Below are 144,179 nucleotides of genomic sequence, written 5' to 3'. Positions count from 1 at the left end.
AGAGATGCTGGGAGTTAAATCTGAAATAATCTCTATTGAAATGTTGGACCAGAATCTTGGAGACCCAGGTTCAGTTCCCTGCTGTCATAAAAGTCACTGTGGGATCATGGGTTAGTTAATCTCAGCCTAGCCTACTTCTCAGGGTGCCTGTGAGGATAAAGTAGAAGAGGGGATAGAACCCTAAGACCCTTGGATTAATGGTGAAATAAAAGCATCCTACATCAGCTAAGTACTAGCCAGGCCTGCCCCTGCTTAGCTTCCAAGATCAGACGAGATCGGGCGTGTTCAGGGTGGTATGGCCATAGGCTATTGAGCCACACAGTCTCCCCATCTCCATTATGCATTTGTGCAGATACGATAACACTAAATTTGATCTCAGTTATAAATATGGCAGACTGCTGGGTCTCATTAAGAGGAGGTACAAAGGGAGCTAAGCCAGGCAGAAGAGGGAATGCAATCAATTTTATTTACGGTCATAGACCAACCAGTAGAAAACATAAGATTACACATATAAAATCAATCATAAATGGATAAAACTAAGAAATAAGAACGATTCTATATTGAGCCAGTGTAAAAGTATTAGGGAATAGGGTTGGTCCAGCCCTGCCTTATTTTTATAGCTACTGAAGCAAATTTAGCAATTTAGCAATAATTATCGTTAGGTCTTTATTTGTGTCTGACCATAATAGCTTAAGACGCTGTATCCTCAGACCTTGGGCGTTCGAGAAGAGGGAATTCCATATATGTCAAATTAGGATTTCTTAAGATCAGTTCTCAGGGTTTTCCCTCATCTCACTTTGGAGGGCACTTGTTAGAAAAGCTTGCTCTTTATAGCTGCTTCTCTGAACATGGTAGAAGTGGTTGCAAGGAAATAATTGATGGTGTTGAGAAGACAATTTCACAAAGGACCAAGATCTGTAGGCTCATTTAATTTTGATACAAATCACAAGTTCCCTGGTGAAAGACTCTAAAAGGCCAAGGTAAGGAGTTGCCTCTGTGCCCACAGGATTGAATTGGGTCGGGGTAGTTTTTAAAAACAAAAAACCAAGAAGCTATTCTCCGGGCTGCAATTCAGACCTCAGTTAGTTTTTAATGATGGGGGAGAGAAGAAGGAGACCAACTTTTGAGAAGCGGACCAAGGCTTTTCCTTTAGACAGGCTAACCAGGTGCTGATTCAGGTCCTTTGAATCCTCAGTTCACATTTTAAGGAGGCCAAAGGTTGTGTTCACAAATCACAATATCAACATGGCCTTTACTTGGGGAAAAAATACGCCCCTGAAGAAATACCTAATGCTGTTCATAGTCACTTAGAAAAGGCAGCGTGTCCTTTAGGAAAAAAGAATGTCCTGTTAAAGGACAAGTTGTAAATGTTAAGTAGGACTGCAAGGAGATTTTCTGCAATACTTGTGTCTTTTACCCATTGCAATGTAACAAGGAAGTATCCCTTTCCCCAGCTGGAGCTGGCATAAAGTAGCTACCTACATCGAGGAATATAATCTTGTGAACTACACCATATTTTCCATTAGTGTAAGATCTGAGGACTGCTTGCAACACGATCAAGAGAAATACATCAATGTGAAAATGTAATTGATGTCATGAAAGGTTCACATATCACCACAAATGCAGGTATATTAAAACTGCACTCAAATGTCATTTACCTGTTTACATTAAAAAGTTATCCTGTGTGGCTGGATTTCAAAAATCTGCATATGGAGTGCATGTTCTCATAAAGACTTCTCTATAATCAAAAATCATGCATCCAATGCAGAAAGCCCTGGGTATCATGAAAGGGGCAAAGGATTGCCATATGTCTAGCCACTGGTGGACGATTATGTAGACTGACCACACGTGCTTGGTGCCAAAGTTTAAATTCCGGAGCAGTTTCTGGTTTCATAAAACTCGGGCTGCTTGGTTTGTAAATTAAGATTGTGCCTTGTGCCTTCTGACAGTTATCTTCATGGTGATGACCAATGGCGAAAGGTGACATCGGAGACGGTCTCTATGAGGACGCAAAGCATGTTCTCTTCCTCTAAGCCATAACCCCACATCAGGCAAGTCACAGCCAGCCTCAGCTGTGAACGATATGATTTATTACTTATGCATCCTGCCTTTCTCTTAAGGAATGCACACCAGCATACATGGGGCTCAGGGAGTTCTGGCTCTGGCCAGCCCCAGACCTGCTAAGCTTCATATTGTTATATCATGTGTCTCTCAACCACCCCCTGGAACTCAAGCAAATTATAGTTCATATATAAAAGAGCTGAGGTGGCGATCCAGAGTTGATCACCCAGAGCACATTTCTGAGATTTTGAGAACTGGCTTTCCCTGTTACAATGGGTTGGGTGAACAGGAAATGCCTGCCATTCTCTTTAATTCCATACAATTTCGTAGGGTTGGCAAATGCACAGGTGCTGCATGGCTTAAGCGCAAAGATATAGATATATTTCCCCCTGGATGAATTTCCAAAGAGTGTATCCTGGCATTTTCTAGGAAAGTTGAGCAGAAGCAATTGTTTTCTCCCCTTGAAGGAAGAGCATATATAATAGCCGAGCAGGGAGGGAGCCTTTTGGTGCAGTGTTCCCTTCCCTGGTGGGGGTGTCTAAGCAAAGGAGCTGACCCCATTGGCTGGGGTTAGGGTGGTCTGATAAGTGATGTCACTCAGCCCTTGCTTATTTCCTCCCAAGCCTTGAGCACTTCTTCATGAAAGAGATGGGAAAGGACTCTGTGCTGAAAGGTAATCATCTTCCCCACTGAGCGCCAGGGACTCTGTGCATCTGAGGCCAGGGCCCCTTAAGAGCAGTAGCCGGAACACAGCAGGAATAAAATTACAAATGAGTGGCCGAAATAGACAATTGGCAATTATATGTGACTCCTGCCTAGTTGGACTGCACAGCTGCTCCTGCAAGCAATGCCAAATATTGCAGTAATTCATTCAAACAAAGGTTTGGAGTTCTTCAGCAGTTACAACAGATTGCAACAACCTTGCTAAAACCAGGGTTGGCCAAACTGTGATACTCCAGGTGTCCATGGACTACAATTATCATGAGCCCCTGCCATGCTTGGGTCCCCTCCCTCCGAATATTGTCACTCGCAGATCTCCAGGAGCTGGCAACCATAGACATGCTGGCAGGGACTCATGGTAATTGTAGTCCACGGGCATCTGAAGAGCCCCCAGGTTAGCCACCCCTGGATAATCTCCACACTAAATACTACTTTTAACCAAAGAGGGAATTAATTTCCACCCATTTCTCCTTCCCGCTACAGGAATTGGCCCCTTGTGCCATTCCGGAAAGTTGGTCCTCTTTCCCTTGAGAAGCAGCATATCAAGGTGACCAATTAGTCTGCCTGCGGCAGGAGGAAGAAGGCATGGAAGTTCTCTTCTGCTGATGTAGCTGGTCACCCAGTTGAATTTCATTGATCTGGCAGAAAGGAGATATACATGGGCTCTGGACGCAGGTGTCCACAGCCTAAGTGGTACAGTGGTTAGGAGTGCGGACTTCTAATCTGGCGAGCTGGGTTTGATTCTGCACTCCCCCACATGCAGCCAGCTGGGTAACCTTGGGCTTGCCATGGCACTGATAGAGCTATTCTGACTGAACAGTAATATCAGGGCTCTCTCAGCATCACCCACCTCACAGGGCATCTGTTGTGGGGAGAGGAAAGGGAAAGTGACTGTAAGCCGCTTTGAGACTCCTTTGGGTAGAGAAAACAACATATAAGAACCACTACTACTACTACTACTACTACTACTACTACTACTACTACTACTACTACTACCACTTCTTCTTCTTCTTCTATTCTCCTCAGATGTCCATGAGCACAGAAGCCTCACAGTCACCAAGAGAGCTTTATGATGGGGGGGGGGGGAGGATTTCAATCCAGCTTTCAGCCCAACTAACCACCATACCATGGTGGCTCTATTTTGAATAAAACAGTGTTCAGTGATGGGTTATTTTTTTAAATTACGGTTTCTGAGTAAATTACAATTTGCGCAAAGACGTGATTGCACAGCACCCCTGTGGCTTTTTGCGTACCATTCTCAGACAGGGTGAGGAACAATAAGGAAGAGGAAGTAACAGGATGTGACTAGCGAGTAAATGCATGGCTTCCCTTCATTTTGCCATCTGTCATGCCCCCTAATGCCATTCATGGAAATGAGAACCTAATGAGGTCCAGAGTGCACATGAAGCTGCTTTCTACAGGGTCTTGGGGAAAGTTCCCTCACATTACTGGCTGCCATATTCTTTTAGCAGGAGATGCCAGGGACGGACCCTCAAACTTTCTCCATGCATGGTCCCTCCCAAGAAGTCGGAAATGCTCAGATCAGCTGCCTTCTGACTGTGGCAAACAGTCTACCTTTGTCTGCTCTGAAAATGTGGCCTGGGTGGAGCGCTGCATTTCCAGGGTGCTCGCTGAACTGAACAAGCCTTTTGTGATGGAGCAAAGGGTGGGGTGGAAAGTGAAAAAGCCAGAACCGCCAGGGTCATGCATAATCCCATGAATGTCCGCACTGTAATTCACTGGAATGCACACTGCCTCTTTCCGGTCCCCAGTGACTCCTTCCCATTCTTTTCCAGTTTGGTATTTTTCTCCGTGTGGTTTTAAAAGCTGCTTTCCTGCAGGCACACGCTTGAGAATCAGCCTGATTGCATTCCGTGGGGCTCGCTTCCTGATAAATATGGATACAATCCGGCTGTCAGTGTTTCCAATGAGTGCTGGTATCAGGCTACTTTCAAATTAGCGTTGGCTTAAATCCCTGTTAAAATGGAAGCGGAAGGAGTTTTCGAGGCACCGAATCACCCCACTCCCTGACGGAGAGATCTGTTCTTTGTTGATTTGGCAAATGGGGATGTGAAGAGCCTAATGCAATTCTGCAGCAAGGGTGGCTACTGCATTCTTGAGGGACGGTAATTATTGGCAGCATCCTTTGACCCCCTGCAGAGAGCGATGAAAACATGGTTGGCAGGTCACACATAACTAATATCTAATGCGGGCAGGCAGGGAGCCCAAAACCGTAATGATGGTCCCAGGAGGACCCACTAAGAGATTAGAAGGTTTTGCTGACAGAATAATTCATGCTTCTGAAAGGGTCCTCTCTTACTGGCTGTGGAGCAGTTTACTGCCTTACAGTGGGAGTGGGAGTCAGCATCCTTTCCCTGGGATCAGGCCTGCAATCCAGTGATCTGCTGCCCCTGCCATGAGCACCAAAAAGTGGCACGCCAGCCAAGCCATTAAGTGCAGGGCTGCTTCTCCAGCCAAGGGCCTGGGACGGCAGCAAGTCAGGAGAGGACAGGGAAGGGGGAAGTGGCCCTGGAGCAAGCCCAGATGAGCTGTTCAAGCTGATCTACAAGCCATTGCTGCAGGGGTTGGCCACCGATTACACTTTGCCCACCCCTGCAAAATAGCAGCACAGGAAGGAGCAGGGGAAGAGCTGGTACCACCACTCATTGCCCTGAATGCTCCAAGCCCAGGAGCCTGAAGCTTGGAGCCTTGGCTCTGCTTTTTCCTGGCTGGCCCACCAGGAAATTTCCCTCTAAATTAAATGGCCATACTGCCCAAGGGCAGTGCACAGCCCTGGGGCAGTTCTACTGGGTCCAACTGGGTGTGAGAAGATCATGTCAGCATAGTGGAGCGGTTAAAGAGCAGCAGTCTCTAATCTTGGGCTAGGCACAGTTCATTTTGGGCTATTCTTTCAGAGCAGCTCTGTCAGAGCTCTCTCAGCCCCACCTACCTCACAGGGTGTCTGTTGTGGGGAGAGGAAAGGGAAGGCGATTGCAAGTCACTTTGGGACTCCTTCGGGTAGTGAAGAGCAGGGTAGGAAAATAACAGCTCTTCTTCATTTTGATTGATTGATTTCTTGATTCATACCCATCTTGGGGTATATATAGAATTAAAAAGTCAGTCAAACAGTAGTACATAAGATAAAAACCAGATTAAAATTACATGAACCACAATCCAGCAGTATTGCATCAGTTTTAGTTATTGAAGTCAGGTTGTAGCCAGCAGATGTTAACATATAGGGAGGGGGCAGGGGGGGAAAGGAGGGCAGAGGGGACAGGAGAGAGGCCTGATATTGCTATAGTTGTGATCTAGCTATTTATCTGTCTAGCTGGCCTCGACCACAGGTCTGGTGGAAGAGCTCCATCTTGCAGACCTTTGCAGGCCTTGCAAGTTCCAGCAGGCCCCTGATCTTGCTCAGGGGCTCACCCCATCAGGCAGCTGCCAGGTCCAGCCATAGGTCCTTGGGGCCAGGGATCCTCAGCTGGTTGCAACTGCTCAGTCGAAGAGCTCTCTGGGAAACATATTCAGAGAGGCGGTCCCTCAGATACGCGGGGCCCAGACCGCGTAAGACTTTAAAGGTAAAAACCCTCATCACTTCTCAGACCTAGGCAGGTTCCAGCCAAGTCCAAGATAAGCCACCAGAGCACTGACAGCAGACTGAAGATTCAGGCAGTGACTAAGCTACAGTTAGGGAGTCCACCGACAGTGCATCATTAGTCAGGCAAAAGGCTTCAGATTGCAGGGGAAGTATTCCTATAGCCAGCAGGGGTCAGCAAGGGCCAATCATCTCTCTCAAAGGTGGAGCTATCTATGCAAAGCAGGGACACCCGTGCCTCTGAATCACCGGCTGGATCGGCAGCATTGCCAAGAGCCTTCTAGATCAAGCCCTCGCAGGAGCCAAGTAGACGTCACAAACTAAAGAAAGGCCTCAATTGAAGCAGAGAAAATAATACCCACGAGTAAATGTAGTCTGAAAACCATGGAGGGTGTTAATTAGTACTAAGCATAAGACCAAGGGCTGTTACTCAGTTAAAGAAACTGTCATTCATTAACTGTATGAGTTTTGCTTCCTCTACTGTGCCTGCATGAAGCTTCATGTGAGCAAAAAAAGAAAAAAGTTCCACATGCCAAGGCATACTTTCTCTTTAGATGGTGCCTACCTCACAATGGGACTTGCCCAGCAATGGATGCCAGCCACCTTCCATGGTGGGGAGCAAGCTGAGCCATTGGGTTGCCTCTGCACTGTAGTTTGGGCAGCTTGGCCAGGGATCGAGATTGCAGGACCACGGAGGGCATCTTCTTTATGACTGAGCCTATGCAGGAAGAGGATAAAAAAAAAAATCTGAACTTGACTCAAAGTGCATAGGACATCAGCAAGCCAGCCCCTCGGGTGTGGGCCATTGATTAATTACTTTTGTTTTATTAACTAACATATTAAGCAAGGTTGAGTGCACTAAAACCTCATTAAGCAGGCCAACTGGGGACAAGTAACAGTGCACTAATTCAACTGTTGGTTGGTTGGTTTGCCAGGGATGTCTGCAAAGGTGCCCGTGGTTAGACGGTCTTGAGTTACCTGATCTGGGAGCCATCTAGGACTGCAGGAAGTGGCATCTTGGTGTTCTTCTCTCATTGTGACCTGCCAGGATTAAAGCCCCATTGTCCTGTTTGCCTACAGTGTATTCCTGCCCTTGCTTCATTAGCGGATTGTTTAGCCAACGATTCAGTGCCGCGTGGCTGGCTGGCGAGTTCTCCCAATGTGTCTTGCTGCCTTATTAGTTCCTGCTGGACCCACCACTTCCAAACCGCAGCAGACCTGTTCCCCCCCCCCCCCAAGTCCTGTTAAATCTGGCAACCAGCAATGTATGACTAGCTTCGAATATACCATGGGTTGTTATTATTGATGCCACCTTGAGGCCACAGGGTGATGCCAAAAAGAACAAGCTCCTTGTTTTGAACTGCAAGGAGTCATGGTCTAGCATCTAGGTCAGGGGTGGCCAGACTGTGGCTCTCCAGATGTCCGTGGACTACAGTTACCGTGAGCCCCGGCCAGCAACCAATCTAGGTGATGAGAGAGCCCCAAGCTGGCAAGCACTCTAATGAAGATGCATGTTTGAGCAACAGCAAAAGAATGTGTCAATAGCTGCATATGGGGCTGGAACAACCTGCCTATCTGCACACAAAATGTACACTTGGCTCAAGGAAACACTAATTTGCATGAGAATAATGTCAGGTCTGGTTAAATCCCTCTGTCTCTTTCCCTTCTCCCGTGTTGGCCCAGTTTTCTCTTCTTCTGCTGCTTTCTTGAAGCTTCCCCCATTTACATCCAGACCCAGTTCTGTGAATCCTGTTCACACACGGGCCTTTCTGGGTTGCCAAGAGGCTTGAAGAAAAAGGCCTTTAGCAGAGGCTTCGGGGTGATGGTATTGACTTCCATGCCACTAAAAGATTTAGCTGCCCTTTGCACATATTAACCTTCTATGAAAGGGACATTTTTCCCTCCAGGCCCCTTAGCAACCCTAGAAAGAATGGGTATTCCCTCCCTCCAAAATATCCCCATACATACAAGTTCTGTTTGGAAGGAAGGAAACTGCCCATTTCCAAACTGAGGCTTCAAATACCTGTCAGAGGAGAGTGGCTGATTAGCTCAAGTCTTATTTAACTGGAGCCCCTTCCTCATTGTCCTTTCCAGCAGTGGTCCCCAACCCCCGGTCCGGGGACCGGTCCCAGTCCGTGGATCAGTTGGTACTCCTCGTCCTCCTCCCCGGCTGCTGCCTCAGGGCCTGCCACTCTGCCACTGGCTCACTTTGGTGCTCTCCGGCGGCTGCCATGGCTGGGGCTCCCCCTCGGTGTGGCACTGTGCAGCTGCTGCTGGCAGTGCCCCCCAACGGGCAGCGGGAAGTCAGGGGCGCCAGCGGGAAAGCAAGTGGAGCAGAGGCTCAGGTGGCAGTGACGTCCCTCAGCAAAAGACTACCCCCCCCCTCCTGGGCCTCAGGAAAATTGTCAAGTGTCGACTGGTCCCCGGTGATAAAGAGGTTGGGGTCCACTGCTTCCTGTAACTTCAAATGAGGGTCTGGGGAAGAAAGAGGCTTTTCTGAGGCTTCAGAGTGATTTCACAGTAGAGAGAAGATTTGAACCCGAGGCAGCCTTCAATCATAGTGTTTTTGCTTAGGCACGGTTGCTCAGGAAGGGGGGGGGGTGGGAGCCTCACAGCAATAGTGGTGTCCCCCCCCCCCCTCTAAACATACTGCTGAAATGAAACTTGAAGTTGGGAAGAGTGTTAGCAACTGAGATTAATTACACATAATTAATTTCAAGAGCCAGGAGCACAATCCCTCATGAATTATTTATGGATCAGAACCTATCTTTTCTGTTTGGGAATTTGTCCTGGAAAACATAAATCTCCTCCTTCATTCTAAGTCATTTTGCTAAATCGGTTTGGGAAGCTTGTGAGTTACATGGAAGGGCGTACTGGGTCTGAAGGGATGCAGCGTGGTGACGTGGTGTGGTGGAAGAGTGGCAGCCTCTAATCTGGAGAGCCGGGTTTGATTCCCCGCTCCTCCTGCACATGCAGCCAGTTGGGCGACCTTGGGCTAGCTGCAGTCCTGTTTGAGCTCACCCAGCAATTTCTCTCAGGGGTCTTTCAGCTCCACCTCCCTCCCGGGGTGTCTGATATGGGGTAAGCAAGGGAAGGCAATTGTAAGCTGCTCTGAGATTCCTTTTGGGTATAAGAAGTGGGGCATAAAAATCCAACTTTTCTCTTCTCCCTAATCAGAATGCAAAATAGGCCTTTTCTGAAAAGTGTTTTCGCAAAATCCCTACTGTTTAACTATTAAGCTTCTATTTCAAATATGTCTTCATTATGTTTCCATTTCATATTAGTCTGTCTGTCATGGCTTTCTATTAAAGAATCCCAGGAACTGTCATTTGGAGAGGATGCTGATGTTTCTCTGCTACAGGATCCTAATCAAGCTCAACCACTTCTGATAGTTTGTCTTAACTCACTAAGATACCAATTCCACATTCTGCTTCAGAAACTTACAAAATTCAACTGTGCAGGATTTGTGCGGAATTATAATGCCTTTTTGTCAATATTTTCAGATTCTTCAGGGAGGCTTAGCCCCTTCTGGAGCTATTTTAAGAGAGCTTTCCCTCTTTGTCTCGGATTTTGTACTTGGTCTCAGACTTTCCAGAATACGATCCACATCTTAAAGTGCTTACTCATTTCTACATCATCTGGCTGCCTGCCCGGGAGCAAGAACCTTTCTCTGATGTGGAGAAGTGGACAAAACCAAGAGGACGGCTGATCTTGACAGGAACTGTAAAGGCCTTGGGTTGATGCTTGGTAACCAAGGAAACTGAGCCTCCCTTGAAATAATTGCTTGCTTCAGAGAACCTTTCTTTCCCTCCCCCCTCCATTTAGTGCAGCAAACTAGTCAGTATTTCGGAGTAAGGGGGGGGGGAAGGGAATCCTAAACCAGAACTGCCAGCTCAGCAGCTAGCAAAATTTAGTTAGTTCCACAAGTCAGCCAGGATAGAAGCCTGAGCGAATTATTAATCCAGCTGTTGGATATATGTTAATTCCAGAAGATAAACTACTTCTCATTATTGTCTGTTAGCCACACTAAAATCTAGGAAAGCAGTCAGATGACAAAAATATCTTGAAATATAGGAATTCAATTAAAAAGGTGATCCATCAACCTTGGGCTAACTGATCACATCTTTTAGCAAGGACCTTAAGTCTCTGTTCAGATTGTAAAAGTAAATAAAATACCTTGCATATTTATTTCCTTATTATTTGACATATTTATAATACTATGAGTGGGGAGAAATTCAAGGGGTGGAGTGAACCTCATTCCGTTCCCTTTGGCAGATGGAACACTGGAAAGTGAGGTGTTTTTGGAGTATTTGATTGGCTTAGAAGTTCAGAAGTAGAACACAGCAGAGGGGCATGCAGTAGATCCAGGGCCAGTTTATCCATGTAGCGGGCACTATGGGCCCTGTGCTTCCAGGGGCCCCATGTGGTGCCTTCCCCCCATGAATCTGGGCTGCAACCACTCTCCTCCCCCCTTTCCTCCCCTTTAAGGACACTTGGAGTGACACCCCTTTCCACTATGCCCTTTGCCCCCAGTCTGGCTGCTCCCTCTGCAACCGCACAAATCCTTAAACTGGCTCTGGAGCTATGGGCCCTACAAATCCTTAAACTACTCCTGAGTAGATCTGCTATTGTCAGATCTGCAGGGAGCACCCCAAAGGTGCTTCAGCCAGCTCACTGCTTTTTTCTGTCTCTGCCAAAACCTAAATTTCATAGACACCCCTCCCTTTGGCTAGCAGTGAGCTCACCTCTTCTAAGTCCTGATGGGCATGTAGCCAGAGCTGTTTCCTGGCATTTGAGTCCCATTCAGGAAGTTTCAACAAATGCTGAGCCATTGTACCATTTAGAAGTAAGGGCCAGGAGGTAGCTGAGCCAAGGGGCATCTTTGTTGCTAGCTCCGCTCAGCCTTGGGTGAGGGCAACAATGACAATGGGTGTCATCAAGCAAGTGTGCCATTTCCCATGATCCCTGTCACTGCAGAACTGTCAGCTTGGCAGGCTGTGGAGTGTGCTTGGCTCAGCTTGCTCCAGGCCTATTTCATGTGAGACAGGCAAAAGGTATAATCATATGAATCCAAACTCACAGCATCTCCATAGCATGTTTGCAGAGGTTTCCAATGGATAAGGGGAGTGCTTGCTGAGTCTCCTGGACCTCTCAGTGGCCTTCAAACTTGAGGACCATGGAGTCTCTGGGGGCTGTTTGGTAGAGAAAGAGACTCGGACATTTGCAATCCTGTGATACCTATTCTGTTTGGCCAGTTGGTACCAGAAGATGAAACCAGATAACTGCTCAATGCTGTTTCATTTGAGTTGTGGGGCCATGGTGGATTCTATTCCAACTCTCATGCTTTTTAAGGCCTACATAGTTAATGGGTGATCCAGAGTATAGCTGTTGGCTGAATGAGGACTGATAAATGTAAGCTCAGTCCATATTGCTATAGCAACTTCTGAGTTTTATTCTGAATTGCAATAGGGACTTGTCAGGGTCGATTCATACTCTACTGATTAAAACATATACCAACAGTGCAATCCTATACAGACTTACTCTGGTTTAAAACCAGTGTAATCGATTGTAGGAATAAGTCTGCACAAGACTGTACTGTAAGAGATGTTCTTTTTTCCTTTTTAATCATTGTCTTGGGGTGGGGGTGGGGGGGTCTCTCAGTGGGAGATCCTTGCTTGAATTGCTCTGATGTCTTTCATGGACAAATATTCCACATTGGCAAAGGAAAAGAAGAGGCCATTCAGAATGGCTTTTGCAAAACAGCAGCTGGCCAACCAGCATGAGGGGTTCTACATGGGTGTGTTTTATAAGGAGCAAAAGAAACCTATGATTTAGGGCAGGGGTAGTCAAACTGCGGCCCTCCAGATGTCCATGGACTACAATTCCCAGGAGCCCCTGCCAGCATTCGCTGGCAGGGGCTCCTGGGAATTGTAGTCCATGGACATCTGGAGGGCCGCAGTTTGACTACCCCTGATTTAGGGTTATTTCTTAAGCCCCGTGTTAGTATGACAAGGTGGGGGTTAATGGTTAAATGTTGCCATGTTTGTTTCATTAATGCATCTGACTTGTGTGTTTTTTTTTCCTATCTAAAAACAACTCCCAAAGGCCTGGCTGTCATAGCAATAATCCAAAAAATCAAAACAGTCTCCACAGTACCTTTCATTAAAACCAACCAAATGACACCTAACCACACATAAGCTTTCAAGTGTACTAAACCCCTTCATCAGGCTGGATGTTATAAATATACAACAATGTTTAAATGTTTAAAGATCTTTGTAAACACCTTGGAATCTTTGACATGACAAATGAAAGTTCACACACATGGTTATGTGCCATCTGGTTGGTCCTAATGAAAGGTATTTATGGAGACTGTGTTTGGATTTTGGGGGATTTTACTTTTGGCATTGCATGGCTGCTAACAAATTCTTTCATGGCATTAATAACAGTCAACCTGCTTGCTTCTAAGTAGATCTTGTCAGGAAAAGAGACTACTTCCCTCTGCATACAGAGGAATTCCTAAGGGCTACTGGAATTTTACAGCTCAGGTTTCTCGAATTTGTCTGTATTCCAAGCCTTGGGAGAGTTCCAAGGTAGGATACATACATGTATCTTTTTGAGTGTCCCCCTCTCAAGTCCACTTGGTGGACTTCACCCATGGCTGATTCTAGGGCCAAATTCCTTGTGTGGATTTTCAATTACAGAAAGTCTGATATCACATGTACAGCCTTTTATAGGGTGATCTTAAGAGAGAAAAAAAGAGCCTCTTGTGGCGCACAGTGGTAAGCAGCAGAAATGCTGTCTGAAGCAATGTCCATGAGGTTGGGAATTCGATCCCAGCAGCCAGCTCAAGGATGACTCAGCCTTCCATCCTTCCGAGGTCGGTAAATGAGTACCCAGCTTGCTGGGGGGTAAAACGGTAATGACTGGGGAAGGCACTGGCAAGGCCACCCTGTATTGAGTCTGCCATGAAAACGCTAGAGGGCGTCACCCCAAGGGTCAGACATGACTCGGTGCTTGGACAGGGGATACCTTTACCTTTACCTTTAAGAATTTCTGCTTTTTAATTTCTTATCATGGTTATGGCCAGAGATATCTCCATTTAGAGCAATGCATAAAGTTGGGCCTCCTGGCCTTGCTGCCAAGCCTACTGCAACTTTCTCCCTCTGCCACCTCTGATACTGTCAGCAGGGCCATTACAGCCACTTCCCATCACACCAATGCAGCTAGACCAGGCACACTTCCTGGTCTCACTTCTGGGATTGATATAGCTTCTCCCCCCATCAGTGCAGCCACCCCCTGGACTGCTGTGGCTCTCAGTCACCCTCCATCACCATTTGAGGAGTGGCTGTTGACTAGCATTCCCTGCAGTACCCTAGAGCAGGGGTAGTTATCTGTGGTCCTCCAGATGTTGTAGTCCATGGACATCTGGAAGACCACAGGTTGACTACTCCTGCCCTAGAGAGCCTATGGCTGATTGATACTAAAATATTAACAATAGTAATATAAGGAAAGGTGATAGGATTTTGCTACCTTTGATACTACAAACTATTTTTGGAGGATTGGAGGTTTCAACCACTGATGAAGCCAATGAAAACAGAATTGATCTAGAAGCCGTTATGGTTGTTCCTTCTGGTATATAAAAGATGTAAAAGAAATTGTATTTGCTCATTGTATATATTATTACAAACATATTGCCTTAGAAAGGTTCTCTGTTCTCTTCTGTTGACCCTCCATTACCAACAATATAAAGTGGTATGTGTATAGTCTATGCATGTGCAGACAAAGCTCTTTTTTGGGGGGGGGGGAGGTTTAAAATCTCCCAATTAATTTTCAAAGATTTTCCTGCAATTCTGGAGGTCCCCCAAGTGACTGTTTAGTGTCAATGTGGCCCCAGTCTGCAGATTTAAATATCCCCAGATGAGGGTCACACATGACAATTCAATGCATAGACGGGAAGTTGATATAATTGGAGGTTTCTTCTTAGACCTGCTTATCTTTGGGTAAGATACTTCTGTGTACTCATGTAATTGCTCTCCTTTAATTATCTCTGAAGCTGTAATGGATGGTATAATTTTCTGTTGGGTTACTCATTGTTAAAGATGCAATATAGTGATACTCCGAAGAGGATTAAAATGGAACCAAAGATTCTCTAGCAGCATCACTTGTGTACTAGACCCACAAATAGCCTAAAACATTGTTGAGCATTCCTCTTGTGAAGAATTACATGATCTAAAAGCTAACTAGATGCTTAGGGGTACTTACATTTATGCTGATATCTGATTCAGGCCTGACCAAGGTTATCTAGAGCAGACTAGATTTCAATGGACTCTGAAGGGTCTAACTCTGTTTAGGATCACCCTGTTAGCGTTCTATGGCAAAACCATCTTGTCATCTGAACAAAAAATCTTTATTTTAACATGGATTTCGTAAGAAAGACTTTTGAACTCAAGGGATCAAGAATTGAATCTGCTTCTCAATCTTTTCCTCCAGTCACACCAGTATTGTATTCTGGCATAGTGCTTTTCCTGTACATTGCTCCACTGGCATAGCCCAGTTGAGGACAAAATCTTACTTCAGGCCCGGCTCATCATGTTTTATTCATCTGCTAATATATCGTCTCCACAGATAACCTCTGACACAAACATATTTCCATAAGCTTTGCTTTTGTTAGGAATCTAGCTTTTGAGGGTCTGAATCTGAAAGCAGGCCATTTTTATCCAATTAGTAAAGCAAATAGGAAAATTGTGGAGCATATGTTCAATATTAATTCATTACATCTGCTTCTGTTTAGCATAGAATGATTTAGCAAGCCCTCCCCCCTTCTTATGCATTATCGGCTGCAGCAGTTCATTAATTGTCAGAGAAAAAGGAATTTGAGGAAACATACCTTTGTCACTCTGCAATATGTTGTTTGTTTATTTAGGTAACTTCATTAGAAAGCATTATGTCTCTCCCTTCCATCCAAAAAAAATAGACATTCTTGAGGCAGGTTACAACTATTTTAAAACACAGTATCAGCAAAGAAATCATCAGCTAATACCCCAGCTCTTGATTTCCCCTGATCAGTAGATATCAAATCAGCATAATTTGAATAATCCTAAAAACCAGATTATTTTAGGGAAGTCTATCTGGTTGCTTCTTCATAGGCATGATTTTGCTCTTATTGCTGCTGGGAATGCAAAGGCAGGCCTTCTATGGTTTTTAACAAAATGATTGAGTAGGAATCCAAAATCTGTGCTTTCTTACCCATATGGATCCCAGAACTGCTTTGGATATAGACTTCCTGCAAAGAGCACACCAAAGCGGGTTTGGAAATCCATGCAGTGAAGCCAGAGACAATCTGCAGTGGATGACTGCACAACGTTGTTGGGCGGAAACCTTCAAACAACCGCAGTTTGACAAAAACGGTGGAACTCAGCCATCTGAAGAAGTTTCCCAGTGATTTCAGCCTGCCTGGTCACTGCTTACGGCTTTCTGAAAGATGAAGGGTAGTCTCTGGATTAACATGTGTTAGCTGGTGGTAGAACCAGTCACAAACCCCAGTTGACTATGTCCTCTTTGTTTCTAAATGAAGTGTCTCTCATTCTCTGCTGTCGGTCCATCCATCCTGCTCAGGTCGTTCGTCAGCCTGTCATGCTTCACTGAACAGATCTCAGGCTTCCATGCAAATGAAGAGTCTGGGGATTGCACGGGCTGGAAAGGCTAGTCTGTAATTCAATGTATTCCGAAGCAGCGCTGTGTTGTCTTTTTAAGAAAATAGCATGATAATTATGTTAAAGCAGATATAATGACACGGTAAAAGGCAATGCAATATAGAGGTTGAAACAAGGGTGACTTCTTACAGGGTATTTTCTGTGTGGTTATTTCTTCATCTACTATATTATTGTCACTCTTTGTTTCTTTCCAGAAAGGCATCTCAAACTGATTGACAACCATGACAACTGTGCTAAAAATGGCAGCATGATTATTTGGCATAGGAACAATAACAATAAGCATGATAAAAATCATTTTTAAAAAACAAACAAAAACAACAACCGCAGTTCAGAAGAAATACCCCTAAAAATAATCCCGGAACGCATTCTTCAGTGCTGATTAAACTAGCTCTCAGAGGAGTAGCCAGTCTGTCAGTGTATTATGTGAACATAGGAAGAGCCCTACTGGATTAGAAAACGAAGAAGAGTTGGTTCTTATATGCCACTTTTCTCTACTAGACGGAGTCTCAACGTGGCTTACAATCGCCTCCCCTTTTCTTTCCCCAGAACAGACACCCGGTGAGGGAGGTGAGGCTGAGAGAGCTCTGATATTACTGCTCAGTCAGAACAGCTTTGCCAGTGGTGTGGCGAGTTCAAGGTCACCCAGCTGGCCGTATGCGGAGGAAGCACAGGGAATCAAACCTGGCTCGCCAGATGAGAGGCTCTTACAGAGCAGGTAGGGAAGTTGCTGCAGAACATTGTTCTGGCTGCAAGTCTCAGCTGTGTTTCTGTTGCTGTTTTTGCCTCACAGGCATTTAGCTCTTTGGTTTTGCTTTCTCCTGGGAGGGGGGAGGGGAGTCAAAATGTTAAATGGCTGCCAGCAAGGAATTTAAACTTAACAGCTGAGCAACGGACTCTGTACCTCTAGGCTGTTGGGTTTAAATGGCTGGCCCTGAACAGCTGCACTGAACCAGATAACAACCTGGGGTATCTTTGGGGGGAAGGCCTTCCCTGAACATCAGTTCCTGAGCCACAAACTGGAGGGATGGGACGGGGAGGAGCTCACAGCTTATATTCAATTCCAGTGTGAACTGGCCTGATGTAGCCATTCTTCTTCTTAACTACTTGGCTGTTGCTTGAAATATGATGAAACTGCTACAGGGAATATCCTTATTGTTTCCAACATGAAAAAGTCATAAACAAACGGGTATGCTCTTTTTTGGGCAAGCCTGCTGCATCAAAATAAGTATGTGTTTTAGATCATCAGTTTCTCATACGTTGCTCTCTTGCTTTGCACCTCCAATGGAGAATTCAGGCTCCATATTGATTTTGTTTCACAAGTAGTCTATAGGCAGAGAAGAATAATACATGATATTATTAAGCATATTAATGATGTCATTAATATTAATATATGATATTAACCTCCAACTGGAGATGCAATGGAGACATATATATATATATGTTCCTTGAAAACTTAATACATTCTTTGTACTAGTGAAAGTGACAGCATGGGGTAGAAGCGGCTCACATCAATTCCGTCTTAATAGCTGAATGCTCTTAGGCAGTGTTTATTTTCCAGCTCAAAATCTTCCCCATACAATTAAGTTTCCTAAAAGGTTTTTGGTGAATTAAAGCAATTAAAGTATCCATTTTTAATACTTGGTCAGCATGACTGTTGTTGCAATGTAGGCCCTAGAGGGTTTTTTAAAAATATGTGCTAATGGCTTTTTTTCCCCAGTAGTAGGGGTCAGTGATAACAAGATTAATTGTTCTAAGCTGTGCGCTATTTATGGGTGGACCCCCATTTGTTTGAACCTGCTCATATTTCTGTGAACAGCTGTCTTGAACACTGAAGAGGGCCTGATGGCTGTTTTCTGAGTGTTCCCGCAGTTCTGAATAACAAAGAAATCCTTAACAATGTGGTTTCAAAAACCCATTTTTTTCCTGTTTATTGATGAAACATACATGTGTTTCAGCAGGCACCATCTCATTACATCATCCTCAGACGATGTTTATCAGATATGGCAGATTTGAGGGAGACATAGGGTTGCCAGATCCTGGTTGGGAAGCTCCAGGAGATTTGGGGATGGAACCTGGGGAGGACCTTGGTGGGCTACAATGCCCTAGAATCCACCTGCCAAAGCATCCATTTTCTGTAACTCTGGGTTTTTTGTAACTCCAGGTCCCACCTGGAGATGGGCATCCCTATGAGGATAATGTAATATAAACTTAATATAGAAATTTAAGACAAAACATGTGTTGCCCAGCTGAGTGAAAGATTAGGGGAGCCTTTCTCTACTTTTTTATTGTTGTGAAACATTCTTTAGAGAAGAATTCTTTGAGAAACCCCAGAAGTGGCACAATCATGCAGAATGTAGTTGGGAAGCATTGCCCTTCCCACCCTCTACAGGCCCATCAGTGGCCATTTTGGGAAGGGGGAGGATAGGACCACACCCCTGAGGCATTCGTAGTGGTTGCACCAGCCACTGGGGCCTGGGCAGCCATTGCGTGACCTGCAAGGGCCAAATCAGCAATGTAGGAGCAGATTAAGCAGGAGGGGGAGGGGGGAAGGGAGTGTGTGTGTGTGTGTATGTTTGCCTGGAGGGAGGGAGGCTGGGAAAACAACAGGTAAAGGTTGAAATAGGAGGGGGAAGGGGAGGAAGTCTGTGTATGCCTGTGTGTGTGTTTGTATGGGAGGCAGGGGGCCCTGACCAAGTCACTCCAGAGCAGGCCTGTGTCCCACATACCCACTGAGAGTTAGACTGTCAGGACAATTTTTTTTCTCCTTCTCCGTCAGCCCTAAAAATAATTCCAAAGACAATCTTCTGAAATTTACATTTGGAATCAATCAGTGTCCATACTGTTGATTTAATCTACCTTTGTGATCAGCTTTATTAATTCGTGTTTGAACATGGAAAATTCCATATGGCGTGTTAATTTTGCTCAAACCAGCCAGCAAACAGGGTTTTTCTTCACAGTATTTTTGTACACCAGCCCCTCCTCCCTGAAGACAGAAGCAGCTCGGCTACTTTAAGACGTTCCGGGGAGTCAGAAAATGCTCCCTATTTAGCATCCAAGAAAAATATTTAATTGGATACTTTCGTGAAGAAAGGACATTTAATACTTAGCATCTACATAGTATTTTACAGGTGCTAAAATCCTTCACGGTCTCTGTATTCCTTACATCACCCTGTGATGTACATAAATACGTGAGTGTTGTCAAGTCCTAACCCACCTTATGGCGACCCCAGCAAGGGTCTTTCAAGGTGACTGAGAAGCAGAGGTACTTTGCCATTTCTTTCCTCTGCAGAGTATTCCCTGGTGGCCTCCCTTCCAAGCCCTGACCCTGCTTAGCTTGTGAGATCTGACAAGAACTGTCTAGACTATTCCACCTTCTTTCCCCTTGCAATGTAGCTCCATATTATAAACTTGCTTGAGCTCCTATACCAGGGGCCATTCTGCATTCGTCCAAAATAGCACAATGGTTACTAATTGAAATCGCTACAGTTTTGCTGTTATGCACAACGTCGTTGACAATCTGCAACACTCCTGAAACTGATCCGCAAAAAGCGTTTCGTTGTAGCACTTTCAGGGAAATCCCAAAAAGTGGATTCACCTTCCGGAAAGTGCTACACTCCTGCAACCAATCTGCAACACTAGCGGGAAAGTTCTGTGCGTTACCATTGTTGCGGTTTCTGCAAAGTCCCTCCCCCTGGCTCTCTCCTCTGATCTTCCGGCAAAGCGATCGCCATTTTTTTTTCTCCGAGCGAGTGGAGATCAACGCATCGGCAAGCCTTCGTTTACCCAGTGAGGCTTCCCCGGCTGCAGTCCCTCTGTTTAAAGTCACCAAGCACAAGCATCATAGAGGCCCATTTGCTGGTTTATTTTCACTTTATTTTTCACACTGTTTTCAACCGAAAATCGCGCCCGTGGGGGGGGATTTTTTTTTCACTCGGGGGGGGGGGAGCATGGCAACGATGAAACGGCAGCTCAAACATCACCTGCTAGCTCGTTGCAACGTGTTTTTTTTTTTTTTTTAACTTTCCTTAAAGGGAAAGGGGCTGTTTGGGAGCATGCTAACGGCCGCCCATTGGCTGCTTGACGGCCAGGGGCGGGACACAGCTTAGCAATAGCGCTTCCTGGCTAGTGATTTTTGCTGAGACCGGAACCCTGTGGGAAACGATAGAAATGAAACTGGATTCCACTACAAAGGCAGGTATGCATAACAACGAATTCCACTATTTAAAATGGCGATTTTTCGTTCAGCAAACAATTTGCTACATGGATCCCGGTGCGGAATGGCCCCAGGCTTTCTCAGCCAGGGTTTCATCAACATTTATCAGGTAATATGACCACATATTGTCATGTCAATCTGCCCACCCCTCTCAAAATGGCCAAAGATGGGCCTGTAGGGAAGGGGGAGGGGAGGGGCCTTGGGTGGGCATCTACATAGCTCTGGTTCCCAACCATATTCTGCACCATCATGCCACTTCTTGGGTTTCTTGAAGCCTGAAGAATGTTTCAGGGGTTTCTGAACGCTAAAAGAAATTGAGAAAGGCAGTTCTATACCAACTTCCATTCATATTTCAGCTGGAGACTACTCTCTGGGACATGGTTTGAAGACACAGCAATCTTATTGAAGTTCTGCAGGTCTGCAGTGGCTCAGTGCCAAGACGGGAATCCATCTGGAAAACATTGCATGCCATGGAAGAAGGGCAGGTACATGTCTTCATCCCATTGTGCATGATTCTGCCTTATGCTTAATCTGGCTGTCAGTCCATCTAGCTCAGGTCTATTCCAAAATCTCTTTCCCTGTCCTGTTCTGCTGCCTGAAGCTTTCTATGTTAATGCTAAACATTCCCCTCCAGACCTTCTATATGCAGATGTTTGCTACCATTGAGCGATGCCCTTTTCTCAGAGTTTTCCCAACATAAAACAGCTCTTTGCCTTGCATATGTTCCCTCTGCTACAATCCATATATAACTAGACCATCATGAGTATCAACTGATACCATTTCCATCAGGAATACGAGGTCTCTCATGAACTGGCATGACATAACACACCCGGACAGATCATTTTGCCGTGTCCCATTAATGGGTTCTGAGGCACAACTGATGCTTCATTAAATAACTGTAGTAATTAACTAGAGGTAAAAACTGGTCCATTGGGCCAAGCTGCTGGATCAATACAATGGACAGCATTGTTGGGAAACTGTCACGGAATTCCTCGGGGTAAACATTGGCACTGTAAAACTAACCAATGTTTAGTACACAGTCTGGGAAAATGATCAAGGGAGACCCTGCTCAATTTATTTTAGATTAGATTGGATAAGGCATAATTCATATTTTGCTTCTTGAAAAGGAATGGATCATCATAGAGGGCAGTTTAGTGGTGATAGATAAAGAGATGTTTTTTAATGGGGGGAAGTCACAGCTCAAATCTCTACTCAGCCTCGAGAAATTATTGGGTTTTATCCAATTATTCTTTTTACCTAGGCTTGGGTAATTTTCACACAGCAACAATTCACTGGCTTTCTCGTTGCTGCTGCAGCTAGTGATTAAATGCTGTGGCAATAAGGCTTTCACGCATTTTTAAAAAATTAGCAACTAAAAGAACGTAATAACATTATAATGAGTAATAACTAATGTTTGTGTGTGTTTTAGAAAGGACAACTACCACGGAGCCTCACCATAGGGGACTGGAGCAGGGAACTGATACAGTGGGGCCAGGAAAAATCTGGTCTTTCCCATTCACATGGCAGCCAGCCTGGCTTGGTTGAGATTTTTACAAAAAAGATGATAGTAAAGCAGATTTAACAGACTACAGGGAAGCTCTGGAAAAAGTGGACAATATGTGAAAACACAATGGTACTGCATGGAAGCAGGAAAAGGCCATGTCAAACCATGATTAAATACCCAGTATGGAAAGACCTTGGTCTAGAACAGGGGTAGTCAAACTGTGGCCCTCCAGATGTCCATGGACTACAATTCCCAGGAGCCCCCTGCCAGCAAATGCTGGCAGGGGGCTCCTGGGAATTGTAGTCCATGGACATCTGGAGGGCTGCAGTTTGACTACCCCTGGTCTAGAAATATAGGAGAATGCTGAAATTAAATTCTGTGGTGGTAGAATGGGTCCCAACAGTTCAGACTGGGGTGGTGGCAGTAGGGTGACATGGTTAATGCAACCTCCCGTAAAAACATTCTGCAATTTAAAAACTAGCCATTTTAGCACATTAGGGATTTTTTTGTGCACTTGTGCATTATTGATAATAGCCTGTAGTGTGGGAAATCAGTTTAAAACACAGCAAGCAAAGTAAAGCTCAAAGCTTCTTTTTAAAAAAAAAATCCCACAAAAATGATCACCTGCAAAAAGACTGAACGGTAAGACAGCCAAGGAAATGGGAAATTGCGTTTTAGAAATCTGTTTACACAGTCAGGTGGAATTACTGATGGACAGATTCAATCGGAAAGCTCAAGCTGAGCTAATGGGAAGGAAAGGTGGTAATCATTTCCCAACACGTTGGTGAACCAACCTAGGCTAACAGACACAGACCTTTGATTCTACATAAGTTCATCAGTCAATTTATGTGCAATACATAGATGTTCCACAGCTATCCCAATTATAAATCTGGATTGATGTGACTGGCTCTGTACAAGATTACCTGCTGAGTCTGCATCACCTGGACTTCCCAATAAATGATGTTGGCAATTTCTGATACCACACAGCTCACTCCCATACATGTCCTTATGAACAAGATCATTGGAAGGATTAGATTCTCAGAAAAATAAAAGTGATATAATTAAGGCAAAAGCCTGCTCCTCAAGGGCCCTGGTTGGCTTTTCTATCTTCCTGAATCCTCCTAGGTGTTGGAAGATTTCCTAGAATCATCCTTAGGCTCTACAGGTGGACTTGGGTAGGATTTGTTTTATTTGTATCCTGCTTTTCTGACCATCCTCTCCCATTGAGGGCTTACATCAATAAAAAGAGACAGATCCTGCCCTCAGGCTCGCAGCTAAGAACCATGAGACATGGAAGGGAAGAGATGTGGAAAAGAAAGATGGATAGAATTTGGCACACAACTGGGTCAAGAGGATCTTCTCAGCTTGATCGTGCTTGGGTGAAAGTGGTGGAATTACCTGAAGCCCTTCTGGTCAATCAGGGAGGGCTGAGTGCCTCATTCCCCCATGGGGCAATCTACTGAGATATTTATAACCCACTTTCCTCCCTACTAGGGACTCCAAGTGACATCCTCCATATCCCCATTTTATCCTGTGATGTAAATGAACTGGGAAAGCGTGGTAGACTCAAGAAACTCCCAGGAAACTCCCAAGAAACACTCTCCTGGTGCAGTGATGAGTCATATCTGGATCCCCCAAATCTGAGTTTGACACTGTAATGGCCATACCAGTCTGGCAATTGAAGGCTTTAGTGGGGGGGGGGGTTGCAAGAAGGGTAAAGGATACTCCCTGCATCTGCTTCTTCTCTGGCTGTTGGGTGGGTCCAGGCTAGTATTCCCCTTGACATAATATTTTTCATGACAGCGAAAAGGTGCAACCTCTCAATAGGTCTTAAACCTGTGGCTGGTCACAGAGTGGTCTTATCACTTTGTTTGACTTTATGTTTAGTTGCAGAGAATCTGGAAATCCTTCTATGAATCTCTTAAATTCATAGAACAACCAGCTTGTTGTGGTGGTTAAGAGTGGCAGGAATATTTTAGTTACATATACATTACAGATCATAAGCACAGAATGCACAGTGTATGGAGATCACTCCAATATCCTTTTGTGGTCTATCAGGTCTTCAACATTGCACAATATTCATGCATCATTTCTTTTGTATTTTAATTCGATGTCTATCAAGCTTAATCTTCAGATTGATTATAATATTCTCATGCTTAGGTGTATTGCAATGTAGAACTACTGTGCATTACCCTAACCTTTTTAGGAAAAAATTTAGTTTCAAAGGAGAAATTAATCTAGGGGCAATTAATATGAACAGCCTGTACTGGTTTGTCAAGAAATTAAGTTCTTAATAAGGTAAAGGAGATTAGAAATTATACATTTCTAAGAGCTGGCACATGATTGTTTCTGTCAGTTGGGAAATAATCCTGGATAAATGACGTATGGCTTTAAAGCAACCGTCCAATGGTAAAAAAACAATATTTTTTGCTTTAGGATGAACCACATCTAAGAATAAAAGATCCACATTTGGTTCAGTCTCTGGATTAAGATGTCAGATAATAAAACCCTTTGTGTTTGTTACTTATTTCCAAAGGATGTAAGATAAATTTCAGATAGCTATCTTTCATTAGCTATGCTAACACTTTGTAGTGATTTTGGAATCACGGCAAGCATGGGTTATCAGGATTTCTCAACAGAAAGGCATCTACTGATAAAATGATCAGAGGGTGTTAAAATGGGTGGAATGGACACCCAGGAAATATGCTGTGTGCACTCAGAGTCATTCTGAGCCAGTGTGATGTAGAGGTTACACTAGTGCAGGAATTCTCAGCATGGTGCCTGGAAGTGGGTAGGTAAAGGTAAAGGTATCCCCCGTGCAAGCACTGGGTCATGTCTGACCCTTGTGGTGACGCCCTCTAGTGTTTTCTTGGCAGACTCAATATGGGGTGGTTTGCCAGTGCCTTCCCCAGTCATTACCATTTACCCGCCAGCAAGCTGGGTACTCATTTTACCAACCTTGGAAGGATGGAAGGCTGAGTCAACCTTGAGCCGGCTGCTGGGATCGAACACTCCCAGCCTCATGGGCAGACAGCTACAGATAGCATGTTGCTGCCTTGCCACTCTGCGCCACAAGAGGCTCCTGTGGGTAGGTACTTTCACACATATTTGTTTCTTCAGCAAAGCATCTCTGCCAAAAAGCTCCAGAGTTCTCTCAGTTCAGTGGAGTAAAAGATTCTTCAGAACCTGTTTAGATATGACTGCCTCCATTGTAGGAGGATGCTCAACTTGTAACCTTGCGAAATTTTGTGCATGTGCTTATTCTTCATTCTCAACATCTCAAGAGTGTGCATAGGTTCAACAAGGCTGGATAGTGCACATGCCCATTCACCCATGAACTGTATGGGTGGCTTGGGTTTGTCAGAGTTTCTCAGCTTATATTACATCAGTCTTGGAGGGGATGCATACATTTTGTTTTGTTTTTTGTTTCTTGTTCCCAGTATTCCAAGGCTACAACTAGATACCAGCTGGTCATTCCTTGTGCCTATTGAAGCCATCAAAACCAGATGAGGACAAAGGGGCCTTAAGGTCATGACCAGAAAGATCCTCCATCAGCACCTTTTTGTTCTTTTAACAGCCAACTCAATGAAGAGTTCTGATGTTATCACACTTTGTTGTATTCTTTCAGATGGTATTAATAAAAGCTAATGATCTGACCTGGATAGTCAAGGCTACCCTACTCTCATCAGATCATGGAAGCTAAGCAGAGTCAGCCTTGGCCAATATTTGGATGAGAGACCTCCAGTGAATGCCAGGGTGATGATGTGGAGGCAAGCAATGGCAAACCACCTGTGATTGTCTCTTGCCTTGAAACCCCTTTGGGATTGCCATAGGTCATGATGGCAGTTTCCACCACCAATAAACGGTATCACATGCATTTCATTATTGAATTTTACTACTTTAAGGGATGGTTCTGAAGGTAACCAAAAGAAAAGGGAGAACCATGTGTACCTCAGAAGATGGGTGAGATATAAGTGCCCTAAATACTTTTTTAGCACAAGTTCTGCTACAGAGTCCAAAGTGCACATTCCAAGCCGGTTCAGGAAAGCAACGATACATTGGCTCAGTACAGAGTTGTTCTATTCATCTGTTTTATTCAGATGTTCATACTCCATTCTTTCCACAATGGAGACATCATTCTCCTCTCTTCCATATTATCCGCCCAACAATCCTGTGAGGTAGGCTAGGCTGAGGAAATCGAACTGGCTGGCCACCCAGCAGGCTTCCAAGGCAGAGTGTGGTTTAGAACCTGGGTCTGGCGCTCAAACTACTATGCCACACTAGCTCTCAGTAGGATTGGTGGTAGAAAACTTGCGTGTTTTCCAATGCCATGTTCTGTTACACCCCAGTTTGTTTCTAGCTGCTGGGGGAAATTACATCATAAATTTCAGCCAGCACGATCAAAGCCTCTTGGATGCTCTTCTTCTCCTGGCCATGATCTGTATTGATGGAGAGCTCATCAGCAAGTCTGCCATTAATATTGATATACTTTAAATAATGCATGATTTGGGGGTACCTGACAGACCATATGTTGCCCTGAACCTGAAATGAGCAGGCCTGTAATTCTGGGCCATGCCTAGGTATGATCTTGAGAGGGATGGAGGAAAAGGCGGTGGAGCAGAGATTCTTTCCCCCCTTAGAGGACCCTCATTTCTTCCCCTTCATTAGTTATCAGAGCACATTTTTGGACTTCTTCAGCACAAAACACTGGGATTATTCCTTTCCTTTTAAAAGTTGAGAGTTAAAAAAAATATATCAGACTATGTTCCTTTATTTATTTAACTATGGCTGATCTGCCTTGTGACCTTGAGTGATTTTGGTTTTTTTTGGGGGGGGTGGGGGTGGGACCTACTGGTAACAAGAACTCATTTTACAGGAGGACAAGGAGAATTCCCATTCTTTGTGCTTCTTGCTAAGAGGGTTCACATTGCTGGGGGGCCCAGATGACTGTAAATTAACATTTAATGGTATGCATCTGAATGGATGAATAATGCATAGCAATAAATTGCTTGGGGGAAACAAACTGGGTTGGTAAGATACTGAATATGGATTTTAAAAAGAATAATACTTCTGAGGAACATCTCGAATTACATTATTTAGATGGGTGTGGGCAAACCTTTGTCTGCGTTGCACCTCAAGCCTTTGGGCTAGAAATATGTCTGGATCAATTCATTAGAATAAACATTCCCTGTTTGATGGCAATGGCCCAGTGGGTCTTATTGTTAGCGTTATTAAAAACGAGTGGGAAATCGAGGATCACAGGGAAATGACCTTAAAAATCTGTTTAAGCAGGAGCGAAAGGACGACATGAAGGTGAACTGGGTGGGTGGTCTGGGGGCTATTAATAATGCAGGGTTGGGGCGAGTGGTCCGAGATGGTCTCTAAGGTGGTCGTCGGTCATTTCCCCCTTCCCTTCCAGCACCTGCCAAGGGAAGCGGCTCTCTGCTAGTACAAAAGGAGGCGGTCGGGCGAGCGGGCTGGTGGGGGAGGTTCTGGCCGGCGTGGTGCTGAAGGGACAGCGCCACGGAGCCGCGCTCTCCGCCTCTCTCCACAATGGCAAGAAGGCCCCCATCAGCAACCGAGGCTGGGCGGGGTGGGGTCCGTCCGGGGGTCTCCCCCCACAAATGTTGGGGGCTATGGGGAGGGGGCCCTGGACAACGACGGTCCCCAAGTGCCTCCTGCAAAGAGGAAGGGCAACACCCCTCCCGCAGGCGCTCCGCTCCGCTGCCCTCCCCAGCCCCCTCCTCACTGGGGAGACGATTTTGTCAAGGTCGAAGCGTTACGGACCACCCCCCCTCCCCGCCCCCGCCCCCCAATATTGCCACTGACTCCCATGGAAGGACCTCGCCTCCCCATTCTCCGAGGAGGGGGAGGGGAGGGCAGGTGACGCCCCTAAATCTGTGACTCAGCATTCTGCCCCCCCCACCTTCTCAAACCAGACGGCTCGAACCATCTCCCGTGCCAACGCTTGCCCTTGGCGAGGGGGTGGGTGGGTTAGGAAGGCTCCTGTCGCCCCCCCATCTGAGCGGAAGGTGGGTGTGGCCGAGGGGAAAGCCTCCAGCTTCCCTCGCCAGCCTCCCCTTGCACGGGAGGGCGTTGCACATGTGCGACCCCCCCACACACACCTCCCTCCTTCCCTCCTTCCCTCCCTACCACTTGTGGCAGCTGCAGTGCCCCGGGGGCGGGGGGCTCTTTCCCCAAGCCGATCCCGTCGATTCGCCCATTTCACTTGTCACATCACTTCCGGATCAATCCCCAATTTCTGCTGCAGAGTGAGTGGGGTTTTTCTCTCTCTCTCTTCTCCCCCCCCCCCCTCCTTTCTTTCCTTTCCTCCCTCCCCCTCCATCAGCTGGATGCTGGGAAACTTGAACCCACCCCTCCAGGCTGCGCTGCAACTGCCCCCCCCCCTTCCTCAGTCGCCTCCTAACTTTGCCTGGCCTCCGGAGCTGCGTCCAGCCCTGGCTGATCTATGAAGGCGAGAAGCAGTACAAAGACTCCCGACGAGCCTGCCGCGCACAGCCCCTGCCCGCCTCTCCTCCTCCTCCTCCTCGACGCCGCCGCCGGGCTTGCTCCGGGAGGACCCGCGTGGCTTCTCTGATCTGTTCTTCTCGCTTTGCCTTTCCAGAAGCCAGACTCTCCCGGGAGACGCGACCCGCCCCAAGCCATGGCGGAGAGGAGGCAGGCAGGCAAGCCCGGCGAGGAAGAGGAGGAAGTTCCAGCCTTCTTCAAAAACCTGGGCTCGGGGAGCCCCAAGCCCCGGCAGAAATTCTGTGGCATGTTCTGCCCGGTGGAAGGCTCCCTGGAGAACAAGACCATCGACTTTGACTCGCTCTCCGTGGGACGCGGCTCCAGCAAGATCGTGGCCAAGCAGAAAGACGTGGCCCACCTCGGGCCGGATGCGCAGTCCCTCTATTCCTGGCAGAGCAGGAAGGGAGGGGAGCCATCTGTTGATTTCGGGAGGAAGGTGGAGATCCGGAGGGCCACCGGCAAGGAAGCGCTGCAGAACCTGAACGACAAGGTGAGTGGGCGCCCGGGGAATCTCGGCTGGCCAGCTTGCCTACCGGTTGGAGCTGCCCGGAGTCCACTGGAGCGCAGGTCTTCCGGCCTGGGCTGGATGGGGCGGGCAGACACGGCTCAGTGATTGCCCCATTTGCCAGGTGGTCGGGAGAGGGCGGAACAAGTGCTTGGCGCCCCCAAGGATACCGTCAGCCCCTTGCTGGCATTTGCCAAGCAGGACTGTAATCAGAAAGCCCCACCCAGATGTGTGTGTGTGTGTGTCTGTGTGTGTGCCCAGACTGTATGCAATTGCCAGACAAAGATGATGTCTGCCAAAGCTCAAACAAATAGAGCAACTCCTCTTCTTAGTTTAGCTGCTGGGCCCTGATCCTCCATCTGCTTGCTCTGGAGCAGTTTCAGGGAATGCCGTGGAACTCCTCCAGAACTGGCAGCTCTGCACTCCAAGAACTTGACTTGAGCAAGGGCAGTCAAATATCGACTCAGAGACAGTATCTCCCTTCCCCCCCCCTCTTTCCCCCCTTGAATCCAGCAGACAGCAGCACTCTGTAGAGATTGGCCTAAGCACCATGCAAAAAGTAGATTCCCAGGAGTCAACGCTGGCCACATCTCCAATGCCAGCCAAGAGAAAGAGGGTTTGGTTGCTAGGCAGCCAGATGCAGTCCTTGACCACCTGTGGCCCTGAAAATGGAGGACTGACGAAGTGATGGAGAATAGATCACTTTCCCATCTAGCACACCCTTAAACATAGCTGGCCTTGTTGAAGCTATTGGGGGAGAGGGGTGAACGGGCACCTTGGATCCAATGGAGCCTTCTGTAGGGTACTACTTAAGAGTGGCAGACTAGCATCCACAATCTCCATTGTGCCTTGGAATTTCACTGGGGGAGTTTGGGCCAGTTGCACTCTCTCAGCCTAACCTACCTCCCAGGATTGTTGTGAGGATGAAATGAAGGAGAGGAAGAGAATGGAAGCCTCTTTGGCTCCCCATTGGGGAGTAAGGTGGGATACAAAGGAATTTAAATAAAACAAAATGTAAGCATCCTGGGTGGATAGGATAGGCTATGGTGCTTGAATAAGCCAGCATGGTGTCATTGTTACATTGATGGGCTAGTGGGATCTATTAGACCCAAGTTCAAATCCCCAGTCTACCATGGATGCTTGCCAGGTGTCCATGGACCAGCCTCAAATTCTCATGCTCACCAACCTCACAGTGCTATTGTAAGGACACAAGGAAGGAGACTGATCCAAACCCCTTTGGGTCCCCTGGGGAGAGGAAGATGGGTCATAAATGAAGTCAATAAATACACAATGGCTTAAAAAATGGGGGAACGGCACAGAGTCAGCTCTTCTGATAAAGGAAAAGCTTTCCCCTGTGCAAGTACTGGGTCATGTCTGACCCTTGGGATGCCCTCTAGCATTTTCATGGCAGACTCAATACGGGGTGGCTGGCTAATGCCTTCCCCAGTCATTACCGTTTACCCCCCTGCAAGCAAGCTGGCTACTCATTTTACTGACCTCGGAAGGATGGAAGGCTGAGTCGACCTTGAGCCGTCTGCTGGGATCGAACTCCCAGCCTCATGGGCAGAGCCTTCAGCCTACATGTCTGCTGCCTTACCACTCTGCGCCACAAGAGGCTCTTCTGGTACCCCTAGCTTAACAGGATGTTCCCATACCCCCTCCCCCCAATCTGTATCACTGCCATTTTCAAAACAGTAAACCCAACCGTGTCCTGTTTCTCCTTGTCTCCAGCTTTATTTCCTGTGAAGGAAATACAGCCAGAGACAAGGCATGTACCATCCCTCCCTACAGTGCTACCCTATGGGGTCATCTCTAATCATCACCTGCTAAGAACAGTGCAACCAGAAGGATCAAGAGAAGGGGATGGAGAGCAGAAACCCCATTTTAACCCTTTGTGGCTACATGTGGGGGGGTGATTCCATCGAAACTCTGTGTGTGTCCAAAACAATTAGTCGCCAGTCAGCCAGTCATACTGACTGGTAAACAAATGGCTTATTTTGAACACACTCTTTAACCTTGTTTTCCTGGTCATGGCCACTCCTTTCCTTCAGCAAACATCTTTTAAAAAATTTCCCAGAGCTGTGGCTGACTGTGCTTTCTAAGAGCAATCTAAGTGGCTTCAAACAAGCCTGTCTGGGATATAAGCCAAGGAATATTGCCAGGCTCTGCACTTCCTTTGCTACAAAAGAGCTTGCATTCATAGCTTTGAAGATCAGAGGTAGCTAAGTCCAACAGACACATGACAGACCTCTAGCAGCACAGCAGAACGTACTTTTGAAAAAGTCTTTCTGCCTACTCAGCAGGTCTGATTGTTTTTTTTTAACAATCACAGTCACATCTGGAGGTGAATGTAAATTTCTTACTAATATGGATTCTCTTGGAAGGTTTGAAACAGGAGGTACTTTTTAGGCCAGTGGTTCTCAATCTGGGAGATGGGACCCCTTTGGGGGTCGAATGACCCTTTCACAGGGGTCATGGTAGGGCAAGCAGCTTGGCCGGGGTGGGGGGTGCCATCTACCCAACAGCCTTACAGAGTAGATTGAGATAGACTGTTCATCTGTCTGGAGCAGCGGAAAAGAGTGAGATCAGCATGGTGGGACAAGAGGCAGAACTGAACTGAGAAACCCCGGGAAAAAAACAATTTATATACAACCAAGAACAATGGATCTTCACACCATTGGTCAGTTTGGGTTTAATATCTGTGAAAGAACACTTGCATCATTTTATGGCTGGGGGTCACCACAACATGAGGAACTGTATTAAACGGTCGTGGCATTAGGAAGGTTGAGAACCACTGTTTTAGGCCACTTTCTTACTAGAACACCCTACCAGCCCATGGCTGGTCTTGGAAAGGTCAGCTGATGTCCGTCTGCCCCAATCAGATGTTCTCTAAGATCTTCTCCAATGCCAAGAGCAGCCATTACAGCTCGTTGTGTTCATCTCTTGTTTTCTGGAGATCCTGATGGACCAATTCATGCTGTATTTAAGTACAGCAAGAATGTGAAGGGGGCAGTCTGAAAGTATGCATGTTGTATGGGCATGGTAAATCAGAGAGTGAAGGTTGACAAATCTCCCTGTCAGTCATAAATCTAGGAGTGCTGCTAATATAATGCACGTGTGTGGGAGGGGGAGCAAGGGATGTCTTCCTGGAAGCATAAAGTTGTGTAATTGACTCTACTCCTGATGTCAATGACAGTGGCAACATCTGGGAGGCAACATCCAGAGAAGGTCTTTGGCCTCTATGTCCCGTTTATTGGAACTCCACAGCAACTTGACTGGCCACTTTGTGAAAGAGCAGGCTGGATCAGATAAACCCCATTGGTTCAGCAGAGCTTTTCTTAACACTAGGAGGGGTGGAGGCTAGCAAGGTACACTTGGGGAACTGTTACATTGAGCAATTCAGTTGTAGAAGACACGCCTTGCACACAGAAGGTCCAAGGTCTAGTCCCAGGCATCTTCAAGAACTTCAGAGAGCAGGTAGCTGAAAGCCAGGGGTTTCTTGGCCTGAAATCAGCTGTCCGCTGCAATAGACAATACTGAAGTGAATGGTCCGTGCTCTCTTGGAAGAAGACAGCTTCATGCCAGAGCAATGGCTGAATATTCTTTACAGCAGCATTCTGCTAATTCACATGACTAATTCAGTTCGACCTAATGCCTTGTTTTAAATACTGTGAGGTGGTTTTAAATGTAAGCTGCTTCAAGCTGGCCTCTGAAGAGGGGGCACAGAAATCTTCGACATAAATAGTTGAGAAATCCTGATGCCATATGGACCAGGGGCCCAGCATCCGTACTGATCTTTGCGGCATGCTGCTGAGAGAGATGGTCAGCTTGAGCCCTCCAGACAACTGCAAAGGACCCTATTCAGTTCCACAGGGCTGACTGCACTCACTTTTATTGTGATTGGGTCCTGGTGACCCTGCCTCAGATACAGGATTCCAGGGTAAAGCGAAGACCTTTATCTCTGCTCTGTTGAATCTATGCTAATGGACTATGTTAATGGACTTTAGCCTTCTTTATTTCTTTATATGCTTTGCTTTTCTCCCCAAGGGGGACCCAAACTGGCTAACAATAGCATTTTCCTCTCCTCCTCAAAACAACAACCCTGTGAGGTAGGTTAGCCTGAGAGAAAGAGACAGGCAGGCAGGCCCAACATTATCCAGCAAGCTGTCATGGCAGAGTTTTCCTAGCTCCTGGTCCAGAACTATAACCATTAAAACGCTGGGCCTTGATTTATTGTCATAAGAACATAAGAAGAGTCCTGTTGGATCAGACCAGTGGCCCGTCTAGTCCAAAATCCTGTCTCACACAGTGGCCAACCAGTTCCTCTTCACAGGCAACAACAGGGCAAGGCCTTCTTCTGGCTTTGGGATTCAGAGGCAGTGTCTTTGAACGTGGAGGTTCCCCTCAGTCACTATGGCTGGTCACTGGTGATAGTTGTGTCCTCCATGAATCTTTCGATCATGTCACATATCCCTGTTTCCATTCTTAGCTGATATCTTATTCATGAAATGGCACTGCTCACTTGACTAAAGATATATTAATATCATGATTAATAGCATTGGTTAGATCTACATGGTCTTGTATTGTAATAAAGCCAGAGTTCTGAAGAGGGGGAGAAAACCTTTGTTTTCAGAGGAAGCCTAAGTCACAGCAGGCCCCATCACAGAGCAGGCAGGGCTGCCAGGAGCCACAAGAATTGGCCAAACATTAGAGCAGGGGTAGTCAAACTGCGGCCCTCCAGATGTCCATGGACTACAATTCCCAGAAGACCCTGCCAGCAAATGCTGGCAGGGGCTTCTGGGAATTGTAGTCCATGGACATCTGGAGGGCCGCAGTTTGACTACCCCTGCATTAGAGCATGCCCATGATGCTGAAAGAAGAATGAAATTAGCTTAACAATACCTAGGGAGAATGTGTTCTTTCCCATACAGCTGTTTGGACTGCTAACTGTACTTACCTTGTATATTTTGAGTTTTGCATAGAAATGAGACAAACACATTTGCTTACTGCTCTTCACTCCCCACCCCCTACATCCAGGTGCGTAGATATGTGTGTGCATGGGATACATTGTGTGCATTTGACCCACATGGGTTTTGCTCTGTGAAAGCGTATACCAGGATACACCAGAAGGTGCAGAAAGACTCCTTTTTGTTTATGGTATGAGAACACTGACTCCCCACTCAAAAGTCTGACAGCCTTAGAAAGTAAAACACTGAGCAAGACCAGGCTACCATGCGTAGGAGCCCTGTGCAGAGCACAATTGGACTGTGTGGACTTTCAGTGAGAAATGCTTGCCCGCTTCTTAACCAGGTGAGTGAGATTTGCCGTTGTGGCTAATGCAAGATTCCAGGTTCAGTTCTTTTGCACTGCCTACCAGATAGTTAAGAGCCTCTTGTGGCGCAGAGTGGTAAGGCAGCCGTCTGAAAGCTTTGCCCATGAGGTTGGGAGTTCAATCCCAGCAGCCGGCTCAAGGTTGACTCAGCCTTCCATCCTTCCGAGGTCAGTAAAATGAGTACCCAGCTTGCTGGGGGGTAAACGGTAATGACTGGGGAAGGCACTGGCAAACCACCCCATATTGAGTCTGCCATGAAAACGCTGGAGGGCGTCACCCCAAGGGTCAGACATGACCTGGTGCTTGCACAGGGGATACCTTTACCTTTACCTGATAGTTGCCCTTGGCTGCCACCAGTGTAGACTCTACAGAGAAACTAGAGATCAAATTGCCAACAATTGCCAACATACGCTGGATCATGTAGACCAGGGGTACTCAAACTGCAGCCCTCCAGATGTCCATGGACTACAATTCCCATAAGCCCCTTCCAGTGAATGCCATTGCTGGAATTGGGCCAGTGTGTTTCCCCCTGTCTCTGTCTGCTTTCTGACTCTGCTCTGGCTTGTCCTTGCTGGCACAGCATCCCACCTTCCCAGGATTGACACTTGCCATGGAATTACTCAGTTTGTTCTGACCTTGGTTGCTTTTGTTTGGAATCGATTCCCTATTTTATTCTCATTGCTGCTGTGAATGCCTTTGAGTCCTCATTGCCAAGAGAGCCTTGGAAGAAGGTAGCTCCCTGATCTTTCTCCTCACTTTTGCAGTCCCACTCTATGACTGCTGGCAAGCTCTCCCCATTTTATATGAGGGCAGAAGGACATAGGAATAAATACTGCCTTCCAACTTCCAACTCTATGATTCTATGATTCTATAATTAAACTCTTACCAGTGAGTTCACACCCTCTTATTTATCACTCCAGGACTACTGCAGCAAATTTTTATTTGTATATGTGAAATGGCCACTGTGGTAAAGTTTTAATATCCTATGACATGGCCCCAACCACAGCACCTTCCTATGGGGACAGTTCACACTTTCAATTGTGAGTTCTTTAAAGTGATTGCTTAAGCTGAGTTACATAGAAGTCAACAGATATAGAAGGGTGTGACTCTGCTTAGGATTCCAACGTTTATATGCACAGTGTGTGACATCAAGGATGCATATTACACTCATTCCAACCTATTCTCCTTAAGTCAGATCCATGTGGATGTGTATGGCACCAAATTACCTTTCGTGATTTTCTTTTACACAGATGAAAAGAGAGACAGCCTTTTAACACTCTATTTCTTTTAAGCATGGTTTTATTGCCTGGAGCCCCATCCAAATCAGATCCTGCTATATGTCATATCATATCCATTTGTATCCTGTACCATTTTAGAAAACTTTCTTTGTTAGCCGGGAGGGTGAGGGATGAGTTGGGTGGAAAGGTAGCACAGAAGCAGTTTAAATAAATAAATAGGTTATGATGCTCACAGAATTCTATTAACTGTAGTTATCAACATTTTAAAACAGCATTTTAAAAATGTGATAGCACGTTCATGTATATGTATTTACATACATGTGTACTACTGCGTCAGCAACTCACAGGGGGGCTCAGAAGGAATATCCCAGCTGCCTTGCTGAAGAGGAAGCAGTACCTTCCTGAAAAATGCAAGAAAGTGGGGACCGAGCCGATGGATCCACAGTGGGGGCATTGTGCAGGTGTGGAGCTACTGAATGGTTCGTGGAACCCAAAATCGGTCATCACATACTAACAGCCGGTGATGTTAGCCACATGGTAGCTGGGCGCCTGCACAGTGTTATAGCTGTGGTCGTGGCACATGGTCCTCTGTTGCTTCTTCATGGCCACCTCTGGCAAGATCTCCTTCAGTGATGCTCTGTGATAGGGATATTCCTTGCGACCCACCCCTCCAGCCAAGGTTGCATTATAGACAGAAAAAAATGCCATGCATTATGGAAGTGGGAGCAATTTCGAAGTTCCAGTCCTCCCCTCAAAATCACCCCATCCAGGATTCTCTAAGGCAGGTTCTCCCCCCCCCCCACAACATTTTGGAGCCCTTAAGTACCTTTAGAATTCTGACACACTGTAGTGGGCACAACCACAAAATGGCTGCCACAGGAGGCAGAGGCAGCTAGAAAATGGCTGCGGCAACTTACCTTCAGTCACACAGTGAAGATCTTTGAGTTGTGGTAGCAAGCTGCAGACAAAGCAGTATTTTTAAAAAGTCTGCACAGCCCATCAAACCTCTAATGGCTAATCTGAATCCTTGTTGGGCAACAGCCCCACCTGGCCCTGACCATTTTCTAAAGGCAGGCAGCTTCCAGGAAAGGTGTCAGTGGACACTCTGGTGTCAGAGATCCCTGTTCTAACCAGCCTTAAAGTAGGCTGGTTTCCCTTCCTTTACACTCCTTTCCTCCTCTCTAAAGGCTCTTGACAGTCTATGCCAGGGATCGCCAAAACGTGGCTCTCCAGATGTACATGGACTACAGTTCCCATGAGCCCCTGCCAGAATAACCTCCATACCCCTAGTCTATGCCTTCTGGAGCTGATTCAGAGGGCAAGAGAATTCAGGTTTGATCCAAATTCAAATCTCCACTCTGTCACGGAAGCTCCCTGGGTGACACCCTCAAACTAATCCACCTCACAGGATGGTTGTAAGGATAAAATGGAGGAGAGAATGATATAAATTGTTTTATATCCTCATTTATAAAGGTGCAGTATAAATGGCTGAAATGAATAATAATGATGCATGTTGGATTTTGCGTTCTTGTTGAACTATAGCAACCAGTTGCAATTGGGTTTGGGTTTTCTTACCCACACAGGAAAATCTATTTGTAAATGACTGTTATAGTGCAATTATCGCACGATATCCAGTGATAGAAGGCTATAGCTTGAGTGTCTGTGTGTGTTTTGTTGAATTTACAGCATCATTCTTTAAATTCAAGCTAAATCCCTGAGTACGTAGAAACTCTTCCCTTGTCTGTGGGTGGCCTCTATCTGCTGCTTTCATCAGCAGCACAGAGGTCAGCTTCTTTTTTCCCAGGTGTGATGATACTCTGAACTTCTTGAGAGCCACAGGAGAGAAATTAGACTATGAAGAATCACAGTTCCAGCATTTTCCAATGATTAATTTTCGTAAAAGTCCTTTCTAGCATCTTCCTAGAAGGGAAAAAACCCACCCAGGAACAGTTATTTACAACAGCGATCCCCTTGGGGTCCATACAAACATTTCCTGATGTCTAGTTTTTTCTTCTCCAAAACAAACAACTAACCCTGGCTTTCCTCCACCTTATAGGAGAAGGGGATATTTTAAGACATCCTCATAAGAGAATGCTTGGCTCGGAACCTTCCAACATTTTGTGATTGGCTCCAGTCCCCATTTTGTGCTCATTCTCTCTTTTCAAGTTTCCTAGAATCAAAACTGGGAACTTCTGACTGATAGTAACAGAGACACCAAAATAGGGATAAACTCTTGTAAATAAGGATGGGTGAAGAGGATACAATGGTACTCATGCAGTAAGGTATATAATGCTTCCTCTGGTGTCTTCTGCAGATCAAGGACAACATAGGCATTCATTTCCAGAGGAAATCTTTTTGTCAAAATTATGAAGAAAAATATGAGAAAATGCAAAAAGGGGGGAACTCAGCAATTAGGGGAAGTCAAGAAGATGTGACAGTGCAGCTTCCACAGGGCAGAGTTTTGGGGAAAGAGGAAGTTTAGTAGATATTTGATTAGTTCGCCCTTCAAAGTTGCCATTTCCTCCAGGGAAACATCTCTGTAGTCTGTGGATCAGCTGTAGTTCTGGGAGAGCACCAGGCCCCATCTGGAGGCTTGCGACCATAAAGCCCAGGTACCACTTCAGGTTTATTGTGAAGATATATGATTCTTGGAGCTCAGAGGGCCCTTGTAGCCAAAGTTCTGTAGTTGGCTGCTAATGCTTTTATTCAAAGGTTTTTGACCATTGGGTTTAAGAAGCAAAATAATCATCATCAACACATCTATAATACTTGCCTTAAATTGGAAAGTTAAAGGTAAAGGTAAAGGTAAAGGTATCCCCTGTACAAGCACCGAGTCATGTCTGACCCTTGGGGTGACGCCCTCTAGCGTTTTCATGGCAGACTCAATACGGGGTGGTTTGCCAGTGCCTTCCCCAGTCATTACCGTTTACCCCCCAGCAAGCTGGGTACTCATTTTACCGACCTCGGAAGGATGGAAGGCTGAGTCAACCTTGAGCCGGCTGCTGGGATTGAACTCCCAGCCTCATGGGCAAAGCTTTCAGACGGCTGCCTTACCACTCTGCGCCACAAGAGGCTCTATAACAAGAAAATTGGAAAGTTACTGCAGCCCAAATCTAGAGGGACTCCCTTGCTTTAATGGAGATAACATTCGAGCAACATGAATTTCAGGGCTGACACTCGCAATCCTTTTAGCATATGGAAATAGCTGCCCCGGGGATCCTTTGGGATGGAAAGGCGAGATCCAAATGTCTTAAGAAGAAAATAAAACGTGTTTTGTGGGTGAATGTGAAGTACTAGGGCTGCCACTTGATTTTTTTTAAAAAAACAACAAAACCTTTCTGCCACAATTGTGTGGATTTGAATTAGTTGATTTTGATTACAGGTACCATCTCAGAAGAGACACTCTTCTGAGGTTCTCTTCTAAAACAGCACCTGAAAAGCATGCATTTGTAAGTTAATCATTAAAAATAATTAACTATCTTTAAAAAAAATGCTGACTAATATGAAGGAGCCTTTTAATCAATAAAAAAATCTTAACATTATTGATAAATTGCTATAGTCCTAGTAACTCATGGCTAAGCTAGTGAATTCGGTGGGCCTTCATATGCCCTGCCTTCAGCCCTTTTCTTCAGACAGACACAATATTCAAATTAGGTATACAGTTCTGTGATTGGTGGGCATTCTGAAGCTTGTGAATTGGCCAAACCTGATATAAATAGTAGGAGTCTGGCTTCTTTCATCAGCCTTCTGCCTGCAGCAGTCAGACCGGGTACAAAAAAAGAGAACAGTGTATTCTCATGATATTGCATTCTTCATACACAAAGGACTGTTTGTTTAGTTTTCAAAACACCCAAGTCCATGGTGCAGCTCTGCAGCATGACTGTGAGAAACTCATTATCTTCTGGGGCCTTTACTTGAGAGGAACTGACTATGCTGAAATGAACTGTCAAATGGAAGCCATGAAAATTCTAGTTGTCAAGTAGATTCTCCATACAAATTCACTACTCCAGAAGAACTCTTTCAGTTAGTTTTATACATACCGGTATATCCTTCCTTTGAACCTCAATAAGCAGCATCTGTAAAGAACAGTAGTTTATGCTCACAGGAATTCCTGCACTAAAAGTAGAGTGCAGTCTTAAGAAGTCATAAAACCCTTCTTCAATGGACTAAGAAGGGTGTAGCTCCACTTAAGACTGCATTGCTAACCACTTTGGTAATGTTTATGCAGCCAATTCGATAAGGATTAAACTACGGCTGATGGTCACTGCTCCATCCCATGCTGAAAGGGAAGCTGGAATTGTCCCTTATTCTTTTTCACGGAGGGTGGAAGGAGGGAGGCTGGTGCCTCTGGAAAGGTCTTTTGCCATCTGTTCCAAGAAAATTCTGATTCTTTTGCTTGAGTCATAATTTGATTGCAAATTCGAGCTACATTTCAGAACAACCTAAAGAAGTATGTTATTTATTGAGCACTGTGAATTGTGAATTTTGGTTCTCACGTTGCTCCCACCTAGGCCACAAAATAGTCCTAGGTGAGACATTTGTGGCTTACCTATTACAGTGGTCAAGTTCTGGATCCTGTTTAGAACATTTCATGATCGTATTCTGGCAACTTTCCCAATTCTCTGTACTTCTGGTTCTTATTTCTTTTCATCTAAGATTACAGAGTTTAACAAACAAACAAGCATCATACTATACATCTAGGAAAATGCAGCTCATTTACATATCTGAAGACTGGAGCATTTACTGGATATTTTCTTTGTTGGGGAAGGGAGGCAAGCCGGTTGGAGTAGGCACTCAGGGGCACGACAGCCACTCTGAGTGGGTGTTAAGCGCTGAGTGGCACTTAAGCCATGAGACACGCTCCTCCTCCAAGGCCTTACCAGAAATATTAAGTGGAACAGATTACATTATTATTATTATTATTATTATTGTTATATTTTAGACATAATATATAGAATATTTTTCTTTTATTTTAGCCCACCCTTCCAGTGTTGCTCAGAGCAGGTAACAACATACATAAAAACATATACAAAATAGGTTAAAAGCATTAAGAATCTAAATGCCCCCTCTCCATTTATATGTCTTCCCAACTAGGGAGGATTAGAAATGGAGTAGGTCATCATCAGCTGATGGGCATGCTGGTTGCTCTGCAGCACACCTATCATCTCCCCAGCTGGAGAGGCATTGAAATGAAGCAGGCGGGGTGCCTGTCATCAACAGTTGATTGATGAACTGGCCACAGTTAAAGGAAATGGCCAGTGCACCCATCAGCTGCCGATGAAGCTCTGAAACTTTTCGGATTCAGCTGAATCGATTCGGCCAAATCTGAAAAGGGGATATTCGTGCCTTTTGAATTCGACCAAATCATTTCCAGCTGGATCTGAAAGAGTACAAGATTAATTTTTTTTGCACATGCCTACTTCCAAGTCATGACCCTGCTATTCCTTGGAGGTCTCTCATCCATTTTCTTGGCAGGGCCAACCCTACCACATTTCTGAGATATGATGAGTTACATCTCAGCAAGCATGGGCTATCCAGGTCAGGGCACATCATTAGTTACTGCCCACTGAACTATACACACAACCTCCATATTTTTGTAGCATAAGTGATAGAAGAAGAGTTGGTTCTTATATGCCGCTTTTCTCTACCCAAAGGAGTCTCAAAGCAGCTTACATTCAGCTTCCCTTTCCTCTCCCCACAACAGACACCCTGTGAGGTGGGTGAGGCTGAAAGAGCCATGATATTAACAGCTTGGTCAGAACAGCTTTATCAGTGCTGTGGCGAGCCCAAGGTCACCCAGCTGGTTGCATGTGGGGGAGCACAGAATCGAACCCGGCTTGCCAGATTAGAAGTCCACTACATGCACATGTATATAGGTCCTTGTGTAGGCCCTGGCTGTGTGCCATCTGTGCTGGGTCTGCAAGTGCAATCCAGATAACCCCTGTCCATGTGTTCATCTGAACACAGATGAAATGGTTGCACAAGGATTGTGTTGGCTGGCTAGGGGAATAAGCTCAGAATTTCTTTCAATGTGCCCTTTGTCATCAGAGGTCAAGTTGAGATAACCTCTAAGAGATACAACAGACAATAGTTTCAGAGAGGTCTTCAATAGAACAGCAAGCATCCAATGAAGCTGATGGGCAGTGGGTTCAGGATGGGCAAAAGGAAGCACTACTTTATACACTGATAAAACTGGCATTCAGTGCCAGAGGATGTAGTGATGACCACAGGAATAAACAGCTTTAAAAGGGGATTAGATTCTAGGAGGATAAGACTACCAAGGCTTCTAGCCTTGGTACTGAGGGGAAATGCCACACTGAGATGCAGCAAGCCTCTGAATCCCAGACCCAGGAGGCAAAATCAGGGGAAGGCCTCAGCCTCCATTCCTTGTTGTTGGCCATTGAGGAACTGGTTGGCCACCATGTGGATTAAATGGACCATTGGTTGGAGCCAGCAGGGCTCTGCTTTTCTTGTTGAGAATTACCAGAAACACCAACAAGATTTCCAGAGTATGTTTTTGAGAGTCCAAGCACACTTTGTTGGATACCTATCTGCTGTAGGCTGCTTTGACTCTCAAAAGCCTATATCCTTGAAATCAGGTTGGTCTTTGGGGGTGCTACTGGACTCAAATCTGACTTCAGTGATGGCATTTGAATTGCTGACAGTCCTGCTCTTCTTCCCTGAAAATCAGGTTGTAACAGTGGTCAAAATTGGTGATGTGTGGTGCTGACAGCCCTATTTGCTACCCTCAATGAGTGGTGATTGTGCAAGACAGAGTTGATGTTCCCTGCTCATCTTTCTTTTCCTTCATGTGTATCCCACACAAAGAGTCTACATCCTTTCCCTTTCCTGTGTTTTATCCTCCCCAAATCCCCGTGAGAGAGATTAGGCTGAGAAGGCATGACTGGCCAGTTGGCACCATGGTGGAGTGGGGATTTGAACCTTAGTTTCCCAGGTCCTCCTCTCAAACTCTAACCACTACCTTAAACTGGGTCTCTCTTTGACACTCAGGTTGCAACAACAGTCAAAAATGGTAATCTATAGGTTTGCAAGCTCCGGGTTTGGAAAAGTCTGGAGATTTTGAGGATGAAGTCTGGGAAGGGCAGGATTTGGAGAGGGGCTTTAGCAAAGCATAATGCCGTAGAGACCAACTTCCACAGTATCTGTTTTCTCAAGGGGAACTGACTGATCTTTGTTGGCTAGAAAGCAGCTATAGTTCCTGATCTCCAGCCACCGCCTGGGATGGCTGGACCACCCCACTGCTTGCTATCTGTGCCTGTGCGTGAACCAGCATGGTTTACAGGGATAGTCAAACTGCGGCCCTCCAGATGTCCATGGACTCCAATTCCCAGGAGCCCCTGCCAGCGAATGCTGGCAGGGGCTCCTGGGAATTGGAGTCCATGGACATCTGGAGGGCCGCAGGTTGACTACCCTTGGTTTAGAACGTATGAAACCTGCTTCAGAGGCAGCATATCCACTTTATAACTGTATATTTCAGGCACTCGGACAGTGCATGTGTCCAAAATTGTGATTTTTAGTTCAACCCTAAGCTGCAGTTAAACACCTGATTCAGTTCGCAAGGCTGCAAGAAACTCCACTTTCTATCTGACTGGCCATTGTCAATGGGCGGCTGGACTGCTGTGCATCCTCCTGTCAGGAGAAAAGGGCAGGCAGAAGAGAGAGCGAGGCAACCAGCATCCCTTCCATCCTGCCCGGCTGGCATTTCAGCTGGCCACCCTCTTCTCCTCCTTGCCAACTGCAGCCAGGGAGGCCAGCGGGAGCCCATGATTTCGCATGCAAGGCAGAGCACAGGAGCCGCCCTCTACACGGAACAAACCACTCCTTAGGCCAGCAGCCGAGCCCCTTCTGCGCCCGGGCGCGGCCGGCTCCTTTCTTCTGTCTGCGCCGCTCGTGCCGCAAAGGCATCCCTGCTCGTCCGTCCCGCAGCTGGCCCCGCCAAGACGTCGCTCAGTCTCTCTCTGTGTCTGGTTGGCAAAAAGCCACAAGAAAAGGGCGGCGGAAGAAGGGCGTGGACAGCCGCTTGGAAGCAGGCGGCAAGTTCCCTGCAAGACTGCGGTGTGTGCCCCCCCCCTTCTTCTCCTCCTCTTCTCCCTCCCACTGGACAGAGCACCAATGCAAACCTGGGCAGATCGACCCCCGAGGCTACTACAGTGCCCGGGGATGGGCAGCGAGAGACCGGGGTGGGGGGTGGGAACTGAACCCCCCCCTTTTTTTTTTTGCAGGCGTCGAGGAGGAGAAGCAGCCCCTGCAGAGCAGAGAGGCCGGGCAGCATCCATGGCCGGGAGCGGGAGGCGAACCCTCCCCGCCGAGCCTCCGCGCTTCTCGCGGCCGGCCAAGCCCCCCGAAGGCTGCGGGGCGCGCTGAGTGGCTGCTTCATTGCGCCACTTTACATGTTACCGCTCCGCTCTCCTCCCATTGCACGCCGCCGGCCTTCATTTGCATCCCACGGCGGGCTGCAGCCAATCCGGCTCGCGGGGTGGTGGCCCGCTCGGTGGAAGGCATGGGCGTGGCCGGGCGCGCATGCGCCGCCGGAGCTTCCTTGTGCCTGGGCTTTGATTGCCGTAGAGCGGATTCTCTGTGCCTCTCCCCCCCTCCCCTCCCTGTTCTCTCGCCTGAAGACTGGGCTGGGTTTGGAGCAGAGGGAAGAAAAGGCAACGCGCGGGGATTGCGTTTGAGTCCCCCGGTCCTGCTTCTTTTCTTCCCCCCTCCCGCAGCTCGTGGTCTTTGCAGGCGCTTTCTTCTCTTGGCCTCTTGCAAAAAAAATAAATTAATTAATCCAATCCGCTTCCCCCTTTAGCCGTTTTTTTAAAAAAAGGTTTGAACCCCGCAGTTAGTGTTTTTTTGGAAAAGAGAAAGCCAGGCGCCGTTTTACATTTTTGTTGTCGTTGCAAAGCGCCGGATCCAGGCAGCCGTTTTTTTTTTGGGTGGCGTGGGAGTCTTTTCCCGAGCGAGATGTCTTATCAGGGGAAGAAAAATATCCCACGCATCACGGTGAGTCCCGAAGGCGGCTGGCGGGTAATGCAGGAGGGGGTGGCGTCGCGGGTGCGGATCAAGCCCTTTGTGTGCAAAGTGGGGGCGGCGGCGACCGGCGGGGGGGGGGGGACGACGACTGTGCGAGTTCCAGCGATCGGCAGCCCGGATCGCGCCAATGTTGCTTTGGATAAACCCGCGAAGGGCGGAAGGGGGGAGACGGGAGGGGAAAGTGGCCGCGTTGTTGCGAGAGGCGGAACAATGGTCGCTTTGAAGTTGCCCTCGCGGCGGCACCCCCGGAGTCTCCCGCTTCGCTCCGGCCGCGGAGGCGCTTTGCTCGCCGCCCCGGATCTTGGCCGATTGAAGGGACGCGGCCGGCGGCATCGGACGGGGCTTGGATGCCCGGGATCGGCTCTGTCCAAGCACCCCGATGCTGGCTTTGCAGCCCGTTCTGATGCGGGGAGAGAAACCGGGTGGGTGGCTGGGTGGGTGCGGGATCTGTGCCGGGGAGATGAGGATGGAGGGCAGGAAGGAAGGATGGTGCACCGGAGCACGCGCGCAAAACGCAGTCCGGGGTTGCGCGGAAAGTGGCTCGGCGTGTGGGGAGCATCGCCCACCGCGGCTGCCCCATCCCTCCCTTCTCCTCTGCCTCGACGGGTGTGTGAAGTGGAAGGGGTGGGGGAGGGGGCTGTTGGATCCCCCCACCCCTTTCTTAGTGTGATGGCGGCTTTCTTTCCCACCCCCTTTACTCATACAAAGAAAGCTTTGCGAGTGGGGCTGCATGCAAGCGACAAGGCTGGGTGTGTGTGTATGTGTGTGTGAGTTTTTTTCCTCCAGGAGGTAATGGCGCAGCTCAGGCGAGAGGAGCAGATGGGGGCTCCTCCATCTTCCATCTCCTTCCCCTGGCCAGGAAAAAAAAAGATGTTGGGGAAAGAAGGACAGAAATGATCCTTTATTGGTATAGGAGTGCCGGGCTTCACGCCCCCGCCCTTTCTCCCAGCCCTGTTGAGACAAAACAGCATTTATTTCTCTCGCCATCCAGCATTTCCCCCTCTCTGTCCCTGCAGGGAATCCTAAGGGAAGAGAAAGGGAACAGTTACATAAAGTCTCACATTCATTATTGAGGGACTGGACTGTCATGGAAACATCCTCCCATGCAGGGTTGCCCTATTTCCCAGCACCTTGGAGCTGACATTGTGCATCTTCGTAGGAAACGTGGCTTGTTATAGTAACGTTATTTGCCATTAAGCATCCTCACTTTCATTTCCTTTACATATCTGACAGCGAGACACGCCCAGGGCACATCTGTCATTGTGGGTCTCTTGTGGAGGATTCAAAGAGTGCTGCTTCTTTTGAATAGATTTTTTTTTTGTTTTGAGAAGCAGCTGAAATGGCTAAGCAGAGAGAGCAATCTGGATTCAGTCTGGCTAATTGCACAGATTGGTGTAATTTGTAGAATAAAACAGGAGTCTGTTGGCAGCTTCAAGATGAATATGAATTTAGCTTTTAAGATGCTACTGGATTCCTGTTTTATTTTGCTGCTACAGGGTCTAGGATGTCGAATCTCTGGAAATTAGGTTTTTTTTCTCTGCAGTTCCAGATCGGGGGACATTAAAAGATAGCAAATGTTTGTGCAAGGTTGGTCTCTAGTTGGCTGACAGTGATGCAGGCCTTCAGTCATATGATGTGTGGCGTATTAATTTGTCCTCTCCCACCCCCAGTGACTACTGCATATATAGATTCGACTGTAGTAACATTGTAAGACAAAAGGGGAGGAGTGGATGAAAATGTTATTGGGGTTGGTTTTGGTGTGTATGTGAGAAAAATGCTACAAGGTTACAACAATAGAAAGAAGAAAGCATGTGATTCAACACATATGCTAATCGACCAGCAGGCGCATTTCTCAGTCTCACCAACAACAGAATTGGGGAATTGTAAAGGCAGCATGGAGGCTGAAGTCTTGTTCAGCAACCTTCACCCTTTCTAGACGTACTGCCTCTAACCCTAATTTGCAGTATGTGGGTGTGCTTATAATTATGTATACCTATTTCCCGTTGACATTATTTTGTCTAGATCAGTCTCCCTTTTTGTTTTACTTATCCCTTTTCCTGGCTCTCTCTTGGCTGCGTTCCAAAATATTAGACTGGCGCTGCAGATGCAACCTGCTTTTTCAAAAGTCATCATTTAGTTGCAGGTTACAACCTAGCAGCTGAAGAAGACCAGTGATCTAGACCTGAAATGTGGCAAGTTTCACAGTGCCAGTATCAATTAGAAGAGCAATTCTAAACAGAGACACATCCTTCTAATCCTATGGACTTGAATGGATTTGGGAGAATGTAACTCTGTTTAGGATTGTACTGTATCCCTCATAATCCTGATTAGTAGCATGTATCCAGGACACTGCAGAAGTGCCAGAGTTCAGAGGTGTCTGTAGAATAAGTCAGTTCAAGGGGACTTTACTTCTGCAGAAGTGTGCTGGAGATTGCAGCTTAAATAAAGCACGTCTAGACAGCTCAGCAGTGTGAGCTGTAGCTTACTCTGTGCATTTTAATTCTGAGTTGTCCTAAATAAGTCTCAGATATGAGACTACATATCCAGACACAACTTTTAGATTTTAGGAAAACAATTCTGTCATCCGCTGATGGCTATATGGCCTGCCAAACAGGGTGGTTGTAATACCTTTTGTAGAGGGCATTCCATTTGGCTCTTAAGCATTGTGCTGTTACTTACTAAGTAAATTAATACTGTGGACCTGATCCTTTAGATTTTTAGATCTCTCTCTACTCTGGTTTAGGGACTAAGAGAAGGAACTGTGATCCAAATGGTCTCTTGTTCAACTCTCACTTTTGCTATAATCTTGCAAAACAGCCTTAGGCCAGCTTTGCAGGGTTTGTTGCAAAAACCATAAAATAAAGCAATGGACGCCATTTGGAATAGGGGTAGTCAACCTGTGGTCCTCCAGATGTTCATGGACTACAATTGTGTACATTACTACAATTACTACAATGGACAACAATTGTGTACATGGACTACATCTGTGGTCCTCCAGATGTTCATGGACTACATCTGGAGGACCACAGGTTGACTACCCCTGATTTGGAATATAGGCAGCACTATGTAAATGAGAAGTATTTATTGTGTGATATTGATATCCTAGTAATCACTCCCATATAGCTGTGGAAACATTTCAGTGTCCCTCCTATTTGGGTGGGCACTGTTCTTGGGCACCTTGAATAGGAAATCAGCATCCCATTTGAAGACTGGATATTCAGTCCACGGTGAAGGTCTGTGAATGAGTTGTGAGTTCACTTGATTTTAAGAGCATAGAGCCATCATTACTTTAGTCATTAGTACTTTACACAGTGGCCTGGCATTTGTGGAGGGGCTGTGGCTCAGTGATAAGAGCGTTGGCCTTGCATGCAGAAGGTTCCAAGTTCAATCCCGAGGATTCCAGTTAAAAGAAGCAGATAGCAGATGTTGACTCTGGAGACCTGGCGGAGCTTCGGTCCATCAGAGTAGAATACTTTGGCAAATAGTCTGAGTCTTTATAAGGCTGCCAGAGAAAAAGGTGGTATTGGGTCCTTTTCTTCTTCTTCCTGTTAGTTCTGCTGTATTCTTGAATCTTCTTAATGATGACTACTATGATGCCTTTACACTGTGTCCAAATATACACAGCGTGCCCTTGTTATTGATGTGCCATCAAACTCTTCCTCCCCTGGTCTAGCAATTTATATTGTTGAGAAGCTCTTAGCATGAGTTCTTCACTTGCAAGCCTTACGAAATTCTGATGTGCATGGATCTGTAGTTTAAGGCCATAACAGATGTAATAATTGCTGACCATTTTACCAGCTGGTTTTCCTGAGAAGTAAGGGAGTATCCTGGCTACCACATGTGACTATCTTTAAAGGCAGTCTCGTGCGTGAGGCTTAAAATGGCTCTGAGGTTTGACTTGTGAAGGTAAAACCTGTGTTATCCAGAAAGCTTATTTGCATTACAAATGCATCTCTTTTGTATTTTCTTATTAACAACAAATTTAAACACAGGAGGAGGGAGACTGGGAGGTCCTTCAAGACTTAAATATGACTAAAGGTCAATACTAACCAAAAAGGATATTATAGTAAAACTCTAGAGTGCTATGCATAAATTCAAGCCAGCCACTCCTTGCCACAGAGGCCACTCAATGAATAGGGTGTGCAATTGAATCTTTTCTGCATTGTTGGGTTCCATGCTACCATTGTTGGTCACTACCTATCAAAATCCAAAATCCAAATAAATAAAAATTAACAGCCAGTGTAGTATAATGGTTAAACTTTGAAGCATTGATGTAAGAAAATCTGGGTGTATTGGGGCTTTCTTGTTACTTGAAAGTTTTAAATTTTGGATTGTAAGCAGCCTTGGATCATAGGGAATGACAAGAGCTTAAAATGTTTTAAATGAATCAAATTTAGCTAGGATGCTCCATGGGTGCCCTTGGGTGAGTCTAGAAGGGCTTTTAAGAGATCGGATGGGGGAAGGGAGAGGCCTGAGCTCTGTGAGAAAGGCTGGGGTAAAAATAGGCCTCAAAATCTGGTCTCATTGGGACCAAATTGTAGCCCCTGTATTATTTGAATGTCAAGGCCCAGTTTTGCATTACAGATATGAGGGATTCAGGAATTATTTTCCTACACTATCCTATGGATAGGCGCAGATGGTTATATCTACATTTCCTCCCTCACAATTTCTCATGAGGTCAACCAAAATAATCTCGAGTGCACTGCATCAACCAAGGCCTGAGGCTTCTTTAAGGCATTTAATCCATGTCTAGAGTTGACAGGTCCCCCCTGGTCATCAGCAAGTCATTGGGGGCGAGTGCGGGGAGGGCTGCCAGATCCAGGTTGGGGAACTCCTGGAGATATGGGGATGGAGCCTGGAGAGGACAGGGACCTCAGTGGGGAACAATGCTACACAGTCTACCTTCCAAAGCATCCATTTTGTCCAGGGGAGCTGAACACTGTAGTCTGGAGATGAACTGTAAAACTGGGGGATCCCCAGGTCCCACCTGGAGGCTGGCATCCTTATCCAGGCCTCACTGAGGTAGTAGACCTATCTTCGGGCCTTACCATTTCCGGCTGTGTGATGACTTGTTTGACTAAATGTCTTTTCTGGGGAAAAAACGAACAAACCCACGTACCAAAACCCCCTTTCATGTAAATGTAACATGTCAGAGAAAATAATTGTAGACTGTTATTCTCCCTGACATATTAAATTTTGCTCATAGAGGGGTGCGGACCAGAGTAGTATTCATTCATTGAGTCCTTGTGTGAAGCACATTTTGTGTCTTGGTGGGAACCAGGCCTCAGTTCTCAAGGCAAACAGGACTGAGAATTTGAGAAGCATGAGTACTGGAAGAACTTGGATGTGGACTGCATCATGTGGATGAGTGAAAGATTAGAGCCCTTTGATTGTGTGGTTGAGGTGTATAATAGGGGAAGGCTTTTCCAAAGCCTATATTGCTGCTGAGCTTGGCTGAGAGCTTAGTGTCCTCTACTTGTGTCTCAGTCATAAAAATCAGCCAGTGGGTACAGCTGAGGTTCCTGAGCTTTCAAGGGTTATTTGGTTTGGTAGTAGGCCCTGTGCTGCTAAAACAACTAGTTGCTAGCCAGGGACTTACATTCTAGCGACAAGGCAAGGATTTGAGGTCGGGGAAGGGGCCTGAGGGCTTGGCACCAATCTTTAGGAATAAAATATAGCTGAATTTTAAAATATATTTCTAGGCCAGTCTTTTTCAACCTATTGACCACGGAGATACTGCTGAAATATTTTTCAGGCTTCGAAGTACCAGGAATTGACATCAGTTGGTCATGCCTCGCTGCCACACTTCCCAGAAGTGAGAGGAGCCTTGGCCAGCAAAGTTTAAATGGACAAGGTCCTCCCCTTCTCACCCCCTCTAGGCCCATCATTGGCCACTTCAGGAGTGGGCGGGTCAACCTGCCCAAATAAGAGTAGAATTTTCAATTTATTTTTAAAACCCCTTTTCTCTTCACTCACAGCCGGAAATGGCAGGCACAGGGTGGGAGGGCTCTCCCTAGCTGCCATTTTGTAACCACCCACACTGCTGGACCATTGAGGGGCCTTCGCGTTACCATGGTTGGGAAACTCAGCTGTAGGCTGAAGGTTGTGTACCCTGAGATTTCCATTCAAAAGTCCTTCTCCTTCTCCTTCTCCTTCTCCTTCTCCTTCTCCTTCTCCTTCTCCTTCTCCTTCTCATTATTATTATTATTATTATTATTATTATTATTATTATTATTATTATTATTATTATTATTATTATTATTATTATACCATGCTATAGCAAACAGCCTTAGGAATGTGGGCTTTAGTTTATTTTGGACAGATGTGGTTCCTGGGGGGGAATGTTCATCTCTCTTCTATATGATTCTGCAAGAGCCAATGGGATGCAGTGGATAGAGTGGTGGGCCTGAAAGACCTAGCTTCAGATCCTGAAGACTACTGAGGGTTCCTGGGCCAGTTGCTTTCTCTCAGCATAGCTTACCTCACAGAGTGGGTGGGTGTTGGATACATTCTACTGCTGGAGCATTGGTCTAGCTCAGGGGTAGTCAAACTGCAGCCCTCCAGATGTCCATGGACTACAATTCCCATGAGCCCCTGCCAGCATTTGCTGGCAGAGGCTCATGGGAATTGTAGTCCATGGACATCTGGAAGGCCGCAGTTTGACTACCCCTGGCTCTAGCTAGCCTAGTGTTGTCTGCTCTGACTAGTGGTGAGTCTCCTCAGGCCAAAGAAGAGAAAGGTCTTCCTCCACATTTGTCAGCTGGGACTGAAATTGGGACCTTTTGCATCCAAAACACATGCTTGGCCACAAAACCATTACCCTGCTCTAGAACTGGACCCCCCTCTCCCTTTCTGAAATGCCTGTTTATAGCAACCTGGAAAATGTTTTATTATGCCTGTCTGTTTTGGGTCTGGTCAGTGTCTGGGTGGGAGACCTCCTAGTGTTCCAGGACTGAAGTCAAGAGGAATCTAAATGCAATGAATAAATATGCACTTTCCCCATAATGCAACCGTTTACAGTAGACACAAAGGAAACATTTTCCTTTAGCCATTCCTGCTCAAGTATTGTTACAAAGGCAGTTTGGCGGCTGCTTTCCTGTGGAAATGCCCATTTCTCCTCCTGCTTAAATAACATGTTCCTCTGTGTGAAATGTAATAGTCTAAATTTTGGGGCTTCAGCTTAACAAGGGAATGTGGGTTTTTTTTCTTCTTGGAATACCCATAAAATAGGTGGAGAAAACACCCACCAAATTGGAACTGTACTAAAATTGGACAGAAAGGGCTTGTTTGTGTGGCGAATCCCATGGCAACAGACTTCTGGTCAGTTCCCCTGACTGCAGATGCCTCTAAAGATGCCAAGTGGTGACTTTAACCTTCTGTGGGTGTCTTTTAGGAAGTTAGGCCCACAGTGGAGTTTAAAAATAATTCTTCATGGAAAATCATTAGCCTGCTTCACTGACAACGGCGCTTGCAGCTTTTCAGCAGCTTTTTCTTTGAACGCTTTTCCTTTTAATTGGTGACAGATATAGGTTGTTAAAAAAACCAGATCAACAAATGAGGGAAAATAAAAAAAACTACTTTATTTCTGCTTTCTTGACAGTTAATATGATGAAAGGCATCTGACTGCCGTTCTGAAGCACCATTTCATCTTCCCAGTTGAAAGGACCGTGCTTGACTTGTTTATGTGGAACACCCTTTGAATAATTCAGAGATTTTTTTTTTTTCACCCTTCCTCCCACCTCCTCTTTTTATCTGGCACTGCACACTGTCAGCTTCCTCGCACCATAACTATGTATTGTGTGATGTTCTCTTTGTTTCAGAGTGATCGCCTTTTGATCAAGGGTGGTAAAATAGTTAACGATGACCAGTCTTTCTACGCAGACATTTACATGGAAGATGGGTTGATAAAGTAAGTACCCAGTGGCCTTCGTTTTTATAGGAGGTGGATTTTTTTAAATAATCTGTTGCGCTGCAAAAGAGATTTCAGCTCGCATATCAAGGGACAGGAAAAAAGCACAACCTGATATCCAGAGCTTATGATTGTGAGCAATGGAAAAGTGTGAAAGACCGACAGTGTTGGGGGCTATAAATCCGTTCACACTGATAAATTCCATTGAATTTAGTGGAGCAGAATAAACCTACATATAATCATGCTGTAAATGTTGACGAATGTATTTAAAGTTTCTGTACAGAATTGTTTGTTTATTATTTATTAATTGGACTTATTGCTCACCACTCCCGGTAAACAGGCTCGTGGCAAGTTTCAAAAACAACTTCCAATACAACCCCCCCCTCCCCCGATAAAAGCCCCATTAAAACACAGTTAAAAACACTATAATATAATGGCAACCCCAACCTATGGCGGGTCACCCACCTAGAGGGTGATGGTGAGGCAATAACTGGTCGCCACTAAAGATGACAAAAAATTGGTAGCGAGTGTCTTCCTCATTACTAGGTCCTTCTTGACTGCTCAGTGAGGCCTCACCTAAAGTTTCTTGAATACAGTCATAATACTTGTTCTACTGTTAGTTTTCTTTCCACAGAATAGTGAATGATAAGGAATGAAGCAGTGGGTTCCTTTTCCTGATGGTTTCTCTTGCACACTTGGCTATGTGTTGTTTGTAGAGTATCCCTAGTTGGGATGGCCAGCATCGCAATCCGCCACTAGGTATGATAAGATGGTACTCCCATCTTCACATTTAAAGAGGCGGTACCATAACCAATGGGAATACCAGAAGACCAATAAGTACTTTGAGTGAGGATCTTGATCAAAGTACATTCCTGGAGAACTGCTGGCAGAAATTCTTGAGGTTTGGCTACTAATTGGATATTTTCCAGTACTTGGGAAAACCCCACCAGTGGCTAGCCTTGCAGGGTTCGCCCCCCTACCCTGTTTCAAACAGAGGGCTTGAGAAGGGAGGTGATCGGATGCTGAGAAAAAGTGCTCTGCTGCAGAACTGGATCCCCACTGCCAGCTGGACAGTGTGGCTTGATTCAGTTCCTTTTTCACTCTCCCACTTCCTGGCCAAGCAGTCCGTCCCTGTTCCTCCGCCTCTTCCCTCTGAGCAGCAGCTCAGCTCTGTCCTCCTTGTTTATTTGCCATGGAGAAGAGTGGTATTTGCTGGAGAGGCATGTGATGACCTGATGTTGCATTTGATCCCATCAGTGAGAAAACGTGCTTGGTCTCTACCCCTTCTCCTTTGTTGTATTCCTCCCTGGGAAGCGGCATCCCTGCCTCCACCCCTTCGTAGCTGCAGTGTGTGTGAAAAACTGGATTAGGGGCATGACAGTAAAGCCAGCTGGAACTCTGAAGTGGTGGGTGGGATATCCACTTAAGTCCCCAGAGACTTGTGTCTCCCCCCCCCCCAACACACACAAACACACTTTTTTGCTGTTTCCTTTCACAGACTTCTTTCTACCTAAAAAGAGTCCATTTTGGAGTCTCCCCACTGCAGCAATTAATGACAAAAGTTGTTGATAAGCACGTTTATATTCCCCACCCTGCTTCAGTCTTCTGCCAAGAAAAGACTTTCATTGTCCTGATTTAATCTGTGCCCCCACCTGTGAATGAACTGGGTGCCTGTCCGTGTCAGTCTGCAATTTCTGCAATACAACCATTACATTCCTCTGTTACCTTTTGGGGGCAGGGAGGGGAATGGAGGAGTTTAAATTGTTCTCAGACATTACAAGCTGATTGGACATGGGTGCCCCATTTAAACCTTACAGTTGTTGGGCAGGCCCACCACTCTATTCTGCTTGAATGTCTGGCAACCATTTCAAAAACTGATTTCACTCTCTCCTGCTTTGAAGCAGTGGGAAGCGAAACCGCTTGTTGACATGACTGGCAGCCATTTCAGCCTACTATCTGGGTTCTTTGGTTAAAGCCGTCCATTTTGCTTCCCCCTGCTTGGAAGGGGAGGGGGCAGCAAAACAGATGGTTTAACAGCTGACAGGCAGACTGGACCAGAATCGACCCAGAGAAAAATTTTCAGTGAAAGCTCCTCCCACAAACCCTGATTTGCGAACCAAGAATTGGGCCTAATTCATCACAAATTTCGGCTTGTCGATTGGTCTGTGCCCATCCCTACTAGCGATCACAGGGACAGAGCCTATATGCATACTTTTCATGCATAGACATGCATAGTCTCATTGCATATAGATGGGGAGTAAGCCCTGTCACTTGTTCCTGCTGCCCCACATATGGGTGGTTTGTAAGAGGGCTGTGGAGATGGCTCCTTGAAACACAAACTAATGGAGCTGCATGGCCTGGATGCTAATTGACATGAGTTGGTAGGAAATAAAGGTAAAGGTATCCCCTGTGCAAGCACCGAGTCATGTCTGACCCTTGGGGTGACGCCCTCCAGCGTTTTCATGGCAGACTCAATACGGGGTGGTTTGCCATTTCCTTCCCCAGTCATTACCGTTTACCCCCCAGCAAGCTGGGTACTCATTTTACCAACCTCGGAACGATGGGAGGCTGAGTCAACCTTGAGCCGGCTGCTGGGATCGAACCCCCAGCCTCATGGGCAGAGCTTTCAGACTGCATGTCTGCTGCCTTACCACTCTGCGCCACAAGAGGCTCCTTGGTAGGAAATAGCCCCTAATTATTCTGTGCCTCTTCTGTACTGGTGGAGAGTGCTGACAACCCCCCCCCCCCCACACACACATACAGTTTTCAAGGCAAGGAGCGTTCAGAGGAGGTTGCTGTTGCCTTCTTCAGACTTCTCGAGCATGTTGAACTCTGGCCTCTTTCAAATTCTTTGAGCATGTTAAAAAAAATTCTGCTAGTAACATGTGTCCTTGGGTGCTGTTGCCCTACAGCTGGTGTGACCAACTCTTAATGAAGCCCTTACATTCTAAGCTCGAGACTGTGACCCCACACCAAGTCTAGTTGAAGTCTGTTAGACAAGTCCACCCCGTCCAAACTGCACAGGGGTTTGGAGTCCGTCCCTTTCCGTACAGTCTGTCATATTAAAACATATTCCAGATTTCTTAGGACTAAAATTTTTCAGGGAGGGGAAAAGAACAGTCGAAACTTCCACCTGGATCGGTGCCTGGCTTGGCTACACGTTCATCACATCTGTTCTGTAACTCAAAATTCAAAGTAGAGCAGTCAGCAGCAGGCTTGTAATTGATTGTAATGTGCTATGGACAGCTTCCATGTTTTAACCGTGTCTTAAAATACGAGCTAACTTTGGTCCTCAGCTGGGACTTGGCAGCAAACACACGCATCAGTTTTGCACATGTGTAATGTACGGTTCCATGTGGAACAGATCTAACCTCTAATGTTCTCAAAGCCATTTAGAGGCAATTTCAGAACAACACACAGCTCTGAATCTTGCCTTGGAAGAAATTGTGGCCACATACGTTTTTGGTTCTTATAATCAATTTCTTATTATGCTGCTCCAGTCCCAGATGATTCCACTGTAGTATGTCAGGCCATTGTTCAGTGAACAAATGGATTCAGCCAGCTTGATGTAGGGGTTGGGAGACAGCTTGGTATAGTGGTTAGGAGTGCCAATTTCTAATCTGGCGAGCCATTTGATTCCCCTCTCCTTCACATGCAGCCAGCTGGGTGACCTTGGGCTCCCCACAGCAATGATAAAGCTGTTCTGATTTAACAGTAATATCAGGGCTCTCTCAGCTGCATCTACCTCACAGAGAGGACAGGAAAGTCTATTGTAAGCTGCTTTGAGACTCCTTTGGGTAGAGAAAAGCGGCATATAACAACCAACTCTTCTTCTTGAGTTAATGATGTCTTCAGTTCAGTAATTTGGGCTGCAGAGTCTAGTTCTGTGGTGTTGTACCAGAGACATAAGGCAAATGATATGTTTAGAAACAATAGACTCTTCAGTTGTAAATTGCCTCAAGTGGGATTCTGGAGAAGTGACACAGACATCTCCTAAATTAGGATTTTTTTTTTTTGGCGAATGTCTTTTTTTTAACCTAAATGTCTGGTGACTTCTCCTACACCGCTAGAGCAGTAGTGCTGGCAGTGTTTTTGTTGTTTGGACTGGGTTTGGTCTTGGTTTCCAAGCAAAATGTCTGGTGTGCCACTTTTGGCTGATATGCTGGGGGTTGCCTACTCCCGCCTAGGATTTTGTAACCTTGCATTATATTGTAATTTTCCATGGTTTCTAGCCAGTCAAACACATCTCAGCTTTGTGTTTATGTAGTCATGGATGCGAGCATGGCCATGCCTCCATGGGAGTATGGTTGCTCTCATGATGAGCATAACAGTTAGTGAGACAGAGGTGGAAAAGCATCAATTACATGCCACTGTTCTGTCCTTTGCACAGCCATGAAATTATGGACTGTTTCAATTGTAGCACATGACCCCATGGCCAGCCATATAGCTGGACTGTTCTAGAAATATGGTGGAAGAAGTGACTACGTCTTATGAGTGTGGAAGATGCATTCTTGGATGTGTCTTTTGACTCTGTGCACGATGACATTTGCATCTGCTTGAAATTTCTTACTCAGACAAATTGGAGAGAACCTCATTGTGCCCGGAGGAGTGAAAACTATCGAAGCTCATGGAAGGATGGTGATCCCTGGAGGCATTGATGTCCACACTCGCTTCCAGATGCCTGACCAAGGGATGACCTCTGCAGATGACTTCTTCCAAGGAACGAAAGCCGCTGTGGCTGGAGGCACCACCATGATCAGTAAGGCTTTATCTATCCAATCTAAAAAAATGCATAGGTTTGTAAGCAGGGAGCACAATGGCTTCTAGAGGGAGCACAATGGTACAAGAAAAGAAGGGCTCTTTAATGTACCCTCCATGCCCTTTCCCCCCCAAAATCCCCACACGGTATTTTTTTGTCTCAGAGGGGTAATAACAACTTGCAGGTGACAATATTTTTTGGGGGGGAGGGATGGGGCATGTGTGGGTGTCTGTGGTGGATGGGAATAAAAACAGTAGAACTCTTTAAAATCTCACTGTCTTTTACGAATATTTCAGGAGGAATGCCAGTGAATTTTATTTTTTGTTTACTGGAAAACTGGGGAGGGATTTGAGTTCAGAGGAGACATCTGAGGAGCAAGGAGGGGAATGGAGGGGGGGAAGATGAAACTGTACAGATGTCTGTTCCTCCTGTGTTGATGACCCATAGGAGGCTTCCTTTGTTTCCAGACCCATTGAAAGATGCTAACAAACCTCTACCCCAGGGGTAGTCAACCTGTAGTCCTCCAGATGTTCATGGACCAAAATTCCCATGAGCCCCTGCCAGCAAATTTCTAGCAGGGGCTCATGGGAATTGTAGTCCATGGACATCTGGAGGACCATAGGTTGACTACCCTTGCTCTGCCCTACCTGCAAGGAGCTATCTTAAGGGTTTTGTGCCAGAAGGTGGGGGAGAAATATTGTAAGCAATAAACCTGATTTTGATTTACTTCCAAGCAAGCTTATTTGGAATTGCAGTCTTGCCTTCCTTAAAGCTGAAAGCTTTAAACATATTTTGAAATGAAAGCTATTTTCTTTTCTTTTAGAAAAGCCAGTTTCTTGCTCTGAAGACTTTACATAGTGACAAACCTTCCTGGGCTTTGGAGCCTTGGCTGGAAAGTGCATGGATGGGGTGGAGTGAAGCAGGGTAGACCTTGCCTTCAGCTGCTGTTGCCACTTGTTTCTTAAGAACTTGAACATTCAAGCTATAGATCCATTCTTTTCATTGGGTCCTGCATCCTCAAGTGAAATAGTCGGTTGACTTTCTGTGTGTAGAATTGCACAGCCCTCGCCTCTATTAGGCTGTGGAGCAGTTAAAATTACTGCAAATCATAGGTCTTTCTAGTCTAGCCACTGGGGAGTTGGCTGCCTTTGGGGCTTGACTGTAAGCCCAATGCCATAGTGAATAAATACCAGGAATCTTCATTTTTAAAAATACCTTTGTGGTCCTATAAAGTGGAGAGAGAATAACGAAACTTCCGGTGTGGAAATGGGACCCGAATATATTGTGAGAGGGCCCAAATGAGAGAAGACGAATGAGGAGAAAATAGATTGCGTTCATATCTTTGGGGAAAAGTTTCATTTAGCAGATAGTTAAATGGACATTATTCATGTGGACGCCTGGAAATGGAGCTACATAGTCAGTCAGTCAGTCAGTCAGTCAGTCAGTCAGTCAGTCAGTCAGTCAGTCAGTCAAAGGGGCCACAGTAATTATGGAGTGGGATTAGGATCTGGAAAATAGGCGTTCAAATTCCTACACAGTCAGGACATTTGCTTGGTGACCTCACGTTTATAAGATTTTCCGCTCTGCTTAATCTACCTCAGTGGATTGTTGTGAAGATATGAGAAAGGGGGACCCCTGAACACCTCTCTGGGTACCTTCGATTTCGGATTAAAATCCTTTCACTTAAAGCTGGGGTAGTCAAACTGTGAATGCTGGCAGGGACTCGTGGGAATTGTAGTCCATGGACATCTGGAGGGTCACAGTTTGACTACCCCCGGCTTAAAGGCTGTTACCCTCAGTTTTGTGATTGATATTTGGGACTGCTTCTTTCCTGCAATGCAGCCACTGTGGTTTAAACTGGAAGGCTTTGTGGTGGAGCGGTTGGAGTGTTGGTCTAGGCCAGCCTTTCTCAGGGTTTCATGAAATCCCGGGGCTTCTTGACAGCCCTGGAAGGGCTTCCTGAATGAGTTAATTAAATTAATCTTTAATATATATTTAAAATTTATTAAGCATTTGTATGACCATATATGGTCATGTTGACCTGCCCCCCCCCCCCCATGGCCAGTGATGGGCCTGGAGGGGGTGGGAAGGGGAGGGGCCTTGGGTGGGCGTGTACACTGCTATGCTTCCCAACCATATTCTGCACCATCACACCACTTCTGGGGTTTCCCAAAGCCTGAAGAATGTTTCGGGGATTTCTCAATGGTAAAAAAGTTGAGAAAGGCTGATCTAGGTGATCTGGGTTCAAATCCCTGCTGTGGCCTAAAGGTCACTGGAGGACTTTGCCATGGCTACACTGTCTAAGCCTCGCCTCCTACACAGTGTTGCTTGGAAAATAAAACAGCGAACAGATGGGGCAGTCATGAACACCACTCTGAGCTCCGTCTTTGTTTCTGTCATGGTTCCTGCCTCCCCCAAATACTTTCAGTGTTGTTTTTTCTAGCTGGTGTAATTTTATGCATCGCTAATGCAGGGATTCCATTGGGGGCCTTTCCTAGCCGAAAGTATTAGTCCTCTGAGCCTGTACAGGGCTTGCCAATTAGCACTGGAGGAAACAGCTGTTCTCTTTGCATTACTTCAAGATTAGTTTTTCTTTTTGCATCTGGCCAATGATGATAAGATACTGCTGTCTTCCCCATCCATTCTTGTGAAAATCGCTGGAGGGAGGAATGCCTTTTTTGAAAGGGGGAGGGTGGGTATTTTTTTAAAAGATTATGTTGTCGTCGGGCAGAAAATTTGCTTTATTTCACTGTGCCTGTAATGGAGACTTGTGCTTGTTTGTAGCCTATATAGGGTGTATATCTCAAGGACCTTGTGATCTGTTGGTCATTGCCAAAGTCCAGGTGGGGCCTGAAGGTCACCCAGAAATATACCTTATCCTGCAGGCTTCTAACATCAGAACAAAGTTTGAGTTCAGTGGCATCTTTAAGACCCACAAAGTTTTATTCAAGGTATCCGTTTTCGTGAGCACAAACACTTCCTCATCCATTCACCTGGAGAAAATGGCTTCTTTGGAAGGTGGAACCTGGTATTATATCATGCTGAGGTCCCTCCCTGGGCTCCACTCCAAATCTCCCAAGAATTTCTCAACCTGGATAGGCAGTGTTGTCTGTTGCTGAATTCTGTTGTAACAGCCACAGTTTGGACTTGGAAGACAACGCCCCTGGGCTGAAAGCAATTGGGCCCTCCTGAGACTTGCTTCAGAATTAAAATGAGATCTGAACTTCAAAGTGCAGCTCCTTTTGAAACTACCTTGGGGAGTTATATATACATCTCAACAAGCCAGAGCTGGAAAAATCCACAATCTATGGCACCTGGGAAGATGAAGCATTCCTGTCAGGATAAAAGGCAATCTTTTTCTGTCTGTATCATATTTCTTCTGCAGTTTCAAATTCTTGACCTCTTTTTCCTCCACCTTTCTTACACCTGGCTCCAAATCTGGGATTGTGCACATGGAACCCTCTTACTTGTTTCTCTTAATCTCATTATCTGGTTGAGCGAGGGAAATTGACATAATTAAATCGTTAAGTCTGTATTGTCCTTGGTCTTTAGCTGTATGCCACTAGATTAATCATTTACCTTCCCGGATTGTCTTGCTCACACACGTTAGGCCAGTTGTAAATATTGCTGTAATGCAATGATAAATGAAATATTTACTTAATTGTTTAAAACATTTCTGTGCTGCTTTCCCACCCAGATTGGGTCCCTCGGGTGGCAGACATTAAACCGCCTCAACGTTAAAACATTTGAGGTGTTAAAACAGCATTTAAAATAAAGTATATATAAAATATTTAAACGTTTCTAGAAAACTACTCATCCGTAAGGAGTTGGAGCTACTGGAGCCAAGAAACGGATGCAGGACAAGTCAGGAGTTACCGCTCTTTGCTGACTTTTTGTCAACCCCAAAATGGCAGCTGTTTCTGGTTGAAGGAGACTAGTCCTATATCAATGCCCCACTTCCAGTCTTCTGCTCTATCGTGGGCTTTATTGAAGAATGAGAACACTTACAATCATTGAGCCTGCTGCTGTGGCTGAGAAGACAGGCGTGGTGGATGAGGAACATCTCAAGATGTTGCATGAAGAAGAAAAATGGCACAAAAATGATAAATGAAGCATCTGAATGAGAATAATGCCCATAAAACTATTTTTTTCTAAGGCGGGTATACTTGTGGATCAAATTCTGAAGGGACGTGGTGTGTTCAGCGTGCATTCTTGCATGGTAATCATTAACAAAAGGGAGCAAGGCCGAAGGAAATCTGCCTTGTGGACGGCAGTGGAATGCTGTGTTTAGCGGAGAAATAATGAATGTTGAAACAACGTCATTACCATCAGTTTCTTTTCCCCCCCAACAGAGGCATCTGGATGGCTGACCTAGATATTTCTCCCCGCCCCCCCCCCCATTCCTCAGTCTGACGAGAAGGATTTGGCATCCTTTCAAAAGAAGCTACCGCTTTTATGCGCTTTCTGCAATAACATTTTAATCCTGACGATCCACAAAATGGCCGAGATCATAAAGTTTTCCTTCATAGAAGACAAGCAAGGATGGTAGTCTTACTGCTTTTAGAAGCAGCTGCTTTAGCCTTTTTGGTTCCATTTCCTTGTCCTCCAAAGGAATTTGGGTCCCCGTGCAAAATGAAGGCACTTCCGTTTTGGCACATGAAACGTTTCCAGGAGAATTCCGGTTCTTTCTTTCCCAAGCTTCAATTGCTTTGCTTTATGTCTGTCTTTCCCCCCTTTGGCTTTAGATGACACTTTGAGAGCTCCAAGCACTTCACCTATGTCTGTTTTGTACGGAAGGCTGACAGTATAGTCCCCATGTTGCAGGTAGCTAGATAAAGGCTCAGTGTTATTGGCTTGCCTCAGGTCATCTAATAGGTTTATGGCTGAGACGTGATTTGCACTAGTGACCACATGGGTCACAGCTTATTTTCTTAGCTATTAGCTACTTTGCTAGTTTTTGTGCCATGCACCTTCTCTGAGAGGTTCTTGGTGCCCATTTCCATTTTCCCTTGCTGTCCATCAGCTTTTGCCTGCCTGGTCCCACTCGCCCATGAAGCTTTCCTCCTCTATATCGAGGGCCTGGACTGTTGCCTAGCAACCACCTTGAGCCTCAGAGGTAAGCTGGAAGCATATTGTGTGGTTGCTAGGTAACAGCCCAGGGCTTCCGACCTGCTCCCATAGGCCCAGTAAATCTGAAATCTGGCAATTCTTTTTGATGAAGATGCCAGCCCGGCCCCTTACCTAATATGGGAAGTGGTGGGAGAGTTGTGGGAGCTGCAGAGAAAGATCTATTGTTTGGTATCACGGAGCTGTGTTGATCAAGTTGCTAAGAGCTGCTGCTGCACTGCTATAGATTGGGAAGCCCCTCTACTTGAATCTTGCCCCTGCCATGACCTTAGACAATCTCTTTCAGCCTCAGTATCTCCCCCCCCCCCCAAAAAAATCTATGATATGGGATTGGTAATATTGACCTTACAGAGTGTCCATGAAACACTTTGAATGCTTGAAAATGCCTGTTTATAAATGCCTATTTACTGTTATCCCTAGATAACAGTCCCTGGAATCTCTGCTTAGGGAAGGAACCTGCCCATCTCATGAGGTGTTTTAGCACTGAGCTATAACCTTTAACAAAGGGAAGTGCAACCGTAGTTCCAGGAAGTATATATTAAATGCTTTGAACATACCTGAAGTATGTCTTCATTTGTATGCTACGGACCATTCAGTTGCTAGGAGCTGTTATATCTTGGGTCCTCTTGTTGATGAAGGGAAAGATCTACTGCTGCCTTGAGTCCTTGAAGAGCTCCTACCGGGCACAGTGATACTGGGCTAGATTGACCAGTGGTCTGACTCTTGTGTAAGGAAGCTTGATACATTTCATAGAATCTGAATTTAAGGGAAGGGCTGTGGCTGAGGGGTTGAGCACTTGGTTTGCATACAGAGGGCCTCGGGGTTCAGTCCCTGGCACCTGTGCTTAAATGGTTCTAGGTAGATTATATTAGAAAAGGCCTTTCTCTGTTGGAGGACCTGAAGAACAGCTGCCAATCACAGTAAAAAGAGCCAGCTTGGTGTAGTAGCTAAGAGCTGTGACCTCTAATCTGGTGAGCCGGGTTTGATTCACCACTTCTCCATATGCAGCCAGCTGGGAGACCTTGGGCTAGTCATAGTCCTGATAGAACTGTTCTCACAGAGCAGTCCTGTCAGAGCTCTCTCAGCCCCACCTACCTCACAGGGTTTCCGTTGTGGAGAGAGGAAGGGAAGGCGATTGAAAGCTGCTTTGAGGTAGTGAAAAGCAGGGTATAAAAAACAGCTTCTCCTTTTTCTTCTACATGATCCTGGGATGGATAGATGGGCCACTTGTCTGGATCTGCTCCAGGCTGACTGGGAGGTGGTTTGGAGTGCATTCTGCAGCTGCTGAGTAGTCATCTAGAACCAGTGAAACATCAGTCGAGGACTCCAGTGTCTGCTGAGGCATGTTGGTGCTCAGTGCTTTTGCTCCTAGCAGCTCCTGTGTCCCAGGCACTTTAGCAAAAATGCTGGCCTTTTGCATCTCGTCCTGCAATCAACCTTGTTTACTTCTGAGTGGGTTAACACTGCTTCCAAGTTAAATCCCCAGCGCCTTCTCCCAAGCATTCTCTTTGGTTTTTAGATTACTTTTATCTATTTACAATCCTGCATTCTTTAACTGGTGGCCTGGCCTGAAAAATACTGCCTAACCCCTTGATGGTTTGTTCTTTCCTCCCCATTTGGCTTAATTTTGATCCTGGTTGTCCCCAGAGATGTAAAACCTAATTGAAAGCACAGGAAAGTGCTTCTAAGAGTGAGAATAAATCTGTGCTTTCTCTGCCGTGTGGCTATTTTTACAATGTTGACAGTTGTAACAAGTAACAAATCACGGTTTGGAAGATGCAGTTCCCTTATTGTCTAATGTTTTTTGGACCCACGTTTTGTATTTTGGAATGGATTAGGCAAACCAAATATCAGTGGCTCACAAAGAGACCGGTGTGGGCCCACGAGATCCCTGTGGATCACATTCTTAGACTAGCAAAACATAGTCTGTTTTCTTCTCTCCCTCTCTGCTCCTGAAATCCAGTTTCTTGGGGGGGGGAGGGACGAAGGCCATGAATTGAATATAGTAGACACAAAATGAACTGTGTAACGTCCTTTCTTGGAGTCTACAAGGGAGAAGTAAACAGTGAGCTGTTACAGCTTGCAGTTCTTTTGTGCTTGCCATTGTGTGCAGTTTTCCAAATCTGCATTAGGTCCAATCTTTACACTGATTATTCAAGTCAAGAATCATGAAAAAAAAATGATGCTTTGCTTGGAAGGAGAAACTGAATTTGCAAATACCTCCTAAGGGGGGGGGGGGTCATTGTTTATGTCTAATGGTTGGTAGAGACGTAACACTAGTGCTCTTTTATTTTAGGGAAGAGGAAGTGGTAAGTCGCATACACATACTATGACCTCATGCTTCATAGCCTAGCTTCTTCTCTTTCTTCCCCCACACAGGCCTTTGCCGGGACCAAGGATTACTTTGGCACCAAGCTACCCATGGTTTGTGTTAACCATGGTTCCCCATAACCACGGTTTGAAGCTGATGAGCAAATCTTAGTTAAAAGACAAGTTGGTAGGCGTTAGCTACGAGCGACGTTGGTGCCAATGTAACATTTAACCATGGTTAATACTAGTGGAAAAGGGAGTTTTCAGGAAAGCATTTTGCTTCTGATATTAACTATGGTTAAGGAAGTGCTTGTGTTTTGCCTATGATGCCCATATTCAATTGGCAGGATTTTACCCTGATTGTGATTACCCTGCTTTAGGATGCTTAGGGCTGATCCTGCGTTGAGCAGGGGGTTGGACTAGGTGGCCTGTATGGCCCCTTCCAACTCTATGATTCTATGGGTAACGGCACACCATCCGGGTAAGTCCTGGAGGGCGGGTTGGGGGGGTGGGGCCAAGAGCAGCAACAGCCCCTTCATATCCTAGAGGCCTAAAGAAGAGGACTACAGCTGCTTGGATAGCTCCTTAATACAGTCACTCAGAGGCCTCTGTACATGTGAGCCTCATTTACAGACTCCAGAGTAGCCTCCAGGCCAATAGTCTGATCTAGTATTAAGCATGTGGTGTCTTTGAAAAGATCCCACAAAGGTTGGCCCAGCTTTGCTGAAAATTTAGCCTCCCCTTTCATAATTCTGGGTATATAAGTTGTAATAACAACTCCAGAGTCACGAGCAGCGTGTCAGCTATCACCCACTGATAACTTTAATTACATTTCTAAGTGAAAGGGTGTGCAAGAAGGCAGTTCATATCTGTCGAGGGCCCACATTTTGTCAGACGCTAGCTGAGCGAAGGCGCTTGAGATCAAGCAGTGCTGTTGCCAAGGCTTAAGAAACCCAGATGTCTTAGAACATGCAGACGTTCTTTATTGCTTCGCTTGGGTGGCGAAGTGCCTGTGTGGAGTTTAGCATGTCCCCGTTCTGGATTTCCACACTGTTAAAAATGTGTTTGAACTAGGAGGCCTCTCTCATATTGGCTGGCTCTTTGATCTGGCTCCGTTGATTTGCGCGTAGAAGAGCAGGCTTTTGACTATGTGCCGAAAGTTTGACACAGCCCCTAAGCAAAAGTTCTAATTAAAACTAATGTCCTTTGATATAAGACAGTTTGATTGCTCTCAGTGCTGTTGGCTAAAGGAAGTAATGAAAGCAATTTCCTATAAGCTTTTAATGATTTTTTTCCTGGGTGGGTGCCTGGGGGCGGGGGGTTGGGGGTCGTATGTGCAGATGCTTTCTCTGAGAGCTATTCATAGTTGTGTCAGGAAAAGGTGGCTGAGTAAGGCACAACTGTTGATGCGCCCAGCCCGGACGCGATGCAGCATAACAGCAGGAAGCTATAAAATGATTCTTCCCAGCCGGTTCCGTCATTCGCCCACCCTGTTTTCCGCAGACTGGGGAGAGCTTCCATGCCTCTTAAAGGAAGGTCCTTGTTCAGCTGCTTCATCTAATAGAGCTATCGTAGAAATATCCTTCCTACGCTGAGGATGGTGCTTCAGCCTGAAGTGAGGATAGAGTCACGTTGAAATGGATGGGGACCAAGATTGATTACGGCATCTTTCCGGTTCACACATTGCCGAGTACACAGGTTGGGTGTGGAGGAACAGATGTGAGCTGTGTGTTCTTCTCAGTTTCCATGCATGTGGGCACCAATTTGGATCAGGACTACAAGAGACAGACAAAGGGGTTTGTGTGGGGGTGGGGTCAGTCTTCCTCTTTTGTACATACTGCTTTCCTGACATGAAAAAATACAGTGTTTGGCCTGCTGGGGGAGTCCACATATACCACACATGTGCTTTCCCAGCAGCCCACATAGCACCCCCTTGGACCATTCCAGTTTGGGAAGCCTCTGGGGGGGGGAATCCATGTGTGCTGCTGTTCGAATCCAAATGGAGCCCTTTGCATGTGTAGGAATGTGGGGCAACCTGACGCTCGTGTATGATTTTTACTTCAAGTGGGGAGCCCAGACCCAACTTGTGTACCCCATGATATGTGAATCAGCTCTGACCTTAATGCCTTATTAGCTTCCATGCTGGGGAGTGCTTTGCATGACTGGTGGGATGGAGGGCAGCCGAGTGGGATCGAGTGGGATCAGCAGGAAGCTGCAGGCCTCCAGTTGTGCTGAATTTAAATCCTGCGGGAGTTTCAAATGCTGACTTGGCGCTAGAGGGAGGTGCATTGGAGGAGGGTGTGCTGGGCAGGTTATTGCCTTTTAAAGCGCCCTACGTTCTGTCTCATTCTAAACAGTACTTTACCTTTTTAATTCAAATTGCTAGCTGAGGGGGTGGGGGAGGGAGTGTATACTGAGCGGACAGGATGGAACTGAAATATTTTGTTGTGAAATGAATGACTGCTTTTTTGGAGAACACTTGAGAACAAATGTGTCTTTCGTCAATTTAAATGTAACGCGTTGGCTGTATCCGCAAATAGGAAGTCTCCGTTTAGCAGGTGTTGTTAAGGCCTAGTGTACTTGCCTTCCCATATGAAATCTACGTGCATCCCACTTCAGTCAGGCAATGGAGATCCTTGCGCTGTGGTGGCAGCTGCTGCTGATCAGTGCTTTTAAAATGCACATCCAATCAGAAGCCCTGCTGACCAAAAGGCCCACCTGGCCCCACCCACTTTCTAAAAAACACTTCATGGGCGCCAGGAAAAATGTTGACAGGTGTCATGGTGCCCATGGGGATTCCCGTGTTGGGGATCCCTGTACTCTAATATGTAATGGGGCAGGTTCAGAGGCATTTTGCTATGGGCTGATAACTATAATTCAGAAAGGGATGAGTTTGATTTTAGCCATTAACTTCATTCTGACTTTGTCACCTGGTGGGATCTTTGCTATCCAGTGTCTTTGTTATCTGATGTCTTCATGAAGGAAAGCGTTTCCTACCTGGCATATGTTCTGTGTAGAAGTTGGCAAATTTGACAAAAGAACTCGGCCAGACGCTTTTCATTGGTACAGAGTGGTTAGATTAGAGGTGGCAAATATCCCTGCTGTTTAAATTACTCTGTGGTGTGGATTTATTAGGCCCCTTTGCAAAAGTTTCCAATGAGTATTGGTGTTACTTATTAACTCAGACTTAATTCTGAGGCTAGGGACAATTGAACACTGAAGTGGCTTTTAAAGAGAGCATTGCTTATGTGCAGGAGCTGCAGGAGCTGCAGGGGGGGTCTCCGCTTGTCCTAGTGTGCCTTGCCCTTCCCTCCTTTGCTTCCATTTTGGTTTGCCGGACTACGAACCTCCTCACATGTCAAAGTTGTGGTTCTTCTAGCCACGCAGGCCAGAAGGGTTGCCCATTCCTGGGGCAGAGAGAACTTCCCCCCACCTCTCTCAGAACAGTAGAACTTCTAGGCCATTCCAGTGAATCTGATGAGCTGTAGGTTGCAGACAGTCAAAAGAACTTTTCAGAGGATATATAATTAGCCATGGTACACTCAGCCACATGATATAGCGGCAGCCATTAGCTTTGATGGCTTTCCAGATGGATTACATTTCTTATGGAGTCAAGGTCCATAATTGACAGCTAATTGTGATTGCTAAGTGGAACTTCCATGTTCAGAGGTTGTGTGCCTCTGAATGCCAGAGCAATGGGAGCTCTGTATTCTGGCCATTGTGGCCTTCTGTATAGGGCTTTTAGGGGCATGTGGTTGGATGCCACGGAGAAAAAAAGATGCTGTAATTAATGGTCTAATTCAGCAAGGTAGTTCTTACATGGTGCCTGACCTTTTGAAATGTATGCTGCTATAGGATAGGAAGAATGCGTGTATATATATGCCGCTATAGGATAGGAAGAATGCGTGTGTGTCCCATATGGATCAAAACTTTCCTCAAGCCATTTCAAACCACCTAGTCTCAGGAAGAAGGAGAAGGCTGTTCTGTGAAACTCTGAAGCTTGCATTCTTCCTTTTTCCTTCCTGTTGCATTTGATAGGCTTCCTCCTCATTCTTTCCAGTTCAGCCTGGCAATATCACTGTCAGCTATAATGTCCTCTAAAGCCACCAAGCTGAGTAAGCTCTGCCTTAACTGTAAGACCCACCCAGGCCAAATAGATCCATGTTGTACCAGGAACAAATTCAACCAGCTCTCTGCAGATACAGTAGAGTTTTTTGTCTTGGTTTACAGACTTCTAAATCTGTTGAACAAGTGAGTGCCTTAATACTTGGGTACGCTTTTCTTTCAGCTGGCTTGCCAGAACAGGGCTCATCCCTGCTCAGAGCCTGGGCACACTGATTATCATGGCACTGATGTTTTAATCCTTACAAGTCCTGGTCAGCGTTAGCCTGTCATCGCTGGACTTCTTGTGAACGAATGTAGCTGCCCCAAGGTCTCATGATCAATCCCTCACGTCACTGGTGAAAGAATCTCAATTGCAGGAGGGACCTGTCTCTGCTGGTGAAATGGGAGAGCTGCTGCTACTCAGAGGAGCAAATCCTGCCCAACTTTCTGATTTGGAGTAAGGGAGCTTCATATATTCACAAGTGTCTCTGATCATGTGCAGAGACAGAGTGGCATGCCCTTTAACCTTTATTTTCATCACTTATTTGCCGCCTTTCCCCGTAACAGGGACCCAAAGTGTCTTACATCTGTTCTTCTCTCTTCTGTTTTATCTTCACAACAATCCTGCAAAGTAAACTAGGTTGGGACACAGTGATTGGCCCAAAGTCCCCCAGCAAACTTATGTGGCGGATTAGGGATTTGAACCTGGGCCTTCTAGATCCTAACCTGCAGAGTTTCCAGGCTGTTGACACTTTTAATCCAATGCATGTGCCTTGTCACTCCAAAACCGGCTACAGAGTTCCCTCCACACATGTTTTTGTGGTGCTCTCCCTATGAACCTACGTTACCACATGCAGTGTTGTGCAATTACTAATGGAGGGTAATGCAAACTTCAACCTGGGGGGTTCTGCTGCAGGAGTCGTTATCGTAGCCTCTTCCTGAGTAATTTGGTCCCAACTGGATCATTTCTGAAACTCTGGGGGCCGTCAGCCGAGGAATGGGAAATGATCAAACCGAAGCTCCTTTTACATAAAAACAGACAGACTTTCTGAACAGTGGGTGCCACTGGCACATTTGTGGCAACCCTTTGGTTCGGGTCACTGTGAGTGCAGGAGGGTTATACGGATGGTGTCTCCATAGGAGCATCTTCTAATTGTGGTCTCATCTGGCAGTTTCCCCGACATGCTCCTGCACACTTGGTGCTTGAATTAGCTGGTGGAAATGCCAATACCTGGGGGGAAAACTACACAATATTTTAACACAATCTGTTTGGGCCTTGATTTGGATCAGCCAATTCTGCTCACCCGCCTGGTCACCTGTGGTGATGACAGCAGTTGCTGGGGGAACAGTGGGCAGAATGGCAGAGGCTCCTGCTCCACCTTGCCCCACCATCCATGGCAGTGGCAGTACAGGTAGGTGGGTTGCTGGAGGATGAGGATGCTGCAGACTCCTGTGTGCCTCCGCCACAGTAGCCTCAGTGGCTAGAAGAAGAAGAGTTGGTTCTTATATGCCGCATTTCCCTATCAGGAGGAGGACCCTGTTCCTTCTCCCCTGCTTGCTCATAGTGTTGATTCCCTCTTCCCATCTATCCCCTGTCTGTGCCTCAGGTGGGTTGGTGGTGGGTAGGGAGGTCACCCTTGAGCCTTCCCTTCTGCTGTGTATCTGTCCAGCTCCAACACGGTGGCTTCAGCAGCTGGCAGGAAAGGAAGGATCTCACAGCACTGGTTTTGAGTCTGTGTAAGTTCAGACAACAGCTGCCCTTCCTATATTTTTCCTATACTTTTGTATAAACATTTTCCTAAATTGTTTGTTTAAACATGAAAATAAACAATAAAAAGACAGAAATAATGACTATTGCAAACACACACACACACATAATGCCTAGACATGTCACAATAGCAGCGGATGGAGAACAGATCGGATATGTTCAAGAATTTATCTTTTTGCATCACAGATGGATCAGAGTGGTGGTTGCACTATGGAAATTAAATGTCAAATTGCTCTGCGTCGCTCAGCAATAATAAACTTGAACTGAGCATGGAAAAGCAAAAGACATGAGCCCAATTACCCAATGTAGATTAGTTAGATCTGTCATATTTCCAGTAGTCACTTGTGTCTGTGAAAGCTGGACGATGAAAAAATCAGACAAGAGGAGAGTTGACTCATTTTGAACTCTGGTGCTGGAGAAGGCTTCTGCGGGTTCCATGGACAGTAAAAGTCACAAACGAGGAAATACTACAGCACATAAAACCTGATACATCACTGGAAGGCAGAATCACAAAACTCTAGCTCACTTATTTTGACCATATCACATGATCCAACTCAATGGCAAGAGCAATTATTCTAGGATTGGTCGGTGATTAAAGGAAAATAGGCTGACCAAGAACATTGTGGTTAGATGCGATCAAAATGGACAGTGACCAGAGCATTATTCAACTACAAGAAGCAATGCAAGATCGAAAAGCATGGCAAAAGTTGAGCTATAGGATTGCCAAAAGTCAGACATGCCTTCATCATCATCATCTTGTTAGTTTTGAGATTTTTCTGCAAGCCTGTATGGGCCACCAGTTCAGAGGAACATCTCCATACTTTCATAGTTGCCCCAGTCTGTGGATTTAAGCATCCACAGCTGGGTTCATATTCACAATTAGATATACTGATATTTCTTCATTGTGCATCTTTTGGTATAAGGGCTTACTGTTCTTTAAGAATGTACCCGTGCTTACTTGCTGACCTTTCTTAATGCTGTTATTAAAATAATGCTCTTTGGTTTAATTTTCTCCCTTATGAATGGGTGACGCTTTTCAAAAGGCGTCTTTCAAATGTCCTATTCCTATTTGGTTCTTGGGTTCTTTTTAAAAAATAAACTAAACAAAACTGATCTTTTTGCTGTTCTATGCCGGATGCATTTAGAACGCTTATCTCCTTCCACCAGTTTAAAAAAATTTTTTTGGAGCGATTTGCTTTCTCAAAACATGTAGTGTTTCATTGTGGCTTGTTGCCAACTCTGGCACATTAAAACTACACTGATAAGCTAACAGTGGCCTGCTTTGTTGTCTCGCTTTGGCTTATTGTCTGTTTTTAATCTTGAGCTGATTAATTTGTTCGAGGAAGGAGAGCCGAAGAGACAGCAAGGTGGAAATCGATAGGGGGGCCGGGGAGAGAGGGAGGGAGGCTGGGATTTGTAATAAGGTTTGCCTGGGGAGTAGAGAGTGAAAGGTGTGTGGAATGAGGCAGGGGAAAATGGCTGCACAATTTAATTTTTTGTTTTTGAGAAGGGCAGGCAGGATAGCAATGTTTTTTAAATAAAATAACATTTGAGAAAAGTCCAAAGAGTGGATTGAATACTGTGATGTGTGAGTGGAAGGAGCTGAAGGTGACAGATGCCTCTCCTTGTTCCCCTCTTCCCAGCAGTCCCTTCCGGCTGCAGGAAAGCTGCTTCCTGGGTTCTCTGACCCATGTGGATTAAAAGCCATATGGAGGTGGAAGGGGGCAAAATCGCCTTCCTTGACTGTTGAATCCCCACAGCAGCTGCTGGTAGAAGGAGGATACCAGCTCTTCCCCAGTGTAGTCCTCTAACTTGTGTGGCACATTATTCTTGCAATGCCAGTATTAGGAAGTAATGATACATAGTTTGGGAATCTGAGTCCACAATATCAAGCTGCAAGCTTTCCGGTTGGTTGAAGTGGTCATGTGACTATCCATCTGTCCTTGGGATATGGATTCCCTGGGATTGTGTCTTTCAAGCAGTCATCATGCCTATGTGATCGGTTAGATCAGCCTTTCTCAACTTTTTACCATTGAGAAACCCCTGAAACATTCTTCAGGCTTCAAGAAATCCCGAAGTGGTGTGATCATGCAGAATATGGTTGGGAAGCATAACTGTGTGAATGCCCACCCAGGACCCCTCCCCTCCAGGTTTATCTTGGGCCTTTTGGGGAGGGGGAGCAGGTAGACATGACCATATGTATCATCCAATACATGTTTCACATTACATACACACACAAACACAAAATTAACTCCCACCCATTTAATAAACCCTTCCAGTGCTGTCAAGAAACCCCAGGGTTTCACGAAACCTTGATTGACAAAGCCTGACTTAGATACCGGAAACATTTGGTACTGATGGGTCTCCCTGCCCATGTGTTCCCATCATAGGTCTATTAACACGAAGGGGAATTACATTGATTTGTTAACAGGTTTTAATGGGTTCCCTCCGCAAACCATAAAACTACTAGAATACGAGATCAACTTTCCAGATGTTGCTAGACGTGAACTGGCTGTGCACAGCTTGTAATACACCCAGCTGCTTGTGGCGGTCCCTCCGGGGCTCTATAAATTGAGCTGGTCTAAACTGTGACCACTTTATGGGCTCTTGTGGTGGGAAAAATCAGCAAGCCCTAACCATCTGGGTCATATCTTCACATCTGGAAGGCCCAGATAGACTGAGGAAGCAGCTCAATGTTTGTAAATTTACTTTATGCCTGAAGCTCTGTCCTTAGAAGAACAGTTTGCTGCCCACTGGCCTGGAAGCAGAAGATTCTCTTGGGAAAAAATGTAGACAACACCCACATGTGGCTACTGTGGGCCAGAAGGAACTGTGACTTGACATTTCCCACATGTTTTCTTTTGGATGCCTTGACATTTGCAGGAGAGCGCCATGTGATCTTTGACTTCATGAAGCAGACTGAGTCATCAAAAGCAGCTTCAAAGACTTCCCCCCATCAGCTTCTTATGTCATGATGGCTTAAGGCAGCCTCCAGGTTAAGGGGCCACTGTGGGATAGAGGATGTTAGACTGTATTGACCTTTGAGTTGATCCAGCTGGACTGTTCTTCTTAGGTCTTGGCTTTCTTGGTTGGATGTCTACTGGATCCTCCCCCCTCCGAGGAATTCCCACCTTTTTTGAATGCAGATAGGGCTGGAAGATGGATGGTGAGCTGAAAGCTGCATGACTGTGCCTAAGGTCACCTGACTCTTTCAGGGAACAAAACTGTTCTCTCTCTTAAAACTCAAAAGGGAATGGAGAAGGGACTGGAGGTAGGGATTAAGGTTGCCTTGCACAGTTTGCCTTTTGCTTGGTAAACCAAGTAACTCTGCATGCATTTCAGTCATTCTGGTTTAACAGCTAGGATGTTGGGCTAGGGCCTGGGAAACTTGAGTTGGAATCCCCACAATAACAGAAATTAGTTGGTGGGGAGAACATGGAGGAGAGAACTGTGTTGTAAGCTGCTTTGAGTTTCCCTTGGGTATGAAAGCAGGGTATAAATAAGTAAAAATCAGTTCTTCACGGCCCTAGGGGAAGTGGAGGGGATTATCTGCCCTCAATGCCCTAATTTCAACCCACACAGCATTGTGTGTAAAGAGCCCAAGTTGACTCCTTTTGTGCTTAGTGACAAACTGCACTTTTTAAAAGCTTAGAAGTGCCATACAAACAGCTGATGGACTGTGAGGGGTTAATTCATCACAGAACCAGAGAGCCTTGAGTGACAGGCTGCTTCAGGAAATCTGACTGTCTCTTCAATACTCAGCTCTCAAGCCTTTCTCTGCTCGGCTGAGATGTTAACCAATCAGCATGCTCTCTGTCCAGGAGCTCTCCGAATGATCTTGGCCCTATCCTGCTCTCTGCATCCACTTATAGTGTTTGGAGGCTAAAATAGAGACAGGAGAATGATACATGCTGCCCTGAGCCGCTTAGAGGAAGGGTGGGATAAACATGCTCTGTGCAAGTAGAATAACCAGCTCTGTCCTGCTGCTTCCGGACTGCCCCGCCCAGAGGAAATGGAAGGGGGCTCCAGAGGTCTTTGCCAAGCCAGTAATGGAAGTAGACTCTCTCTGTGCTCCAGAAGCTACCCAATAATGCCGACCCATGACCCTTTTCCTGGGAGGGAGTCTGAGAAGCCATGGCAAACTTCATAAGCTGCTGGGATTCTCTCTTTCTCTCTCTGCCCTACATACCAGTCAATGTCATGAAAACATTAACCTTGGGAAATGAGCATTGTTTTCCAGCTACCAACTAGGTCTGCAATGAGATCCAAACCTGTGATGCAAAACTTTGTGAGAACAACATCTGTGTTATGAGTTTATAAACCTTGTGGGCATACATTAAATTTTGTTAATGTATACTGTGTGTTTTGTTTTTTTTTTATTTCTGCAGTTGATCACGTCGTTCCGGAGCCAGGGACCAGCTTGCTCTCTGCATTCGACCAGTGGCGTGAATGGGCTGACAGCAAGTCCTGCTGTGATTACTCTTTGCATGTGGACATCACGGAGTGGCATAAAGGAGTTCAGGAGGAGATGGAAGCATTGGTTAAAGATCATGGTGAGCTGGAGAGCTGTTTGGAGGTGCAATTATTTTTCAGGCTAATGTGAGATTAAAGGAGCATCTCCATCCTAGCCATAGCTATGAAATCTGCTTTTCCCTTTTTTCCCCCCTGAAATGGGCACATGGTCTAGCTGTGGAAGCTTCAGCTATAGTTCTCCGTACAGCCTTTGTACGGCTCAAGCCGATTAGATGAAAGTCAGACATCGCTGCCCATCTACAAAACGCAAATGTTAGGCTTGTACGGGTTAAGTTTGACTTGTGACTATAGAACTTTCACTCAGTTTCACTCATCAAATTCAGTCTCCCAGCGTTGTTAACATTTTAAGGGTGCTTTGTAATGGGTGCTTTTCCTCCCTTTAAAAACTCCAAGACTGGAGAAGCAGGTTTAGATTACTAGAAGCTGAAGGGTTAAGCCACCTCTTTCTTCCTCACGCAGACCTGAGATAGATGGAAACTGTACGTTCTGTAGATCAGGGGTAGTCAAACTGCGGCCCTCCAGATGTCCATGGACTACAATTCCCAGAAGCCTCTGCCAGCATTCGCTGGCAGGGGCTTCTGGGAATTGTAGTCCATGGACATCTGGAGGGCTGCAGTTTGACTACCCCTGCTGTAGATGGATAGAGAGGCATACTCTTCATCTCTTCTGTTTGAGTTCCTACCGTTAGTTGATGCGGGAGGCATTCATGTGCCTGCATTCATAGGGAAAGGTAATTGTGACTTGGCAGTTCACATCCATGCACTGCTAACAGACTTTGTTGCAAAGCAAACATTTCTCCCCATTTTATAGTGACCCGGGGTTATGAGCAAACAAATTATACCAACAGACTGGCAAATTTGGAATCTGCAAATAAGCCTAGAATAAATATCTGTTGGCACAGATGAATTGTTGTGTACTTGGCTAGACTTACACAGGGCTTTCTGGATTAAAGTAGTATTACACATTGGCAGGTGAAAGACATGATAGTTGGTATGATGCAGTGGGACTGTTCTTGCATCCTCAACCTTGTAGATTTGATGCAGCTGATAAACATCTTTCTCCCTTCCCACTTTCCTCCTGTGTTTCAAATAGGAGTGAATTCCTTCTTGGTTTACATGGCCTTCAAGGATCACTTTCAGCTAACAGATTCTCAGGTATGGGAACTTCTTTCTGTCTGTCTGTGTCTGTCTTTCTGTCTCTCCCTCCCTCCCTCCTTCTCTCAGATCATCTTAAAAGCAGTCCTATCAGCAACGGGGGGGGGGAGGTATATTTATGTAGAGGGGCCCAACTGAAAAGGCCCTGGTTGAGGCCAGATGTATTTCCTTCGGGCCAGGAATCACCAGTTTGTTTGTACGGGACCAATCTTAATGTCCTTTAGGGGCGTAGTCAGCCAAGCGGTCCCTCCAATACCCTGGGCCCTGACCATGTTTGGCCTTAAAGGTTAACACTAATACCCAAGCAGATTTGGAATTCAACTGGGAGTCATGATTGGTACATGACTTTTATATTGTCTATGGCTGGGATACATGATTGAATCCATGAGCTCTGGAGGTTGGAGCAGGAATGTTTTATTTCCTACATTTAAAAATAGGCTAGAACAGTTGAGGCTGTGACTTCAGTTAGTCTGTTTCACCAGGTATTGCAGACTTCTGCCATAAAACGGGCAAGCAGTATTGGGTAGCAGAAACAACCCTTTGAGCCTTTGCTCCCCCTGGGTTCTTTTGAATACCATGAGTTTTTTCTGGGTACTATTGATTGGAAGGAGTAAAGTGGATGGAACCAGGTTTCCGCAACAAACAGCAAATTGAATTTCTGTAGGCCACCATTGTCAGTTGGCAGTTGTGATTCTCTGGTTTCCTACTTGTAGTCCAGTGTGCTGTTATGGTCAGAGTGTGGAAGTCCAAGGTTCAAACCCTGACTTAGCTGCAACACTTGTTGGGTGATCTTGAGCAGTATATTTGACCTCCCACGCCATCTCAGCCAATTGGTAAACCTAGCTGCTGAATAGGAAACAAGACATTTTTCTGCAGTAGATATTGCACACCTGTCTTGCACACAGAAGGTCCCAGTTCCTGGCATCTCCAATTGAAAGCATCTTGAGGGTGGAGGAGTTGGAGAAACCTTTCTTTGCTCAAGATTCTGGTGATCTACTGTCAGCCAGAGCAAATGAGATGATGCAGGGGGAACAGTGTTCAGATACGGTATAAGAGAACTTTCTGTAAATAGGTCTAAGAATTCTGAGATCAAGAGAAATTAATGTTTTGAGCTACAGTGGGCTGGAGACGGGCTTCTTCCTACAAATGCTGAGAAGGCAGGGGCATGGATAGAGGAAGACTGTACGCCACTACCAAGTCCACAATGAAAGAAAGACAGGGCTGAAATGTAATAAATTGGAAGCATTACAGTAACATCCTTTCTGTCTCGTAGATATATGAGGTCTTGAGTGTGATCCGTGACATCGGCGCCATTGCCCAAGTCCATGCTGAGAATGGTGACATCATTGCTGAGGTACCTTTTGAGGCTTGCTGGGATGGTTAGTGATGTGTGGCACCAGGGGAAAGATTTGATCTCTGCACCACAGGGCCTACAACTGAAACAGTGCCCGTGGGAGGTGACAGAGGGGAAGTAGGGGAGTGGAATGGGCAGCAGCAACAACAGAAGGAATATTTTAGAGCCACGTTTAGGCTTTGGTTGGAAGACATCTGAATAGCTTTGATACTATTCATACAGGTTTCTATGCTTAGGCGGAATATAGCTAAGCTCACAACGTTGCTGCTGTCTCTTCCTGTCAAGAGAGGCTAACCTAGGTGTGTAGAGAGTTCTTTTTGTTGGTTTTCATCAGCCTTTTCTTATTCCAAGGTGGTCTGCTTGTCCAGAAGCAGATGGGATCGGGGAGATCCAGGCTCAGAAATTTCATTTTAATACTGCTGTTCCTTGAGGAACTCAGAACATTGCATGTGATTCTCCTTTCTTCCCTTTTGTCCTTGCAATAATCTTGCGGAGTAGGCAAATAATGACCAATGCAACATCACCCAGTGAGCTTTATGAAGGGGAAGGATCTGAACCCAGCTCCTTAACTTCTTTTGGGGTCTCAGCCTAATGTACCTTGCTGAGTTATTGTGACCATAACACCATCCTGATCATCTTGGAAGACAGCACAAAAATATAATCGAGGGAAACCCAGGATTCTCATGACTCAGAAGTCTTTGTTCTTCACCTTTTTGGTTTCACCTCTCCTGTTGCATCTGGGTTGCCTCACGGAAATCCCTGCATTTAGAATAGTTCCCATTCAGGACCCTCAGGAAGGTTTACAACAGATTTTTATCAACCAGTAGAAATAAATCAAACGATAAAGCCAAGAAAACCTACACACATCTGCAAAACAAATTGATTCGCCCGTTGAGAAGCAGCCATGACTCAAGGAAGCATTGGCCAAAAACTAATCCATGCATTTTAAATTCTGATAGTCCCTCTCTACTTTCAAGCAAAGAATCCTTTTCAGGAATGTCTCATCTGGTTTATTCTTTAAAAAAAAAAGACACTGTGGAAGTCCCAAGGTCAGATTCCCAGCCTCTCCAGTTACAGGATCTCAGTGTTCAGGGTCATTGTGACTGTGACCCTGGAGAGCTGCTTCCAGTAGAAAATATTGGACCAGTAATCTGAATGGATAGAAGACACTTTAATATTTATAAGCAGTTGCTCATGAGCTGTTCATTAAGCCTTGGGCAGGCTCCATGGCCTTGTGTCGAGTGAGCATGGCTCTTCTCTTGTATAAAACGTTTCTGAGCTCTGCTACATTTTTCTCTTTTAGGAGCAGCAAAGGATCTTGGAACTGGGAATCACTGGGCCCGAGGGTCATGTTCTGAGTAGACCTGAAGAGGTGAGTGGGGTTGCCGATCTCTTAGCCTCGACTGAATCCCACTATTCCAGTAAATACTACGGATCTAGAAGAGCTCAATCATAGTGGCTGTCTTAATTTGCACACTTGAACATGAGATCTTCAACTTGGTGGACTCTTTGTCCCATTTCCCAGCTGTTGTCCCATAATCTGTTTCCTATAGTGTTTTTTTTTTTTTTTTGGAGGGAGGATGGGGAAGAAGCCTCTGAAGGAACAGGTGGGCTACAGGGTTGCTGTTATAAGTGGGAGGAGAGAGCCAGATTAGGCCAAGAGCCGGATGGAGCAAGAGCTCAGGAGGGCAGCTGCTTGAGTGAGTGAAGTTCAGTTCTGGAGGAGCAGCAGTTCGGAAGGGAAGCAGATAAGCTTTTCAGGGGTATGACAGAGAATCAGCAGGTCTGCTTTCTCCAAGTGCATTGATATAACAACCCCCTTGCCCACCTGTGCTCCTTTAGGGGCAGGTGGGACTCCAGTAGAAGATGAAAGCTGAAGGGAAGGTGCATTGCTGTAGGACATGACAAGGACAGGTGGACCTCCTAAATCCCAGTGGGAGGATATCTTCTGCACCCTTGGTACGATGGATGGGGAGGATGGCGAAGGAAGTGGGAAAGATGGTCATATCTCCGACTGAAGCCTCGGGAGTCCTGCTACAGCATGAGTTAACGTTTCCTGGCAGTCCATGTGGTGACTAAGTCTAGGCTGTGACTGCAGCTTACGGAGCCTTGAAAGGCGACATTTCATAGCCGTGTCTCCCCACCCACATGGAAAAGGCTGCAGTGATGTTTTATGTGGTTGCAGTAATGGTACTTTGCCTCATGCCAGGGCCAGGAAGACGTGCAGCAGCAGCGTCAAGCATTGCAGTTTCTTCCCCATGTCTAAGTTTTTAAAGAAGCAGAAATCCTTTGGGTTTTCACGGCGCCTACAAAAATGTCAAATTGTGCCCTAAGGCATCTTGAGTCCTGTAATGTATCAAGGATACAAATTAAGGATCTTGGCATAAATCTGTTTCCGCTGTTCCTAGCAGAAGAGGAAGACACCGCATGGTGGGCTGAAGTTCCCACTCCCACTGGCAAACTTTTTCAGCCAGTTCTGGTTCTTTCCGCAACCTTCCACCCTCGGGATTTAATTGGATGTTTCCAGTCATATTTCCAAAATCCTATGACTGCCAGGTTTCCTGCCTGCCTTCTTACTCATCCATCTTAAATTCTGGGGAATAGAGTTTGGTTAAGAGGCTGTGCAGGTTCCGGTGCCATTGGGCATGTAGTCTGGATCCAACCCCGTAGGCTTAGAAGCGTTGAATTCTGTTTAGGATTTCATTGGAAGAGTACAGCCGCAAGCTTATTTACTTGACAGCAAGTCCCATTGAACTTCAGAATGCTAAGTTCTGAATAAGTATCCTAAAGAGCATGCTGTAAAACTTCAAGACAGAAACGGTCAACTTATTCAAGGTCAAACCAGGAATGAACTGGGGGGTTCTGGTTAGATATCCTGAATTTTGTTGCTACTGTTTAATTTAAGGCAGCTTTTGGAGCATTCAATTTTGACTGGAGCAGTTATAGTGGAGGGGTGTAAGAGTTACCCCTATGCTGTTTTCCTGATCTAAATCCGCTTTCAAAGCTGCTGTTTGGATCACTGTGTGTGTGTGTGTGTTGGGGGGGGGGGTGCAGATATCTCCATAGTGCTTATAGTTTTTCCTTGTATGTACATGTGTGAGAGTGAGAGAGAGACTGAGACTGTGTCCCTATTTTCCCCGCACTGCATCTTTTTGGGTAAGGAAGAGCTGTTTTAAAGTTACACAAAAATTATTTGCAGCCCTCAATGAAACTACAGAACCTATGGATTTGGGGAGCAATCACACCATTTTCATTTGCTAATGCAACAAGCTGTGCATCCTCATAGATGGTTGCATCCTCCTTATTTGTTAGTTATTTGCATCCTGGTTTTCCAAAAAGAAGCTGCACACAGATAGCACAGACAAGCCATGGTTTGTTTCTGACGAGTACAAACCAGGAACATCTCAGTTTGCTCCTTTCCCTGTCCCACACAGATTAAAAACTCCAGTTTAGAACGAGCCACGTTTTGTCATAATGTCCGAATGAGATGTTCTTAACAATCTGGTCTCTTTTCCTGCCAGTGAGCCAGAAATGCAAGTTTATCATTTAATCCAAGTTTGTAGGCAAGAAAGAAACTGATCTGTTCAGTGTCTGGGATGCTGCGATGAAATCAGTCTCAGCTTGAGAGGAGGAGGAGGAGGAGGAGAGTGTAGGAACACCTGGGCCTCATTTTCAGATGTGGTTTGATTGATTGTGTGAATGTAGCCAGGTTCTGTTCAACAAGTGTCTCCTGCTCATTGTTTCTATCAACTTATTTATGGCTTGGTTTCCAAACAAGCTGTGCCAAATAAGTCATTGGGGGATGATGTCAAATTCTTCCTTCAGTCCTCTTTCGTTTTATTCCCCCACCCTGCCCACAGCACTTCTGGTGGGAAGATATAAAAGAACAGCAGTCTCAGAGAGATGGTGCCCCTGTCCACTAATGGAGGTGGAGTCTATGCAACACAACTTCTTCCGTTGCCCCCTGTAGATCACAGTTTATCCGTCCCCTTTTGGAAGGGAGGTCCCACCAAACAGAAACGACTTTCTCATGGGTGACAAGCCTCAAGTCTTGTGTGCCTACATGATTCAAGCCTGCTGGAAGGAAACCAAACACCTTTTCACTTTTTTTGCAATGGTTAATTTTATTCCCAGCACCCTCTCCCTCCCCCCCCCAACACGGTTTAAAATCTGAATGTTTCATCATGTCTAATTTTTTATCTCCTGGTCTGTGACCCTATGAATGAATGACTGAATGTTCCCCCGCCCCTTTCCAGGTGGAGGCGGAAGCTGTGAACCGGGCCATCACCATCGCTAATCAGACCAACTGCCCCTTGTACGTCACCAAGGTGATGAGCAAAAGTGCCGCTGAAGTGATCGCCCAGGCCAGGAAAAAGGGTACGTTTCCAGTCTGGAGAAAAGGAAGCTGAGAGGGGACATGATAGCCCTCTTTAAGTATTTGAAAGGTTGTCACTTGGAGGAGGGCAGGATGCTGTTTCTGTTGGCTGCAGAGGAGAGGACACGCAGTAATGGGTTTTTATTATTATTATTATATTTATATTTATATTTATATTTATATTTATATTTATATTTATATTTATATTTATATTTATATTTATATTTATATTTATATTTATATTTATATTTATATTTATATTTATATTTATATTTATATTTATATTTATATTTATATTTATATTTATATTTATATTTATATTTATATTTATATTTATATTTATATTTATATTTATATTTATATTTATATTTATATTTATATTTATATTTATATTTATATTTATATTTATATTTATATTTATATTTATATTTATATTTATATTTATATTTATATTTATATTTATATTTATATTTATATTTATATTTATATTTATATTTATATTTATATTTATACCCCGCCTCCCCCCGAAGGCTCGAGGCGGCTTACATAAACCCGTCCCCTAAAACCATAAAATGACAATAAAAACCAATGATTTACAATAATTGTAACAGCGATGGCGTAGCCTACTCATTTGCTCTCCGCATCCTCATCTACGGTGGGGGGTGACGCTCTCTACCACCAGTTTGTGAGGGGGGGGCTGATCTTCTTTCCGCCCGGCCTCAGTTATAAGCCTGGCGGAAGAGCTCCGTCTTACAGGCCCTGCGGAATGCTGGTAATTCCCGCAGGGCCCTCAGCTCTTCTGGGAGCTCATTCCACCAGGTTGGGGCCAGGACCGAAAAGGCCCTGGCCCTAGTCGAGGCCAGGCGGGCTTCCTTGGGGCCGGGAACGACCAGTAGGTTAGCCCCCGCAGAGCGTAAAGCCCTGCGGGGGATATAGGGCAAAAGGCGGTCCCTCATATATGCTGGGCCTAGACCATGGATGGCCTTGAAGGTCAAAACCAAAACCTTGAACCTGATCCGGAAGGCGACCGGTAACCAATGCAGCTGCCTCAGAACTGGCTGGATGTGAGCCCTCCATGGTGTAGCTGTGAGGACTCTAGCAGCCGCATTTTGGACGAATTGCAGTTTCCGGATCAAGCCCAGAGGCAGGCCGGTGTAGAGCGAGTTACAGAAATCTAGTCTAGAGGTGTTTAAACTACAAGTACAACGATATAGGCTAGATATCAGGAAAAAAATGTCCATGGTCAGAGTAGTTCAGCAGTGGAATAGGCTGCCTAAGGAGGTGGTGAGCTCCCCCTCACTGGCAGTCTTCAAGCAAAGGTTGGATACACACTTTTCTTGGATGCTTTAGGATGCTTAGGGCTGATCCTGCGTTGAGCAGGGGGTTGGACTAGATGGCCTGTATGGCCCCTTCCAACTCTATGGTTCTATGATTCTATGATTCTAGTCAGAGATGGGGAAATTTTGTGATTCCTCCCCCTCTTTCTTTGCCAGTCCAGCTCCTTCAGGCACGTTTGGCATCCAGTCTGGACTCATAACTTCCACAGACTGTTCACGAGGGACCGTTCTGCAGGCCAAGCAGCTTGCTGGGCTGGCCGGCAGGCTTGCCTTGGTAATGTCTGTTTGGAAATAGTGAAGAATTACTGAGCGCTCGTCCACCTTTCCTCCTAAATCAGCCCTCTCCCTGTTCTCTGAGATCTCAGACTTTCACTTGCCCAGAAATGAACTCATTTTTCCAGACGCAACTGCAGAAGACTCAGTCAGTAGTGGAATCAAAGATGGTGAGCGGTCATTGGCTCAGTTCAACCCAAATGTGCATGTTTGGAGTCTTGGGCTAGTAAACAGAGTGGAGCTGAGGCTGTGCGGTTTAGTGGTTAGCATGCAGACTGGGAAGGTTGATTCAAATGTTTATCTCATGTGTGCCCCACAGTTCTCCCCAATGGAGACCCAAAGCAGAGGACTTTGTTTTCTTGTCCCCCAGTTTGTCCTCACAACAACCCCATGGAGCAGGTCAGGCTGAGGGTAGGACTGGCCCAAGGGCACATAGCAGACTTCCATGGCAGAGTACGGATTCTAACCATCATTTGAGAATCAGCCTGGTGCTTATCTCTGCCAGGTTGCCCGGTTTGAAGAACAGAGGGGCCCAAATAATCCAGATTGTGCTGTAACAGAGCATTCCTTTCTCTGAACTTTAGCTTTCAGGGAATTGCTGTCCGTACACCAGGAGCTCCTATTTCCACTCAGCCTAAATAGTTGTTTACTTAAGGCATCCCCAAGTGTGGGTGGTTTGCAGCTTGAAAAGGTCTGTTTCCTCCCTCCCTCCCTTCCTCCCTCTGGATGGGAGAAATTGGACTGAGTGTGACGCAGACTAAATAAATCAAAATGAACAGTTTTCTCTCTCTCTCCCCCCCCCCCCCATTTCAGAAGTGTCTGCTTTCTAAGTTGTGATTTTTCTGGGGAGCAAATTTCCCATGAACCCAGCAAGACTCGGTGAGGCTGATAGGCTGTAGCTTCATGATGAACTTCACGGACAGTAGAATAGAATTCGTGGCCACAAGATGCATTTTAGACAGTTTTAGATGGGGATTAGATACATTCAGAGAGGGAATTAGCTTTGGTGGCTGGATGTAGCCCCTGTGTTCAGATGCTGCTCCTGGAAGGTGATATCAAAGTGGGCATTTGCTCTTCACCACCCTTGAAGTCTTCCTTGTAGCATTTGATGGCCATTTTGGAAAACTGGCTGCTGGTGGATCTTTGGATCGGATCTGGACTAGGTAGATCTTTTGATCTGAGGCAGCAGAACTCTTAGGTTTTTAACAATGCCTATTAGGTTGTACTCTGACAAATTGTGTTGGGGGAGGCTGCGGATTGAAAAGCTCTTTGCAAGCTTAGGGGGATTTTGTCTCACTATTTCATGTTCTCCTAATCAGAATCTGAATATTGTAAAAAGGTTCTGCGGTCCATCCCTGTTCATATTCACCACAAAATCATGTCCCTCAATTGCAGTAAGTTCTGTGGATCCATCTTTTACATGTTCAAGGAGTACAAGGCAGAATATGAAATTTCCTCCCAAAAGAAATCCTATGGGATAGGTTAGGCTGAGAAAGAGGGACTGGCTCAAGTCCAGCCAGCTGACATCATCATCATCATCATCATCATTATTATTATTTATTATATTTATATATATTAGGGCTGATAGTAAGATTTGAACCCAGGTCTGGCCAAGCTCTGTGCAACATTCTAACTCAGTCTTTCTCAACCAGGGTTTCATGAAACCCTGGAGTTTCTTGATGGCCTTGAAAGCATTTCCCAAATGAGTGGAAGTTAATTAATAGTAATATATATTTCTTGTTCTTGTTGTTAGGTGCGAAGTCGTGTCTGACCTATCGCGATCCCTTGGACAATGATCCTCCAGGCCTTCCTGTCCTCTACCATTCCCCGGAGTCCATTTAAGCTCGTACCTACTGCTTCAGTGACTCCATCCAGCCACTTCATTCTCTGTCGCCCCTTCTTCTTTTGCCCTCGATCACTGCCAGCATTAGGCTCTTCTCCAGGGAGTCCTTCCTTCTCATAAGGTGGCCAAAGTATTTGAGTTTCATCAGAATCTGGCCTTCTAAGGAGCAGTCAGGGCTGATCTCATATATTTCTAAATTTGCTAAATATTTATCGAACGATATGACCATATATTGCCATCTCTGCCTACCCACCCCTCCTAAAATAGCCAATGAAGGGCCAGGAGGGAGTGGGAAGGCTAGGGGCCCCCCAGGTGGGCATATACACAGCTATGGTTCCCAACCATATTTTGCACAATTGTGTCATTTCTCGGGCTTCTCGAAGCCTGGTGAATGTTTCAGGGGTTTCTCATTGTTAAAAAAGTGGAGAAAAGCTGTTCTAACCATAGCTCTTCAGTGGACTGATGGAGAAATAGAAACAACAGAAGGATCAGCTGCTGTGAAAACATACAAGCGGGGAAGAAAAAGAAACACACAATTGGACAGCTGTGTAGACAAACCCGTATCTTTAATATCTAGCATGCTTTGAATACCGGCTTTCTCAAGGGAAATGTTCCTTTGCAAATGGAACAGTGTATTTATTTAAACTATCTCTATTCTGCCACTCCCACCATTCATTTAAAGAAGCCTACAGTAGAATAGGTGCAGAGTTTGAATAAAACTGCAGTCCTATATAGAATCATAGAATCATAGAATCATAGAGTTGGAAGGGGCCATACAGGCCATCTAGTCCAACCCCCTGCTCAACACAGGATCAGCCCAAAGCATCCTAAAGCATCCAAGAAAAGTGTGTATCCAACCTTTGCTTGAAGACTGCCAGTGAGGGGGAGCTCACCACCTCCTTAGGCAGCCTATTCCACTGCTTAACTACTCTCTGAAATTTTTTTCCCTGATATCTAGCCTATATCGTTGTACTTGTAGTTTAAACCCATTACTGCACGTCCTTTCCTCTGCAGCCAATGGGAACAGCATCCTGCCCTCCTCCAAGTGACAACCTTTCAAATGCTTAAATATAATCAAATACAAATCGAGTTGGATCCAAAGACCTGTGAGCAGAAACAAGCAGCAGCTACAGCAGCTATTCTGGCATGAGGCCTTGTCTCGTTCATGCGGTGCTAGAATCCCTAGGCTTTGTAGCATTTCTGGTGTCCCCTGAGCAAAAACGCACCTTCTTTGTGGACTGTTTGCCAGCTTGCTAAATTGTTACGTTACAGCCCATACATCTAGATTAACTTGCCTCTGTAGGCAACCTAAAAACACTTTTTTTCCTAGTAGGTTTATTAAATCGCAAATTAGAAAAGTTACTCTAGGGAGAATTCACAAGGGTCCAGCAGAACAAAGGGAGATTTTGCATCCCTTTCAGAATGGAAACAAAGAGGAACGATTTCTCTGTTCTAGAAGGGGACTGTTCCATAGTCCAGGGGCCATGGCCATAAATTCCCTGCTTGTACCAGCAGCTGTTGGGGTGCATAAATATATGGGAACTGAAATGTGGCATTTGGTGTGTCACATTCAACAGTCTTCTGTCTTGAAATATGGTTTTCTTCCCTAGTTAAAACACAGTAACCAAACCAGATTCCAAATTATTATTTTTTAGTAGTGTCAGCTGAACCACACCCATTCTGTTCAGTGTGAAGCCATTTTGCCCCCCTCCCCCTGTCTTTTGCTCTCTCCCTTTTCACGCTCCCTGCCATGGCAGCTGCAGTACTGACTTCTTTTGCTGCTAGTTCCAAAGAGTTAAAGAGGCAGCAGGGAGTTACTACGCAGGCAGAGACTAGCCAAAAGGTGCCTTTTGTTCACTGTGGGGGCAGAGAACTGACTGCAGGACTGGACTCAGTTTTGTCATTGTTCTGAGCAGTTACACTGCCTTGATTTGAGGAATGTGTTGGATAAAAGAATGTTCGTGGCCTTAGATCAGGGTTTCTAAACTTTTATACCATTGAGAAACTCCTGAAACATTCTTCAGGCTTCAAAACCCCCCAAAGTGGCGCAATCATGCAGCATATGGTTGGGAAGCAGAGTAGTGTACATGCCCACTCAGGGTCCCTCCCCTTCCCACCCCCTCCAGGCCCATCATTGGCCATTTTGGGAGGGGAGGGCAGGTCAGCATGACCATATATGGTCATATCACCCAATAGGTATTTAACAATTTTTGTTAAAATATAAAAAAATGGATTAACTCTCACCCATTTTGGAAACCCTCCCATGGTCGTCAAAAAACCCAAGGTTTCACAAAACCCTGGTTGAGAAAGCCTGCCTTAGACTGACCAGCCACTGTTATATAGCAGTTTGATTGTTGGACTAGGACAGAGGCAGGCAAACAGTGGCTTTCCAGATATCCATGGAATACAATAACCATGAGCCCCTGCTTGGCACGGTATACTTGCAGGGGCTCATGGTTATTGTCGTCCATAGACATCTGGAGAGCCACAGCTTGGCCACCTTTGGACTAGGATATGGAAGACTTAGGTTTGAGCCTCTGTTCTGCTGAGTGACCTTGGGCTAGTTTTTTCTCGACGTAACTTACCTTGCAGGGTTGTTGTCAGGATAAAATGGAGGAGAGGAGAACGTGGTGGGGCATGAATGGAATGATGAATTCTGTAATGCTGTAGGCATGTGCCCAATGTCCTCATTGGTTAATATCAACCCTGCTGGTATTCTTTTTAATTATAGGCACTGTGGTGTACGGGGAGCCCATCACAGCGAGCTTGGGCACAGATGGCTCACACTACTGGAGTAAAAATTGGGCCAAAGCAGCAGCTTTCGTCACCTCTCCACCCCTGAGCCCTGACCCCACCAGTCCAGACTTCCTCAACTCTCTGCTGTCTTGGTAAGTCAGAGGAGCTCTTCCCACAGTGGGTTCCCTGTATTTACACCTAAAGTTGGTATCAAGGAAATCTGATCTGTGTGTGTCTGTTTTGCCAGTTAAAATTGTTAGAACCGACTGAAATGGAAGCAGATTTACAAAACATCTAGACCAGGGGTAGTCAACCTGTGGTCCTCCAGATGTTCGTGGACTACAATTCCCATGAGCCCCTGCCAGCAAAGGCTGGCAGGGGCTCATGGGAATTGTAGTCCACGAACATCTGGAGGACCACAGGTTAACTACCCCTGATCTAGGCCACCCCCTCCCTGCACACACACAAAATACCCTCTCTGTTTTGATGATAGAGGTGGTAAGGGGGCACGAGAGATGGTCAGCATGCAGACAGGAAGCATTGCCCTCCTTTCATGATGTCATCAGGCACGGTGACAGGGTTTGTCTGACAGGTTTCGTGGTGCCGTGCCTGGTGTCGTCAGTCTGCCTAGTGATCCTTGATTGGCTGGATCAAATATTCAGAAACAATAGCCCTCTTTTAAAAGGGGTAAAAATATCACTAAAGCATGAAATCTAGGAAGGTCTTTTGAGATTATGGCTCCTGGCATAAAAGTACTGGAAATGTTAACACTCTCCCCTCCTCCTCTGCCGAAAAAGCAAATATGATTCTTGAATGTATCATACAACTGTATAAGGGAGATGGTTTGTCTCTAGGAGGGATTCATTGTGGATGGAATTTCTTTCAAGCGCACACCTTTTGTCCTTGGTTTTAGTGGAGATCTCCAGGTCACTGGCAGTGCCCACTGTACCTTCAACACTGCCCAGAAAGCTGTTGGGAAGGACAACTTTACTCTGATCCCCGAAGGAACCAATGGAACTGAGGAACGGATGTCTATCATCTGGGACAAAGCTGTGGTCTGTTGCTTTGACGGGATGTGTGTGTGTGGGAGGGAAGAACTTGGTTCTTTTGGACAATCCCCAAGTGATGTCAGTTGATTCCCCTCAGTCTATTCTGTCTCCTGCTGAATGAGGATGGTTGGACAGTGACATAATTCCACTATGTCTGGAGAATAAATTCAACTTGGATCATTCAGGAGTCTGGATATCCAGATAATGAGGGCTTGGAGATTTCCTGTCCTTTACTGGCCCTTGTTAAGCCCACCTGAGTAGACCAAGTGGCCATCTGTCTTGTAATTTTGTATGCTTTAAGATGTGGCTGAACCATAATTTGGAGGAGCCTTGGATCTCGGAGTGAGCTACTTATCTGAAAAAAAAATGCCAACTGGGGACAGTTCCTTGTAGAAATGTTTGACAGTGGAATAGTCACACCTTGACTTCTTAGGTAGCATTTTTCGAAATGCTCAAGGGGTCAGTGTTCTCTATTACCCGTGTGTCATAAGCCACTAACGATAGCCCCATATGATGTATGGGAGTGGGGCTGAGATTGAGACAGGGTGGGTTGCCAAAGGATGCCCAACCGAGTGGCTGTGCAGGAAAGATGCCCTGGCCTGATCTGAACTGCTGTCCTTCACCGGCACCCAAAACAAGGAGGCCGAGTTGCAAGCCAAGAGTTGTGGCTTTGTCGTGTATGAGAAACCCTGGGGATTAGCTGAAAGCAAGAGGCTGATTGTGCCATTGATCTGGACCACTGATAGCTCCACAGTGCAACAAGAATTTCAGGGAAGATCTAGGCCAGGGATAGTCAAACTGCGGCCCTCCAGATGTCCATGGACTACAATTCCCAGGAGCCCCCTGCCAGCGAATGCTGGCAGGGGGCTCCTGGGAATTGTAGTCCATGGACATCTGGAGGGCCGCAGTTTGACTACCCCTGATCTAGGCACACTTAAGCCCTGCTTGATTATTCAGCGGAAGAGCTAGCTTGTGCTTATATCTTCATTGAAATTAATGGGCCTCAAGTCTGTTGAACTTCATTTGGATCTTTTCCTTGGAGAAATTGACCACAGCTTCATGTGGTCTGGCACCAGCAGTGTTCTTGCAAATCATGTATGGCCATCTCAGCTGCCAAGTTAGCAGCATGCAATAAAGATGATTTTCTGCAAGTCGGGAGAAGAATGTAATCTTAATGGAACTGAATTTGGGTCGTCTGTTTTAGGATCTGCTTGATAGGAAAAGCCTTGCATAGGGATACGCTGTTTCTCTGATGGGATCATGACCCTTTCTTGTTAGGTTACTGGGAAGATGGATGAGAACCAGTTTGTAGCTGTGACCAGCACCAATGCAGCAAAGATCTTCAACCTGTATCCACGGAAGGGGCGCATCGCTGTGGGCTCGGATGCTGACCTGGTGATCTGGGACCCAGACAGCGTCAAGACGATCTCTGCCAAGACCCATAACATAGTGAGTGCTTTTTTGTAGGACATCCTTCCCTCTCACACTCAAGTCTCACTGCATGTTTGTAAAACTGGGGGGCAGCGGGGGGGGGAGGAAGAAATACAAAAGGTTTTATGTTGGGGGGAACTTGTGCTCAGTATTCTAGGTTTAGTCATAGATGTAGCTGCTTTTAAACCTAAGGCTGTATCAACACATTATTGGATGGTGCTGCACTGTAACAATAATTCCCAACAGGATTATCCCATGTGAACCAAGCAGTGCAGTTACAAATGACGGCTGTAGTGCAACATCCCATGATAATGTGGATGGAGGCGAAAGCAAACCGTTGTTCAGTGTAGCTTACTGTTGACCGTCAGAAGAAGAGTTGGTTCTTATAGGCCACTTTTCTCTACCCAAAGGAATCTCAAAGTGGCGTACAATTGCCTTTCCTTCCTCTCCCCACAACAGACACCCTGTGGGGTAGGTGGGGCTTAGAGAGCTCTGGCAGAAGTTTTCTGCGAGAACAGCTCTAACAGGACTGTGACTAGCCCAAGGTTACCCAGCTGGCTGCACATGGAGGAGCGGGGAATCAAACCCAGCTCCCCAGATTAGAAGCCTCTGCTTTTAACCATGACTCCCAACTGGCAGGGCTCCAGGAGGAGACTGTGAAACTGACATTTCAGCAGCATTGATGGTATGAATGTCCTCTGATCTCTTAGTTCTGAAAGAGAGCAAGAATAGCTATTGCATGGGCCTGTTGACATTTCTTACAAGTGCTGGAAGATGGCCATGTGAATTTTTTCTGGCCGGAAAAACTTCCTCAAGTCCCGTCCCCGTCTCCCCCCCCCTTCCTTCATGAATCCTCTTATTCAGTGCAGTCCTAAGCAAAGTTGCTGCCTTCTCTGCCCACAGACTCCAGGGGACTTTAAAGGGTACAATTCTGCTTAGGATGGCACGAATTCTGTGCTGAAAAGGAGCAGTGATTTCCTGGAGGCAAAGGCCAATGAGTATTTTTCCAAAGCAAGATGGAAAGCCGCTTTTGTTGGGAGGCGTGGCTTAAAAGTGAGGTTTATCACCAAACAATGGTCAAGATACTGTTGAAAAACTCCTTGAAGAAAATAAAACAGTTGTAGTCCTGTAAAGATGAAGTAACACAGTATGGATAGTAAATTAAAATCAAAATTGCAAATTATCGGGCAGAGGCTGCCCTCCCCTGCCATCTTGAAGACAAGTAGGACTGTGCAAGAGAAAGGTTTCTCTAGTTAGGAAGGAAAAATTTCTGTCTTAACTGCAAAGTGATGATAGAAAGTGCTTATGGTTAGCCTGTATGGTTTTCAAAGCCAGAAATATTCAGAGGTGGGTGGCCATTGCCTGCCTCTGCCTGGTGACCCTGGATTTCTTGGTGGCCTCCCACCCAAATTCTGACCAGGGTTTAATTTACGGGATCAAATTTTATTGGAGTAGCCATCCAGGTCAGGGATAACCAAAAGGACCCCTCTCCAATTAGACAGCCTGATGAAGACTGAACCTACTGTAGGAGGCGTGAGATGTTGAGAGTTTAAAGAAAAGGGAAGGCACGGACCTCGGAAAACCAATAGAGGCATGGTGACTGCCTGGCTTGGGAAGAACACAGCTGAGACATGGAAGCAGGAAGAGCTGTGGGACGGCAAGAATGCATTCTTGTGTTGAGCCATACTCAGGGTTTACACAGTTCCAGTGCTGCCTACCTTGAGTGGCAGTGGCATTTGGGAATCCCATGTAAAGGTCTTTCCCAGTCCTGTGACCCAAGGTGCTGGACCCTGCAGCCCTCAGCAGAAAGTGCTGGTGGTCATGGAGTTTCACTACATTTCTCTCTACCCAGCAATGCCTCCCTTTTAACCAGAGAAGTTGGTTCCCATGGTACACAGGATCTGCATGAACCCACATGAGTCAGGAGGCTGGATCAAGGAATGGGAAATGGGGGAGAAATCATTTGTCAGCACTTTGGATCAGTGGAGATGGTATTCGCAGAAGATGGAGGAGTGGGCCATCCCCCTGTTAGCAACCACTAGTCCATATTGGTTCTGTGGTTAGCCGTTTGGGTCAGAAAGGGCTACTTTGGGGAGTGGGGGGTGGGAAAGACCCTTTTTTGCACCATGAATCATGGGATCCAACTGAAGATATTTTTTAAAGTGAGAGATAGCTGGTGTTTCGATATGTTGGGCCTTAACTCCTCCTTTTTCACCCCTTGTAGTCTGTGGAATACAATATCTTTGAGGGCATGGAATGCCGTGGGTCACCCCTGGTGGTCATCAGCCAAGGGAAGATTGTGCTGGAGGATGGTAACCTCCATGCAACTGAAGGCTCCGGACGATATATACCCCGGAAACCCTTCCCGGATTTTGTTTACAAGCGGATCAAGGCAAGAAGCAGGGTGAGTACACATGGAAATGTGCATATTTTGCGTGTTTTCAAGTCCCACAGATTGCAAAATGGTTCTGAATATGGAGAGAAATTGGACAAGACTGTTTTGTAGCTTGGTAAAAAAGTGTTTCTCTTCCTGATATTTTTCTATGCAGTGTTCCAGACACTAAATAGGAGTCAGTTTGCAAAGACAGCAGGTTGGCAGGCCTTGGAGATGCCATCCTTTCCATGTGGCCTCAACTCGCTATAGGCTTTCCCTGGTCCCATTCCCAAGTCAGATTGACAGGTGTCCTCTGGGAATTTCATTCCTCCCAGAGGCTTGCAAGCCCAGCTGAGATTGGAACCAAGAGACTCAGAGGGAGCAGAAGCTGAAGTCTTCCCCTGGGGCTGTTCTGCCAGCAAGAAATGGCTTCAGGGAGACACTGCTTGTCCCTTGGGGAAAATGTAAGGTGTAGCCCATCACTATGCATTAAAGTTCCCCAGGAGCTTTTTGAGGCTCTTTCAGATGGTGCAGAGGGCAAGTTCCCTCTTCCCATGAACTGCATTCTTCATCCATGGTGGGCCTGTGGACACCTCGGAAGTATTGGGATTCCCTGAAATGTGCTAACTTGCCATCCTCCTAATATAGGTGGTTGCCATTTTGTATGAACAGGGGCAATGTGCATGTACAGCTTCAGTGTGTGCATGTAATGGGTAGCACATGTATTCCTCTTACATGTGGTTTGAGCCCTAAAACCAAGTGTCTTCATGTATAGGAGCCAAGGGGACCTTACACACATGAATGTGCTCCTGTTGATCATATGATACGTGCATCATGAACAAGACATGCTAGTGCACACTCCTTGTATCATACTAGCAGAAATTACATATATATGACCTACATTGCGTGTTGTGTCACCAGTGTGCTAATCAGAGGTTGTGTTCCACATTCTTTCACCATGCACTCATGATTATTTAGCAATGAACGTATAGAATTAGCTCTAATGCTTGAAGGGCAAAATGCATTATTGTGAAAGAATTAATGCACTAATAAACTTTTTGTGTGTGTTTTTTAAAGTCATTCGATCTACCAAAATAATACCAAAATAATACCAAAATAATAAAAAAAAAGAATATGAAATGAACTTGCAGCCTGATCCGAAAGACAAGATCTACTGCCACTGGCTTTGTGGTTTTGGTAAAACAAAAAACTCAGGCTGAAGGTCTTCATTCAGCCAGCTAGCCAAAGTTAGGAAACAAAAAGCAAACGTGGATCGAATTCACAATGAAGCAGGGCTCGGTTTTCTTCTTAGAGCCAAATCCAGTTGTAAATCAACAGCACTTTGGCAAAATCAATGGCGTGTCAACAAAGTACAATAGTGTAATTGTACTTCTTGGCTAACGTCCTTCAGGAGTGCTCAGAAATGGAGCCAGATGGACGCATTTCAAACACTGCCCTCTGCTGGCTGATATGGTCTGTTTGGGCTTTCGCTACTAAATAGAGTAGATTCAGTTTTGGCATGCTGGTTTTCTGCACTGTCAGAAATGTTGGCCTCTGTTATTCTGTTCAGAAGGGATTCACGTACAGCTGGGACTAGTGTCTGCCAAGGGAACTGCTGCAGTTTTATTCCTGGAACTATATCAGGGAGATCTCAAAAGGATAGACTGAGCTTCCAAAGGCCAGCCTGCTAACCTGCACATTGGGAGGAATGCAGTTGCACCATCCCCACCTCTGAATGTGCAAGCTGGAGCCTCGTAGTCAAATAGGGAGTATGTCCACATACAGGTCATGCAGCCAATTCCTGGATAGTATTGAGGGTGCTGGGAAAAACAGAAGGCAGCCAGAAAAGGTGAAGGCATGAGATGTATTGACTGCATACAGGAAGCCACAGCCCTCTGTTTGCAAGGCTGCTAAGAACAGGACATTTTGGAGGACATTAATTCAGAGGGTCACCGTAGGTCAAAAGTGATCTGATGACACTGAACATGCCCACTTATTGAATAATCACCCACATGCTGAAGTCCAGCTTCAAGACTTTACATCGAGCCAGCTTTGTGTAGTGGTTATTATTCTTCTTTCGATTTATTTGATTTGGTTAGGAGCATAGACTTATCTGGCGAGCCGGGTTTGATTCCCTGCTCCTCCACAGGAAGCCAGCTGAGTGATCTTGGGCCAGTCACAATCCTGATAGAGCTGTTCAGACTGAGCAGGAATATCAGGTCTCTCGCAGCCTCACCCATCTCACAGGGTGTCTGTTGTGGGGAGAGGAAAGGGAAGGCGATTGTAAGCCACTTTGAGACTCCTTCGGGTAGAGAAAAGCGGCATATAAGAACCAACTCTTCTTCTTTAGTAATATCAGGGCTCTCTCAGCCTCACCCACCTCACAGGGTGTCTGGTGTGAGGAGAGGAAAGGGAAGGCGGTTGTAAACCGCTTTGAGACTCCTTTGAGTAGAGAAAAGCGGCATATAAGAACCAACTCGTCTTCTTCTAGATGTTCAGCAGTGGGGCAGGCTCACTGAGTAGAAGACCAAGAAAGGAAAGGAAGGGATAAAAACAAGCCCAACCTGTCAAAGAAGCAAGGGACCAAAAAGACTGTGGCATCTGGAAATTACCATATATTAAATATACACATTTTCATCGCACAACTGCACAATTTTAATTGACACAGTTTTAGCACTGTGCAATAAAACAGTCTTCTCAACCTTTTTGGGTTCCTTGCTGAATGGAAGACACAGGCGGGCATCACCTTGCTCCCCTCCATGTGTATGCGGAGTGAGCTACCCTTTTCTTTCCCAGTCAGTTTCCAAAGAGGTCTTGGTCCTGGTGGTGGATTGGAAGGTCTAAAATCCACTCTGTCACACAGGTTGATGTTTGTTCCTGTGTAGGTCTTCTCTTATCATTTCTATATGCTTCTCCCCCTCTCTAGCTGGCTGAACTGCGGGGTGTCCCCCGTGGCCTGTATGATGGCCCCGTCTGCGAAGTCTCGGTGACGCCGAAAACAGTCACACCAGCATCCTCGGCCAAAACCTCTCCAGCAAAGCAGCAGGCCCCACCCGTTCGGAACCTGCACCAGTCTGGATTTAGCTTGTCTGGTACATACTTATGTGAGGCTAAATTATTATGGTGAAATCTTGTTGTTTTATTGTCTTGAATTCCTCCTCTAGCCACCCTACCCCCTACCCCAGGTGTCAAAACAGGTGTCAAATATATATGCAGTTCTAGAGGAGCCTTGTAAAGGAGGAGAAGAATTTCAACAGGGTGCAAACAGACCTGATGCAGGGAATGGATGATCAAAATTGTGCTTGTTCTGCACCCAGTGGATAATGCGCTTTCAAGTGCACTTTAGAAGTAGATCTTGCTGTTTTGCACAGGATAATCCAGATGCAAAAGCACATTGAAAGCGCACTACCCAACTTCAGTCCCTGGCCTGAGGGAAGTGTGCCTGGTCTCAGCCCGGGTCAGGGCCTCTTCAGGCCTGGCCCCGACCTGATGAAATGAGCTCCTGGGAGAGCTAAGAGCCCTGATGGAGCTGTTACAGTTCCACGGGGCCTATAAAATGGAGCTCTTCCACCAGGTCTTTGGTTGACTCCAGGGCAGGTAAGATCACAAGCAAGCAAGCCAAGACATTAAGCTATTCCACAAAACCCTGAGGTGGGATGCTGTGTGTAGTGGTGGTTTTAAGGGGTTTTTACGCAGGTTTTAGTGGGGTAAATGTTTTGTTCCCTGCCTCAAGCTGGTTTGCGGGAGTGGCCGGCTAGAAATTATTAAATTATAATAATTAATAAATAATGTGTATGGCTGGACACGCTGTTTTGTGTTATGTCTCCCCCTCACAAGCTCTAATTGGATATTTTCTAAATTGCAATAATTAGTAATAATTAGAATCTATTAGTAATTGATTCAGAGAGGATCTGCTTGCCCCCCAATCCACTGTCACTTTTACTGTCACCATGTGACAAGATCCATGTGGAATCCTGTTTCCTTGAGGTGGAACATCTGTTTTGCTTAAGTAGAAAGTAGTAAGAGTCTGGTAGCAGCTTAAAGTAGTGGTCCCCAAGCACCGGGCCGCGAAGGCCCTGACACCGGGCCGCGGCTCCCTCTCCCTGCCCCCCCCCCGCAGTAAAAAACTTCCCAGGCCGCAAGCTTGCAGCCCGGCAAGCTTCTTACTGTGGGAGGGGGGGAGAGGGAAGAGGGCCGCGCACGCGCATTGCACATGCGTGGCTGGGCCGCTCATATGCACATGTGCCATGCGCTGCACTTTTGGCTATTTCGGCCACGCATGGCGCATGTGCGGCATGCGCGGCTGGGCAATCGCCCTCCCTGCTGCTGCCGGTCCCCAGCCTGAAAAAGGTTGGGGACCACTGCCTTAAAGGTTAAATTCTGCTGCGTATGAAAAAGTGAGCAGTGACTCAAGATCCAGTCATGGGGATGGGTGAAGAGCCATTTTAACAGACAGCTCCTTCCCACTTTGAAACTTTTTGACACTGAGGGCCTGATGCTTGCACATGTTCAAATGAAACCTGAGGCCCCAAGAATATGCATGTAATGTAGAGATGTAGAATTCCAGGGATTTTTGCAGCCACAGGGGAAAATAATGCTTATTTCCTTTAAAAAAATCTAAAACATGGAAAATGTGGGGGAAATATGAAATACTTCCTTTACTATCAGATCAAAACTTTTTATATGTAAATGTATAAAATGTATCATTTATATGTAGCCATATAAAATGCATCATTTATTACTTAGCGTATAAAATTGTACTACCCAGTGTTTGAGAAATTAGTTGCAAGCTGTTGCTCCCTGTGCTACCAAAGCACAAGAATTTTAATGTTCACCATTTGAGAGGTAGGGGAAAACAAACAAATTCAGTAGAAAACAAGGTATATTATTTCTACAGAAACTCTTAAACAATCACAAGTAGTTACAACTACCAAGAAATTAGTATATTAAATGTATAACACTGAAACCCAGAACTCTTCAATAGTGTATTATAATTATAAATATTATAGCATAATAAATTGTTGCCAAAATTACATTGTTATTTTAAAAGTATTCTTAAAAATGTTGTATATATTTACAATATACATAGGAATTATCATTACCTAATACCTTGCATAACAGTTTTCATTCTATACATTTATGTAAAAATTTGTCTTTTCATATCACTCATGCCAAAAGCTCTCTCTCTCTCTCTCTCTCTCTCTCTCTCTCTCTCTCTCTCTCTCTCTCTCTCTCTCTCTCTCTCTCACACACACACACACACAAATATCCCTTTTTACAGTGCTCTCTAAAATTTCCCAGTTTTTCTTATGCATACAATAGTTCACACTCCTAGGGAAACCACAATTAATTTAGAACTGCAATCAGCAATTGCAAAACAGTACATCAAAGTTCCAAACTTACCAAATAAAAATTAAGCATTTATTGACGATGCAATTAATATTGTCCTCTCTGGAATGAATGAGAGACAAATGTACCTGTCTGACAACAGGGAATGAACTTCCATTACTTAGGGCCATCGCTAAGAAGACCCTGTTCCCCAGTGATAATTTCAACTCCTTTATTTGTCCCCATAGAGTGGGGATTAAGGAACAGAACGGAATACAGATCATAGAAAAGGAGGGTATTCCCTGGGACATTTAGGTTGTCCGTACACACATGCACATGAAGCTGTGTCATCCTTAATGATATAAATGAGACTTAAGCTATGTTTTTAGACAGAAGACATATCTTCATAACAGGGTAAATCTTTATATGTTACTATTGACACACTACATTTCCCAGGATTCCCCTGGTGGACACACAGTCACAGGTGTATGAGCCTGACAATTTTTTGTTGAGGTAGAACCCAGAGTAAGCCAGATTGCACTCTCCATTGAGTGGAAGCCCGATAAACTTGAACTGACTTGGAGTACATTTAGACAAATTGATTAATGTGATTACCATTTACGTCTGATTGCTGTCTTCTTACCTCTTTTTTCTTTCTTTCTCTCCCCCCCCCTCCCCCCCAGGTGCACAGATTGATGATAATATTCCACGCCGTACTACGCAGCGCATTGTGGCGCCACCTGGTGGACGTGCCAACATCACCAGCTTGGGTTAAAACAAACAAACATGGCCGCTTAGCGGGTCATGGGAGTGGGTGGGGCACTTGAAGACCCTTTTGATTCTTTTAGAGCCTGTGATGGTTACTGCGGGCAACCAGTGGGTAAGGCCTAGCTGAGGCATCAGTCCCCCCAGTCACTTTGTTGTCAATCTCTTTCCCCCACCATTTTCACAGAACCTGTTCACTTACCTCTTCCTACACATCTGGGTACACACCCTGTTATTGACATAGAGATGCAAAAAAAAAAAAAAAAGGAGAACATTAAAGAATAGAACTTGGGGCTTATGTTACCATTAGCATATTTTTTTTCTTTTATTTCTTAAAACAAAACAAAAAAAAAGGAAGGATAAAGTGAATTTCCTGGGAGCTGCCTTTTTATTTTATTCTTTAAAGACGATATGGATTTAAGAGTTGAAAAGAACAGCAAAGCAATTCAGGGGTTTAAACTGGACATCCCTTAAACTGGATTTTGCAGTAGTGCAATGTAAAAGGGAACATGGAAATGATCAAAGACCAAATCTCTTTATACCCTCCTTTTCTCTAACTGGGAAGGTAACATTTGTGCTGCTAAGGTCCATCAGCAATTGGGTTGGGACAGAGGGAAAATATCCCATCCCACTCTTACGTTTTCATATTTTTATCTCATTCCGGAACTGAAGGGTTGTTCTTGTTTTTTAAAAGGTGTATGTGTGAGTTTGCTTGCTCCCGTATGTTGTATTGTTGTGTTTCAAAATGCCTTATTTTGGAATGGAGATCTTTCTTCATCTTTCCCAGTCCAAGTTGAACCTTAGGGTCCCTATGGCTCCACCACAGTGGATTCTGCTGTCACAGAAATCTTTGAATCTCCAGTGAGATCGGCCTCGGTTTTTACAGTCTGAAGGATGTATTCTTCACCTGGCCCTCTGTTGTGGTGAAGTGGCAGATTCTTAACTGATAAGTCTTTGCCACCTCTACTCATCACTGGGAAACAAGCTGATTTCTGTTGGTTGGCAACACCTACAGAAATCCTTCCCGACACCAAGTCTCTGTTCCGTGCATTGATTTTCTGAAAACCTTGAGATCCAGCATGCTGCCCAAATGAACCTTCTTTTCATTTCCTTTTAAGACTTACTGGCTTCTCTCAACTGAGAAACTCAGTTCCTGTGAAACACACTAGCCCTTCTGCTGTCTCACGCCCTTGGTCAATGAGCCCAATCTACAAGCTAGTGTTCCTTGACTGAGTGGAGGGTGGGGTGGAGAACAAGGGCCAAACACATGGGAAGTGCACACAAGTCTCCTTTTCTTCATAATGACCTGCATGATGGTGAAGAAGACAACTGGTTTGTGCTGGGCCCTCTAGTGATCCCATTCATAGTGGCACTGGATCAAATTAGTGACTTTGCTCTTGATTTAGCTCTAGCCTAAGATGGATGCTTGTGCCAGCAGAGGTCATTGCACTCTAAGAGGCAGATTGTGCCCTGAAGAGAGCTTAAGTTATCCTTCCTTTGTAAGTTCACTCTTGAGCAGAGCTTCATCAAAATGCAGGGAACCCAAAGTAACTTTAGTGTCGGCTTCTCTTGAGTTGGATCCCTTGCAACTGTATCTCGTGGATGGAGTCAGATGCATATGGCTTTGCTATGGGATCTAAATGTAGGTAGCTTATTAGATTCAGATGTCCCAAGTACAGGTCTCTGATCTACTGCTGGATGTTAGTGGGAAGGCTGGGGCCGTGTGTCCAGTCCTCATGAAAGAGCATGCTGGGTCTCTTGTGGCTTGCATTGCCTCGCCGTGTTAAATTCCATTCACTGTTAAGACCACATCATCTCCCTTGCTTGGCCTGTTGCTCTTTTTCAAATTGATGGATTGCCACATGCATTTCTTTTACCTTTCTGTTTCTTAAAAAATGCTTAGATCCTAGCATACGTCTGCGGAATATTTTGAAAGTCAAAAGGAATGGGTAGGCTGATGCATGTGGTCTTCAGAGTCAGTTGTTCAAGGTGCAGTCTTCATTGGTGCCTCCAGAGCCCAAGTAATGGGACCAGTAGAGACCCGAAGTTCCATGGCAGCTAAAGGGGAGGAGGGGAGATAGTGTACAACATACAGTGCTGAGGGTGTTGAAAGAGATGGGACATTGGGGGTTCCGTCTCAGCTCCTCCCCTGTAATTCTTTCCTTGTAAATAGCTACTCGGTGGGATCGAAGTTCAGATTGGAACAGTGTGGGAGCAGAATGTAACCAGATCCCAACCTGAGTCAGCTGTGTTCCACAAGGCTTTCACAGGTTGAGAAAAGTGCATGAGAGAAAGTTCTGACTGACTCACAGCCCAATTCTCTCCTTTCCCACTACCATCATGGCTTCTGTTTGCAAGAGAACCGCTTGGGGCGGAGGGTGAGTTCGGACAAAGATTTTAAGCCTCAATCACTGCTTCCCAGCACTTAAATCTTCCTAATCAACACCTGCAGCATGCTCTACACCAGGGGTAGTCAACCTGTGGTCCTCCAGATGTTCATGAACTACAGTTCCCATGAGCTCCTGCCAGCATTTGCTGGCAGGGGCTCATGGGAATTGTAGTCCATGAACATCTGGAGGACCACAGGTTGACTACCCCTGCTCTACACCAGTGGTTCCCAGATTTTTTTCAGGCTGCTGCCTCCTTGACTCCCAGGCAACAGCCCTGGTGTCCCCACCCCACCCCCAGACATATCTATTGCACATTCAAAGCATCCTATATTGCCTACACTTACTTTTGGGTTGTTGTGTAGCGGCCATATTTTAGTCATTTATAAAAGCCACCTTGGGTCCTCATTAGGGAGAAAGACAGATGGGGCAACAGAGAAAGAGAGAGGTAAGCAATCAAATATCCCATGGCCGGGAACAAGTAGGAGAAGGCTTTTCCAACTTTTTGGGGGAGGGTTACCAACACTGGGTTTAAGAAATTCTGAGAGACCTGGGGTGGAGCCTGGGAAGGATAGAGTCTGAAGAGGGTAAGGAGCTCAGCAGGACTATGATCCCATCCAGCCCACCTTCTGAAGTTGCCATTTTCTTTAGGAAGCTAAGCAGGGTTGGCCCTGGTCAGCACTGGGATAGGAGACCAGGATAGAAGTCCAAGGTCACTCCTACCCAGAGGCAGGCAATGGCAAAGCCACCCTGGAATGTCTCACACTAGGAAAATGAAGCCACAGGAGGGTCAGACTGCTGCCCCCCTACTGCTCCAAAATTCCACACCCTCCCCCCGTACCTTCCACTACATCCAGGTAGGGGGCATACCACCCACTTTGGCAACCCCTACTGTATACCCTGGTCCGTACAAACTTGTGGATTCCCGTGACTGCATCCCGTCCACAGCTGAGCCACTGTTACAATAAAGGTTCCTTCTCAAAAAGGATACTTCCCGCATTCCTGGCTCTTTGCTGACTTTAGGGGTATAGAAAGCGGCCAGTTTGACGTCACCCTACAGGGTTGAGGTCCCATGAATTGTCTTTGCGCCTTTTCACGCTTTCTCCTTTTAGCATTAATGACGGCAGATCACCATTCCTGGCAATTTCGTGTAGTGTTGGAGTCTTTTGTTTGCTTAAGAGATTGCACTTTTTTTAATTAAAAAAAGTATTTAGTAAGCGTAATATATATATTTGCAGCTATTTTTTAAAAAAATTATTTGTTTTTCCATCTGTGCTTTAATATGAATTTAAGCAAGGAGGTTTTTTTTTGGGGGGGGTAATTAAGAAAAAAGAAGCAATTGTGTTTCAGTTCTACGAAACGTTTGCAGCTCATTGCTATTCACTTGAGTCTTCCTTTTTTCCCACCCTGCTCATGATGATCATGTGTTGTTGGTTCTTTTTTTTTAATAAGTCATTTTGTTTTGTTCTTTAGGGGAAAAAAAAAGAGAAAACTGTTTTAAAAGTTTTTTGCAGGCAATGTCAGCATGTTTTTTCCTGTGGGAGCTCGCTCGCTTGTGTGTGTGTATGTTTGTTTTAATGAATGTCATATGTAAATGCTTCGAAGAAATGACATTGAACATGGAATTAACTTACCGCAGTGACTTGATGCTCTAAAGGAAAAAAAAATATTAAAAAAACCAACCAACCATGTAGAATTTACTACTAGCTGGATTTTAACCCTCGGATTTGTGCTTGTGAAGGAGCTGTAAGTGCTAAACTGATCATGTGTGTAGGCAAAAGAAGTCCTGAGATTGGACCATTCTCCCAATGGTGCAAACAATGGCATAAAATGAGTCTTGTGTTTCTTCTTCCTTACAAACTCTGTGTTATATTACTATGGGAACTCCTAATAAAGACAAAATGTTGTTGTTTCAGTTGCAGTGTCTCTGTGCCCTTGGCAATTGGCTACTCTGAGCCAGTCTTAATCTCTGTACATGAGACGTATGCTTGAAGTGGCCAGGTACGGGTTCCTACCATTGGTCTGTCTAGCTTGACACTGCCTACCCTGGACAGTTCTTGGGAAGAAAGGTATTTCCAAGTTTGATATGCTGGAGATGAGCCTGCAGCCTTCTGAAGGCTAAGTGACTGGGGTGAGACAGCTTGGTGTAGTGGTTAGGAGTGCAGACCTCTAATCTGGAGAACTGGGTTTGATTCCCCTTTCCTCCACATGCCTCCAGCTGGGTGACCCTGGGCACCCCACAGCACTGATAAAGCTGTTCTGACCGATCAGTAATATCAGGGCTCTCTCAGCCTCATCTACCTCACAGGGGACAGGAAAAGGAAGGGGATTGTAAGCCACTTTGAGACTCCTTCCAGTAGAGAAACTCAGATCAATTATGCTGTTTTTTTGTTTTAATCACCTCTAACCCAATTTCCAACGTACACCTAATTTAAGTGAGAATGCAGTAAAATATTTCCCTATTTAGTGGTGGAACTCAGTTATAAGAGACTGTTATCCCCTGGTTTCTTTATAGTTTTGGTGTAAAAAATCCTAAATTCTTGGCTTTTTCTGATGAATCGGGCGTCAGAACTTGAAAGTGGCACTTTATACATGTAATAATGACTGACCCCAGCATCACTCCTAACCATTGACCCTTGGCCATCCTAGCATGTTGATGTACCCACAGCACCATGTTGGAATATATGGCAATGGACCCAGTTAGGCTTCCTCTTGGCTGACCCAATGGATGGGTTTCCTTGGATGGGTTTGTTACCTTAGAAGTTCTTCACGGAAAGGCAGAAAAGAAAGCTGCCAAGATGAAACATAATTGCATATCACAAGTTATGGGAACTCCTTCGAGAACAGGGGAGAACTTGCTACACATTGCATTGGCTTGTCAGACAATGATATAGAATGGAGTGAAGAAACCATAAAACACGCTGGTTGTGTGGGATGAAAGGCGTTCATCACATGTATAACACAGTGCGATCTTTGGAGAAAAACTGGGATATAAATGTGTCAAATTCTATGCAGAGGAGTACAGTGGCAAACCTTGCAACACATTAATTTAAATGTGCTGGTTTATAATCCACCAACCTCTGTAGTGCTGAACTTTGTTGATTCTGTTCCTATAAGATCTGAATAGCAGAGTACTTTAGGGAAGGAGAGAAGGGATAATTTGAAGTTGCTTTACATTAGAAAAGAGTTCCTATATCACATAAACCCTTCCTCTGACCACTTGGCTTGATGCATTTATCCTAGCAGTTGACATGGTGTGACCTGTGATTGAAGAGCTGTTTTTTCCCCAAAGCAATAAGCCTAATCTGTGCTGCTACCTGTATGGTGATGGGCAGGGGTAGTCAACCTGTGGTCCTCCAGATGTCCATGGACTACAATTCCTATGAGCCCCACCATCAAATGCTGGCAGGGGCTCATGGGAATTGTAGTCCATGAACATCTGGAGCACCACAGGTTGACTACCCCTGGTGATGGGGAACAGCACCACTACCACTCTTGTGTCGCATGAAGCCTACCACAGGTCTGGGAATGTAAATATACGGCCTACGGTGACTTAATACACAGTTGGTCATACACAGCATTTGTGATGGGGATTACTTAGAGCAATCAGCCTCAACCAGGTTATTCCAGAGGGACCCTAGTTGGGGGGATTTAATTCTTTTAATTGGCTCTTCCCATTTCCTCCCTCTCAGAATTTCTCATAGCTTCCCTGGCAGATAATGGCTGGAGGAAGGCTGTTGCAAGCAAAGGGATCCAGATGTTCAAGCAGGAGAGGACTATGTCCAAAGCCACAGAGTCTAGCCTCTTTTTTCCAGGAAAACTCATCTGAGCTGTAATTCCAGGAGATCCCCAGGTCCTACCTGGAGGTTGGCATCCCTAGCCAAGAGCTATTTCATTTGGATCCAGTGCAAGGACTTTCTTCCCAGACTTCCCCTTGCCCTGGCAGCCGTTTCCAACCCTGGAAAAATATATGTTCAGGTCTTGCTAGGATTGCCAACCTCAAATCACACAGATCATTTCTCCTGAGGAGAACTGCTGCTTTGCAAGGTGGGCATTATGACAGCAGAGGTGAATGATTCCTCCCCCCCCCCCTCAAGCAAGGTATTGCACACACAAAAATGAAAGTAACTTCTTATTTAACAAGCATTTTATGTTATTAGTGATGATGCCATGCCCACTGTAAACATGACTTTCAGGGACATGGAGGAATGCATGGCCAGCTGACATTACTTCCAGGGTTTCTTGAAGCCTGAAGAATAATTCAGAGGTTACTCCATGGTCAAAAGGCTGCTTTAGAGGCTCAAAGCACTTCAAGTACATGGTTTCATTCTATAGACCTGATGATACATCTAATTCTCAACTTGATCCCAACTTGCCGATCAAAACATCTATACAACGGAGCCCACCCAGGGATGAGGGACATGTTTCTACAAACCTGGAAGTACCCTTACATTCCCTCCCAGGTTTGCAAAAAAAAATCTGAAAATGGCAAACCAGAAGTGGATGGGGAATTAAATTGAAAGAAGGAAAAAGTGCTGACTCTGGATGCACAGGCAACACAAAAGAGGAGAAGGATGTTTGGGAGGTATTTTGCCTTGCTTGACCCCCTACAAGATGATAAGGTGTATACCAAATAAGCAAATGGTAGGGGAAGAAGATTCGCTGACTACCTGGAGTGGGAAGAAGACATGGGGACATGAAAAATTGTGTGTGTGTGTGTGTGTGTGTGTGTGTTTGGGGGGGATTCTTGGTCTGGATCAGGGTGGACTTTCCAACAAGTGATTGTAGATCCCCTAGACTCAGGGCAGGGTGCATGATTTTGTCCTCATAACAGCCCTGGGGAGACAGGTTAGCTGATCCAGATTCCAGCAGCAGACAGTACTTGAGTGACTGTGTCATGTAGTGCAAATGCTGGCAGGGGCTCATGGGAACTGTAGTCCATGAACATCTGGAGGGACACAGGTTGACTAGCCCTGGTCTAGATGTTTTGTAAATCTGCTTCCACTTCAGTCAGTTCTAACTATTTTAACTGGCAAAACAGACACACACAGATCAGCTTTCCTTGATACCAACTTTAGATGTAAATACAGGGAACCCACTGTGGGAAGAGCTTCTCTGACTTACCAAGACAGCAGAGAGTTGAGGAAGTCTGGACTGGTGGGGTCAGGGCTCAGGGGTGGAGAGGTGACGAAAGCTGATGCTTTGGCCCAATTTTTACTCCTGTAGTGTGAGCCAGCTCTGCCCAAGCTCGCTATATCTTTTTACTACAAGTGTGGCCCTGAGCTTCAGATTTAAGTATCTGCTGATGGGGGCTGCACTTCGGAAAGAGGATGGTAGACAGACAGACAGACAGATACTGAACACTACAAATTAGCAAAGACAGAAACTAGGGTAATTACAGAACACTAGATTCAGGTGGGTAGCTGCATTGGTCTGACGTAGCAGAACAAAATGTCCTCAGACAAGTGTGTGCGCACACAAAAGCTCACACCTTGAATAAAACTGTTGGTCTTAAATGTGACTTTGGGCTGGGCTCACACTTTGTTCTACACAACACTAGGTGGCAGCAAGAGCTATAGAATGAGAAACAAGAGCTGGCTTTGCTATAAAAAGGTAAGGTGCAGGCATGTTAGAAATTACTCTGTATAGATTATACACACTCCGGTGTATATCCAAGTGGCTGGAATTGTGTAGTCATTTGGAGTGTGTATCACTGTGTGTTTTCCTTTTTCTCCAATCACCCCAAACCACTGAAATGGCATTCCTTTTCTCCCTTGGGAGATTTAGATCATTGGCCTTTGAACGGATGGCTTGGGACCCGATTTTACTGCCATATTGTATGTATTGTGCAGGATTTCCTTGCATCGTTTTCTAATTCCATAATCCACCTTGAGTCTCATCAAAAATGGCAGACTTTACATGAAGTAGGTCCATACTCTGTCCATCCTACTTCACAAGGCTGTTGAGAGGATAAACTGAAATAAAGGGAAGCCATGAATGCTGCCTTAAGCTTCTTGGAAGAAGGATGGGGCCCAAAAGTGATTGAATCAGAATACCTAGAAAAGTGATTGATGCCAGTTATTGGAGTTCATCGGTGGAGTGACTGGCCCCTTTGAGCATGAAATTCTGGAGGTATTTTAAAGAAATTACCTTTCCTAGGATCAAACAGGACTACTAGAGTTTAGGTATGAAATCCCTCCTAGAAGAGGTGTCCTTGCCCCTATTCCTTCCTTATTTTAACACTCCCCTTGTTAATGTGGACATTTAACTGTGCCGAGGCCTTACAAGTTCATTTGTTAACCCAAAAGAGCCGTTTAACCTCTGCGAGCCTTGGATGATCTCCACCATGGCAAATTAGCTTGGCTCGTCTAGCCTTCTCAGCATGCATGCACGCATGCACGCACACATGCGCTGCATTATTGATTTGACCAGGGCTCCTTGGACTGAGTGGACTTAGCAATTAGAACGGCATTGAATATTTATGAACAGAACTGCTGCAGGCAGGAACTCCTGTCCTGGCTGACGGCTGGCTGTTCATCTCGTTGAATTACAGCGATGCCAGCCTTGGTCAGGGAGATGAGGCCAAGCCAAGGTCAGGAGACTGGCAGAAGGCACAGAACTGGTTTCTGATTTCCAAACCAATAATTCAGTAGAAGCTGGCTATCACCCCTGATGGGCTAAAGGCTAAAACATCAATGAGGGAGTCGGAATGGTTCGTACACAGCTCATCGTGAGGGATAGCAACACAGATCATTTGTAGTATTAGTTGTAGTAGTTAATAGTAATAGTAATAGTTGTCGTTGTAGTAATGAGCCAGTGGAGTATAATGACTTCACAGGCTGTGCTTTGGAATTCATGGAAGGGTGCCTATTGGGAGGTGTGCATAATTGAGTTGCTTGAGAGCCAGTTTGGTGTAGTGGTTAGGAGTGCGGACTTCTAATCTGGCATGCCAGGTTCGATTCTGCGCTCTCCCACATGCAGCCAGCTGGGTGACCTTGGGCTTGCCACAGCAGTGATATCAGTGTGTCTGTTGTGGGGAGAGGAATGGGAAGGCAACTGTAAGCCGCTTTGAGCCTCCTTCGGGTAGGGAAAAGCAGCATATAAGAACCAACTCTTCTTCTTCTTGTCAATTTTAATACCCATGAATATCCTCTCACCCCATTGAAGATACTCCCTGATTGTCAACCAACACTGGATGAATAGAAGGCAATCTGATCCCAGGATTTGGCTCAGTATGTTTTGGGGAATAAAATGGCCCTTCAGTTTAAAACCCTTCCTTTTAAAACCACCGTCAGAGAGCCAAGAACTACTTCCCCTCCTGGCCATTAAGACAATTAATTCTGCTGGCTTCTGGCTCCCTTGAAAATCAGAAGTGTGTGTGTGTGTGTGTGAGATGTAGGCTGTTTATTTCCTGTTCCCTCTCTACCTATATATATTGCTTTGTCCAGTGCTGTCCTGGCTCTCTCTAGCTACAAAAGCAGCCTGTGGTGAAGGGTGCATAGGATTATGAAAGCAGTCAATTCACCTCCAAAGAGCACACATAAAATAAAAGTTCAATAAAACATAACAGGGAAGAATTAATAGACAGTTTTGCAGAATACAATGAAAGAGCAAAAAGTTATCCTGCTAGCTAATCCTGTATTTATAGATCATCTTCACATTCCTTTTCCTAGAAATGCATCAAAGACCAAGAAACTTGGCCTCATGACAGATACTGTCTTCCTGATTTCCAAGACTTGACTCCAGGCTTGACTCCGCTCTTGACAGGGAACTCCCGTCCAGGATAGCAGTTTAATATTGATTCGGAGCTCCCAAGCCATCTCGCTTAATCACTTAAAAAAATCTGGTAGCAGAGGATAAAGCACCAGGCGAGGGACCAGTTATGATTTGTCACTTGACAGCTTGTCTAAATGATATTGCTTTGGAATTGGGATTCAGTTTCCTTTCTGAGCTCAATCCATCATTCTAAACTTGTTTCCACCTTTCTGAGAAGTAATTTAGGCTTTTAATTGCCCCATCTCCACCTAGGCCCCTGTGTTATTCTAGAGGAACATTTTATTCTTCCATAGCACTGGACACACATAATCTTGGTCAGGTGATGCATCACTTTCTTCATCCATCACTTTCCTCTAAAAGCTCCTCTGCAGGCACTTCAAGTTGAGTTGGCTCAGGAGATGTGCCATTTTAAAGAGCATAGATCAACTGTGGGCGTCTCTCTAACCATCTCCTCAGTGAAGATTGATGCAAGGAACTCAGTTAGCTTCTTACCGCAATCAATAGGCTTAGCAATTGATCCGATTCCCATTTTGTGACTTGGAGCAGCTCTGCAAATCTGGCCCGCTCTCTTGTTTTAACCATATTTAGGCATTCTAAAGCAGGGGTAGTCAACCTGTGGTCCTCCAGATGTTAACCATATTTATTTCCATTATGATTGGTTTTCTGATAGCCATTCTTCATGCAAAACATGAACTGAACTGTTAGGTGACCATCCAACTCATCCCAGCACTTAATCAGATTCAGTACTGTGTATTCTGCCTGACAGGGAAAGGTCACTCTCAACTACCTGAGACCTTTAAACAGAGATGCTGAGGACTGAACTTAGGACTTTCTCCGTGCAAATGAAGTGTGTGCTACCTCTGAGTTGCCGCTCCTCCTCAAGGTTCCCCTCTCAGGATTTTCAAGCAGTGAAAAGTTCTCTGAGATTACATGTGTCTGATATTTCAGATCTCTTGCTTGATCCCCATGAGTGTGAAAGATCAAGTATTGACTGGACAGATATTTATCATGGATGATTTAGATTAATCCTGCCTTGAAGAATTGGTTTTTATACCTGCTTTTCACTCCCCAAAGTGGTTTACAATCACCTTCCCTTCCTCTGCCCACAACAGACACCCTGAGAGATCCCTCACAGAACTGCTGTGTGCTAACAGTTCTAACAGGACTGTGACTTGCTCAAGGTCACCCAGCTGACTGCATGTGGAGGAGGAGTAGGAAATCAAACCCGGCTCTCACCAGATTAGAGGTTGCCGCTCTTCACCACTATACCACGCTGGCTCCATGTTGAGCAGGGGATTGGACTAGGTGGCCAGTGTGGCCCCTTCCATCTCTACGATTCTATGATTTAATCCTCTTTAAAGGTATAATATTTTTAAATAATCAATATATAATCATTAAACAGGGCCAATTAAATAGCCAACCAGTGCATGATAGTGTTTTGAATGTCAGCCTAGGACCCGGAAGACCCAGATTCAAATTCCCATTCACCACGAAACGCTCTAGGTGACCATGGACCAGTCACTACTTTATAAGGCTGTTGTGAGGATAAAATGAAGGAGGGGAGGGGACCCTGTGCACTGAGCTCCTTAGTGGAAGGTTGGGATAAAAATTGTAATGAATGAATGAATGAATGAATGAATGAATGAATGAATGAATGAATGAATGAATGAATGAATGAATGGTTGTGCCAGAAAGGTTAGCATCCCAAGATGTTTGTCTGTTTTGAGCACAGGTAAGTTTGTTTACAGAATGGCCCTCAGAGGAGAGAGGGATACCCACTGTTTTATTTTTTATTAGCTCTGGTCTGGGGCTTTGAGTTGTAGGAAGCTGTAGGGCTGCTTACAAAAGCCCTCATTCCTGTATGCATTGGACAAACTAATAACTAGTATGGGAGAGTGGTAACGGTGGCAGGCTGAATCCTAGAATCACAGAGCTGGAAGGGGTCATCTGGCCCAATGCAGGATCTGCTGAAAGCATCCATGAGAAGTATCTGTCCAGCTGCTGCTTAAAGACCACCAGTGAGGGGGAGCTCACCACCTCCATTGGCAGACTGGAATCGGGAACTTCAAATCCCCTCTCAGCCTCAAAGCTCAACAGCCTAGTCGATCTGAGTGGGCTGCGGTGAGAGTAAAATGGAGGTGGAGAGAGGCATGTACACCACCCTGAGCTCCTCTGAGGAACGGTGGCATGAAAAATACGATAAAGCCTAATCAGAAACCTCAATTCTGCACACATGGAATTTCCTCACCAGAGGGCCCCAGAGGCACGTTGCTTAAGTGTGTTGCATTGCCTCTGAAGTGAAAAATGTAAGAGCTGTAAATCTCTGGGAGGTACTCTGAGCCAAATGTGGTGATATGTGTGAGAGGCACAGGTGTAGAAAGGGAAGCCCCTAGCCCCACTGAGTTGACCATTTCCACGGAAGGAGCTCACAGAAAACAGAATAGCAGTGAGGTGCAACTGAGGTGAAACAGGTCAAGGGCTTCCCCTCAAATCCTCTAATGGATCAAAATCAACAGCTATCTGCTTTGAAAGTTCTCCCCCTCTGGGGAAGAAAAAACAGGAGAGGAGCAATTGTGATCAGAAAAAGATTTCTCCCATCACTGGGAAGAGACCAGAAATGTTTTTTTTTAATGAACTGAAGCTGGTTCGGGAATTGTGTAGGCAATTACACATTACTTGCTTTTGTTATAGATGGCTAGAACAGGCTGCATGTGGAGGTTATCTCTGAAGCCTGTGCAGAAACGTATCCAGTTTCAATGGCATTTCCTGTTGTTGGGGCTGTCTCTCTAATCCATGTAGGGTTACCTTCTTTGGCTTGCGAAGGTCCTGGTTTTCTCCAGGAATGTGATGTCACAGTCTGAGATATGACATCCAGGCCAAAGGTCAGCTCTTCTAGCTCCTCCTCTTCAGAAGTGAAGTCACTTCTGCTCATCGCAATTCAGTTTTTAAATTTCACAACCCCATATCACTTGTAGGCTTTTGTGTGCCTGTGTTCTGTATGATGTTGTGGAGAGGAAGGGAGGTGCTGCTGGCCAGCTGCAGGGCAGGTTTGCCATCAAAGAGCAGCTTGGCAAGACCAGGGGGACTGCAGGGACAGAGAAGGGAGGGGCTTAGTACAGCTGGGAAATTTCTTCCTTTTGGCAGGCCAAAGAAAGGGGGGTTCCCTCCATCTGCCTTGTGGAGGGAAATGGCTTACACTCGCCTTCCCTTTCCTCTCCCCACAACAGACACCCTGTGGGGTGGGTGAGGCTGAGAGAGCCCTGATATTCCTGCTTGGTCAGAACAGTTTTATCAGTGCCGTGGCGAGCCCAAGGTCACCCAGCTGGCTGCATGTGGGGGAGTGCAGAATTGAACCCGGCATGCGAGATTAGAAGTCTGCACTCCTAACCACTACACCAAACTCATTTGGTCAGGGTGCAACCTCACTAGTTTTAAGGCTGCTGATGGAATGGGTTCTGCTCTCCACTATCGAATTTCTTTTAGAAATGGGCTGTTTAAAGCTGGATAGGCTATCAGGTCACGTTCCAGGTAATTTCTTGGCTATATTTCTGAGCATATTATTTAGAGAGTTCTAAGTGGAATTTATATTATTATTTCGTTTCTGGGCACTTTAGCTGTGCCAAAGGGGAAAATACCTGACTGATGATTTTGAAAGTTAAGGATGTCAGCAAGTCCCTCAAGGGATTGTCCCCATCCTCTTCCATTCCCATAACATATGTCTTCAGCACTTTTTGATTAAAACCTCTCATTGCATTAAATCAATTCAAGGAAAGATGGGAAATCCTGTCTGCCTCCTGCTTTCTAAATGAAATAGGCATCGTCACAGTTTCTGTTTGTCATGTACAAAAATAATCGGCAGAGATAATTAAAGCCGCTGGGGACAGTGGAGGTGCACGGTGATTCACTGGCAGTCAGTATTGTGTGTTGCATCTTCTTTCATATTTGTAAGTGATTAATCAATTCAGATGCAAGTTTAAAAATACTTCATTGCAAACAAAGAGAATCTCTCAGGACACAGGAAGACGAATTGCAGTAGTGAGGGGTAAATGATCTGAAGGCTGCAATCCTTTGTTGTTTGCCTGATCTAGACCATTTCCCTCTGTTACCATACAGCCAAACAAACCTCTCCATAATATAGACTTGGAAGCCATACATCTGGCTGCATCCAGCCCACTAAAGGCATACAAGTGAGCCACAAGACAACTCACCCTCCCCAATCAAGGATTCCGTTGTTCAGTCCCACCTGGAAGAGCCTATCCAAACAAAGGTGAATAGAGGGCCTGATTGGCTGGAGGAAGACTACTGCTTTCATTCATCACAGCTGAACAGTCAACAGAAGGCCATGGACAGTTTAAACTAGTCATAGTTACATTATAATCTATTTGTTCAAATCAGTTATTCCAATTAAGAGATAAATTAAAATACAGAGGGCATTTGGCCTTTCTGAGGGATTGTTGAGAATGTGTATTGAGGTTAAAAACCAATGTCCCTGTTGAGTCCTGGGGATTCCTCTGTTCTGTTGCAATAACTTGCAATTTCCCTTTCCATTCTGTCCTTCAAGTTCCTTTGTAATAAAACAGCTTCCCAGAATGTTTCCCCTAGTCTAGTTTTACAGAGTAATTTAGCCAAGAATGGCATGTGCTGATGAAGAGACATTTAATGCTCACCTTGAGTGTAGCCATTTTCTGTTTCTTTCTCTTTAAGTGGTCGATAGTCTGGTAAGATAATTTTCTGGACTGTTTGACAATACTTGGGTTTCAATGGAATTTTGCCAAACTTTGAATAAGAATAAAAAAGGAAGAACAGCATGGCCTCCAAGCAGATGTGGCTCGTGGGATATGGACTATTAGAGATGCTCACAGAGGAGACAAGAAATGCACATCCTTGAGGTCTAGTACCTTAATTCAACATTGCTCTGTGGCTTCTTGGCTCAGTAGATTTCCCCAATTTCTTAGAGCCTCTGAGGACTAGACTCTTAAAAATAAGAGAATTGGATTAGCCTTGTAATCATAGCACTGTGTAGGGAAAACTTCGTCTTGGTAGTGGCATATTGAATCACTGAGAATCTGATGCATTGATATTTGGAGTCCCAAAGAGAAATCCCAGGAAGGGCGAAGAGCATCTGAGCCCCACATAGCATTGTATACCATCTGTTGTTAAAACCCCTTAAAGACAAATATTCACAGTGTGCATTACCTAATGGCATTTTTGGCCCTTGATGACATCATGATACTCTTCTGCTAAAATCTTAAGTGCTCTGTCTCTGTGTCTCTCTTGAGAGCAAGGCTGCTAGCTCGCTATGCTGAACATTAATGGCAGCTGTGCCTCAGCAAAGAGAATCTTCTTCATGGCCCGCTGTTAGCCTGCGTTGGTAGCTATGGAAATGGTACCTCCCCCCAAGGGTAAACACAGCTGATGAACTAGGCAAGATCCTGAAGGGGAAGAAGGCAACACTTTGCTGCTGCTGTTTGCTGCTGAAGGGCCATGAAGTAGAAAGAAGAAAGAGAACTCAGTAGGACCATTTATGCACTGGGAACTTCACTGCCCCAGCTCCTGTGCAGGAGCAAAAATTGGGGGCAGATGAGGTGCACCAGTCCAAATGCTCCCCCGTGTGGGTACAGGAAGAGGTAGGGCAACCTGCCACGACTAAAACTCCAGCCTGCAGCCCGGCATGAAACCTCCAGTGCATAAACGGTCTAGGAGAGCACATGCTCTGCTTACAACAGGCCCTGGGTTTAACTCCTGGCTATTCTAGATAAATAGAGCCTCTTGTGGCACAGAGTGGTAAGGCAGCAGAAATGCTGTCTGAAGCTGTCTGCCCATGAGGCTGGGAGTTCAATCCCAGCAGCCAGCTCAAGGTTGACTCAGCCTTCCATCCTTCCGAGGTCGGTAAAATGAGCACCCAGCTTGCTGGGGGGTAAACGGTAATGACTGGGGAAGGCACTGGCAAACCACCCCGTATTGAGTCTGCCATGAAAATGCTAGAGGGCATCACCCCAAGGGTCAGACATGACTCGGTGCTTACCTTTATTCTAGATAAAGGCTAGAGTATCAGGAGCTGGGAAACACCCCTCTCTGCCCAAGACTCTGCTTTGCATATTGAAGTTCCCAGGTTTGACCTGTTGTATCTCCAAAGACCATTGACCAGGGCAATAACTTTTGCCTGAGCTTTGGAGAGCTGCTGGCAATCAATACTTCTCTCTCTCTCATTTTGATCCCATCCTTCCTCCAAGGAGCTCAGAGTGGCATGTATAGCACTCCCCTCCTTTTTTTTATGAGTCAGGCCATGCTTGGAGAGTGTGAGTGACCCACAAAGCTTCATGTCCAAAGTCTAAAGTTGGGTCTTTCAGTTCTAATTCACTAATACCCTGTTGGCTCCATGTTGTACACAATTCTGAACGAACCAGTAGCCTCTATCAAGAGGGCAGAATCACATGCACATTTTATTTAATAAAGGTATAGCCTAACGTTTCAAAAGAGATTTGCCCAAGGCACATTCCCGTAATCCAGATCATACTAATGAATTCTTCAAGCTCCTTGGAGGAAGGAAGGGATCACAGACAAGATAACTATAGAGCAGGTTGCCTAAGGAAGACATGCTAGTCCGTTTGTGGTTGAGACGAGAATTGACCCACTGATGTTGCAACCTGCAGCTCGCTCCCTTAGCTGCCATGCTCTGATAGCTTATCTTGAGTTCAAGGTCAAAGGTGAAAATCTAAAGTTGGTGAACACATCTGACATTCCTGAACTGATTCCCTGGAAACAGGAGGCACACAGAAGAGTGGAGTCTGTGCCCTTTTGGGGGAAACGTGTCGTACGAAATCGTTTCTGGAACTCGTCCCTGATCCAACTGTGCTGCTACTTGGAACTCATCCCGTGAAAGCTCTCATGGTGTAACACTGCGCTTTATGGGTTGAAACACTGCTTAAATATTGAATTATCTATTCAGCCTCTTACCGCAGTCAATTATCTGTAGATAAAGGGCCTTTGTTTTCCGCCCGCATTGTCAGACTATTCATTATTTCTCGCTAGCAATTAGACACGTGGGGAGTTTAGAGCTGTCTGGCTGCTGGATCCCTGCCTGTCGCACTTTCTGTAGCAGTCCGCTCACGGTTAATTGTGTAAGGTGTTCAGTTCCTGGATCGTATTGTGTTTCCTGATCTGGTCAGAAGACAGGTGCGTCTGATGAATGGGCCGAAACACACTAATTTGTCTCCTACAGAAGTTTCAGGGATTGGTGAGCTGGACGGCAGCTACTCCATCAGGCAGAAGCCTGGCAAAAAACCCCAAAGAAGGTAGTGGGATGGGAGAAATCAGAGGTCGATTTTAGAGCTGGGTACGGGAGAAGGTGCAGGGGATGGGTGTGAGTCACACAACTGCAGTCCGAGGGACCTTGCCTGCAGGCAGCAGTCTTGTGGCTATAGAAAAATATATATTCAAACAAAGGTAGGCATACTTAAGTCCCATGGATTCAGTAGGATTGAAGGTTTCATCTAAATCACTTTAGATCCCTTAATTTAGAAGGGCTTTAACAGAGACACGGAAGGGAAGGCAGCAAGGTATAGCCTAATATATAATAAATAAACCTTTATCCTAGCAGCCCACCTTTCCCGTGAGGCTAAGGGCAGGTCAATGAATAGCATTAAAAATTAAAATCATGCATTACTTTTCAAAGACTTTACAGTATCCCAGCCAGTTGATTGTGCACTGAGGAGGGTATCATGTTTGAGTACATGGATTTACCCTTGCTGTTCAAGAAGATGTTTCCTGGGGAAGGCCAGTCAATTAGATGGAGTTATATCCCCAGCCTCGACCACAGGCCTGGTGGAATAGTTCTGTCAGCAGGCCCTGCAGAACTGTTTAAGGTCCTGCAAGGGCTTGGATCTCAGCTGGCAAAGCATTCCACCAGGCTGGGGCCAGGGCTGAAAAAGCTCTGGCCCCAGTTGAGGCCAGTCTCACCTTTTTGGGATCCTGAAGATGAAACTCAAATACTTTGGCCACCTCATGAGAAGGAAGGACTCCCTGGAGAAGAGCCTAATGCTGGGAACGACTGAGGGCAAAAGAAGAAGGGGACGACAGAGAATGAGGTGGCTGGAGCCAGTTTGGTGTAGTGGTTAGGAGTGCGGACTTCTAATCTGGCATGCCAGGTTCGATTCTGCGCTCCCCCACATGCAGCCAGCTGGGTGACCTTGGGCTCGCCACGGCACTGATAAAACTGTTCTGACCCAGCAGTAATATCAGGGCTCTCTCAACCTCACCTGCCTCACAGGGTGTCTGTTGTGGGGAGAGGAATGGGAAGGCGACTGTAAACCGCTTTGAGCCTCCTTCGGGTAGGGAAAAGCGGCATATAAGAACCAACTCTTCTTCTTCTTCTGGATGGAGTCACTGAAGCAATCGGTGCAAACTTAAATGGACTCCGGGGAATGGTAGAGGACAGGAAGGCCTGGAGGGTCATTGTCCATGGGGACACGACTTGGTACCTAACAACAACTTCTAAGGTGTTACTAGACTGGAATGTAAGCTTATTGAAGGCCACCATACATATTTTGTGGGTGAGCAGGAAGCATTTGGCATATGCACCCTAAAAATGCTTCATCATAATTATCTGAGTCATATAAGGATGTGTACTGAAGAAGTTGAGAGCTCCCCATTTTGTATCTGTGAACACCACACAATGCAGAGGAGTCTAGACCTTCAGAAGTCATCCTTGGAGCTGTCGCATTTCCAGTAGCATCACACCTAGATTAATCAGCAGCATCCCATTATTTGCAAAGATGATGCATATGCCATCTGCCTTCCGTACAATAGATGTTGTGCCTTTTAAGGTTCACGCAACATGCTCAGAATGTCAAGCTCACGCATCAATTGGAAGTGGTGGATTAGACTGCTGAAGCATTTCAGCGACTGATGGGATGGCTTTGTACGTCATTGGCAGTTTGTGTGTGTGTGTGTGCGTTGGAGGGGGCAAAAAACAGGATGGAACCAATCTCCCATCTCTATGTACCATGTTTCTGTTATTACAAGAAATTGTGATCCTGAAGGACGTTGCAAGATATTTTTGCCTTTACAGTGCTCTTAGTTTTGGAAGTATTCCTCTGTATTTGACTTTTGTAAGCTTGGCACTCTGAGAACAAAGGTGTGATGACTGAATTTGCAATGGAAAGGCATTATCTTTTTTTGCAGTGTTAAGGGATCAGGGATTTCTTTATTTAAACATTTGTATCCCATCTTTCCTTGTGATTCGAGGTGGCTTATAATAATATCCAATTCCCCCCCCCCAGTTAAAACCAGAATGAAATTACAACCCCCACATCTCTCCCTTCTCTCTCTTGAAGGAAGTCTGCCACTCAACACCCCCTTCCCCAAAACTCTGGCCAACTAGCAAGCCTTACAGCACCTCCTTGGTGCAGTGGTTAAAAGTGGTGGCCACCACACCAGCTTAGACAGGCTTTTAAAAACTGCCAAGATCACACAACCAGGATGCAGGATCAAATTAGAGAGTCCCAAAGAGAACACCATGCAAACCTGCAAGGAAGGGCAGGAAATTAGTGCTGCTATTCATCCCCTGTCCAGGTTTTCCAGTTTGGTGTCACAAGACTAAAACAGCTCTCTGGAGTTTCAGACAGAAGACTTCTCCACCATAAAATTTGCAGCTTTGTGCAAAGCATGGTGGAGTTGCAGCTGACTTTGCACAGACATGCACATGTGCATGCACACACACACACATACATGCTGTCAACGATCACAGTTTGCAATGCCAGTGTTGGTGGGTTCAACCATGGATTCTATGCACTCAACATGTTCCCCTATATTATGAGGTTTCTGATAACAAAGAGGAGAATCCATGAGTGCTCCACACTCTGCTTTGCTGCTGCTTGTCAGTTTAAACCAGGGGTAGTCAAACTGCGGCCCTCCAGATGTCCATGGACTACAATTCCCAGGAGCCCCTGCCTGGCAGGGGCTCCTGGGAATTGTAGTCCATGGACATCTGGAGGGCCGCAGTTTGACTACCCCTGGTTTAAACCAAAAGGCCTGTCAATTTCAACATCAGCCCCCCCCCCCTTTGTCTGTTCCCTTTCATTCAACAGGCTACGGCTAAGGTGTGTGCATAAAACCTGAACCACAAGGGTTTAAATGGAAGGCCCTTACTGGATGCAATTGCACAGCTGTGATAGAGCCATTTGGTACATTTTTATAAACTTCCAAAACCATCCCCGACATATCACAAGTGGCGTTCCACCCTGATGTAGAAAAGCGCATTTAACAAATTGTAGCTGCAGAATAAACACACCGTAGGAAAAGGAATGGTGCATAAGGTGGGTACATAATCCCAAATCAAGATTAATGTTTTGCTGCTCTGAGAATCTGCAGTGAGATGTGCATGCCACTCTCTACAATGTCAACACTTTCACTGAAAATCTGGTCAAAATCACAGTCCACCACTAGAGGGAATCACCTTCCAGTTCATAACGATGTCAAATTGACACTGTTTATTTCTATCAAGGGCGCTCCAGGTCTTATATTTATATATAAAAGACTCACATGAACATTTGTGGACTTGGGGTCAGCTTATTTTTGGAAGTTTCTTAATTTAAAAAAAGCTTATCTTTGAGTATATTTAGAAATTAGTGTTTTTTATAAACAGAAGAGGCCCAAAGTGTTTACAATGAAAAATGCAGACTGTCCTATCATCCTTAAAAAAACCCTTAAATGAATGAAATAGCAGCAACGTTTCTGCTATACACATGGCAGGATGGTGTAAATCCAGCATCCTACCACTATTTTTAGTTTTGTCCGACTTGCTTAGGAAATCTTGTCTGCATATTTCCTTAGCGTAAGATTTGCAACAAAACCTTATCCACCTTTCCTCTGAACCTCTGAATTAATCCCCCTTAAATCCAACAGGCATGCTAAAGACTGCAGTCAAAGTCAGGTGACTGTGAAGGCCATATGTTCCATGGCAGCAAAGACTGTGAATGGCTGACCTGGGTAGAGTTTGCACTTACTTTGTTTAATCCATTGTCAATCCTGTTGAATTCAGATCAATTTGAACTCGGGTCTTCCTCTTCCCCCTCCTCCCCATTGAAACAGAAAAGTGTTCTGCACGTGGTTAGGGTAGTTCAGAAGGGGGGGGGGAGACAAGCCTCTTTCTTTTCTTGGAGGGGGGGGAGAGGATTGAAAAAGGCAGAGGAGAGAGAAAAAAATCCAAGACTGACAGAAGTTGAGGGAAATTAGGGGCTTCTCCTTTAAGGCAAACTTGTCACATGAGCAGCTTTGGCCAATCAGGGCTTCTCTACCACGGAGCAAAGCCCAGATTCAAAACAGCCTGCTTTCTCAATTTGATTCTTAGAATATTGAGCATTAAAAGCACTCTAAGATATCGCACCATAAAGGTAGGGTGACTCCAGATCAATCCTTCTTGTTGCAGAAGGAAAATTTAAATCGCCCAAAATCAAAATGGAAATCGCATTCTATGTAGACGGCAGGGACTGAATCGACCTGGGATTGGAATAAAAGCTCCGTGCAGTTTACACCCTGGTCTGATGTCACAGTGAACCTTGGCAGGCTGAAATAGTACAGCCGTTCTGCATACTGGAATCTTGGGTACAAATTACACACAGGATATTGAGTATAATTTAGCTTCATGAAGTAGCCATGGTGCAGACTGGGGATAATAAGGACAGAACCTTCTTACTGTATCCTGGCTGTTTTTAGCCTGGGGGAAGGGTAGTTTTAATTGGGGACATGGCACATGGGTGAAGAATTAAAAATGCCTTGTTACTACTTTTTAGGGTGAATGATGTAGAATGACTAAGAATCATTGGGCTGGAAGGGATCTCCAGGGTCATCTAGTCCAACCCTCTGCAACATGCAGGTAATGCCCACCCACAGTGACCCTAATCCCATGTCCAGATGATGCCTCCCCCCCCAAAAAAACCCCAGAATCTCGGGTCTGTCTGATCTGGAGGAAACTCACCTTCTGACTTACCAGGAAAGGATCCCCAGAGTGGTGCCTCTGGGACTCCCATACTAGAGGATGCAAGCCAGCACGGTGTAGTGGCTGTTAGATCAGAATCTGGGAGTCTCAGGTCCAAATTCCCAACTTCACCAAGATACTTGCTGGGTGACCTTGATCTAGTCATCCCATATCTTTGACTAAGCTACTCCACACTTTTATTGTGAGGATAGAATGTAGGAGATATACACTGCTTGAGGTCCTTGGAGAAAGGGCAGGATAGAAATGTGCTAAAGGTAAAGGTAAAGGTATCCCCTGTGCAAGCACCGAGTCATGTCTGACCCTTGGGGTGACGCCCTCTAGCATTTTCATGGCAGACTCAATACGGGGTGGTTTGCCAGTGCCTTCCCCAGTCATTACCGTTTTACCCCCCAGCAGCAAGCTGGGTACTCATTTTACCGACCTCGGAAGGATGGAAGGCTGAGTCAACCTTGAGCCGGCTGCTGGGATCGAACTCCCAACCTCATGGGCAGAGCTTTCAGGCGGCTGCCTTACCACTCTGCGCCACAAGAGGCTCCTTGAAATGTGCTAATAACTTAATAAATGGGGAATTCATGACATCATAGGTAGCTTGGTCCTTACTTGTCGAGAAGTAACAAAAGGGCAAAACAACTGAGGGGATGTGCCAACGAGGGTGGAATTCAAATGAGCGTTTCATCTTACACAGTTTAATTTACATATCTACTACAGTAGTTGCAATGAACTGTGCATGAAATGGAGTTGGCCCAGATTGCTCCAGTACTTTCAGAGGCTTTTTACAGTAAGCCGTTGGCTACAGCCAGGCTGCTGATGCTTGCTGCTTATGGCATCTGAAGATTAAGGGAGACTTCATCCTAATGGAAAAGTGTGACTTTGTCTAGAAGGGTGTGAAAGGGAAAGTGCTGATGGCATGGCATGTAAGTAGTTTTCGGTATTGGGGACCTGCTCTATTGACCTCCGCTCTTCAGTTGTTAAGTTGTAGGAATGACTGGTACAGTTTGGGGTCAATCCCGTGAACTTGATTGGGAGTTTTTCTGAGTCACAAACAAACAGTGCATGCCCAGGTCACGAAAAGAAATTATCCTGGTCAAATAGGACAAAACCGAACTTTGTACACAAATTCAATACTAACGTAGGGAGAATGTCTGTCTTCACTGGCATGGCTTGCAGTCATTTTTATATCCCTAGTGACCCAACTTGAACTGTTTTTTTAGTATACTGTAGGCTGATTTTTATATTACCTGGTATACATAACACAAAGAGATTCATTTACTTATAAATGACACACGGACCCCGATTCTTGATGTCAGGCAGAGTCTAATATGGAGATGAAGGTTTGATTCCCCACCCCTCCACATGAACCCAGCTTCGCGACCTTGGGCCATTCACAGTTCTCTCAGAACTCTCTCCTCCTCACCCTATCTCACAAGGTGCTTGTTGTGCGAAGGGGAAGGCAAGGCAATTGTAAGCCATGTTGACCGATTATGCATGGGCAGGGAAAGCCGGGCTGGTGCTGACAGGACTTCTGCGTGACACAAACAGTGACACAAATACATGCCAAGGTTGCTGCCTCTTCTCCTTCTGGGTACAGCAGTGATAGATGGTAAGTGGGAGGAGGAAAGAGCTGTGAGATGGAGGTGGATTCTGGAAAAATACAAGGATGCCTTCTGCTGCTGCTGCTGCATCTAGATCCACGTGTAACCCAGATGCTGGGAACAAGAGTAGCCCAGTTCAAAATGGGAATTAAAACGTGGCTCTAGTTCTGGTCCAGACTACATTAAGTAGGGTTAGAATACTGGATGTGAGTTAAGATCCATTTTGCCATAGAACCGGGGAGGCCAGCTTTGAAAGGAGGCTTCCTTCTCCCCAGCCTTCCCTGCTGCCAGTCAACTGGGTGGTGGGGGAGAAGCCTGAATAATTTTACAAAATTTCAACCGACTCCAGTGAACATAAGACAGACGTAAAGTTCTTGGTTTGCTTACAGCAGTAATATTACACTACAGCAACATACACTGAAGGCCTTGGAAGTTTATAATACATCTTTAATTCGGGAAGAAAAAGGTGATCCATGTAAATAACCCCGTAACTTATATGAAGGAATGTAAACCAATGTAAAAGGAAGTGTTTATAGTCACTACACTTGAGATTGCATTCTCTGGAGAGGTCGAAGAGAATTTATGAATAAATATATTAACATCCAGGACTTGGCCTGAGTTAGAACCAATATCTACCATTTACTTTTGGGATTCACGTTTGAGAGGGCAGCTGTCTGCTGTAGCACCGTACAGACCAATAAGAATTTGGGCGTATAGGTTTTCAAGAGGGAAAGCTGACTTCATCAACAACTCTAGTCTGAGTGCACCAGTGTCCACTGCAATGAATCTATACGCTGTTTGTAGCAGTAGCTGTATACAGTTTGTAGCAGTAGCTGAATGTTGCACGTTCCTCTGGTTTGTTTTGTTCAGCATTACTATTGGTCTTTGCACCATCTGCTGCACTTTCAGATCTCCCACACAACCAACAAATTAGATTTCTAAAACTCAAACGTACCCAAAAGTTCATATTTGCTTTTGCTATGTTCTGCCTGGTTCATTTCTATGCATTAGAACCATTACTATGTGAAGAAGAGCTGTTTTTTTTTATACCCCGCTTTTCATGCTCAAAAGAGTCCCCAATTGGTTTACAAACACCTTTATCTTCCCTTCTGTACAACAGACACCCTGAAAGATACTGGGGCAGAGAGAGCTCTAAGAAAACTGATTTACAAGATCAGCTCTAGGAGAACTGTGACTAGTCCAAGGTCACCCAGCCTGCTGCACGTAAAGGAGTGGGGAATCAAACCCAGTTCTCCAGATGATAGGCCATTGCTATTAGTCACAACACCACGCTGGCTCCCTCTGACTCCATTCAATGGTGGCCTTATTTCACTCCGAGTTAAACCAGCAGAAGCAGGATGATGAAGCGTTGCCATGCCATACCAGCTGAATGGGAGCATTACGTCTCTGACCTCATCATCTTCAGAATGTCTTTGCTCACACGTATTTCCTTGAGAAACCAAGAGCCTCAGACATAAGAAAGCCTATTTTTCTTCTGACCCTTTTTTATCCCTGATCTTTCCTTTTTTTGGAATTGACCCCATTAATTTCCCTACAAGCAAAATATGGCCTCTATTTATGGTTTTATTAGGTCCAGAAGGCATGCCTTCCGATAGTCTAAACCCATGCTATTTAAGGCTTGGAAGTGCAAAAAGAGCACTTTGAATTGGGCCCAGGAACAGAATGGCATGCAAAATAAAATAAGATATATATATATTTTAAAAACTAATAAAAATTAAAAACCCAGAGCATCAGAAAGCATTTTGGATCACTCGTAATCTCCAAATACATTTCAAAGGCAGTTCCATCAAAAATGCATTATAATTTGGAGTTCACTCTGGCTATGGTTGCCAACTCCAGTCTGGAAAATGCTTGGAGATTTTGGGGGTGGAGCCAGGGGAAGGAATCATCGGGGGAAGGGATGGTTTTCAATAGAGTATAACCCCCTAGAGCAGGAATGGTCAAACTGTGGCCCTCCAGTTGGCCTTAAAGAGGCCATTGGACTCAAATTTTGTTCTATGAAAGTGCTGTATGTAGTACAATAAAATCAGAGTCCAGTAGCACCTTTAAGACCAACAAAGATTTATTCAGGGAGCGAGCTTTTGAGTGTAAGCACTCTTATGTAGTGTCAGTGGAATGGATTGAGGAATCTGTGATTGCCATTTTGAACTCTCTTGTAAAAACATATACGTAGTTTGGTTTCGTAATAATGTAAAAGTGAATATAACCTGGATGTGTATTTCTGGGTATTTTTATTCTTTGAATTTGAATATAATAAACTTTGTCGTTTTTGTAGGAAGTGTTTTATACTCACCCGTGACTGTTGCAGTTTATAAATTTAAAAATCCAATAGATCGAGTAAGAATTCCTTTCCCTTTTCTAAAGCTGTTTGCAACTTCTTATTAAAAAGACATTTCATACTTGTCTGAAAGCCTCCATTTCACTTTCTTTGCTCAGTTTCTAAAGAAATAAACTTCTGAAAGCAAATTTTTTAAATTTCTACAGTCTAGAAGAAAGGGATAAACTGTTCTCATTGCACTTTTTCTTTGCTTGTTTTTTTTAAATAAACCCTGTGGTTGGTGGAAAAAGAATTGGACATGAAATGCGCAGTAAGAGATTAGATGTGCTGTAAACATACTGCTTCTCACCTCAGTTTCTAAATAGGATGTCAGGAAAGTGATAGATAAAATGCAAAATTCTTCTTAACAGTGCTTTTAACTGGGAATCAGCTATGAAAAAGAAGAGAGCAAAAGGCATTTCTGTACTGTTCAAGGCATCCTTTCTCAGATTTTTTCCCTGCAATATTCTTCAGACTTCAAGAAACTCCAAAATTATGCAGGATATAGTTTGGAAACATAGCTGTGTACATGCCCACCCAGGGCCCCTCTCCTTCCCACCCCCTCCAGATCCATCATTGGTCATTTTGGGAGGGGGACCAGACTACATATGATCATATCACCCAATATATATTTAACAAGTTTAATTATCTCCCACCCATTCAGGAAACCCTTCCAGGGTCATCAAGAAACCCCAAGGTTTCATGTGCCATATGAATACTTATGTGATGCTTCAGTTGCTTCAGGTGGTTCCAGACTTCTAAAGCTCTAAAGCATTGCTTAATGAATGTCTTGCTTTTGTAACTATACAATCCACGAGTCCCCATGAGAAAGGCAGACTATAAAGGTAAAGGTAAAGGTATCCCCTGTGCAAGCACTGAGTCATGTCTGACCCTTGGGGTGAAGCCCTCTAGCGTTTTCATGGCAGACACAATACGGGGTGGTTTGCCAGTGCCTTCCCCAGTCATTACTGTTTACCCCCCAGCAAGCAAGCTGGGTACTCATTTTACTGACCTCGGAAGGATGGAAGGCTGAGTCAACCTTGAGCCGGCTGCTGGGATCGAACTCCCAGCCTTATGGTCAGAGCTTCGGTCAGCATGTCGGCTGACTTACCGCCCTGCGCCACAAGAGGCTCTTAGGCAGACTATAAATACTGTCAATTAAAAAAAAGTGGCCCTTCTAAGCCATGTTAGATGTGATGAGGGCCAGTATGTTTGTTATCCATATAAAATCATAGAACAATAGAGTTGGGACCTCATGGGTCATCTAGTCCAACCCCCTGTGCTATGCAGCACACTCACATTCCAATTGCTTGTCTACTGTAACCTTTGCCTTCACAGAATCAGCCTCTCTGTCAGATGGCTATCTAGCCTCTGTTTAAACATTTCCAAAGATGGAGAACCCACCACCTCCCGAGGAAGTCTGTTCCACTGAGAAACCGCTCTGTCAGGAACTTCTTCCGGATGTTTAGATGGAATTTCTTTTTTATTAATTTCATCCCATTCATTCTGGTCAGGCCCTCAGGAGCAAGACAGAACAATTCTGCTCCATCCTCCATATGGCACTCTTTTCAATACTTGAAGATGGTTATCAGATCCCCTCGCAGTCGTCTCCTCTCCAGGCCAAACAGACCAAGCTCCCCCAACCTTTCTTCATATGTCTTGGTCTCCAAACCCCTCACCATCTTTGTTGCCCTTCTCTGGACATCCCTCTTCAACTGGGGTGCCCATAACTGAACACAGTATTCCAAGTGAGGCCGAACCAGAGCAGAGTAAAGCAGTACCATCACCTACCATGATCTGGACACGATACTCCATTGGATACAGCCCAAAATCCCATTTGCCTTTGTAGCCACTGAGTCACACTGCTGACTCATGTTCAGTGTATGTTTATCATGTAGTTGTTTGTTCGGATACTTTTATCTCTCCTTCTCACCTTTCTATTTGAAGGCATGTCCCCAAGAGGGTCCAATAAAAACAAAGGTTTCTCTAACCGATTAGGCTACAATCCCAGCCAAAAAAGTCTGTAGACAATAAAATCTGAACTTCTGGATGTGAATCTGTCTCTGGATTAATCACAGGCAAATAACTCGAGGACGTTTTGTTGGATCCTGCAAATCCATTTTACTACCAGAGGATTTCCTCCAGCTGAAGGCTTCTTTGGCCTGAGGAAAGTGCTTTAGCTTGTGGAATGCAGAATCCAACTCATTACCTGAATGTAGAAATGGACAGAATGTTTTCCACCAATGCTTTCAAGCCTGGATGAATTTTCCTGGAGTATTGCTCCTATTAAAATCTGATTGATATGTTTGCATTTTGAGAGTTACGAGCTGCAAGAATCTGCCAGTTGGCAGGTTATCCCGAATACGGTTTGACTGAGGGACTCTGATCTTTCCCCCCCTTTTGCCTTCACTTCTTCCTCTTCTTAATCATTTCTTCCAAATGATTCTTTTGGTTTCCGTGGGTGAAAAGCTGGGTACAAAAACCAGCAACTATTCATCCTCTTGACTTTTCTGTATTTGTTGGGGGGGGGGAGGCTGGATGGGAGAGCCTGTGATCATGGAGCATTTCCCACCATTGGCTTATATCCGAGTCAGTATGTTTGCCCAGATTCTGTGGTGCCTCGGCTTATACGTGGGTCGGCTTATATGCGAGCATATATAGTATTTGTTTGGGTAGTTTGTAAGCATGATCAGGTACCTTTCTGCCGCCCTGCACAATTTTCATGGGTCTTGCTCATTAGACTGGTTGCTGCTATGAGATTGCAGCATAGGGTTCCAAGACAAATGCAGGAAACTCAGACTGAAAAGCAAATCATTTTACTTTATACTCGGCCCATAGAATTATATTATCTGCCAATATTGTATATTGAGTTTATAGAACAATTACATAACCCCATCAACGTTCCATACCATCAATTCCGTTTACCTTTATCCGTAACAATAATAAACACTTGAGAGTATAAATAATCCAGTGAGAACGTTACTAAATAAACGTTTCAAGTATTTTGTCCCATCCACAGCATCAAGTACACAAGGTTTCCAAGTCATAAAGGGCATGAAAGCCTATTAACCTGTCAGGCTTAATCATATTGATTGTGTAAATAAAAATCAGCCCCAGTTAACTGGACAAGTCCCATTGATTTTAGAGGGATTTATGCCAGATTGAAACAATTTGCGGTTCATCAAGCAATGTGCTCCTCAGGTCCTTGAACATGCCCATTTTTTAAATAATCTCAGACAATGAAAATCAGAGCTTTCTTGGACTACAGAGTCCCTAGTGGGCCACAGCAGAACATAACTGGCATGAACTACTTCCATCTTGGTGAGTCATACAACTGGTACTGGCTTGGCTTAGGTGCACCTGACTGGGCACTTTGGTCTCCAGATGCATGCAGCCCATCAGGCATCCTTGACTAGTTCTAAAAATACGTCAAAATACAAAACAACCCTTCTAACCAAGCAGAAGAACATCGGAAGATAATATTAGTGTTTCTCCCTGTTTGGAAGTGAAGTCTGATGCCTGATGGTAAGGAATGGGAACTCCTATTTTGAGAAAAACCAGTTGGCGTCATGCCTGGTCAATGGGTTTGATTTAGAAATAAAGAAAATTCCAGATGCCAGAGTCGTACGTCTCTGTCCCTCCGGCCTGAAACTTGTTCATAAACTATTTTCTCAGTGTTCTCTGGCCTATGCAAGCTCATGCCATGATGGAATTCGTATTAAAGTCACAGGTTACTTTTCTCAAATAAAAGAAGTCATTTTTTTAAATTGCTTTGTGCAGAACTTTACTTTGTGACAGAACATGCTATGGAAGGACACAGCAATGGCCCGTGTGTGTGTGTGTTTTTTTTTTACATGGAAAGAAAAGTCAGATCTCATATTGTAACATGCTGTCGAAAATCATGTAGATCAGGGGTAGTCAACCTGTGGTCCTCCAGATGTTCATGGACTACAATTCCCATGAGCCCCTGCCCGCAAACGCTGTAGTCCATGGGCATCTGACCACAGGTTGGCTACCTCTGATGTAGATTACTTATTTGCCTTACACTAAGTTAAAGTCACTTGGGATAATCTTTTAGGATGCTTACCTCACTCATCCCTCTATAGCTGTAATATCAGATTAAATCACAGATTGTATTGATTGAGAGGGAAATGGTTTAGTCAAAGTAATACTCTAATCAGGCATTATGGGAGAAGATGTGGCTCTTTGGTAGAGCACCAACTTGGCGTACAAAAGGTTCCAGGATCAGAATCGGCCTTAAGACCTTGAAAAATTACTTCCACTCTGAGTAGAAATTACTGGATTGAAATTGATGGACTGATCATCTGATTCCATTTCAAGCAGCTTCATGTGTTCATGTGTGTTCAACTACTGATGGACGCAGCTAAGATTCCCAACCATATGCTGCACAATTGTGCCACTTCTGGGGTTTCTCGAAGCCTGAAGATCCTTCAGCTAAGGATCCCTGGCCCTAAAGAAGTCCGTCTGGTCTCGACCAGGGCCAGAGCATTCTCTGTTCTGGCCCCTACCTGGTGGAACGAGCTCCCAGAGGAGATCAGGGCCCTGACGGAGCTTAAACAGTTCCGCAGGGCCTGCAAAAAGGAGCTCCTCCACCAGGCATTTGGCCGAGACCAGATGTAATCTACAGCGACCAAGGGCCCCTGCTCCCCCCCCCCTCAGAATTCAATCAATAAGCCACCCCCCTCAGAATCCCATCAACAAGCCCTGGACCTGTTTGTGTTATGATTGTTTATTGTTATACTGTGTTGTGTTTGGTTGCAATTGTTGGTTATTGGTGTACATGTTCTACAGACTGTTTTATGTATGGTTCTCTGTTATAATGTAAACCGCCCTGAGCCTCCGGGGAGGGCGGTATAAAAGTATGATAAATAAATAAATAAATAAATAAAGAATGTTTCAGAGTTTCCCAATGGTAAAAAAGCTGAGAAAGGCAATGCTAGAGAATCTCCCTTCACATTTTTTGATATATACGTATTACATATACAAATTAAAAATATATAAAATATACTCTTGACATGGTAGTTACTATCTTTTCAGCCATTCACTGTCATTATCCATGATATTTTCAAAAGAGAGGGTGGTTATCGCCCCCTTTGGCCAGTAATAAAGGAAAAAAGTTCCCAAATTTTGTTATGATGTTCCTTATGGTGAACTCAGAAAGGTAATACGTCCCAAATAGAAGCTTAAAGGGTGCACTTCAGAGTCCTGGAAGGGATATCCTTGTCGCTGAGCTGTACATTTATTTATTTATTTATTTATTTATTTATTTATTTATTTATTTATTTATTTATTTATTTATTTATTTATATTTTTATACCGCCCTTCCCTACGGCTCTGGGCGGTTTACATAAAACATTTTTGAACATTCACATAGAACACTATCAAAATCAATATCAAAAATCAATATAACAATAACAACAACATATCAACTGGAACAATTAGAACGGCACTTCAACATGCAATTGCTAATGAATAGCCATCTTGTTTGTGATACTGAGACTGCAGATTATATTGTGCAAAGTATACATTCCGTTGACGCAACACAATTTGACAATGTCGAATCAACATTTGGCTCAGACTAAAGCTAGGCTGGCACAACATGTGATTGGACTGGATCTATATTGTCAAATATTTTTCTGAAGCCAAGGAATGCAGCTCTGTAGATGGCGGCTTCCCTTTTGATTTCATTATGGTGTCATTTGCTAGCCCTGCAGCAGCCCTAGAAGCATAGCCAAGCTTCTCGGACTGGCCACCTGCTATCGCTGCAGGCGTCTCCAAATTGGAAGGATTGGCCTGCTGCCAATTTACTAATAACTGCCTTTTGAATTGGGCTTTTATTTGGAGTAATTTTTGTTTTGCCTTATTTCTGTTTTAATTTCATCTGTGAAAATGTTGTAACCATAGGCTTGGCGTTCCAGCTTGCAAGCCACACAGAGAACAGCTCTGCAATGAGTCATTCGCATTAATTGAAATCTTAACATTGTTACAACAATTCATTACCATTTTTTAAAAAGTTGATTCCATTGTTTCATGAAAACAGTTAAGTAATTTGTTTTCCTAATTAGCATGCATTGAACCTATTTATGATTCAAATGTATTTTCTGTTGCACCAAGACAGTTGATGCTTTAAAAATACTGGGTGATGTTTGACAACATTTTGATTGTCTTTGTGTGAGCCTGTGCACTCATTTTGCTCACTGTAGTGAAATCTGTTGGCTGCAGATAGACAGACTGACAGACAGACATTATGATCATAGGCCAGCATAACACAATGTGATACATCTGTTAAAACCAAGATTTAGGACATCCAATATGCAATAGGAGTGTAAACATACAATCCAGGTGGACAATAAACTACTCTAACACAGTTCTCAAGTTCACCCTATTTTGAATTTTCATCACTGCTGCCCAGAACCTGGCAACATTTTAAGTTGTATCACTGTTTGTATCTCTAAGCAGCAAGGAAGTATTAAAAATATTTATTTATTTATTTTATATACCGCTCTCCCCGAAGGCTCAGGGGAGCTTACATAGAACAGTAACGATAGACAACTCGATGATTGTGACAATAATAATGGTAACGGTAGACAACATAATAGAATGGAAACAATGGTACCTTGAGACAACTATTGTGTACTGATGACCCCATGGGTTAGACAGATTGGAAGTGGTCTCCATAGGAGGGAGGGAGGTTCTGGGGCCAATGGGAGGTGATTGGCTCAGGTCGACCTTAGTCGAATGCCTGGAAATCTGCATAATGAAACTACTACGAATGCCATTATAATATTGACATTGAAGGAACATCAGTTAGAATGGGGTTGGTCATATATGAAAATGCTACAAAACTATTTGGTATTCAATCTGATGCTTTTGCAGAAGGACTCAACACTTGATAATATCTGCAGTACTACTGCCTATGGAATCTCCATGCTTAGGTTGCAAGAACCAATGAGCTGGATAATTCCTTGCAATGCAACACCCAGTTGTGGCTAGGACACCGAGTGTACTTCAGCATACAGAATGGAACAAAATATCGTTCTTGCCTTTGTATGGGAGCTACCATTTTTGTAAAGGATAAATTGGAAATGTGAGACCTCAAACATTTGAGACAGCAGACAGCAAAGATCTAGTCTGTGAAGCAACCAATGAGACTGTAGGGCTCATTGATAGGCATACATATCTAATGTTCTCTGATGAACACATCTTAATCAAATTTTCACTTGCTAGTTTAGATCCTGTTATTTTCCTGACGCTCATTATCCTACCATGAGGCAGTAGATCAGAAACCTGATATTTAACTAACTGGATACAAACAGTGCTCTTGGAATATGGAACAGACATCAAAGGAAACATCTGAGAAGTCCCTTCTTAAAATGCAGATCAGTTGCCCCAGAGGCTGTTGCCATCAGCCAACTAGGAAGGGGAAAACAAACCTTGAATTTTGAATGTTGCATCCCGTCTTCCTGCAGTTTCACAGCAAAATCAAATATTCTATTGTGCTCAGAGAGAAGCAAATATAAGAAATCTCTGTTCTCATAAAATAATTACTTATTTACAAAAAAACATTGTGAAGATCCTGGGTAAAATGTTTAGGAGTGCAACCAAATAGTATTTATTGCATGGCTTTGTGGCCTAGGTTCTCTTGTGTCCTTTAGATGAAAGACAAGTGCTGAGAACAGCTGTGTGCATCTTGCTGACTAATATTGGGAAACTGCCACAAATCTTTATGTAGTGCACTGCTGAAAAATGCAGTGAGGCGCAGTTAATTATCCATAGTGCATCAAATCCCTTTATTTCTGTATGTACTAGCATGGCAACGGGACAATTTTTACTATTTTTCTTGTTTTGCAACAAATCTCTGACTCTGTGTGTGGTTTCTGGGTATACAGAACATGGATAGTTTCGAGTATGATTTGAGATCTCTGATGTATCCTCATACATGTACATATGGGGCCGGGGGAGGGGGACAAAACTGTATGGGTCTTGCCCTTGAGCTGCTCATGGAAGAGGATGACCTTAGCAACAGTTCATGTATAGGTGATGGTGGTAAGGAAAGTTCCATCAAGTCACAGCTGATTTATGGAGACCCTGGAGGGTTTCCAAGGCAAGAGATGAACAGAGGTGGCATTCCATTGCCTGTCTCTGCTTAGCAACCCTGGACATCCTAGGTGGTCTTCCATCCAAGTAGTCTTCCATTCAAGTACTAACTTCCAACCAAGTACTAGCTGCTTCTCCTTAGATCTGACAAGATTGGGCTATCCTGGACCTTACAGGACAGTGCCTACACATAAGTATAGGAACTTAAAGCAATTTTTTTTGTTGAAGCATAGGTTTGGGATTCAGATTTTTATGAGTTCTGTGGAACCCAGTTAATGTCCCCCAATCGATATTTTAGTCCAGATTGCAAGGTGATTTATAGCCAAATATTTCTCAAAGATGTCTGAAAATACTCCAGGCATGCAATAAATGAACAAACAGGCCTGGAGGCCTGATTTCCATTTAACAGCACATAGCTTGGATATGTGTCATGCAGTTATTCTGTAGAATAGGAATGGGCCATAAAAAGTTAGCATAAAGTTATCAAAATCTGTAAAGGGAGAACAACAAGAAGCCCATGAAAATGCCAGCTTTTGACAAAAAACATTTATGCACTTGGATTCAATGATCGTGTATTATGTAATTTTCTTTAAAAAATTGGCTGAGTTGGGTTTTCATAATCTTCCCATACAGTTTTATGAGCTCTTAAGTAATTGTCCAGGGTGTATATGGGGATTCTAGGAATGGTTTATGAGGTCTGCACTGGCTAGGCTGGTCTTTTAGTTCTTATAACATCATTAAAAGGAAAGCTGCTGCTCTTCCCCACATATGGGATTCATTGCGAAGAGCCATTCCTTCTATTTATTGTGGGAATAGCAGCCACAACTGGAAGCACTTTTTGTGCTCGGCCAGGAACCGTTGATTTAAAGCAACTATCTGGAACAGGGTAGTCAAACTGCGGCCCTCCAGATGTCCGTGGACTACAATTCCCAGGAGCCCCTGCCAGCGAATGCTGGCAGGGGCTCCTGGGAATTGTAGTCCACGGACATCTGGAGGGCCGCAGTTTGACTACCCCTGATCTGGAAGATTCAGAGGAAATCTTAGTCTGATGCAATCACACGTCAAAATATTTATCATAGAATCACAGAATCATAGAATCATAGAGTTGGAAGGGGCCATACAGGCCACCTAGTCCTAAATAAATAAATATCTTTAGGGGCTAGCTCCTCCAGTGTCCATTCGGATTTAAATGGAGAGTAGCAACTGACCGCAACTGGGAAAAGGTGTGTATCGTTTGTTACCTTGTGCTGTTGCAGAACTGCTGGGTAGTTGCCATAAAGGGCACTGCTGAAAAATGCAGTGAGACAAGACACTTCCTAATTGCTCCTTGCTTAGTTAAAATGGCAGGAATGAGAACTGTCAGCAAGCCCATATGTTTTCACTTGAACATGTTTCTTGACTCGGAAAATGAGTAAGCGCACTCAAATTGCTTGTGGAATGTTGTGGTGCCATGAGAACTACTGACTTCCCAGAAGTGCTGCCAAACTGGAGAAAAGAAGGCAAGGAAAAGGTTGGACTGGATGACCAAAGCGTCTGCACACTTGATTTGATTCCCGTTTGCCTCTCAAGAGCTCCTAGTTATGAAGAAGGCCTTTGATTTGATCCTAGGTTTTGAGAAGTCTCTTAAAATTTTCAATAGTCTCATTATGTGACATACAAACTCCCTTAAATTCCATCCATGGCAACTTGGCTAATGAATAGATCACAGCCGTCCAATCTCTGCTCTGCTGCCTTAGCTAACCAGCAGATTCTACAAGGAAGGAACATGGAGAGAGAGACAAATTATTATTATTATAATTATTAATTAGATTTATTTCCTGCCACTCCCCGTAGGCTCGTGGCAGGTCACAATAGTCTTATCCCCATTAAAATACCCATTAAAAGACTTTAAAAACAATCCCAACATGGCGGAAGCTCTCATTATTCCTACCCTCTGCTATCAGAGTGGCAGGGAGGGTGGGGAGGAGATCTAACTTACTAGGTCCCGGGGGGGGGGGGAATGCTGGCAAATACTCAAGTATGATAGGTGAATAAATTGGTATAAGAAAGTTATAGGAAAAGTTCAACTGGATCAGTGCAAAGGTCTTCACAGTCCAGCATTCAGATTCTCACACTGGTTTTCTGTACAAAGATTCCCATGCCTTATAACCAACAGGCTGGATCATGCTTAAAATGTGAGAAACTTACTTGTGAAATTGCCTTTACGGCGTGCCTCTGTAATGTAGCACCCATATGACTTTAAGAACCAATATGGTGTACAGCCTCGGACTAGGATCTTGGAAATCAGAGTTTGAGTCCCTAGCAGTCATGGAAGCTTGCTGGGCAGCCTAGGCAAGTCACACACTCTCAGCTTAACCTATCTCTGAGAGCTGTTGTGAGGTTAAAATAGAAAAGAGGAGAATGATGTATGCCAACGTGGGCCCCAGTGGGGAGAACAGTGGGGTATAAATGGAGTAAATAAAACCAATTCAATGAGGATGGGATGTTATAGAGACCACCCACGGAAGCTGCTAATAAAGGTATTATTATTATTATTATTATTATTATTATTATTATTATTATTATTATTATTATTATTATTATGGTTTTGTTGCACTGAAGAACAATGTTGCAATTCTGTTTGATTGCATGTACAGCACAGTCCCCCCCAGTGCATTTTTTAGTTTTGTAATGTAGTATCTATTGTTTGCATTTTTATTGCATGTTTTGTGGAATATTTTTCTGCTGCTTTGTTTTTCCTTGTGAATCTAGACTCTGCCTAGAGTCTCATTCAGAAAGGCAGACTCTAACGTGAAGTAAAGAATTGCTTAAACATCGAGAGGATCCATTCATGGTGCCCTGCAATCCATTCATGGATCTCTTGCCATCCTGCCTAATTTGGCCTTTAACGTCCACATCCTGATAAGCGTTACTGTGAGTCAGCTTACTGGGAACACGTTTCCCGGAGTTCTTTTTTGGTTCTCGTTTCTGTTCTCGTTTTGGTTACGATTATAGCCCTGGATGTTGCTTTTGAAAGAAGCAACAAAAGAGCAGTCAAGTCCACTGAGATGGTGATCAAAACAAAAATTACAAAGCTGAAGCGTATTGTTCCACTCTTTACAGTGAGTCTGTAAACGTGCTCAAGCGTGGGAAGCAATCAAAATCTTCCCAAGTCACGCTCCTGAACTTGTACATGAGATACATACGCAGTATTCTCCCCCTCCCATTCAACTTGTTCAACATTCCTTTCTCCAGTTTGTTCTGTGTGCCTGGTTCCCTTTAGCTCCTTATCTCGAAGGTACACAGATTCCATAACCTGTGATTCTTTGGTGTGCATCAGGCACCAGCTCTTTGAAATGAATGTAGAGCAACTTTAATTGCTGACTACTCAACGAATGTGTATTTCAAGTGTATACAAAAAGATACACGGGAATATATCTCATGCCAGCAGCTGTTTAGATACTGACATCTATACTCCCCTCTCTTTAGTTAAAACAAATGGAATTTCATGTGGCGGTATTGTTACTGCTGGTTATATCTGAACCCATTCTTTCTCTAAGAAGCTAGGAGTGGCATGCATGGTTTCCCTTCTTTTTAATTTTAGTATTGTCATACCTCCACAAAGTAGGGTAGATTGGTAACTGACAAAGTTACTTACACTGTAATCCTAAATAGAATATACCCTTCTTAGTCCATAGAAGGCAATAAAAGGTAAAACTCTACTAATTAATGAGCTTTTTGTAGGACTTCAGAGTGTAGTCTGCATGGGGCTTTTTACCTATTGCCAGTTCAAATGAATCCCTCCTGTCTACACTGGATTTGATTTGTGTTTTGATTTTGGGCACTTTAAATTTTTTCTCTGCAACATCCATGATTGATCCAGCGTGACTCTACTTTTCCCCTGTGATATCCAGAAGTGGATATGAGCCTTGATATTTGAAAAATTGGCATTAGTAAATGTGCAGCTTTCTGCTTTTTGTGAATTAACTTTGTCTCCTGCATCCAGTGCTATAACAAAGCATTCTTCCCTGATTGGCCAGGGCATCAGTTTAAAGTCTTTCTGGTTCCCAGTTGCAAGGTTTCCCTTAAAGTCACTGCTATCCAGAAGCCCTAACTTCTCTCAGCAGAGATTTTTCTCTTGGTTTCCCCCCTCCTCCGCTGTCTCCAATACTCCGCCCCCCTCATTCAAGAAAAGAAAGAGGCTCCTGCTGTGCTTGGCTCCTCCCCCGATTCTGAGCTTCCCCAATCGAATGCAGAACACTTTCTGTTTCAATTGAGGGGGGGGGGTGGATATAGGAAGACCCATGTTCAAGTCAATCTGAATTCAGCAGGATCCACAAGGGGAAAAAAAGGAAGTGCAGAATCAGCCCAGGTCTCTTGCTATGAAAGGGAATTCTCCTGCCCTTGACCTAAAGTCTTTTGCTGGCAGTGGGTGAAAGATGAGGAGGGACTAATCATCATTGCATCAGTATCACAACGTCACTTTGAGCACAAAGGTTCAGTGTGATGCTCTAGGATACACCCAAATTACTATGGTTTAAACAGTGTTTGGGGGGTGAATACGAGAGTGTAATGCCAGCCCAATGATGTCATTTCTGCTTCACACTGGAAGTGGCATTGCTGTGTCCGTGCAATGCTCATCAGATAGGAACCTGCCCCTTGCAGTTTCTGAATACCAGCTCTGAGCTGGCAACTGTAGGTTCAGAGTGGAGACTGGAACTCAGGCAATTTTCACCCCCAGTTTCACAAACTAACCATTGTCTGTTTGAACACCATGCAACGAAGATGGACCATATATGCAAACAATCCTAATAAGGGGTTCTAGATCGGGCAACCTGTGTTGCTGACTTCCCATAATATCTAAGTTTTAAAATAATATATGCCAATTTTAAGAGAGAGAGAGGGGGGGTTGCTGACATCCAAGAAAGCCACAGAGGCTGAAAAGTCCAGTGTGAGAAAAGGTCCCCAATAGACCGTTTATGCACTGGGAACTTCACTGCCACATCCCCCTGTCAGGAGCACAGATCGGGGGTGGATGAGGTACACCAGGCCAAATGCTCCCCCAGGCAGAGGTGGGGCAACCTGCCACGACTAAAACTCCAGCCTGCAGCCCGGCATGAAACCTCCAGTGCATAAATGGTCAAAGTGAGAATAGCAGGATGCTCAACTTAATTTCCTCCACTCCCTTCCCCAAACTGGAGGTGACTTTATTCTTGTACTGCAGAAAGAGGGATAAGTCACCAGGAGCACAATGAACATTTCTTGCAGTCCTCTGAGCTGGCAGATGCCAGGAATGGACTTGCTTCCTAGAAGGGGCGTAGCTGATCACTCACACTGCTTAATTGAATTCCCGTAGAGAATCTGCAAGGACAAAAAGGACAGGATGAAAAGAGCTTCACCCCCCCCCCCTCCATCTCTGTGCTAAGCCAACCCATTCACTGAAACAGAATTTGTAGTAAATGGAATGAGTGATGTTACCCAGTGGTTTAAGTAGTTGACATGTTGGACAACGAGGTGATTTTCACAAGCTGGGAAGCCAACAACAGGCTCCCACAACCTCAGCCAAATGTATGATCCCATTTAAGTGCCCATTTCACTTAATGTTTACTGCTCAGGCGAATGTAAATGTTAATTTATTGGTGTTATTGTAAAACAAGGAAGGCCTTAGACAGCCATTAGATTAACGGTTGAACAGAAGCAGAGCTCTGCTGGTTGGGTGGCTTCTTTAACAAGCACATCTTTTTTAGTGGGGAGGTTAGGTGACTGCTTGGGTCTTTTTGGCTGCAAGCAGAGCTGGGATGATCCCATAGAATTTTAAGGCAATAAATGTTCAGAGGTGGTTTGCTATGGCCAGCCTTCCAGGCCAGAGTCCTTTATCCGGTAAGAAACAATACTACAACTGGGGTGCCCAAGGTCCTCTTTCATTAAGAAAGGACTCCTTCCTTTAACAGAAGTCCTTCTTCAATGGAAGGATCCTTCCCTAGTGGCAGGGAAAATTAGGATGATATATAGTCTATTTGGCCAATCATGTTATATGATCATTCTGGCAGTTCAAAAACAAAAATGGGGGTTATTTTGTAACTCGTGACATCGTATATCTAGGAATATATCAACAAAGGAAAAGACCATGGTACAGGTTTGTGCTTCAGGAAGATGTCTGCTACAAGAAAGCTGGGAAAGATGCAAGAGTAGGTGTCATTGGGGCAGGGACATACACAGCCGCAAAGAAGAAGCCAGGTGGGGAGAAAGCAGGAAGTAATTGAGAGGCAATACTTTTTGGCTAAGTCAGACAAGATTCCTTTAGAATTTGCTTGCACTTTGGAAGCTGAACCAGACTGGACGAGATGAAAAGTGGAGGTGCTGTTTCTTTCCATCTGTCTGGAATAGGAACTGTGGCCAAGAAGTTTGCACTCCCTGCTGAGTCTGCCACAATTCTCACACAGTTATTAAAGTGATAATTGAATAACACGACTCTATCTTCCATCTGGAGAACATTGCAGGATGAAAGCTATGGCTTCCTGCGGTATCCTAGCTCCAGACTGCTAATTTATCTCTGCCCCATATATCTTGTATTGAATGGTTGCTATGGGTTATTTCATCGAGTTTCAACGGCAGAGGAATGGATAACCATTTTCACATTGTCCGTTAACAGAAATTTACCACATGTCTGGATGGGGAAAAAAAATCTTGCCATTTCCTTAGCAGAAATACTTTATTAACGCTTCCCCAGGTACTTTGAAAGGATTAGATGAAGATGGTTACATGCTGAATGTTTGGGGTTTATGATAATGCTGGGCATACACAAGCTAGATACTGATATAAACCAAGGTCATCTGGAAGTGGTGGCATTACAGCAAAGAAATATAATTGCTAGTCCCAGATTGGGAAATTTTTGGCGTTTTAGGAGTGGTTCTTTAGGAAGATATAGTGTGTGGAGGATGCTTAGTGAGGATTCTGTTCTCCAAAGCTTCCATTTCCTCTAGGGGAGTCTTTCTCAACATTTTTACCATTGAGAACCCCCTGAAACATTCTTTGGGCTTTGAGAGATCGCAGAATGGGCACTATCATGCAGAATATAGTTGGGAAGCACAGCTATTTATTTATTTATTATATTTATTACCCGCCACTCTCATGAAGTGTCTTGTGGGGGGTTACAGAATACACACCCACTTGGGGCCCCTCCACTTATCACCCCATCAAGGCCCATCATTGGCCATTTTGGGAGGGGATGGGGAGATCGACATGACCACATGTGGTCATATCACCCAATAAATGTTTAACAATTTTTAAAAAACAATACATAAAAAATTAATTCACTGCACCCACTTGGGAAACCCTTCCAGGGCCATCAAGAAGTCCCAGGGTTTCATGAAACCCTGGTGGAGAAAGCCTGCTCTAGGGGAACTGATCTCAGGAGATCAACTGCTATAATTATGGGAGAACTCCAAGCCCCACCTTGAGACTGATCATCCAACAGAGTAATAGAAACAAGGGGAGAAGGTTCTATGGCTCAATCCCAAGTCCCAGATGTATGTTGCAAGCTAACCACAGTCCATCTAGATAGTAAATCACCTCTCAAAAAGGACCCATCTCCAAGAAACTGATCTGCAATCCCCACTGATAGCATGATCAAGCTGATGATGAACCTGTGTCAATCACAGATGGAAGTAGTAAACCAATGCATGCCAACACCAGTATGTCTCGTCCTTTTCCAGCTTTGAAAACACAACAAGAAAAGGGGCAATGGGGATACTGCAGCCTCCGGCACAGGGAGGACCCTGGTATACCCAGGTGGTATCTTGTGACTACTGTACTTTGGGGACTCTAACTGTATCACCCAGACATCTCTGCTGGACTGCAGCATGAGTCTTGCTTGATTTCAAATAGTGCCCCAGCCGCTCAGCATACCCCAGCAACAGACTTACTCCAGCAAATTCTGGCATTTTCATGGTCTCTGTAGGCCACCCGTGCAACAATTTGACAGCACATAGCAGTTCCAAAACAATTTAAAACTTCATTAGAATAAAAAACAGGTCCCTGCCAGACCATAACCAGCTAATCTACAGGATTCTACCCAGTGCAGCTAAATGTTCATTCTTTGGACTAAAAGCTCTTTTCTCCTTGAGGAATTGATCTCCTGTGGTCTTCTATTGAGTTTGTTTCCTTTAAAAAAATGGCGTTGGATATGTTTTTGTGTGCATCATAGAAGTATGCTTACTTCTTTAACATGGGCTGTGCTGATTATTTTTCATGTTCCCCGCTGTTTTTTCATCTTCCAAGTAATTACAATGAAATATGATAATAGAAAAAAGTTACAAAGTCTGCTGCTTGACTAATCAGAGGGCATCCTTTTAATCAATGAGGAGTTTCTAATGTGATAGACTTAACTGACTAATCATGACAGATTTAACCAACTTTCGGTTGCTGCCCTAATTTTTGGCCTTTAAGTAAAGCAGCCGAGCAGATAGGAAATGCTACCGGGCAGATTAGTTACAGCCCTTACAGGAAGAGATTACGTACATTATGTATAAACTGACCAAGCCTGAAAACCACTGAGGGCGGCTACAGGTCACAAAACTGCTGAAAGCAATATATTGCTGCCTGTGACTTGCCAGGGAGGGAGCTATTCATATATAACCTTGACTGAACTGCTTCTATTGCCATGTCCTTATGCTCAAGGAGTCAAAGAGCCAATTGCAGCCCAGTTCCCACTACTTATAAAAATATCCCTAATCCCCTCCCCACCCCCTGCTTAATAGAAGATCTAAATATTGCAAGCTTCTGTGGCTGCTGAGTTATTGGTTGCTGAATTTATTTTATACATTATTCACTGGATTCAGCAGTCAAGGTCAGGTTTGCTTAGACAGCATGATGGTGAGACGGTTAATTGGCAAAGCCTCCAGTTTCCTGTTCAAACAAAAACAAATCCATCTTTCAAATAGGAATAGTCTGAATTCCCATGAGGTCAGATGCTGATTGAGTGCAGGGTAGCTTGCTTGGAAAGGTCTCGAAATAGAGTCAAAATGGCTGACCTGGCTATTGCCATCCTGGGGTCCTTTTCATCTTCAGCAGTGTGGAAGCTGCCACAGCGTGGCTCTTCCTGTCACTGCTTGGTACCATCAGAAGATTGTGGTCATCAGGGCTGATTCAATTTGTTGTTCTGTCCCAAGAACCTTCCTCTCATACTGCTACCACCTGGTTGCAAGTCTTGGAATTTGCTGCAAGCAGTGTAAGGATTGGGGCATCCTCCTATGTGCCCTGCATGAGATTCAATCAAGCCCCCATCTGTTTATGATAAGAAGCAACACTACAGCTGCTGAGGCCGGGCCTCTGCCCCTTTCCTGTGATGCTTCTACTAGCAGTGGGAGTGATGCGGAAAGAAGCTGCAGTGAGGACTGTTCTTATATGATAATGACACATAAAGCTAAAGCAGGTAAAGGTCACATCCCCAAGGGGCATGGTTTGCTGTTGTGCAGAATTGTGGAGAAAGAGATGTAGCATCACAAGGAACATAGAGGCTGTAAGTTTACTGAGGATCCCTGCTGACTAGAGGGAAGGAACTGTAGGCAGAATTAAAGACAATTAAAGGAAGCTATGAGAATACTGTATTTTGCAATAAAACGTAACATGTACTTCTCCTGCAGTATGTAAAATGTTCAAAATATCAACTTGGCCTGAATATACCAATTGGGCTTCTTTGGGAAAATCTATTGTATTTTGGGATGAGTAAGGAGGGGTTTCAGGAACAGTTTACAAATCAGTATTCCCCAATAGAATTTTGGAATTCTGAAATTTTTGAAAAGATTCCTGGATTCTTTCCAGGAAACATAGTGCTGCGTATTGTATTAAGGACTCCAGGCTTCAAGCAAACTGGAAAGATCTCACCTGTCTTAATGTTTTCCTATGTGGAAAGGAGGAATTCTATGCTTTCTATAGGGCAAAGAAGCTACTAGCTTAACACATAAGAACAAGTACTGTTCAAAAGCCTCCGAATGCAAGCAAACAGTCTCAACAAACAATATTTTGAAATCAGAGAATCGCAGAACCATGGGTCCCTGCGGGAAGCCCAACACAACCACTTTCAAGTCAGGGAATCCAAGTGAAACTAACTGAAACAAGGGACACTGTTGCAAGTTCAACAGACTAATGTCCAGTCATAGAAGCCAAGTAGAACCCTGGGCCAATATGGCAAGCCTAACAAACCCAAATGTTCACACCAGAACATTTAATTTGGACCCATCTCTAGCACAAAACCGTTTAAAACCTTTTAGAAACCAAGAGCATGTAAATCAGTTTAAAATTCTAAAATAATGTGAGACAGAACCCAACTAAAACCCGCTTTAAAACAGTGCAAAACAAAATCAAGGAAAACTATTTTAAAAAAGAACTAGAAAGACCACAAAGCCCTTCCCTACTTCAACCCTCAACAACAACAACCAAATTCTCACATAACACTTTGAAATAATATTTTAGCACTAAGAATCCTGTGGCCAAACCATTCCTGAAGATGACTGGGCACAGAATCGGACCAAGTTCTTCCCCAGCAGGCAACAACAGGCAGCAGAAATCTAAGGCACAGGCAGAGCAGCATCAGGACGCCAACAATCTAACCCTGAAATGAAGTCAAGTTACAAGGCAGGCCTGCTGTTTGACCTCTTTGCCTATGCTCAATGAGTCATAGAGGGTCGTAAGAGAATTGTCATGACTGGGCAGACAACTCTAGTGCTGCTCCTATTGTCTGATCCCATTGGCCAAGTCAATTGCCTTTGTCCCACCTCCATTCTGTTGCTCAAGAAACGTGTCAAATCAAAGACTCAGTGTTATTCCGAGAATCCTGAATATCACTTTGAGTACTCAAACATATCCCCCAAAATACCAATAAGGTATGTGTCAGATATGTATTTGGTCCAGAAATATCAAAATGCACGTCCTTAATTACAATGCATGCTGCAAATCAGTAGTATGCCTATACAAAGGCATTTTGAAATAAGTACTGATGACACTTCATGAC

The 144,179-nt window shown here is 45.0% G+C and overlaps 1 protein-coding gene across 4 annotated transcripts; it reads left to right on the top strand.

Moving 5' to 3' along the window:
• Positions 1-28,222: 28,222 nt before the first annotated feature.
• DPYSL2 (dihydropyrimidinase like 2) lies at positions 28,223-103,282 on the top strand. Of its 4 annotated transcripts, none has more exons than XM_077306769.1 (14): positions 28,223-28,824; positions 52,272-52,360; positions 56,935-57,119; positions 74,817-74,981; positions 76,054-76,115; positions 77,389-77,469; positions 78,773-78,841; positions 81,726-81,846; positions 88,029-88,185; positions 88,947-89,088; positions 90,361-90,531; positions 92,738-92,917; positions 95,814-95,991; positions 98,899-103,282. In XM_077306769.1, exons 1-14 carry the CDS (start codon positions 28,471-28,473, stop codon positions 98,988-98,990), a joined length of 2,046 nt encoding a protein of 681 aa, XP_077162884.1. In that variant the 5' UTR covers positions 28,223-28,470; the 3' UTR covers positions 98,991-103,282. The 4 variants fall into 4 exon arrangements, with proteins under 4 accessions (XP_077162884.1, XP_077162886.1, XP_077162887.1 ...); XM_077306771.1 differs by having other exon boundaries at positions 28,224-28,824; positions 95,814-95,979; XM_077306772.1 differs by lacking the exon at positions 28,223-28,824 and adding an exon at positions 43,999-44,421.
• The last annotated feature ends 40,897 nt before the right edge of the window (positions 103,283-144,179 follow it).

Source organism: Paroedura picta, chromosome 12 (genome assembly GCF_049243985.1).
Source record: "Paroedura picta isolate Pp20150507F chromosome 12, Ppicta_v3.0, whole genome shotgun sequence".
Lineage (NCBI taxonomy): Eukaryota > Metazoa > Chordata > Lepidosauria > Squamata > Gekkonidae > Paroedura > Paroedura picta.
This window is presented reverse-complemented; position numbering and strand designations above follow the sequence as displayed.

Bases quoted from the DNA above. Each gene is read 5' to 3' on its own strand.
- DPYSL2 (XM_077306769.1), top strand. From the start codon at position 28,471: ATGGCGGAGAGGAGGCAGGCAGGCAAGCCCGGCGAGGAAGAGGAGGAA. The intron at 74,982-76,053 runs GTGAGCTGGAGA...TGTTTCAAATAG, and splicing joins AGCATTGGTTAAAGATCATG to GAGTGAATTCCTTCTTGGTT. The intron at 88,186-88,946 runs GTAAGTCAGAGG...CCTTGGTTTTAG, and splicing joins CTCAACTCTCTGCTGTCTTG to TGGAGATCTCCAGGTCACTG.